General features: G+C 38.5%; 1 protein-coding gene across 6 annotated transcripts; it reads right to left on the reverse strand.

Annotated features, from left to right (window-relative positions):
- Window positions 1–7,642: 7,642 nt before the first annotated feature.
- On the reverse strand, window positions 7,643–101,834 carry pbx1.L (pre-B-cell leukemia homeobox 1 L homeolog). 6 transcript variants are annotated; one of them, XM_018258629.2, is made up of 10 exons: window positions 101,357–101,834; window positions 80,877–80,950; window positions 31,568–31,812; window positions 31,029–31,219; window positions 28,267–28,402; window positions 27,197–27,245; window positions 21,418–21,489; window positions 18,996–19,108; window positions 15,995–16,084; window positions 7,643–10,039 (listed from the first exon to the last, which is right to left on the reverse strand). In XM_018258629.2, the coding sequence occupies exons 1-10, from the start codon at window positions 101,545–101,547 to the stop codon at window positions 9,947–9,949; spliced, it is 1,254 nt and encodes a 417-aa protein (XP_018114118.1). In that variant the 5' UTR covers window positions 101,548–101,834; the 3' UTR covers window positions 7,643–9,946. The 6 variants fall into 6 exon arrangements, with proteins under 6 accessions (XP_018114118.1, XP_018114116.1, XP_018114122.1 ...); XM_018258627.2 differs by having other exon boundaries at window positions 27,086–27,245; XM_018258633.2 differs by lacking the exon at window positions 18,996–19,108.
- Between the last annotated feature and the right edge of the window lie 42,345 nt (window positions 101,835–144,179).

Raw genomic sequence — 144,179 nt, forward strand, 5'->3', positions numbered from 1 at the left:
CCTGGGCAAATTTAGTGAGTTTTATTACATAGAAGGGGCATATATTCATCGGAGGAGTGAGTTTATTCTGCCACTTTATAGAGCACTGGTGATGCCCCATCTAGAATATGCCGTACAGTTTTGGTCTCCATCACTCAAACAGGACATTATTGTATTAGAGAGGGTACAGAGAAGGGCAACTAAGCTGGTAAAAGGTATGGAAAATCTTAGCTATGAGGAAAGACTGGCCAAACTGGGGTTGTTTATGCTGGAGAAGAGGCGCTTATGGGGTGAAATAATAACTATGTATAAATATATAAGGGGATCATATAATAATCTCTCTAATGCTTTATTTATCTGTAGGTCTTTCCAGCTGACACAAGGTCATCCATTCCGATTAGAAGAAAAGAGGTTCCGTCTAAATATTCGGAGGGTTTTTTTTTTAGTGAGAAACAGGGGGGCAAATTAGCGAAGTGGCTAACGCTAGTGAAAATTTGCCAGTGTGACGTCATTTTGCCACTTCGCGATTTACTAACGGCTGCTGGCGTAAATTCACTAATGAAGTAGACATACTCTAGCGATACTTTGCACCCTTACGCCAGGCGAAGTTGCGCTCTGGTGAAGGGACGTAACTACGCTAATTCACTAACTTGCTGATTTTACTGAATGTTACCTCTTACTCAGACCAGGTCTATGTCCCAAAAAACACTGGCGTTTTTTACTTTTTACTGGGTGATAGGCTGAAAAAGATCATAAATTTTTTTTGGGGTACCCTCCGTCCCCCTTACATTTGACACATAAACTATACAGTGGGCACATGTGTAGGGCAATATAAGACCTCTATTCAATTTTATTAAGTTTCCCTGGCCTTGTGTAGTGTAATGTAGTTGCTGCAGCATACACGTCCATTGTACTTTAACTGCACGCCGGATGCTAATTAGGCATCACTAATGTAACTTCGGACTGCTTATCGTATTATCGCTAGCGCAACTTCGCACCCGTTCGGTAACCTGTGTGCAACTTCGTAACTTCGTGAATTTGTGCAGCCCTGGTGAAACTACGCCTGGCGAAGTGTGCCGAAGCCATCGCTAGTGCATTTTCGGCACATAGTGAATTTGCTCCAGGGTGTTTTTCCTTCCACTGGATCAACTAGCAGTTAGGCAGGTTATATACAGACTTCAAACTTGATGAACGTGTGTCTTTTTTTTTAACTTGACTCACTATGTTACTATGCTACATATGGGGGTACATGTGTTTTAGCAGAGGCAATTCTCAGTATTGTCTGTGGCAGGGTATTTTGTAGCATTTTGAAGCTTCACAGATTCTGGTAGCAACTACTTGGTATAGACAATATGTCAGTGTGTCTTCACCTTTACACTACACTTTGGTGTCCAATTAAGTGTATGGACCTGTTCATATGGGATTTAAATAATCAAATCCTGTAAAAACAGTACTGGGAACTTTTTTTTTTAAAAAAGTTACTGCTTCTCTAAAAATGCAATGTTAATTAAAGAACTATAGTAAGTATTGCCTTTGGTGGTTGTTCTTTCAAAAATTAGCCCCTATAGTTCTACAGAGGTACAATCATTTATTTCATACTATCTTGGCCATAGCTTCCCAAGCCCACCCCCAGGCCAGACCAACAGGTAGAATTGTCACAATTATACAGATCCACACTAGCTGTGACTTTATTTAGACGCCACTGTTGGTGAGGCCTGGGGATAGTTGTGAGAAGCGGAGATACTAATATCTTGGTATTGGCTTAACTATGAAACCTTCATGCTAATATTTAAGGCTGTCCTTTCACTGGCTTGACCATGTTTCCTTCTTCTGCAATTTCTTTCTCTGTCTTTCTGCTCAAATAAGTGCTTGTAAATCTATCTTGCATCTTCAGTGTGGCCTTCTCCTCAACCTCTGTACAAGCTAGAAATTCCCTTTGTGATAAATTTTCTAGTCTATACTATGCCCCCCCCCCCACTTCTAGCTCTAAAACAAAGGGTGAGGGGGTTAGCGTCCAAAGCCGTTCGTCTACATATATCAATTTTATACTTCTTATGTAAAATAATTTAGTTTCCACTTTAACTCTTCTATTTTGTCTAGCAGCACTGAAATACTTTTTTTTTTTGTGAAATAGGCTTATAAGGCCTTTTTTCACATTTTAGAATTCATGTGGCTGCTGTGAAAAGTGTGTCATAAATACCTTTAGGGGGAACAGTATTTAGTGGTGAATAAGCAGTAGCTTTAGAAGCTTTGTTAAAAGGTGCAAAATTCCCAGCAATATGAAGTGCCGTGATTTTGTTTTGTTTTTTGGCCTTCACTTTTAAAAGGGAACTATCGTGAAAATGAAAATTTACTATAAGCTTCATCTCATGGAAATAAGAAACTTTCTAAATAATAATCAAACATTATGTACATTTTCTCAAATAAATTTCCTCTTCACTTTCATCAATCGGTCTCTCTAGATGCAGGCTTTGTGTTAGAGTTGATTACTTTAAAATACTCGTCTCAAATACATTGTTTAAGCAAAGGGAGCACACATCACTCTACCTGATCTATCAATCGAAATCTGACTCCTGTATGTACAGAGACTCCTAAGGGTAAGGCCACACTAGGCGATAGCGCCGCGATTTGACTCGAAAAATCGCCAGCGTAAAAACACACGCGGCGATCTTTTCTCTACTGTCGCTCGAAATTGCCTCGCTAGGCGATTTCGAGCGACAATAGAAAAAAGATCGCCGCGTGTGTTTTTACGCTGGCGATTTTTTGCGATTCCCCATAGACGCCAGCGCAAAAGTTTCCCCAGCGATTGCGGCTTAAAAGTCGCAGCGAAAAGTCGCCGCGAGTCAAATCGCGGCGCTATCGCCTACTGTGGCCTTAGCCTAAGAGGGGAATCCTGAAAGATTTTTCACAGTAGTTCCTCTTTGTTGCACATGGGGTGTATTCACCTGGTGTGAGGAGCAACAAAACCAGTCCCTCCCATCTCCCAGGCAATACCCACTCATGTGGGTATGATGTGGCTTCTGCAAAGTTGAAGGAATTCTTGGAAGGAAACCAAATTTTACTCCTGAAATCTCCATTTTCATGTTGCACTGACAAACCCAAAAAGGGTAAAAGTGATCGATAGTTTGAAACTGATCATTTGGAACACCCAACTGCCTTGGATGTGCCTTATAACCCAGTGTGCCAGTTAAAGGATATAAAGTATACCGTGAAAATGTCATGATGGAATCATTCCCAGGATTCCTGCTGCTTTCCATACAAATGAGGAGAGGGTCATCTCAATAAAAATACTGTTTCTAAAGCCTCTGTAACAAAGTGTTTTATAATTAAAAACTGTGTAAAATATTGACTTTATACAGGAGACCATTAAATCATCTATACTATTAGCTAGTTACAAGTCCAGATAAAGTCTTCTTTCCCTAGAAAACAAAAGCATGGGGTGTACTGACCTGCAGCCACAGTGTCCCCCACCAAATTGACCATGGGGCTTGGGTACTTTGCTCCAAACATACAGTTTAGTGGTTCTGATTCACACTCAGATAGAAGAGCTGGCCTGCTTTCTACAAAAAAACAAGAAGGCACTTACCGCGTGCAGTGTGCAGTGTGCAATTTTTGGTGACAATTGGCCATGTGTTTTCCACATCATGTAGCATTTCCCCCAGAATTCCAGCATCACTGCACCCAAGCACATTCTTGTCCATTTATCTGTGCCATGTATCAAAAAGAACCCTATTAAAACCACGTTTTCAACTCACACAACTTACAACAAGCAACAGTATTAACCTCCATTTTGCTGGGCATGTCTGTAGAGTCTATTGGCCCAACCAACTGTGGGAACCCTGGAATTACTTCCACGCCTAAGATGGCATTAGCTGCAGGGTTCCATAACATCAATAGGTACTGTGCATGATTGGCTCAAGACTGATACATTGACGCTGGGTGTAATTGTGGAAGTGCAAGCAGCATGTTTGGATGCAAGTCTACAACCTTGAGTTCAGTCTAATACATCTGAAAGTGTGGTAATAAATAATAATTATTATAGCACACAGAGGTTTTCAGCATAGCAAGCCCTCCCATTGGTTCCATGTCACTTCTTAACATAGAAAAACAGGAAATTGCCCAAGCAAATGCTCACTAATCACTGCTATTTAAGTGTTATCTTTAACTAAGCCCTTAGTGATTTACAGTATATGAAATGCTTTGCAAAAAATAAAAATGGATACTCCCTATATGTATTGAGACTAAAAATGTGTGTACACTTAATTTATAACTTGTTTGGAGGAAACATTGCATGCATTGCATGATGTGTTCCAACTTCTGTAATGGGGAGGGGGGGGGGTCACAAGTTCTTCCCTGAAACTGTCTGCAAGCCACAGCAGTGAGCAGATTGCTTCATAACGGAGCAGCCATCACTCACTATTAGGCTCATCATTGTCCCAGTGTGAATTACTAGATGAGCTCATTCATCTGAAAAGGCCCTTGGAGCTGATTTTTTTTTTTACCAAAGGGGAAATAACTAGCTTGGAGATGCTCAGCTTTACAGATCATTTAAGATGGACCTACACAGGCAGACCCTGTATTGAACCGATGGCTACACCATGAAACTGGCGTACTTATTTTCTGAGGTTTAAATGTTAATTTGCCATTATTAGATATAAAGCATCTGAGGCAGGCAAATCCATCATTGAATCTTGGTGTTTAACCCTGAAATGCTGGATGGATTCTCAAGATGCGTTACATGAAGAATAGCAAGAGCTTATTTTAGCCACAGCTAGACCAATACCCATGGTAGGGCCCTCTTTCTTTGAAATCTATGATTTAACATTTTTTAAGCACCTGAAAATTGTATTGAAGTTATTCAGTAAAAGTTTTTCCTTTTTAAGTCTAGTCCCTGACAATTGGATTAGGTTTATTTTTACAACCATTCATTATATAAAATGCTAAAGTACCAACTGGTTTTATTCAAAGGGGCAAAGAATCAAGCATTTTTATTTTTATGCCTCCCCCCAGGATGCTCACAAAGTAAATTCTACTCTACTCCACCATTTTTGTTGATGAAAAATATGAAAGAAGAAACAAGATAATATGGATATGTTCAACACTCCCTACCACAAGAGAGGGACATACAGTACATCTCCTACAATGGATTTAACACGGTAAAGGAAATAAAGATGAATTTATGTTATGTCCAAAAATAAAAAAAATGAACATACAGATATTCTCATAGTGGAAGAGAACAGTATCTTAGGAACAAACCAACCTCAGAACTAAACATACAGTCATTTGAGTACACCCATGTAAAGTTTTTTTCTTTTCAACAGATGTCGACATCAATATTTGATCTTCATTCAAAAAGTACAGATAAAGGTGATGTGATGTAACTAAATAAAAAAAGGTAAATTTACTTTGTAATTATATTTTTTAACAAATAGAAATGCCATTTTTTTCTGTGGAGAAAGTAAGTACATCTTTGGCTCTAATACCTGGTATAGGGTCACCTGCCCCTTGGCAGAAACAACATCCATTAAGGATGTCTTATAACTGTCTACCTGTTTCTGACATTGACTAGAAGAATATTTTTCAAACATCTTCATGCAGAATTTCTTCAGCTGTGCAATGTTAAGTGTTTATTGGATGCACAGCCCGTTTTAAATGATCCCCACAGCATCTTGTCTCTATTTAGGTCCAGCTGTTGGCTTGACCATTCCAGAACCATTTTATTAGCTAATTCTTGTGGGATTTACTGTAACTTTTAGGATCATTATGTTGCAAGGTCCACTCAAGCACCCTCTGGTACAATGAAGAATTCATAGTGGATTCTATGACGGTAAGTTGCCGAGGCCCATCTATCTGTGCCTCATCTTTCAAGAGCATATTGTTCCAGAACTTCTGGTCTTGTCTACGTATTTATGACCAAACTTTGGTCTTGTCCTGATGTGCTTTCTGGATAGTAAATGTTTGAGCTTTGAGGCTATGCATACCTGTGCTTATAAATGATGGAAAGCACCTACCTTAGGAGAACTTGCGATCAATTATGATGTTAAAGACTGTGAAACTAATGAATTGGGTGCAGCATTTGCCATTGTCATCTCCTCTTTCCAGAAAATCTGTTTGCATCCTTACTACAAGCTTGTAAAAGTCAACGTTGACAACTAAAGTGGAACTATATCCCTAAATATTACAGGTCCTTACATCACATAAAACCACCCAACTCTTCATATTTCAACAAAATCGTTTTTTTTTTTTTTTTGGAACAGTATGTATCATCAGATAATCCCATATTGAAACAGTCAGTTTAAGTACTGAAGTCTATGCCTCATGGGATAGACTTCAATATTTAAGTTACCACGGTGGTGGGCCAAATATAGTTGGTCTTATTGTTTAGTCACATTGTTATGGTCTTATGCACTTATCAGTAGAAAACCATATCAACAGAGTGATGAGGCCCTCAACGAAATGGATTTCAAACCTGACTGACAGACAGACGTCTTCAACTGATGTCAACCCATGTATGATCAGCTTTATCCAAACTTTAAACCCTTCACTCATTGTTGAATTCACTACAGTCATCCTAAAAAAAATTATAATAAATATGAACCTTTCATATAAGGGGGTAACTGATCTTGCTTTGTCATGAAGGACAAAATCTATGGTGTATGTTATTTCCTGAGCTAAAAAGATAAAACAAGGAAATAAGTATACAATCAAGCCCCTTCCCCCTTTGTTGTGCCTACTTTGTTAGCAGGAAGCTATTATGCATAATCTAATTATATATCTCGTATGAATGAAACATGGAGTGGCTTCAGTTTCCCTGTTTGCAAAATTTAGCCCAAGACATCACTTTTTCGGGATTAAATAAATAGGCAAAAAGTATGTCTGGCACAAGACTAGTTATTAAACCCATCGTGAATGACAAATGGATTTCTTTGCACAAACATAAAGTGACTCTTCAAAAGTTCATAATTTTTCTTAAAAGGTATCTTACTCCATCTCACACAGACATCAGAAAATGCTTTTCTTTCTTGGGTTGCTATGGGTAACTCCAATGGTGCAATTTAGAATCAGATTTTTGTTTTCATTTTATTATTTGCAGTAGTCAGTCAACTACTGCAATGAATAAAGACTTGTTTGCAATTTAGAATATATTATAGTACAGGTATGGGATCCGTTATCCAGAAACTTATTTTCCAGAGAACTCTGAATTATGGGAAGGCTGTCTCCTAGACTCAATTTAAATTGAATAATTAACATTTTTAAAAAGTATTTTCTCTGTAATAATAAAACAGTATCTTGTACTTGATCCCAACTAAGATATAATTAATCCTAATTATAGGCAAAACAAACCGATTGGGTTTATTTAATGTTTAAATTATTTATTTATCAGACTTAAGATATGGAGATACAAATTATAGAAACATCCCTTATATAGAAAACCCCCAACTGCCAAGCATTCTGGATAACAGGTCCCATCCCTGTAAATCAGGTACAATGTCCAGTAAGTAGCCCAAAAATCCACAGAGATTTTTTTTTTTTTTTTTAATGTGAACCAATATAAAAAACTGAACGGCAAAAGTTTTTGAATGTATTGAAAGGCTTTATGACTATTACCATGTGCCCTTTAAAGGATATTTTGTAGACAATATATGATTCAGAAAAAGCTGAAAACAGGAAAAAAAGAATTTATTTCTCGTTCTCAGAAAAGTTATTAAATGTACATTTTATGATGTACCTATAATTGTTTGACTATTCCAACTTTTTCCAACATTTTTTCATACTTTTTAAAATGTTTTAAATTTAGTTTACAAAATGAATTCAGCTAGCAGAATTTTTTAAGCCTGCTTTAGTAACCCCCCTTACTATGAGAGGTGAATATACAGTATATATTGTAGACTCCTCTGCTTGTAAAGGGGTCAAACCTGGAAACTGCCCCACCCTTTAACCCAAATCCATCCCAAACCCTGTGCCCGTCCCCTTTCCCACCCTATAGAAAATAAAAATTAAACAAAAGTAAAAGGTGCCCAACTACATTTCTCTAGCATTGTGTTAACTCACAAACGCGTGGGTGTTAAAAGAATAAAATAAAATCACATGTAGGTAGTTTTGTTTTTGTGTGTGTGCGTGAGTGTATGTGTTAAAATTAAGCAAGAAATATGAAAGACAAAAAATAGAAATCAGCAACCTATTTCCATGCTAAATGGGTGTGATCTCTGGAACTTATTTTTTTTTTTTTTTGGGGGGGGGGCAATTTTTTTTAATGTAATAAACATTAGTAAACCCAAGAAGATTTTTTGGCTTTTGACATGTTTTTCCTTCTTTTTTTTGTCAATTCTTTTTTTTTCTTCAGAATATACAAGAACATCCAGCATCAAATGTTTATCCCAAATATAACAATCAATGATACACAAGTTATGTGAATGTTAATAAAGCTGAACACTTCCCTCTGTGTCCTTTTTTCCTCTGTGCGAGTATGTGCAGATTTTTGGTATCAAACATGGATTTCTGACACACCTTGTGGGTGCTTTTGAAAGCTGCCAGCCAGGACGATTTACCAAGGTCAATGTTGAACAAGTGAAGACTATTAAGGAGGGTGGCACAGAGTGATGTCCATGGGGTCAGTTCCATGGCAGGAGTGGTAAAATGGAGAAATAATGTCACAGAGGAGTGTACCTCAAGTTCTGTGCAGAATGATGTTTCAAAAATGAAACAGAGGGAAGGAAATTGTGTATTAAGAACAATGTCTAGGTACAGCATAATAACTATACAACAGGCAAAAGTTTCAGTGTTGGGTGAGAGGCCTAGAAATTTCTGGATAAGGATGAGTTTCTTCAGCTAAATACATGGATAGCAACGTAAAAGAGTATGGAATAATTATCCAAAAGAACTAATGGGCTTTGCCCTCATTTTCATAATTAGAAATATGATGAGAAAAAGCAATGTCCAGACAAGGGAGCGATAACCATCAAAGGAATTCTGAGTAGGAAGCGGATGGAAAAAACAAAAATTCTGATTAAACCTTGGATGTTGAAGGGCAGAGGATACTGTGGAACAGAGACTAGCACCTGGGAGGCAGAGTGCAGTTGAACAGATGTAATGAGGTCTGCTTCATTGATGTCTTAGCAGGGAGCTTAGTAGCATCTTCATCCACAACTGGACCAGCTGCCAATAGTATTAAAGCAAGAAACCTCTAAAGGAAGCAAGCTCTTCACCACCATCTCCCATGTAGTTTCTGCCAGTGAATTACCTCCAAGTGGTCTTCTGTGCATCCTACCTATGAAGCAAATCTAGGCCTTATTCCTCACTATTACCAGTGGCCTCTCCATGATGATGCAGTAGATAAGACTGTAAGAGGTGAAGAGGTTAAACATTCAAGAGTGACCCCAGGACACACATGGTGCTCAGTTCAATGCTCCATCTATTAATGAACTGACTTATATGAACAGATCCAAAAAAAGAAGGTTTTTCAAAAATAAACAAAAGGCAGGTTCTTGATGAAATGTTTTAATCTAATAGGGTGCTCCTGTGTAGGCTCAGGTGGTTAGTGGAGTAGCAATATGCCAGACTCAAGTAAAAAAATACTTTTCCAAGAATGAACATACAGTTTGTGTTTCTTTATATGCAAATCCCGTTCTGCAGATAATTTAAAGATGGCTGATTTCGTGCAAATGTGCAGCCAATTTTAAATCACCACATGGATCCTGCTCCCTACCCACATCCAATTTCTCCATGTTTTAGTTTCTTTTCACTTAATTCAAAAAGTCCTTAAATGGTGTCAGTACTTCTGAATCATTCATTAACGCAAACTGAGCAAGGCATGGAGACAGAAGAAGATCATGATTGACAGTGAAGGGAGTGCTGATGGGCATGTCAGATGAGGTTGCTGTTTTCTGCATCCCCACAGTGGCCATCTGGAGTGAGAGGGAAGGGATGGAATCTGGCTTTTGAGAATGATGATGTAGGAGCCTGCAACTCAGTTAGAGGTATCAGAGTGGACACTGCCGGGTCCTTCTGTTGGAGAAGTCACAGAAGAAGGGGTAGCTGCATCCTGCCACCCCCCATTAGCCTGCAAAACATAAACAATCATGTCACATGCTTCAACAATTAATTATTGTGATAGTAATTAACATTTTCAGATGTCAAATTTGTCATTCTATCATGGGCATGATTATCAACAAAAAATTTTTGTTCTCTAAATACATTATTTTGTCACAACAGCTTTGGTACTAATTCATGTGAGTCGCTTCATCTCATTGAGGGCAAAAAGAATGCACTTTTTATAATTTTCAAAACAAGCAGCAGCAAATGAAGGCAACACGTTAACATGGTAACAGTAGATGAGGCTATAAAAAGACACACATCTAACATATTTAACCTTGTGGCTTTATGAAACCTGCCTAACTTCTAGCTCATCAAGAGAAAGGTGAAAACAAAACCATCTAAAGCCTTTTCAGGTTGTTTTAAAGGACAGCACAAATTCCTTCCTGACTGCAAAAGGGCACTTGGAACAGTCCCTGGATTCACAAAAATGACACTTTTACTAAATTCAATAAGTTTGTTATTTCTCACTTGGTACAGAGGCTTTCCTGAACTATCTAATGTATCTACAAGAACAACCACATCAGCGAGAGAATTCCACAACTTCACAGCACTCACTGCAAAAGACCTTTTTTGCACCCTAAGCTGCTGTGTCTTCTTACACTGTCATGTGATGATTCTGTGTACTCTTCAAGGCTCAGCTGGTAAAAAAAAGTTTATGATATGGTCTCGTTACATGTTAAAACATAGGGGTTATATTTCTTAAACACTGAAAAAAGAGCTTGTCGCAGTTTGCCAGGGGGAAATTTTACAGCTCTCTACTGGGTGATAAACATGGCTCCTAAAAGGCCTATAAAAGTAAGTTAATAAAAAGTCATGGAGAACTTTAGCAAGCTCCATTTCACCCTTATATGCCCCATAGTGATCATAAGAAGCTGCATTTGTTTTCAAACTGGAGACCTTCCGTTACCTTTATCACTATTGTTGCTTTTCTTTGTAGTTTCTCTATTTATATCACACAGAATAATACTTTTCTGGTCTTTCATAATGCTAATTGGCATCTTGTGCTACTTCTTAGTTTATCATCCACAAATACCCCTAGGTCCTTCTCTATTAAGGATTTGTCTGGATGGTATAAGTTGTCAGCTTGTTTTTGAATCCTGGATCGATTCAATTGTCCTACATCATTTGTTATGATGGGTAAAATCAAATACAATGCTTTCAAAGCCCTCTTCCAATTCATTAATGAACAGATCTCCCCAAAATTCCACCACCTTCTCAAACATTTGAATCGCTGCAAATGTTAGAGATTCAGCTTCATTTCAAGAAAATGCAAAAACAATATATTTCTCTGCAATTGAGTCGCATCTCCACAACTAATGTGATTTACTTGCAGCAATTTAAGGGGCACATTTACAAAGCTCGAGTGAAGGATTCGAATTAAAAAAACTTCGAATTTCGAAGTGTTTTTTGGGCTACTTCGACCTTCGACTACGACTACGACTCGAACGATTCGAACTAAAAATCGTTCGACTATTCGACCATTCGATAGTCGAAGTACTGTCTCTTTAAGAAAAACTTCGAACCCCTACTTCGGCAGCTAAAAGCTACCGAAGTCAATGTTAGCCTATGGGGAAGGTCCCCATAGGCTTGCCTGAGATTTTTTGATCGAAGGATATTCCTTCGATCGTTGGATTAAAATCCTTCGAATCGTTCGATTCGAAGGATTTAATCCTTCGATCGTAGGATTTGCGCTAAATCGTTCGACTTCGAAGTCGAACGATTTTAGTTCCTAGTCGAATATCGAGGGTTAATTAACCCTCGATATTCGACCCTTACATCTGCCCCTAAGTGTAGGGGTACGGTATTTTCGGGAGACTTGTTGCCCGACAGTCTGAGCAAATCTCCTTTTAGGCACTATATCAAAAGCTATAGCAAAATCTGCATCTACTGTAACCCCACTGTTCACCTTCCTATCTCTACATCATAAAAAGCAAGTAAATCTGAAATGATCTTTCCTTCAGAAAACATGCTGATTACTAATTATAATGCCATTATCTAGAATATAATCTTCATTGTGCCTCTTAAACCTTCAATTAATGTTCCCATTTCAGGAGTATAATTGCCCTTTTTAAATATCTGAAATCAGCTTTCCTGCAATTCACTGGTACTACATCAGATAAAAGTAAGTTTGAACAAATCATTCTTGGGCCTTTAATTCATTATGTCACTGTTCACTCAGCATTTCAGTTTTTTTGCCTATATGCACTCAAGGCAAAATAAAGGACAAGATCCAAGAAAGTGTGTAAATGCCAAACACACAGAAACTTGTAAGGGTATGCCTTTGCATGAGACTCCGAGTATCAAAGTTTGTTATATAGTTTCTGATAAATATTGACCGATTCCTCTCTCCAAATACAAATGATCCTATGTAGCCTCAAAAAGTGAACTGCTGTTGGCTCCTTTGCTATCCAATGCCTACTAGCCTCCCTCTGGGAGATTTATCAAAGTTTTTTTTTTCATTGAATTGAATTTTTTTTGTAGATAAACTTGTGAATTTGAATTATGCTTAGAAAAGCAAATATTTATTAAGCATATTTATTAAGCACAAAAAATGTGTAAAGCTTTAATGTAAAACATCGCCATCTAAAAGCAGCAGAGTTCATGTTGAAGTCAATGGGAGCTGTCAATTTTATTGTTTTTTTCAATGCGAGTTTTTATGTTAAACGTTTTTGACTCATTGAAAATGAAAAGAGTGAACTCGAGCTATTCAATTTTTTTTCACAATTTTTTAAGACGAGTGTTTATTTGCACTAGTAAAAACCTCTAACATTACACAAACTCGAATTTTGATGAATAAGCCCATAAAAAAAGAAATTCACCGGCACACAAGGCATGTGCAGTAGGGCAACCTTTTGAACTTTTTTTTTTTTTTAGACTTTCTCAAAAACTTGCAAGGATTTGTCCTGCTGCACTTGCCCTTTTGTGCCTGTGAATTTCTCATTTTGATATTAACCAAGATGTCCTAATCATCATTCATGTGTCTCGTAGATTTATTTCACTGTTCTATATTTGCAGGATATCAACTGGCAGAGCAAGAAAAACAAATTTTTTTTATTTTTTTTATTATAATGTTTTCTTTTATAACACTAATATTAATTGCCAATTTGGGTCACCTTGGCCATTTTTCAAAAACAAAGATGAAGCAGAACATTTAACTTGTACTGCCCTATAACTTTTATCTGTTTTAGCATTGATATTAACTAAGAATACCCATTTATTTTATCTATCCATGTCAGCTTGCATTTCCTCTTTATTCCCTACAACACAGAAGGTGAAATCCTCTCTCTAATGGTTCCTACCTGATTCAAGGACACTGTATGGATTTCTAGGTCCACCTCTGAGCAGAACCTGGCAGCCTTTCATTTCCCAACATATTATTTAGAGGCAGCCTCTCTCTGTAATCACAGTGGCCTGGTTTAGCTCCCTCCTCTCATTCGCTTGGTCTATCTCACAACAGTAATTGCCATGTCACAAGATCATCTCTTTCTTTTGCTTCTTCTTAATGCACAGAAAATGTCACTCAGTATTGTGTGGGGTCATTGTGAAGAAAAAGAACAAATAGTATTGATGGCAGACTGAGTGCAAGGTGTCTGAATATTTGTTCTCTTTAACTTGAAGCTGTCTGAAAAAGTTGGACTTCACAATATTACAGGGTGAGATCCCTGGATTATATATTACAAAGCAGGGAATGTCTAAGGATTATATCATGTTATTCCATTAATTTCTTATGACATTATTCTTAGTCTACTTGTCATGTGATATATATTCTATTGGGTTTAAATACTTAAAGAGATACTGACATCAGAAAATAACCTTTTTTTATTATCTATCATAACATTATCTTTGAATGATATTTATAATTTTGCCATAAAAGTATTTGCCTGATGCTTTTACATTACCTTTCTTACTACCCTGTTCCTCTATGAAGGGGCTGCCATATTTGTGCAGCAGAAGTCTGTTAGCATTAGAAACTCTAAAGCTCCCCATTGACGCGACGATTCTTCTTGGCGAACGACCGATTTTAAGGAAGACCAACCAATCCTTCGACATTATCGTGTGGTTAGTGGGATTCGAACGATCGTACCTCTTACGATTTTTCAGCCGACATCTGTCAGGAAATTGATCGGCCAGGTCAAAAAATCTTTTTCGGTCCCAGTGCAATCTATCTATGTTTGCAGGGCCAAGCAGGCAGCGCCCCTTTGTTTTCCTGGCAAATGGACTTTTAGTTGATGGTCAATTCGTACGATCGCTCTGAGAAAATCGAGGTCTCACGATGAGGATCGGATCTTTTAAAAATCTCAACATCTATGGCCAGCTTAACTGACAGGTTAAGAAGGGACAGTCAGGTTGACAAAAAAGTCAGGTTTAGGAACTTCAAGTAACTTACTTACAAAAGTATAACTATCAGCAAAAAATGATCAACATCACCTATAGGTACCTTTTCATTTAGATCAATATTTTGAGAAGAAAATTTTTAGTGTCATTATCACTTTAAGGTATGGAGATACAAATTACAAAAACACCCCTTATCCGAAAAATGTCCCGAGCATTCTGGATAACAGGTCCCAAAACTGTATATGTATAAGTAATAAAGACCATAGACTGTAAGCGTCACTGGGGCTGGGACAGGCACGGATTTGGGGCTAGGCCACTGGGTCCTAGAGATTTCTCAGACTATATATATCAAAATCCCAGGTTTAACCTACCACATGGGAAAACTTTCTTTTCCATCCAACTTTGCTACGAGCACTTTGACAATGAAAGAATTGTGGAATGCATATTCAGCAATGTAAAAATAAAGATGTATGTTTTGACCTGCTATGCGTTATTGTATGCAGGCTTGGTTACCTAATGTGTTCAATGAAACACTTGTGTTCATGAGTATTTGCATACTTGTGTGATTAAGGCACAAGTGAGAAGATAACCATGTGTCAAGTGAAAAGCTGGTTTTCTACCTGGGTATCCTTCTGGTTCTCCTCTACCCAGCTTTCACATGTATCTTGTGTTCTGTTTATGTCAGATCACCCCTCCCTCTGTCATGGCCTTTGGATGGTGGGTGGCTGATCTGAGAAATGTATTTTGATTGCTGTCCCAAATCTGCAGCCTCTCTCTCTCGTGTCTGTCTTATTGATTTCACTCCATACGACACGGCTTGTCGCTATGAATTTACATGTCATTCCCAGCCGCAAGCACTGCCAGGACTGTGTGCTCTTCTCTGTCCCCCTCCAATAAATACACACACACACACACACTTATGTCCATGTATAAATCAGTATGGAACAGGCATACAGTGGTGATCTGGGGGGTCTAAAGCACTATGGACAATATGCACTAAATGGGCTGCCAAATGAAAAGAGGAGGGAAGTGATAGTTGTTTGACAGCTATTTTCCCAACTGCTATAATCAGAAATAGATGTCATAACTCTGAACAGTCCACTGTCAAGCAAGACAAAATAAATGATACCATAGAGTAAACAAAGAAAGGCTCTGAGGTAAGGTCCTTGTGTTTTCTGTTAAAGAGACAGTGGAGGCTAGGTCACATACAAACCTTCATTTTTCCTCTTACAACTGGAAATGCAGTGATTTGGCAGTCTGGCAATGAGTAGGTTAATGCAGATAGCTCCCATGTTTGTGCGGCCTTGGCCATGCTGTATGTCACCTGTTTGGTTTTTTTTCACTCTGCTGACTGTAAGTGGCCGCAGGTGGCACAAGGAAGCTGATTGCCTATGACAGGGCCGGCTACAGCTGCCGACGCTGAGCATTATTTGCGGGCAGCACGCTGGCCGTCGGCATCACCGTAACACAGAGAAATAGGTGACCGTGAAAGGGAGAGGAGTGTGTGCAATGTGCCAGTCAGGGCCCCGTGGACTTGAAATAATTGGGGAAAAAGAGAAACGAAACAAGTGGATTTCGTGCTTACACTGATGCCCTGCGGACTGTACATCTGATTCGCTGTCAGAGTCTCACTGTATCCGCCTGTCTGACTGATAACATGGCGAAGGGTATCCACCTGAAAGGCAAAGCAAAACAATGGATGAGAAGATGTTACTGTGAGGAAAGGGTGGAGGCACAGCAATCAGTCTCATTTACTTTGTATACATAACAATATTGGCATAGGAAAGCATCACAACTAAAAATGGAAGCAGAAATGACAGAAAGAGAAGACTAAGCTGGACGGCACCGGAAAGCAAAATGGACCCACAGTAACATGGAGATGCAGAAAGAATTGGAGGAAAGAAGAAATGTGAAGAAAGACCAAATATAGAATGAACAACTACTGAAAATCCAAAGAAAAACAGAAAAACCTGACCGAATAGGAAATTAATACGAAAAGGGCAAAAGATGGATAAAATAAAATATGCAGTGACAAAGAAGCAAAGGGCACCAAAAAAAGTCTAAAATCCAGAACAAAACTATAGTTCTTGTTATATTGGTAGAATAAACATAAAATTCAGCAGTGCAGTAAAGCAGAGCAGCTCATCTACAACTAACTTTCACTGCCAAACATATATTCCATACCGACCAAACCTCAGGTAGTTTTATTCAAGTATGTCACTTCGTTCCCTAGTTGTTAGCGGGTAATTTGATTTTAGTAAACAACTTACTGGAGATTCCCTAGTTACATCAAAGCCCTTACAAGCTTTTATTCCGAAATAAAATTGCTGAACTCAGTTAAACGGCAAGCAGTGCGCCATTACTGACTGTAATCTGACTTCCGAATGAGACCTGATAGGGTGTTAAGAGGTCACCTTAGATGACCATGGACCTAATGCTGGACATACTGTATTGATTGAATGGGAAGAAGCTACAAAAACAGGTGTAATTTTAAACTAATTTTTAAGTGTTTCATGGGAAGTCCTGTCACCAGCACTAGTTTACCACCCTAGCGAATTTTCTCCTTGGTCCCTTGCTTTTGCTGCCTTTCCAAAAATACATGGACATTCTCTGCACTGTTAGATTCTGTTACATATATTAAACTCAATGCATTCTACATCATATTTGATATGGCAAACTACTGCAATTCATATATGAAACCAGGTAAAACAGTGTTTCTGGAAGCAATGAGCCTGTTTCAGTTTTTGTCCACCTCAGAAATGTATATTTAAACAAGAAGTAAATGTTTTCGTATTATCAGCAACTATATGGGCAATGGCACATGGAAAAATGGAAAGTGATCATGGGTATTTAGTAGTGCCACAGCCTTAATCATGCCCCTTCGATTAAAATTACATTTTATTGGGAGATATATATATATATATATATATATATATATATATATATATATATATATATATATATATATATATATATATATATATGCTATATATTCAGCACAGTGTCCCTCACCTTTGAGTGCAAAAGAAAATATTAAGGATAAAGAAGATATAAAATAATCATATATATCTCCTACCATTATTCCTAATAAATGCAAATTGTGAAATACCGATTAGGGCAGATCTATTATAATTGAACCATATAGAGCAGTGATCCCCAACCAGTAGCTCGCGAGCAACATGTTGCTCTCCAACCCCTTGGATGTTGCTCCCAGTGGCCTTAAAGCAGGTGCTAATTTTTCAATTCCAGGCTTGGAGGCAAGTTTTAGTTGCATAAAAACCAGGTGTACTTCCAAACAGAGTCTCAATATAGGTTGACAATCCACATAGGGGCTACTAAATGGCCAATCACAGCCCTTATTTTGGCACCCAGGAACATTTTTCATGCTAGTGCTGCTCCCCAACTACTTTTACTTCTGAATGTTGCTCACAGCTTCTAAAGGTTGGGGATCCCTGATATAGAGGTATTAAACGAATAAGTCAACATTAGTTAATCAAAGAGAACATGGTACCAACACCCAACCAACACCAATATAGCAATATAGCGCAAACAATGTTGTCATTGTAATTAAAATATATAAACAACTTTGTAAGTGTTTATATATCATTCGGAATCACACAAGGTAGAGTCCTGCGTGGGTCCATTTTTGGAACCAGTATCTGACCAGTATGCATAACCTGCAATCTGCAACCCGGACCCGCAGCCCCCATTCTTACCCACTTGGACCGGCTACACAACCCGCAAGTAGCTTATCCGCAACCCGCGACCCGCTGACCATCAAGAATCAAGAAGTGCTGTCATTGTAAACCAGAAGTGACATCATCGGAAGTATGCGTGATCAGAAAAAAGGAGTAAAAATGGCTATTGAGAAGACCCGCGGGCCGACCCGCAGAACCACCGACCCGTGTCTATACCCGCAACCCGCAGGGTACCGCAGGTTTTTGCGGGTAACCCGTGGGTACCCGACCCAATGTAGGACACATAACACAATGCACGCACAAATGCATGCACTCACACCCATACAACCAGGGAGAAGAAACAAGCAGAATATATTTTTCCCATTTGTTGCATTTTTTCAGCAGCTTTTAGCTGTGCACATGTACGGTTATACCATAATCTTGTGTACTGCACTCAATTGGTGATTGAGTGCCAGCTGGGAAGACACCCTTCACCTTCACCCTTTTTTGTTGACTGCAAAAGCCCAAAACATTGAAGCTGGCAGAAGAAACATATCATTCCACATTCATGAATTTCTTCAAGGACATCCAACAATGTCCACTATCAAACATTAAAACATTTACAGTTCAGCAATTCAGGAAGCAAAATCCTCATACACTCACAGATATACCAATACTTTATGTATTAATTTACACTGTCCTTTTCTCCTCTGGTTCAGCCATAGGCCAATTTATTAAAGGGGTCTATTTTAAAATTGTAGCTGAATACCTGTGCTAGCAATAACCTTGCATAATGGGAATAATGTTTCCACCTGTTCTCCATACCAATGGATGCAACTAAGATTGAGATGTTTTCCATACATCATGAAATGAGGCCAAATAATCTCGCCACCATCTGAAGGTCCCTACCTGTGACTGTACGTTGGCTCCAACCTGGGCACCTTGATAAGAATCCCCATTGAGAGACTGCACGCTCATGAACAAATCTCCAGAGTTTGACATGTTAAAAGAACTGGAGGAACCTGGAAAGGAAAGAATGAGGCACCGGAATCAAAGAAAGAAGGAAGCTCAAACCCTGGAGAGGAGGCCTGGCATGCACAGTTTAGGATGACACAGAAGAAAGTACTAGCAGAGGCCAATATGTTAGTATTGGACGTAAAAGGCAAATCGGGATGAGCAGGGATTCTACTGGTTATGGAAAGGAAAAGCAATGGATGAAAGAGACTGTTTTTAGTATTAGGAGGAGAAGTTTCTCTCAGATTGTTTATTCTGAGCTTTTGTTTAAGGATGGATTTGTTCACTGAATTTGCATCACAAACGAGGACCTCAGACCTGGTACTGCGGGCACCAGAGATGGAAATGCCAACAAGAATAACTGTGTGAGCAGTATATTGCCAAAACATTACACTGTGGAAAACCTTGCTCTAAATATCTAAAACAACCATTCTACAGTATATCTAGTACCTGTAACACCTGCCAAACAACAACATTACATAAAAAAAATACCCATACCCTGCAGTGCTGGTAACGTTTTGTAACTGAAGAAAAAGCTATCATTAAGCTTTATCTCGGCCATGGAACATTTAGATTTAAATGATATCACAGCATGCATTTAAATGAAAAGTCTGAGGGTAATTGAGAGAAATACGAGTAATAGGAATCTGCAGAAATTCTCTTTACTGCATGATTTGAGAAGAAAAATCCATTTACCCAGGAATGTACAGGTGAGCATGGGGCAAAATTCCAAAACAATGTTTAAACACAAGTGTCGTACCCTGCATCCATACAATACAAACATACAAATGCAAGATATTTATGAAATTAAGAAAATTTTGTTTAAACTAAGGACTAGTCACCCCATTGTGACACAATTTAAAGGTTTGTCAACTGCACAGAACCTAATTTATTTCTTGTGGTAATTACATTTTGGTACAACTGCAAAGCCCAAGACCTCAAAACAGACTCAATTTCTGTATAATTTATATAAGGAGAAACAGCCAGAAATTCAGATTTAATTATATTTTCAGTAGAGGACTTGGAATCAAAGCACAAAATCAACACTAGTAATAATGCCAACTAATTACAAAAACTTCTCCAGATCTCTGAAAAAATTGTTCCACTACAATATGGCTAAACTCTCTTCACTTATGGGCCTAGTTACTAATGCTCGAATTGATAAGATGTGTGTACATTTGTAAGAGTTTTTTTAACGATTTTTTTCAAAAGTGACCATTTTTTGTCTTATACTATACACAATTACTAATGCATTTTAAAAAAAAAAAAAAAAAAAAAATCCATTTGGACAATTGTCACCATACTACCAGAATTCTATTGAAATGTGATTTTTAAAATTTTGTGTGCCCAATGTTTAGCTCATAATATATGTATAATATATGTAATAATATATTGAAATGGAAGTGTTCAACACTGAAAAATTTTTTGATTTGAAATTAGAAAAAAAAGCAAAACAAATTTGTTTTACATGGCGACATCACAAGAAACACTTTAGAAAAAAAATCTGGAATGTTAACAAATAGGCCCTAGTGCAAAATTGGCAGCAGAAGTTAAAACAGAAAGGAGAAACACCTTGCAAAATAGATAAAATTAATGCAATGCATTAGGTAGCTATGTTGTCGTTCTCTTTGTAATTATACTGAAAATCATTGTGCAATTTAAACTACACACTAGCACGGAAAATTCTGCATAGATTCACAGATTCTGTTCAGATTCTACACAGTACACATTGTTTGCTCTATCCTGACATATTTTCCTTTATTTGGAAATATACAGGAGCTCCCCCTAAGGCAATATCACTGTGCCTTCAACAGTCTCTTGCAATAAACTGCCCTGTTGTATTTATTCTTGGTGAACTGAAACTTTAGAACATGCTGAACAAAATGTCTCAACATAAATTAAATGCTTACAACAGTATTCAATATATGTATCAACGTTTCTTTGAAGCAAAACCCCTACTTTCCAACTCTTCAGCTATTTACAGTTCCCAGTTTAGGGCACAGACTGAGATATGTTGCTATAGAAAACAACAATACTGCTTACAGTACTTGGTCAGTAGGTTCCAATATATAAAAACATTGATGCCTGGAAGAGCATTTGGGTAGGCATGGTAGAAGAGTTCGCTTCTCTTTCCAGCATAAAAAAACCATACCCTCCAAATACCAAAACTGCAGCATGGGAAAACAAGAATGGATGAAAATGTTGAACTTATACAAGAAACCAAAATGAAAACATAACTAACAAGTGAAGCCACAAAATATCCACAAAACTCAAATCAAAGTCACGTGCGCGTGTCACAGGGACCATGCTTACTAACCGAGGTTCTGCGGTGACAGGAACTGCATTTTGTTTTGTGGTTGAACTGCCCCACGCTCCGTCTGTTTGCTTCCTGGACGAAACACAACACAAAACCAGCAATTTCAAGGATATCAGCACCAACCTTTGTACAGGTGCAAGTTTAGCTAGTACACACTGTATATTTCCATTGAATGACCAAGTGGCCTCAAACAAAACTTAGTCATCAATGGATTTGAGGTAAAACTGAATAGAGGCAGGACTGCAGCTTTTAAACAAGCACTACAGAAATTATATCTTAAAATTTAATTGATTGCAAGGCTACATATGAGCAAAGAGGAGTGAAGAAGTAGTCTTTAGGTATAATTAAAACCAGATTTTTCAGTTTACCTAACAATTTTCATCCATGTTTTAATTACATTTTATACAATAAACCATATATTAGCTCATGAATTACTATTGCAGCATCCTCATAAGTGCTCATTGAGAAGTCCCATATACAGTATCCTGCTAATAAATACCAAATCATACTATATGGAAAGAGCCAGTCATTATTCCAAGAAGTGGGATCCACCTGACCCTCTGCGGTTTCTGACCTACAATCCTAGCAATCTCGCAAATGTTGAAGGACTTTTTTGAGTACTAGGCCTTGTAATTCAACAAATGCTGTGACCCTTGGATAAAAAAGGCTACAATTGAATTTGGAATAAACTGGTAATTGTATTGGAATAATATAACAAAATAAACTGCTGAATATAAATTGTTTAATCTTTTATTTAAAATCCATATTTTAAGCAGTAAAACAAAGTTATTTGCTTTCACGCTTACTTCCCTATAAGTGTGTAAGTGAGCTAAATATAATGAGCTCTGTATAAACAAGCCCCCTCTTTTTTAATCCCTTTGTTGTGATAATTTTGGCAGTTTTTAAGCAGGCATCAAATACACAGGGGGAATCTGTGCATTCATAATTATCAACTTTACAACCAAAACGTCAGAAACATGGAATAACTTTATTTTCTCTGCTTGCTCTGCTCCATGCATTAAAAACAAATGAAAAACATTACATAGAACAGTTTTTTTTAAACAAAAAAATGTTTTCCCTTGAGTGCAAATGTCAGAAGATCCAGGTTTTGGCATATACACCCATTTGCTAGCCTTGTCGGGTTAGTTGAAAAAACAAAAGTAAAAAAAAACCCACTATACTTGGACATGAAGAGACATAAATATATTTTTTCATGCATTATGGGGTATCCAGAAGGAAGAGGTATGGTTACATGGAAATACTGTACGGAAGTGCAGGAAGAATGTTGGGTGTTTTGCACAGAATCTAATTTTGTGCAAAACAGATTTACTAAACGGATACAGAACTCCCATCAATATTCTTTTGAATATTAAGAGCTCTCCTATATAAGAGTTGCTACACCTATATAATGTGTTATTGCTTGATAAATACAGGTATGGTCTCCATTATCTAGAATGCTTGAGACTGGAGGTTTTCTGGATAAGGGACCTTTCTGTAATTCGAATCATAAGTCAAGTCTGCTAAAAATCATTTAAACATGAAATAAACCAAATAGGATTGTTCTGCCATCAATATGGATTTGTGCAGTTTAGTTACCACCAAGTACAAGATACTGCTATATTATTAGAGAGAAAAAGGAAAATGGACTGTATGAGAGATGACTATCCCATAATTCAGAGTTTCTGGATAACAGATTTTTTCTAGTTATCTGGCCACTGGGGGGGGCACTCATCATATTGTAGCAATGAAATTAACACATTGCAGCAATTTTTGACATACCCGCTGATATGACACAAATTAGCTGATAAACCCATAGAGAATAAACCTGACATTTTACTAAATATTTATAGTGGAAATGATGTCTTTTTGGCAAAATTACATTTATTCCTGTTGATAAACCAACATGTTGTACGCAAATCTCAAATTTAGGATGCACTTACAAAAATGTTATTTATTAGGGTCTATATAGTAACATTCTAATATCTATTCTTTTTACAAATCAATTTTTTTCTCTTAAAATTAGTGGTTCTTCAAAAATGTTCTAAAACTCTAATAATTCAAGATTTATAAAGTTTTAAAAATTAAAAGCAGTCGAGATCCTATAAATACTGGACTTTTTTTTTTTTAGCTGTTTCCGACTTTTCTAGGTTTTCAGATTTTTTTTCACTAGTAATTGCCCAAAAAACTAAAAATTTTATAGAGGTTTTTGTATTTTTAAGAGCATTTTTCAGCTTTTTTTTCGATCATAAGTTTTGTATTTGGGATTTTAGAGAAATATAGTTTAATCGCAGTTTAAAAAATTCTGAAACCATTACAATTCAAATATTGATAAATGGGCCTCATTGTGTCAAGGATTTGGTCCCACTCAGGGGATCTTCTTTATAAGTGCCCTATAATTGCTTCCTACATCCGTAGTATGTGCTTTGACTTCTAGAGCAGCACCAGTATTTTGTTTTCGGTGTGCACTACAGGCGTATTGCAGATGAATGTGCCCTGGTGCCACGTGATTGTTCTATACCACAACCTACAAGAATCAAATGGGATACAATGAATGCAACAGATGGAGTGAGACTTCTTTTGCAATGGTTTGAGGACTATTTTTTAGATTGTAAGCTCTTTTGGGGTCTCTTTTTAACTCTTGTATCCGTTATTGGTTGACTTTGTTGGCATCTGTTCAATGTATACACCATGGACTATGTTGGTGCTTTAATAATAAGAGCCTATATACAAACGGTTCCTTCTGAATAGCCACATTATTGTAGTGCAAGACTCAAATTCCATAGATACTGATATGTGCTTATATACATTACAATATGCAATGAGGTTGATTGGTTCAGTGACTATGGCATGAGGAAGGGCATGTAATATTACAAACAGTCTAACATTTACACAAGTATATCCCAGTGAAGGCACTACATTTATCTGGAATTTAACCAGAACCCAAACTATCTAAACTCCTATCTGCCCTTTACTGTTGGTCCATGTCTACTAACCTACTGTGCATGCATGGTCACCAGTAGCAAGCTGGTAAAATAACACTGTAATCAGGGAGTAAATGGTAAAATAATGCATTAATATGAATTAATATGATGAATACTTGTTCCCAGCAAGCAGAGTGCTATTATAAGATCTTGACCCTCAATTCCTGAAGAATCCAATTTTTTCTTATAAACAGTACTGGCTTTTTTGCTAGGATCAATCATGACATTTATTTTCTAACTACACAGTTACAGATATTGAAATAACTGTAACCGGTTCACTGCACAGAGTGTTGCAATGACTATACATGGTGCTTTGTGGATTGATTCAGGGAAGCCATGCTTAGCAAGCTGCAGGACAGTACCATGAGTCAAGATGGCGTGCAGATGTACTGGGCCGATCTAAACTCACATGTTTTGCGTGCTACTTAGTAGCCATAGTTTAGAAAGCAGTATATGTGTACAGAAAAAAAATGAACTATTTAAAATAGGCACATGATTTGTTTATAGCATCACAATACTGCCCAACCTTTTAAGTTTACATTAAAAAGGCTTTACTGCAATGCCTGCATCTCTTTAAGTTTGCGTATGGAAATGATTATCTTCTACTTTCGTTTGGTGAGTGTGGAGCATATAATAAACACACCAAATGAAACAAACAAAAAAAGAGTTGTGTTATAGACACAGCTTGCACTACTTTACACACCTGAACCTATTCTATAAACAGATAAAAATGAGAAGGAAAATAATGCCCAGAAAATACAAAATAAAATGTTATTTTTCTTATAGGTCATTAAAAAAAAATTAAAAAGAAAATGGAGCAACGCACACAAACCCTAATTATTTTATTTAATGGTTCAATCTCATGACATTAGTGACAATACCAAGACAATACCAAGACTATGCCAGTTTGGTGTAGAAGCTGATATTATATTCTCTTCATACTAAACTATAATTTCAGGTCTCTCTATCCAAATAAACTCCCCAAGCACTCACTCTCGTCCCTAGTCCTTAACCCCTTAAGCCCTCCTCTACTTTGGCACATAAAGAGCTATGGTAGCGTGCCTGAACACTGACGTTTCATAGATTTATGATGGAACAGAATAAAAAACCGTGTATGGAATTTATTATGGAAAACCATCTTTTTGCAGATGTCTTTATGCGTACGTGGCAGGGAGTAATATTTGTGGCTGCCATTCATTTACTATGGCTACACATAAGAAATTCAGGAAAAGAATAGCAGTTTCACTATATAAACCCATCTGACATCAGGGAAGACTTTATATTGCAAGGAGGCAGAATAAAAACATAATAGCATGTTTCCTTGTGTCATTTCTCTTCACGCTTTTTGGCCTTTCTGACACCTCCTAAGGTTGAATAATGTACCAGCATGTTTTCTGCTATTTCTCGGTATGTTGCCATTTTCTAAAGATTACAAAGCGCAAGCTGCTGAAATAGAATGACTTGAACTAAAAACCAGAGGGAACCCTGCTGATTAGCACAGGAGTAGATCCCTTAAATATTTCAATCAACATCTCTTGAAATATGTAATGCTTGCTAACATGAAGAATATAAACGCTGGTTAAATGGGTAACTAGACACTGACTTTTCCATTATGGGCCATGCCCTTATATTTGTCAAGCCCTTTTCACCAACAGTCTAGCCCAATTCTGTCTTGATATAGCAAGGATGAAGAACATAAAATAATTTTTACCTCCATATAAGCTAGTACAAACATATTAATATTTAAATTATATATACACACAAGGACAATTAAAAATATGTCAAACGGAATAAGTAGCCTTTTAAAGGCAATATCCTTATGGTCTGTAATGGAGAAATGATGTAAGATTTTAAGACACTAGGTACGGTTACCTGCCAGGTGAAAAGGCCATAGCGTTCTGGAAGCCTGTAAAGACCATCTACTTGACATTTTAGGTTTATTGTATGATTACTATTACTCCCATGTCATTTAGATTCAACTTAGCAAACAGCATAAGAAACAGATCAATGCCATTTGCCCATTCAATTGTTAAGTGTAAAGGTCAAAATATCACCATGGCCAACAAAACAGTGTTTTTTCTAACTTTACCAAACAGGTGCCACAATGCTTGTCTTTGCAGCTATTAAAAGAAAAGCCTCATTAACTGGTCATAAATGGAAGGTGACAGATGACACTGCTGCAAGAGACAAACAGCGGGATAGCCCACCTTGCAAATATGCAGAGATGAAATGTTCTGAGTACACAATGAGCTATGCCCTTGCACTTTGCTGTTTATCCAAAAAAAAAATAAAATAAAAAAAAAAATAAAGTGTAGGGTATATTTTCCTTTGCCAGTTATAACCAATACAGACAAACAGGAATAAACATCATGACAACACATTTTAAATAAACAAACATGGGGAATCTAATAAAAAAAAAGGGGTCAAAGAAAAAACAAAAAAAGAGGAAAAGACGTGAAACAAAAAAATAAAATACTGAGCTGAAAGGGAAGAGAGATGAGAAGAAAGAGAGCTAAAGAGGGAGAATACAACTGAGTGGAGAATTCTAGAACAAGAAAAGTGAGCCATAGAAAAATGGCAGAAAAATGGATCAGCACACAGGGAGCATTAGCAGAGAAAGCTCAGAGTAGAAAGAAAGAAAAGAAAAACGCAAAAACCAAAAAAAAAAAAAAAAAACATAAACTAACCAGCAGAACTGGGAGTTGAGGGCGAATTGGCTTGACTTCCGTGAACTGACACATTGGTAGCATTCACGGCCGTTTTGGCAGCATAAATATTGGCTTCCTCTTGAAATTTACCTATGTTCTTCTTATAGCGGATTCGCTTATTTCCAAACCAGTTTGATACCTGTGGTGAGTCCAAGAAAAGCAACAAGTTAATTAAAAGCATTTCAGAACAACTGGCGGAGAAGCCGTGTCCTGTATGATTACATTACACAGAACACAATGCGAGTATGGCTATATAATACATGGGAAAAGATACCTCCTTTTTTACATGAGCATATTCAGTTGGAGTTGTAGTAAAAAGTTGCATAAACACTATCTGAACTGCAAAAATAAATGTATATGTTATTTATTCCTCTGGTACCATTTCCCAACTCGCCCTATGATGAATTATTTGCTTAAAATGTAGTCTGTGTGAGATGGCCTTCCCATAATTAGCAGATATCTGGATAACGCGTTTCTGGAAAAAGGATCCTATACCTTTATATAGCAGGGCGAGTTCAAACAGAAGAGAGTGTATTGCCCTGGCCCCCCAAACCACAGGGGACCCTTGGTGTAAAATGTTGCTGAAATCTCTTATGTAGGATTTTCAATATAAATCGGTGCAACTGGGATGCTGGATACTGTATTTAACTAGTGTGATGCAGGTGGGACATCCCCGCCTTCCTTGAGGATCACAAAAGGAACACTATCATCACTTTTACTATAATTGCAATATAATGCCATTTTAGTGCCACTATAAAACTTTTTTGTACAGGGGCTGCCTTATATCAAAGTACTGGTTGTTAGTGTACAGAGGAAACGTCTAAGCTAAGTAGAGATGCAGCAAAGTGATCAATGATGAAACCCATGTCTCTGGCAATACATTTATAGGCGTTTGGCATTCTTAATTTTCACTTTCCATACAACTTTTTGTTTCTCACTGTGTGGCCAATTATTTCCTACTATGATACAAGCTAACCGACTGTGAATTTAATATTAGTCTAGAGTTATCAGCAGAACTTTCCATTGCTGTCAGTGACAAATAACACACGGAGCTGGTAACAGCATATACTAAAAATCGACACTACCTGCGACTGTAACTTTTCTGTCAGCAACATAGATTCAAGCAACAAAAAGTGATGCAATGATGATTACTCCTATACCTGTGACACTGTGATGGCGCACTTCTTGGCTAGTTCCTCTTTGGCCTCCTCGCTAGGGTATGGGTTGCTGAGGTGGGAATAGAAATACTCGTTCAAAATTTCTGTCGCTTGCTTGTTGAAATTTCTTCTTTTTCGCCTGCAAATGACATAAAGGTCACCTTTATCACTTTGGGGGCTTACATAAATGAATCATTTATTACCAATAGCCGCCAAAGTTTCATTATGCATAAGAGTGCCACCTTAATGACATAAAAATATCTATAAAGGAATGGCTGCAGTTGATGAACTTTTGAGTATATTTTTAAAATACAATCTAATTTAATTTATAGCATTTTATTGATCTCGGTAACTTTTGTCAAAGTTTTAAAAAAAGTTAGACTAGCCACAGGAGAAATCTGGGCTGCAAATAATTCCCATTGGACTTTGTGTGCATTCCTTGGCCCCATGTTGTCTTAGTGTTTTTGTGTTTCATTTCCATTATGCTTTAGCCTTCGAGAGTACACCCATACACAACCCTCTATATTGTTCACACCAACTGAACAAGCAAATAAGTACAAACTGCATTTTATATAGTTATTCAGAATATGGGCACAAAAATGCACCAAGAAGGATCAGGCCTTTAAAGAACACTGCTTAAAGGAATGGTGCATGTTTCCCACAAGTAAAGGAAGAAGGTAGCAGCAAGTATTATTGTATCAGCCTCTAGACTGCTTTGTCATGATTATAAACAATACACTGCAATTTATACAAAACAAAACTGCTTGGGACAGATTGTATTTTGGTTATGTGCACTGGAAAACAAAGTAACTATGTATTAGTTATATACAATAAAGGAGTCGGAGATCCCAGGCTCACTTTATAACTGCACTGATGGCTCAGCTCAATCTAGTCATTGAATATGATTCATAAAGCTTTAATAAAAATTAATTTAAACAAGGTTCCAGGGCCTTATAGCATACACCCCCCGGGTTCTAAGAGAGCTTAGTTCAGTTTTACACCAGCCCCTATTTCTGATTTTCTCAGATTTGCTTTCATTTGGTATGGTACCTATGGATTGGAGAAAAGCTGATGTCATTCCAATATTTAAAAAGGGATTACTATCTCAGCCTTACTAGCAATTATAGGCCAGTACATTTGACATCTGTGGTGGGCAAATTATGTGAAGTCTTGTTATGGGATCACATTCAAAATGTTGTCCTAATGAATGGCATTATGAGCAGCTATCAGCGTGGCTTCATGAAGGATAGGTCATGTCAGACAAATTTGGTTGCTTTTTATGATGAGGTAAGGAAGATGCTGGACAGTGGGGGCATTAAATGTGATTTTGCCAAAGCGGTTGATACCATGCCCCACAAACAACATGTGAAGTTGTTTGCCCATGGATAGAAAACTAGCTACAGGATAGGGTACAGAGGGTGGTTGTTAATGGTACATTCTCTGCTTGGAGTAAGGTTCTTAGTAGGGTCCCTCAAGGCTCGGTATTGGGTCCACTTTTATTTAACTTGTTCATTAATGATTTAGGGGAGGGTATTGTAAGTAATGTATAAGTGTTTGCAGATGGCACAAAACTATTCAGCCCAATAAAATAAATCCTTGCAACAGGATCTTAAACTGGCAATCTGGGCAGCTAAGTGGCAAATGAGAATCAATGTTGATAAATGTTGATGTAAAAATATCCAAGCCACTTATATCCTTATATCCTTACCCACTAGGCAAATCCATTATGGAAAAGTACCTTGGAGTGCTTGTAGATAATAAACTTGGCTGTAGCAAGCAATGGGTATATGGGTATAAAATGGGTATAGATTCACACGAGGAGGGGGTTATTCTTCCAATTTATAGAGCACTGGTAAGGCCCCATATAGAATATGCCGTACAGTTTTGGTCCCCAGCAGGACTGGACTGGGATTCAAAATAGGCCCTGGCATTCCTAGTACACAGAGGCCCAAACAGCCCCACCAGCCCACTTAGTAGTCACTTTCTATGGCAACTTACAGCAGCCCCTCTGGCATTTGCCAGAACCCACAGATTGCCAGTCCGGGCCTGGACCCCAGTGCTCAAACAGGACATTATTGAATTAGAGAGGGTCCAGAGAAGGGCAACTTAGCTGGTAAAAGTTATGGAACATCTTAGCTATGAGGAAAACTGGCCAAATTGGGGATGCTCACACTGGAGAAGAGGCACTTAAGGGGTGATATGATAACTTTGTATAAATAATATATATAAATATATAAGGGGATCGTATAATAATCTCTCTAATGCTTTATTTACCAGTAGGTCTTTCCATCTGACACAAGGTCACCCATTCTGATTAGAAGAAAAGAGGTTCCGTCTAAATATTGGGAAGAGGTTTTTTACAGTGAGAGTTGTGGAATTCTCTCCCTGAATCAGTCGTACAGGCTGATACATTAGATAGCTTTAAGAAGGGGTTGGATAGTTATTTAGAAAGTGAGGGAATACAGGGTTATGGAAGATAGCTCATAGTACAAGTTGATCCAGGGACTAGTTCAATTGACATTTTGGAGTCAGGAAGGAATTTTTTTCACCCACTGATGCAAATTGGAGAGGCTTCAGATGGGTTTTTTTGCCTTCCTTGTGATCAACTTGATAGTTAGGCAGGTTAGAAAAAAGTTGGGGTGTTAAACTTGATGCATGTGTGTCTTTTTTCAACCTAACTTACTATATGTTATTATGTTACTATGTTTATTATTCCTGCTATTCTAATTATGGCAAATTTTCTTCTAAACTTCCTTGGTGTTTACCGTGCATCCAAAAAGCGGGAGCGCAGGATCATGACGGCTTCGCACGTGCTCTGTTTGAGTTGCATTTGTATAGAGCTAAATTTCCTGTGGATAATTGACACCATACGTTCAATCTCTTTCGGGGAAATAGGTCGGGTTCTGCTCTGCTCTCGGAGAAGATTCATTACGTGAGTGGTGAACTCATTGCAAGCCTATTTGAAGGAATAAAAAAACAAAAAACAAAGAATTGAATATGTAGGAATATGTAAGTAGAACATTCTAGAAGGAGGGGCAGAGTCTGGAAGAAGAAAAAATAACATTAAAGGTCAAAAGCTATAATATGGGGAGGAAAAAATATTTATACTACATAAAGTTGGAGGAAGATGTTGGCTTTAAAATTCCCATAAAACTGCTTTTAAGGATCTTTCCTCACTGTGCTTCCATACATTAGCTTAGGACCGAACAGCAATAATACATGGTCAGGTTTCAGCCCTATACATGATTTTTTTTTTCTTAATAGATTTTTGGGAAAGTCACTGTAATGGAAGTTGACATAGTACCTGTTCATATTTCTCCAGCTCTGTGTGATAGATCTGTCTTATTTGGGATAGTTTTGCTCTGTAGTCAGAATGCTCAGTTGAGTTGTCCGCTCCGGCGCCACCTGATGCTGCGGCTGCGGCTGCAGCTGCCGCTGACCCTCCTCCCTTTTCTGGGCCTGCGACACCCTCTGCCAGCAGCATGTTATCTAATCGCATCAGTTGGGGGTCTGCTGGTTCCTCTTCTTGTGCTCCCCGAATACTGAGAACTGAGGGAAGAGAAGAGACTAAGTGAGACAAAAATACATGCACAACCAAAGTAAGCAAGGCACCCAACTGTGAGCCGACACATAACACAGGCTGTCAGTATATACAGTATTATAAACAATAGCATGTAATTTAGGACATTGCCTTCCTCCTTATCATCTACTCTAATAATTGTTGCCAAGAAAAGTAAACTCTCTTAAAACACAGACAATGTGTTCCATGCTGTTCAGATTTTCTCCTACTAAATACAGTGTTATACTTTTTGTCAAACAAAGTGAAGAGAACTTTAAATGTCAACAATGTTTTACTTACAGCAAGTATGGATCATGTCATATTCTAATGCTCTAATTGATAGTTATTCTAGTTCCTAAAACACATTCTGGAACTTGTTGCTGACAAACATTGCATTTGCATCTGGACACATGTTGCAACTGGACTACAGCAGTCAAACAACCTTGCCTGACTGCAGATGCCTCTGATTCACCTGCCAAAAGGGGCAGAAACTTAAAATGCAAAGTGAATTGGTATAAAAGTCAATTTATTATTATATCAGGGTGCAGGTATTAGATTTATTAAATACAATAGACATTTGAGTATCCAGTACTAGCTGTTTTTAGATTCAATAGGATTGTATATTTATTATACGTATATACACACACACACACACACACACACACACAAATGATGCAAAGTGAGCAGAATACCAAGAAAAATGTCAGTTTAAAACAATGTCCTCTTTGCTAGAAGAATAACAGCAATAAAATAGTTTTGGGTCTAACTACTGAAAACCCATTTGAAAATATATCACACATGCAGCATAGTTCTATAAGTCCTGGTAACACAATTTCACTCCTGTATAACATAGTTGAGGTTAATCAAACTGCAGCCCTCCCCAGATGCTTTAAAACTACAACTCCCAGAATCTCCTGACAGCTGCAGGTTGCACATACCTAAACTAGTTGCTATATTAGTTGATATATTCTTAGTCAAGCCTCTCACCATAGATGCCATTTTTAAGAAATGTGTCAGACATCCACATACCTCATATGTCAATTTTATTAAAGGCATGACAGCTTAACATATTGAATCCCTGTAGGCAGCCCAGCACCCATTCAGCTCAGGATAATGATTTTTTCGTAGGATAGAGATCTCAGGGAACATCACAGGCAATTGTTTTAAACAAAATTATCCCTTATTGTTAGCAAATATAACTTAAGCAGAAAGTGAAAATTGTTAATATATGCTGAATTATCACAGCCCCTTAAATCATAAAGACACCAGTAGGTAGCACGTTGTTAAACACAGATTTAAAAGCCCATACACTAAGGCATTCTCAAGCGATCAGATTTTGTATGTTCTGCAGTCTATGTGGTTAGGCAATTAGTGCCATTCTGTTTTTTCAAGGTGCTAGCCTAAGAAAGTTAATTTAATGGGGTGTGAGAAGATGTGGATCTGAGCAGTGCTAAGAAGGAGCTGCAGATAGGAGTAGAGCTGAGGAGGAGATGTGGATCTGAGCTGAGATAAGGAGGAGCTGCAGATCTGAGTGGAGGTTAGGAGAAGATGTGTGTCTGAGCAAAGCCAAGGATTAGCTGTAGATATGAGTGCAGTTGAGGAGGAGATGTGGACCTGAGCAGAACTAAAGCGAAGTTGCAGATCTTAGTGGAGGTGAGAAGAAGATGTTGATCTGAGCAGAGCCAAGAAGGAGCTGCAGATATGAATGTAGTTGAGAAGGAGATTTGGATCTGTGCAGAACTAAGGGGTAGCTGCCGATCTGAGTGGAAGTGAGAAGATGTGGATCTCAGCAGAGCTAAGGAGGAGCTGTAGATCTGCAGATCTCAATGTCTATTTCCTACAGCCGAAGACAATTTCACTGTATTCAGAAGAACCCACAAAAAACAGGATAAGAAGCCATTTTTATACAAAACTTGAAGTCAAGAATCCTTGCCCTAATAGCCGATAATACTTGTAAAAACGTTTAGAAGGACACATAAGCCTTCAAATTAACTATAAAAGACCTAAACTCTTACAAAGGGCATCAGCAGTTCTGATACATAACATAAGGGCGGAAGCTGCTTCAAACAATATTATGTTCTGCAACATAATTTGTAACAAGCAAATTGCTTGTTACAGCATATGAATCTGATACAGAGTCCCATGATACTTAAGGGTCATCTAGAATGGAAGTTGGGATACTGTATATAAACAAGTGAAATGGCTTTAAATTTGTCAGTTATTGGAAGACTATTTGTTTTTAATACCCAATATTTACAAACTGTAGCATGTAGGTAGTACATATGGAAGCAACAGGCTATGGAAATGGCACTACCACACACCTCTATATATGAAAGGATTTATTACAAATACAAAAAGGTAAAAGTTTATGCATTTGTGGATTTTTGAGAATTATGTATTGGAAGATCTTTCTGTGGGGGAATGAATTTGAAGAATGAGTGATAAGGCAATGCAGTAAATATCATACATTCTATTGTACAAAATCATATCATTAGGCCCCATGAAGTTCCACAAACATATAAAGGCATGAGGCTGCAGACTGAGACATAACTTCACTAAGAAGTCACATTAGCAGTCACCAAGAATTTTTGTAACTGGACAAAAGCACAAGCCAGCTTTTGTCCAGCAGCCAAAACATACAAGTATGGTATCTGGTACAGGTATGGATTCCATTATCCAGAAACCTCTGAATTACAGGAAGGTCTTCTCACATAAAGTCAATTTTAATCAAACAATTCTCATTTTAAAAATGATTCTCCTTTTCTCTGTAATAATAAAACAGTATAATGTACTTGATCTCAACTAAGATATAATGAATCCTTATTGGAGTAAAAACAATACTATTGGGTTTATGGCAGATTTATCAAAGGTCGAGGTGAGGTTTCGAAGTGAAAAACTTCGAATTTTGAGCTATTTTTTGTGTACTTCGACTAGGGAATAGTCCAACTTCAATTTGAAGTTGAAAAAAACTTTGAAATTCAAAGGTCGAATTTTTTTGAAGTACTGTCTCTTTAAAACTTTGACTTTGACCATTCGCCACCTAAAAGCTGCCGAAGTGCTGTTTTAGCCTATGGGGGACCTCCTACAGCCTGTATGGAGACAACGGGGGGAGTTTGGGAGATCGAAGGTCGAAAAAAAAAACCCTTCGAATCGAAGTGCGATCATATGATTCCATAATTTGGATCTTCCTACCTTAAGGGGGTTATTTACTAAACTCCGAATGCAGAAAATCAAAAAAATGTGTGTTTTTTAGTATAAAATCGGAATTTTAAAAAACACAAATTTTTTGGAATTTATTATACCCCAAGGATGGAAAAAGTCTGAATCCAAAAATCCGGCATCTCAGACCTGCCCAGGTTGCATATAAGTCAATGGGAGAAGTCCCAAAGCTTTTTTTGATCTGCGCTGGGTTTCGTGCAATAATCCAAAGTTTGCTGGTGGAAATTCCAAAAAATTCACAAAATTCAGATTTTTTCCTGCTAACAAAATTTCAAGGGAAAATGTAATACGGAGAGGAACCCTGTACGGATTTGGTTGGATTTTTTTTCAGATAATATTGAGCTAAATTTGGACTTTGATAAATGGGCCACTATCCCCCATATGCAATAAAAGGCACTAAGGAGCAGTAACCTATAGCAACCAATAGGATCTTTGCTTTTAAACAGGTGACCAGTAAATTCTAACTTCTGGTTGGTTGCTATAGGTTACTGCTCCTGGGCAGTGACTTAACACACACACACACAGTGCTACTTGGTATTAATTTACAGAGCAATAAGAGTAGTCTACTCCCTATAGTTGGTATAAATACTCGGTTATCATCCTTTGGCTGGTTCATGTATCTGCAGAAAATAAGAGCAGAACAGAGCTGCCGCTGCCTACAGGACACTGTTCATATTTGTGTGAAAAAGCAGGGGAAAAAAACATAATTGTACAATAAAAAAAACCCCAGCAATTTGGGCAAATTGCTATATCTGTATTTTTTGCGTGTTAGGAATAAAATTTCCTTGAGGTGACGCGGTTAAATCTTTTCTCTTTCTTTTGAAGCCAAATTGCATGGGTCGTTCTCGGTGCCAATCCACTTGAGAAACACTAACAAAGGCCATTTCTGTGTTAGGGACGGATCGGTGGCAGCTTTTCATGAATACATGAGAATAATTTGGTCTGCTGCATGCTGAGAGCTGGGGCACAGCTCTACATACTGTATTACTGGCGTCTGCTGGGAAAATCTCCAGCCAGAGGAGAAGGGAGAGGGGAGGGAGATGGGGGATTAGCAAGGAGATAAAAGAGGAGGGGAAGAAAGAAGCACTAGTGAGCCAGAGATGGAGTAAGGGACAGAGGCACTGACAGGAGAAGATGAATAAAAATCTGCCAGGACTGAATTGCACCAGCTCAGGAAATCCAGCGTCAGCATTGGCTGAAATACATTGTCACACACCTCAAAATCCAGCATCGAAGGCATAAACCAAGAGAAGCTGCTACACACCGTCCAATGATTTCATACAATTGATCCATTTCCAACCAAACTGCTTCATCAACAGTCTATATGTGGTATTCCCTAAGGAGCAATTTGGCTAATGAAGGTCTGGTGGCATTACACCTCGTTTGATCCTGCAAAAACCAGGAAACCAGGATAGCTGTAGATCTGCTGGGCTAAACAGCTCCATTGCTGCAATCTTGCCTTCTACCTGGTGGCTAAATTGTTTCATATCTGATACACTCTCATGCAATCTACACACACACACACAAAGACTAATCATTTTTGCTCTAAACAGTTTGTATGGTCTCCCCGTGTCTGAGGTGGTTCTTTGGTTTTCTCCTGATATGAATGATGTATCATGACTGTAAAGAACTGAGGATTATGTTACAGCTATATAAAATATAAAAAAGGTAAAATGCTGTGGAACACGTAAGTTGTAAAATGAAGCACTGAGCTAATATCTGAAATGGAGGCTATGCTCATGGGAGAACTGAATGGCCTAGGCACGGCTCTGCCTTTAAAGAAAATAAGTTCAAGCTCTCAATCTCTGTAGCTTCACACAAACATTTTACAATTTAGAAATGATGCACAACTCATAATTCTTTGCCAAAAATAGTTCTTGTGTAGTTTGGTAGGCTGGCTAGACTCTTGGAAGAGTTGTATTTCACGTCTTAGTGTCCCTCCCTGGTGAGTAAACTTTCATCACAGGAAATAATAATGCCGTAATCAACATTATATCTGTGTGTTATTTTTATATAGCACTGACAGTATTTACATATCACTTTATAGAGCCTGGTCATTATTCACATCAGCCCCTGTCCCAGTGGAATGAACAGTCTAAGTTCCCTATCGCATTGAAGCACACTACAGTCAATTCAATCAATTGCCTGTATGTTTTGGAGTGTGGGAGGAACGGAATACCTTGAAGAACACACAGACACAGGAGAACATATAAATGACCTGCAAATAGTTCCCAGGCCGGAATTAAACTTGTGACCACAGGAGAAGTACTTCCCACTAAGCCACAATCCTGCCCTTTTCCTATACCAGTGACATAGCTATAGAATTAAACATAACATATTCATATTTTATATTGTATGTACTGTGCTTCAATGTGTAAATTACATATACCAGTTTTAATAAACACACACACCACTACGCAAGTCTTTTCTTCATATTCTTTGAAAAAGAACTATAGTTCCCAGTATCAGCCTGACGAAAATGAAATATAGAGGGAACAGTGACTTACCGGTATATGCAATTGTAAAAGTTGTTCATAGAAACAGGCCATCTTCCAAAAGTATATACACACACACACACATATATAATTATAAAGGGTAAGACCACTTCATTGAAAGGAGTCCATGGCAGGCAGAAGACTGTATACTCTGGCCGATCCATGGCCCTACCTATTCAATGTCATGCATCTTGTTAGCAAAGGTAGGCATCTCTTTGGCAATTGAGCATAAGCACAAGGGGAAGCGTCCATGTCACGTGTCACTGCACAAGACTTGTTGAGGTGACAGTCAAGTGACACCATATATCCCAGCTGCATGGACCTTGGCCTACTATGGATAACACTCAGCGCTCTGTGTATATGTATGTGTGTGGCAGCCTTCACAAGGCTATGCACTTTTGACTGGCATTGAGTTTATGTGAAAGTAATTAACAGTAATTAATCCTTAATTACAGTAATTAGCAGAGCTGCAGTAAATTAAGCCACATCTGGAGCAGATGATGGTTTGGATTGATATGGTGCACATGCTACCAGCTGGGCGACAAAGGGCTGAGCGGAAGAGGTGGTCTAAGGAAGAGAAGGAGCAAAAGGAGGCGCAGAAGGAACTAGTGGAGTTGGGTATCAAGCAAAAGTAGAAGACAAATATGCTTGTGCTATATAAACACATTTTAATAATTAGAATGTTAATAATTGTGCAGAGTAGAACAAGAAAAGCAACACGTTAATTCAAATATATACAGTACTGCTTAAAATACATTTTAGAAATACTTTTAGAGTTTACACAAATAATGAATATAGGATGAGGAGATACATTTTACTTAATTAGATTGAATAAAAGAAAGACTAACATTTTTTGTTTGTTAATTTGATTAAGAGGAAGTGATGAAAATGCAGAGATGTATTGGTGTGGCATGCAAGGGACAATAGCACTAAATAGGTCACAGAGCTGAATAGTAAGGGGCTTGTTGATTCCAAGGTTTGATGGACTGGAGACTAGATAGCTAAAGTCCTAGGATTGCAGACACTGGCTTGTAAAATATGCTGGGAGCTGTAGTTTATAACTTGCCACCCTTACAGGAGTAGTAAACCCCATTGCTCAACATTAATTCAATGAATAGGACTTCTGTTTAACATACATTCATGTTGAACAAGGGGGCAGACTGCCCCTTTAAGCTGTTCATATACATGGAAAGGTTTAAAGAGGTCACCAAACGAGAAGATCTCTGGTCACCTGCACACTGGACCCACCGGATCAAAAACCACATATACTGCGCCCCTCACACGATGGGATTTTCAAACGTGCCTGAAAGATAGGACCTCTTACCCCATGACCACTTTGGGTAGCACTGTTATTTTCACAAGAACAATGAACCTCCTTTTCACACAAAGATAAGATGGGCTTCCAGCTGTCACACTGACAATCTAATACTTTCCTCTGCAATAACTTTGGGGGTGCCAACTTGCTTTTAACCACTTTTGAATATGCTACAGAGCTAGGTGGCCTTTGAAGTCTGCAGCTGACTTTAATTTACCCCCAACACTAAATTTACATTATTACATTTTGAACAAAACAAAAAGTGGTGTAGAATTCTTCCCAGGGGCCCAGGCACCAGATGACATAGAACGGTAAACAGCAAGCCTTGACTGTATCCTGCATTATTCCATAGAGTACCACAGGCCAGGCAGACTTAATCATTTTACTTCATTATGAAGTATTTCCCTTTCTCTCCTGTACAGGCATGCCGGTAGGGTAGCAAAGAAAAAAAAATACAATAATATTAAATACACACACACACACACTGATGGAATGTTACAGCTACCTGATAGGCTGAATAAGAAGAATAAGAAGGAACCTGCCTGGGTGTTCTAACAAGCTACCCGCCACCGCACCCCTCCCCCAGCAGCAAGGCCGCCTGGCACATCTCTTCAAACCCTCGGGATACATTTCTAAAGCTGAAAAGGTTTTCCCTCATCTGGACTGTTTGAATTAATTACACACTTTAATGACATGAATTATTAATTTGATTCTGACTCTGCAGCTTCTGATTATCCTGCGCTGCCGACTATACAATTCCAGCTTCATTAAAACATCACCAGCTGCCTCTCAGACCGGCATTAAATAGCGAGAGCAATAATCAGATTATCTCTCTGGCAGAGAAGACCCAGCACAGGCCTCAATAACACAATATGCTCTTATTACTCATATTTATTTAAATAGCAAACTAAAGGAACAGCCGCTCCTGTCCTACACAACTTGCAATCTAATTATTGGAGATCCTGTTGCTGAGTAAATACCTTCATACTGACACTGAATGCACAGTCGAGTCACCCAGATGAGAAGGAGCTCCAGTCATAGTGTAAAAAATGAACCATCCCAATCGCCCTGGCTCTTATTAACTGGCTCACTAACCTTCCTATACTCTAGGTCAGGCAACAAAGGCTACAGTCCAGCATGTCTCAAACCCATAAATATGCTAATAATTCTTCCCTGCAGAGGCAAACACAACCGGCACTGACAGATGTCATGTGAAGCTCAAATGAATGGTGACCTAGTGCATTGACCTGTCCCATTCAGTGAGGAGAATCCAAATCAGATTAATGGCATCCCACTCTAAGACAAGGAAGCTTACATTCTATGGAAGCCACAATTAGGCAAGGGTGTCACCAAAACCCCTTATGCATGTAACCTTTAGGAGCCGATGAGCATGGATACACAATACTTGGGTGCGAGGTGAAGAATTGAGATGGTCCTTTAATCCCCGCCTGAGGGTAGGAGGACAATTTAAGATAGGAGACGTTCCAAGAGAGGACGTTAGGGACTCAACGTCTGATTATAACAAGCTGTGAAAAGGTCAGACCCCGAGGAGGCTGAGCTCTCACTAGATAACAGAGCCACAAATAATCATTACACAAATCACACACGGACATTTCAGATGCTGTCTCAGAACATAACAGTGGATCACTCTGCTAGATCCCAAGGGCATTAACTTAAAAGAGAGCAAATATATAATTGTAAAAACACATTACAAAGATGATTCTTCAAAGCCTTGTCCATGAAATGGGCCTCAGTTTTAGCCCTACCAAGGTCTGATGGAGTTCTTGGGAGACAAAACGTTGCTCCAAAATTAACAACATTTAAAAGACAGCAACAAGGAAACTGCAGTTTTCTTTTAGGAATGCTGCTATGGTTGGATCTAAATAGAGAGACTTCTTTCAGAATGCACAAATACACAAACATGCATTGACACTAGTGGGCGCCCTTACTCTCTAGAATTGTGTTCCTTTAAGAAGAGGAGGAGCGGCTTGGCAGCCATGGGGTCCTTTCACACATCTAGGCTGTGGAACTGTTACAGATCAAGGTGACCCAGTCACAAAGATATTTTACATCTGAGATATTGGGTACAGTTCAAAGATCGCTGTGCCAGAACACATGGTAAAAATAGATGATCATTTTACTTGAAAAATCAGTTCATGTTAAATCATACTTTCCCATATGCAGACTTGCTCTCACACAAAGCAAGACAGTATTTAAATGTAAGACATCTCCAGTGGAATTAGGGAGGCACTGAATTCAGAATTTGGTTTGGGATCCTGCATTTTTAAGCAGGATTTGGACAAATCCTCGTGCCTGGCCAAACCAAATCCTAATTAGCACATGTAAATTAGGGGCAGGAAGGTAAATCACAGAACTTTTTGTCACAAAACAAGGAAGGAAAAAATGATTTTTTACACTTTTTCCTTTCCTGTGCATTATTCGAATTCGGTTTGGTATTCAGCCGAATCTTTCATGAAGTATTCAAGGATTTGCCCGAATCCCAAATAGTGGATTCAGTGCATCCCTAAGTGGAATAAAATAAAGCAGTTCTTCACAAACGCTGCAACGAGATGTTGCAAAGAAGATAGTTAATATGTGATGTAGAACCCCTAAAAGCACTCAGAGACAGATGTTAAATGGTCCTGGTCTTGTATTTGCAGCAGACAGGTGGCATAAGTATGGTGGCACCAAGAGGGACACGAGGCCTCATTGTGCAGATTACAGCAGAGGATGCGTTCCGGAATTACGTCTGATAATGACACATTAACAGCAGTTGTCTTTAAGGGTCTCCAGAGTGGGATTTACATACATGCTAACTACACACAAAATGTAATTACTTACTAATTTTAATTGCTCATTTCAAGTGAAAATAATTAGTTGGCAACTAAGGCAATCATTAGCAGAACAGCATAAATCTCTCTATGAGAATACGCAGCCTTGAGTGTACTCTGTTTTCAACATGCCAAGCCTACAACATCCCCAGCATGGAACATGCCAGCCTTGAAACTCCCACAGCACATTATTGTTATTATTTATAAATCATTAACATATCTCACAGCTCAGAACAATGGCGTGGCATGGCAAACAAAATGGCAATTAAACCTGACCGAGACCAGAGGTGGAAGCAGCCCTGTTGGTGACAGCAGCTTAGAAGCAGCCAATAAAAGAAAGATTACCTTCTGAAATATATATATATATATATATATATATATATATATATATATATATATATATATATATATATATATATATATATATATATATATATATATATATATATATATATATCCTTGTCATCAGTCCTGTAATACTATTATCTATCCCACAGAGCAATGGCCCTAAATAGGACTGACCACTTTGCATAAACCATTCACAATGCAACACACTCATCATAAATTAAGATGGATCTTAGAAACAGGTTTAGTTTGACCTTCTTTTTGTGCTCATACATGTTCATACAATTAACAGTTAGTGTGCTGATACGTGTTCATGTAATATCAGTTAGCGTGCTCATACATGTTCATACAATATCAGTTAGTGTGCACATACATGTTCATGTAATATTAGTGTGCACATACATGTTCCATGTGCCTCGGTATTACAGTATGTTTATAATGTGCACAGGAAACATTGTTGGGGGATGTAAGAAAGGTGTGGAGATCCTCAGAGTTTCTGACCCAGCTTGGATTGGATGTTGACAGATTGGCTTGTTTGTGCAGGAACCACACACAAAGTAAACATTTTTGCAATGGCCGTCAATCTTGCATCATGAACTACTCCTTACAGCCTTGATAATGTTTTCCTTGGATACCATTGTATTGTATTGTTCAATTTGTTCTATTTGTTCAGGCCGAACAACAGAAGTGAAGAGGAGCTGCAGCTGCTTTTCTCTTCCTTTTTAGCTGTCTGACAGATTTTCAATTGGGACCAATAATCCTCAATCAACCATCAATGATGGTTTATGTGGACATGTTGGCAATATGGTTGAAATTGGCCAAACTGTCAGATCAGTTCTGGGCCTGTATGGCTAGAATATTCTGTAAAACTAGAAAAGATTAAAAAACAATAGTTTCCATAACATGGTGAAAAGAGGGCCCTGCGCATAAGAGCTTACAATATCTTACAACGCTATCTCTGATTATACTCATTCTGGTTCACATCCAGCCAGGCAACACTCTAGTTCTACACTAGAATAACACCAAACAGAGCCCAGTTGGCTTTGGGTTCTCCTGTAAAAAATAAGGCTTGAGAGCTTTATTTTTTACAGGGAATTCAAAGCCAACTGGGCTGGGATGGACACATCTACACAGCAGAACAGTGGTGTGAACCCAAAGGAATAAAACACAATAACTGCCTTAATTCCCACTACTAAAGCAATTCTTTTTAAGCTAAAAGACATTCAGATTAGTCCCTACACCTACCAACACAGCAGTACAGGGCTAGAAGCCCTGTTGCATTTGAGCCCCTTCTAACAGAAGAAATACTCAGTCACAAAGACAATAGTAAATTAATTTTTACACTGAGCATTCTGCACTGCTGTAGACAAGAAAGGCGGTGATACAAACACTGACATATCCCCAGGCCGGACTGGCAATCTGTGGGTTCTGGCATTTAGTGGGTTGGTGGAGGACTATTTGGGCCTCTGTGTACTTGGAATGCCAGGGCCTATTTTGACTCTCAGTCCAGTCCTGCATACCCCCCCAATTTTGGCAGAACTTAAGGACCTGAAGTATTATTATCCATTACAGCACTTATCTTGTACATCAGTCCCTGCCCCGGTGGCGTTTAGGGCAGGGGCAGATTCAGGGAGATTTAGTCGCCTGGCGACTAATCGCCTCTTCTTTGGGCGACAATCTCCCCGAACTGCCTTCCCTCTGCTATAATGAGAAAACGCCAGCGCAATGGCACTCGCGGCCCTTCAATTTCCGAAGTCGTCTGAAGTTGCCTCACAAGGAAATATCAGAGACTGAAGTGCAGCGAGTGCATTGCCGCAGGCAATTTTTCATTTTAGCAGGCACAAGGCAAGGGGAAGGCCGTAGAAGAGGCGATTAGTCACCAGGCGAATAAATCTCCCCGAATCTGCCCGTGTGCCTCTGCCCTTATGGTCTGTATTCCCTATCACATTCATACACACTTGGGTCAATGTTATCAGGAGCCAATTAAACTGCCTGTATGTTTCTGGAGAGTGGAGGAACCACAGTACACATTCGTTCTCTGCTTATTTACATTTGGCATGCTGCTGCCAATGAAGTGTATAGAGTTAAACAGCACACTGTAGCTGAACATCCAAGTCTGATGGCCTAGGACATCAGATTCTCATAACAAAAAAAGATTCCTGACTAGATGGAACATCCAACAGAAATCGTAAAAATCCATTAGTCCAATACACAGAAGAAGTCCATTGGCAATTACATGTTAATAAAAAGCTCTGGGCACAATGCTCTTGAATAAAGATTTGAATAACAAAGCCAGTTCTCTTCCAGGTCTGTTAACCACTGGATTCTGCTTCATTGTTCCAAGAGTCAGAGGAAGGAGTGCAGAGAATATATAAAGACATACAAATACTGATTTGAATCGCAATTACATTTACTTAATGAATTCAAGACCAATGCCACACAGTGTGTATCAACAGGTGGACATTTGAGCCTGAGTGCAGCATAAAAGTTATATATTGGTGCTGTTTCTAGTGATGGACAAAACACTCACTGTGCCATCATTTCTTAAACCACAGAACATATTTAACTAATGTGTGTATGTATATATATATATATATATATATATATATATATATATATATATATATATATATATATATATATATATATATATATAAATTACATCTACAATTTGGGTAGAGATTAAAATAAAACTGGAATTCTCTGCAATGTATGCATCTATTAAGGCATCCTCTTTCCGTTACTAGGCAGACTGCATACATTAAGTATTGAAGAAATGGCATGCCCAAAATGTAGGGTGCTAGTTATGAAAGGGTGAATACCAACTGATCTGTCCCAGCAGATTGATGAGGTTTGGAAGATCTCCCTGGAGCCACAGAAGAGGCGGGTTGAAGGGGCATAGACACCTTCTCATAATGTTGCCATTCAGATGCTGCCTCCGCACTGGAGATAAGAGCGTCTGTTATCAAAGGCTAGCTGGAAATGTGCTGTTGTCTGATTAGGCCATGGTCTGAGCCAAGGTTATAAACAGCTCTTATCAGGAGCTTAGTGACACAGTAATCCTGCCACTATCAGCACAAGGACCCCACCGCACTGGTTGGGGCATATCATGAAAATACACTTGTGGGAAATTTTGATTGAAATCCTTTAGTGCTGTTTAGTCTACTACTGTGCACCCATGAAGCAATACCACCAACTACGTAACCATGCAATACATGTACACTACTGTGTAGCCATGCAATAATACAATCTTCTGTGTAGCCATGCAATATTAGAATCTACCGTGTAACCATGCAACAAATATAAGCTACTGTTTAATTATGAATAATCATGAAACAATAAAGGGTACTTTGTAACCATGCAATAATAAAAGCTGCTATGTAACCATAAAATAACTACAAGTCACTGTGTAACCATGCAATAAAACTAACTACTGTGTAAGCATGTAATAAGATGAATTGAAATGTAACTGTGCAATAACTATAAGTTACTGTGTAACCAAGCAATGATACTAGCTACAGTTTAACTACGCAATAGCAGCTACTGACTAATCATACACGAAGTCAATTTGTAACCATGCAATAATATCAGCTACTGTATAACCATGCGATAATATCAGCTAGTGTGCAACCATTAAATATCAGCTACTGTGCAACCATGCAATACTATTTGCTTCTGTGTAACCTTGCAGTATACTGTACAAACTCTGCAGTCCTGCAATAATAGAAGCTACTGTGTAACCATGCAATAAATCATCTGTGCAACCATGCAATTAAATCAATTACTGTGTACCCATGCAATAATTATATAAGATACAAGCTAACCACACAATAACAATACATTCTACTGATTAACCATGTAATAATATAAGCTAAGATGACAGAATACATATTGTATTTTCATTACAATTCCCAGCCTACATCCTTCCCCTGTTCCTTAACTTGACTAGAAGAGCACCACCATCCAATTAGCAAATTACATATTGATTACTCATTCAGAGGAAATTACTAGTGCAGGATGCTAGAACACATACCCCCATATGTAATAAAAAACAACAATATAAGTTTGTTTCCTAAAGGTTACTGCTCCTGGGCAAATTTAGTGTATTTTATTAAGGTTACACAAAACAGAGTGTGCAGAGATACCACATGTAAATACAGTGAAAACAGTAACACCAAATAATAAAAGTGTTTGGAATGACAATGACAATATAATGTATTGTTTCCCTGCAATGGTAAAACTGGTGTGCATACTTCAGAGAAACGACTACAGTTTACATAAACACTGCTGTATAGCCATGGGGGCAGCCATTAAAACACAGGACACACAGTAGATAGCAGATAAGTTCTGAAAAATCCTGTTGTATGCTACAGAGCTTATCCGTTATCTGCAGTGTACCCTGTGTTTTTCTTCTTTTTCAGATCTGAATGGCTTCCCAATGGTAGGGTTTGTTTTAAACATTCCTGGGTGCTTGCTATTTCCTGTTATATTGAATACTGGACTTTTGACACTGCTTGTACCTCAACCTTGCTGCTTATCTGCCTGGATATTGACTACGATTATGCCTGACCCTATTTGAACTTGGACTTTAACCCTTAAAGCTTCCTCTTTGGTCCTGACTACTCCCGCTGGGAGCCGATAGGCCCCCTGACAGTAATTACATACAAAAACAGAAATAGTGATTTCTGGCTTCTGACAAATATAAAGGTAAGAGCTGCCATAGGGATGTAATAAACAGCCGATTGCCTTGGTCTCTGCTGTTGATACTCCTTATTCCATTGGGTTGGTTGGATCTACGGACAACAGAGATCTGTTAGAAACGGCCAGGCAGCTAAAAAAAACTTTGCATTTACTTAATGGGCATATGACTAATATTATACACAGAAAAGTAACTGCTTCTTGTTGTTTGCTACAAACAATTGTATTGTTTTCTGTCTTACAAATCCACCATTTTCTACCACAAACAATAAGCATCTACAAACAGCAGCTACAAAACTCCAATTACAACATTAGATTTCTCAATACAGGATGTAGAATTGTTGCAGAAAGTAGCCTTGAACCAATGCAACTATTTTGCCAATCTTTCCACTTATTTCATCCCCCCCCCATTTCCATTAAAGTAATTCTGCCCTCTCAAGCTACAGAATCTTCTCTTCGTTTCAGTGAGAGTATTGTTTTTATTATTATTATTCCTTTCATTTCTCTTTCCCTTTATTGTTCTTTATCCTTCTCTTTTCTGCATTCTCTGTACACAGTGATAAATGAGTAAGTGGTCACGCTCTGGAATGGTTAGGAATCAGTGCCCTGCCGCTGTAAGTGTTTGCAGTAATTGTGTCCGCTGGGTGAATGGGAATCCAAGCCTTCAGAAGCAGCACAGAGGCCTCTACTCATGCAGCTTCCCGGGAGTAATTCAGCAGGTTTATAGATGGGAAATTAGCTCTGGGGCTGGTGATATTGAGCGGAACTATGGACAGAAGAGAGAATAATGACAGAGGATGCCAAGGCGGAGAGGACACATGGTGCAGTCAATATTACTGTGAGAAAAAAAATAATGCAGCCATCTTTAAAGGCCCCACTAAACATGTATAATGCATTTTCTGCCTAAAAATGTCCTTCTAATAAAGCATGTGGAATAAATGTACTTAGCGAGGAAGAGGCACATGACATGCTAAAAGACAGGTGAGAAATGGGAGCAGAAACAGGTAAAGATGTCACATGCAAAGGCATTCTATAATCTACATTCTGATCTCACTGTCAGAGGAGATACGATCCGAATATCCACCTCATGAAACATTCAACACACAATGACTTCTTCTCTGCCCACAACAATCTCCCTCTCTCTCTCCTTTTCACAGAGGGAGAGGGAAGTCCACAGCCAGAGTTACATTATGGCTCCATCAGCCTCTTTGCTATTCTGTTCATGTTTGCAGCTTCTCTTTCCTCTCGGTTTTGTTCCCTTGTTCTGCTTACTGTGTGGGTCAGACAAATAAATCTCAGGAGGAAATTGGGCAAGGAAATGATTTCTACCTGACTAGTAGACAGAACCTTAACTAAGGACATAGAATGATAGGAATACTAAATACAAAGTGCAAGTGAGTGTGTCTATTAACCCCTTCACCAAAAATCCAACAGCGCAGTGGTAAGTGCAGAGAGCTAGCCCGAAAGGCCTGGAAGGAGACTATCTACTGTATAAACACATAGCAACTTTTTATGTGTAGCTGGCGGATTATTTGCCATATTGCATTTTCTAGGGCCAGTTATGTATATTAAAATAACATAGGTTCAACTTGCATTAGAAAGGGAAGTATATTTTATCTTTAATATATATAACAAATAAGGGGGTCTTACTTACTAATTGTGGTTGTTGGATAGTAATTTTTGTATGTAATTTGTACTGTACAGGAAGTAATTAATATCCAACAACCACAACTGAAGTAGAAACAAATGTTGCCAAAATAAAATACAAGTGTAGATAAGGAATAATCAAATACAGAAAAAAACAATGGGGAAATAAGGAATAATGTATGCTATAGCTTTTTATTTCACAAAAAGTTCTAAAGAATAATGAGTTAATGTGAAAATACGGAGCTACGTCAGGAGTGATGTAAGCTTCGGTTGCTTTTTAAACCATGTCGGTTAAATGTGCATTTTATCTATGTCTACGTGTGGCTGCACACGAAATGCGTCAGATGTTTTAACTAATGTAAAATAAAGCTTTTTTGGAAATCTTCATCGCCTCAAAGAAGTTTGGGAGTGAGTGAAATTTGGTCGGACGATTTTCTCCCCTTGCTACGGGTTCTGGGTGCAGCACCCAAACCACCCCTGGAGAGCGGTGAGTGACCCTGTATTCAAAAACTGTGCATGATATTGAACCAGCGGCAGGTTCGGGGCTACACCAACCGAACCACAGTATATAATTGGTGAGCGTCTGAATGTAAAATGTGTTAAGTCTTTAAAAGGACTGTTTAAATAGCTACAAAGACGCAGATGTAAAAACAGTTCAAGCATAGAAGCATCAAAAGGAATTAATCATCTTAGATTAATTTAACAAACAAGGGTTGCATAGTAAAAATTCAGATGGTCCTTTTCACAAAAGCTTACAATCTAATGCATTCACTGACACATACTGTGAGATATCAGAGATGTCCATGCCACCCTTAAAGGAACAGTAACACCAAAAAATTTAATTGTTTTAAAGTAATGAAAATATCATGTACTGTTGCCCTGCACTAGTAAAACTGATCTGTTTGCTTCAGAAACACTACTATAGTTCATATAAATAAGCTGCTGTGGAGCAATGGCGGAAATTGAAACACGGCTATATGGCACAGGTTAACTAATGGATAACAGATAACACCATTAGACAGACAGAGCTTATTTGCTATCTGCTGTGTAACTTGAGCCTTTTCTCCTTTGAATGGCGGCTACCATTGCTACACAGCAGCTTATTTATATAAACAACAGTAGTGTTTCTTAAGCAAACAGCAGTTTTACCAGTGCAGGGCAACACTGCATTATATTTTCATTACTTTAAAACACTTATTTTTTGACGTTACTGTTCCTTTAATGTTAAGAACAATAGTAAAACAGTTATTTCAGAGGGCTTATTTGTAAAAAATAAAAAATGGGGGAGGCAGGGGGCAAAATATCTACAAAAGTAACATTATCTATTTGTTTCAGCAAATGTTTCACCAAATAGAACTGCAAGCCATTGCATTATTAATGCATGTTAACTTTAGATCTACTAAGTGGATTATAGCCTATAGTATAGTTAAAATTAAAAAAACATCTTTGGTTGCTATAGGTTACTGCACCTAGATCCCTTTTATACCATATAGTAAACGAGACTTGACTTGCCTCCCCTACAGGGTTAAGGGCCTCAATCCCTGACATCAGCTGAAACTTTAACTGACCTGTTTTGTAATTAGTGGTATAGGATCCCTTATCTGGAAACCCGTTATCCAGAAAACCGGAATTTTATAAAGGCCATCTTCCGTAGACTCCATTACAATCAAATTATAATTATTCCCTTTTTCTCAGTAATAATAAAACAGTAACTTGTACTATATCCCAACTAACATATAATGAATGCAAAACAATCTTATTGGGTTCATTTCATTTTTAAATGATATTTTAGTTGACAAATTATAATGCACATTTAACTAATAAGTAGATAAAGAGAATAACATGTAACGGAAATCCCAGGGAAATCGCGCTGTAACTGTGATGTGCTCTTTAAGCAGGCCTGACTCTAATGCAAAGTATATCACCTCATTCCTCATTCACTCAAGAACCGAAAATGTCAGCACTTGAGTACCAGAAGGCTGTGGGATCCGACCGCTGATAGAGCAAGCACTTTCCAGATAAGAGCGAGAGGGAGGGAGAGGGAAAAACAGAATCTAATAAATTTACGGTTTTATATACTTCCTTCAATTCTAAAAGTCTTGTTCAATAAAGTTTAAAATGCCACTACAGAGCTATAAGAGCAAGCGTATCCTGTCAGCCCGAGAATCTGCGCTGCCTCCAACTCTTCCCGTTATCCGCAGGAGCAATAAAGTTTTATATGTTTGAACTGACTGTAAAAAGGTTTGAATGGCTGTGGCGGGGGAGCGATATATCTCTTTTATTGTTATTATCATATTCCCCACAAGACCCCTTGGCCAGTGTCAATTCCTCTTGTATGACACCTCTGTGCTGTCAGCAGTTTGTGCCCCACTGTCTGCTCTCCCCTCCACATTTTGCTGTTAGTTATCAGCAGGGCTAAGCGGAGAGGGGAGTAGCTGCTCCACAACCCATATTTACCCGTTTCCACTCCCCCCCCACAAAATAACCCCACAACCTTTCCTCTTGTGTAAAGAAGAAATGAGGAACAAGGAAAGAGAACTAACATAATGACATTTCTCAGATTTTATTAACTGCATTTATATTAATTTAATGAGGGCATAAAACTGCCATTTAAAAGAAAAAAAAAAAACACACATTACACGTTATGGAGTGTGAGCTCCACACTTCCTGTAAAATTCACAGTAACGGCGCTCACCCCAGTTACAATAAGCAACACATAGAGATGTGACAGTCACAAAGAGCAGTACCAAAGCAACAAATAGTAACTAATGCACAAAATGATGACAATGAAAAACAATGTGTTATGAATGTGTACATAGCCAAACTCTTGATTAATGTCGCACTGAATCATCAGATATACAAGTATAGGATCCGTTATCCAGAAAGTTCCAAATTACGGAATGGCCATCTCCCATAGACTCCATGTTATCCATATAATCCAAATTTTTAAAAATTATTTCCTTTTTCTCTGTATTAACAAAACAGTAGCTTGTAATTGATCTAGATATAATAAATCTTCATTGAAAGCAGAACCAGCCCATTGGGTTTATATTTAATGTTTTCATGATTCTATTACATTTAAGGTATGAAGATCCAAATGAAAGAAAAATCCATTATCCGGAAAGCCCCAGGTCCCGAGCATTCTGTATAATAGGTCCCATACCTGAACAGGTAGAAACAATAAAATTCTACCTGTATGTGATGTTTCAGCAGTAAACAGTGGGCGATCTGGCCGATTGACAAGTTGACAATGTTTATACCAATATCAGTCAGCTTGTCTCCCTTAGTTTTGTACGATAATACTTGTGCGTACGGCCACCTTTAGTCCTTATATCTTTCTGTTCCCTGATGCCTTAAAGGAGAAGTAAACCCAAAAGTTTAACCCCCCCCACCCTACATACACTCCCTCCCCCCAGCCTAAGTGTTACCCAGGGCAAATGCCCCTAAGTCTTTACTTACTCCTCCGTGCAGATTCCGTCCAGCGGAGTTCATGGGCACCATCTTCTTCTCTTCGGTAATCTTCGGAATGAGACCAACGGAACGGCGTATGCCGAAGCGCAGATCTCAATCCTGAAGATTACTGAAGCGGTTGAAGATGGCGCCCCTGAACTCAGATGCCTGAATCTGCACCGAGGGGTAAGTAAAAAGTTAGGAGCATTTTTCCGGGCTAACACTTGGGCTGGGGGTCTTGTAGGGGGGTAGGGTTTTTTTTAACTTTTGGGTTTGCTTTTCCTTAAAAAAAAAAAAAAAAAAATTATATATATATATATATATATATATATTAAGGGCTGGGTAAACTGGATTTGAAGGAGGTTGGAACACTGAAGTACTGGATAAAAAGGTGCAGATGAGAAAAAGGCTTGGAAAGTCTCACATGGAAAAGATGGAAAAAGTAGGTCAGGATGATAAAACAGTTTTGCTACAAAGAAAATAAATAAAAAGAAGGGGATTTGAGTTAAAATGCAGCAGGAAGGGAAAAGGAGTCATGAGAGAGAGAAAGAGAGAGAGAGAGAAAACAGTGTATCTGGGAATGGTCAGGGCTTTCCACCTGGAAGCCTGAGAGTCGGATGTGGCCCTACAAAAGGTTTTTATGGCCCTCAGTCTGCTTAAAGGCTCCATGTGGACTTCACTGTTTGACATTATCATTTTAATTAACTCCAACCCTCGACGTGCCATATGAAAAATAATTGGTCTGCCAAATGCAATAAGTGTGCCAGCAGCGGTTTAGGTGTATGAATGGCTAAATTATTTTACACTGGGCACACTGCAGTATGTTTGTCCTCTCTGTAATAAACAAATATCAACCAAAAAAAACTCTAATGCGAGCCTGTAGTATCAGGTGCCAAGTGTAGAATTATTAAGCCACCAACCATGCTAGACCTCGAACCCTCATGGATCACCGGAATTTTCATTGGTTTCTACTGGAGTCTAGCTCTAGGCAAGCAGAGTGTACTCCAGCATCATGCCTTGTCTGAAGGAAGGAGGGGGAGCATTTAAAGGCAATATAAAGAGTGCATGTTTGCACATTGTGCTGAAGTGTCTGATAACAGTTCTTTAGGCTCATGGCTACTGTTGCTCCCACTGATAAGAATAGGATGATTACATATCATAGATACACCTATCTTGCATCCGGTTCCTGCCACAGTAAGTAGCAATGTCAACAAAAGAAGGAGAAGATTATGAGGTACTAGATCATATCAGTGGTGGTACTGAGTAAAGGCACCTAATAGAGGACACACACACGCCACCCTTAAATTGTGCATCTTGGCAAGAAGTAATAATTGTGACTAATGCCCTTTGCACTTAAAGTTCATTGTGGTATATTATTTTGTGCTTTGTGCTAAATATTTCCCTATCAATAATAAATGCTAGTCACCTTGTCTTATTTTTTATGTGCAATTCTGACACATTTTCATTTGCTGATATATTACAATAAAGATAATTCCTTAGCATTATCTATTACTACAACCTAGTGCCTGTTATTGAGCTATACTGCATTGACAGGTGTTTCTATATGTCAGTGCTCCACTAGGTCTGTCCTGAACAGGGCATTCCTACGGCCCTTACATGTTTTTTTCATGTGTTTGTCATCCAAGTTTGAATGCACCTAAACATGAATAAACAGATTCCATTTTTTTCTGGTGGGTTGTATTCAAGAACATTTGGATTTGCATTTTGGTACAACTTTGGTCCATTGTGGGGGTTTTCTTACCAAATGCAACATGTTCATGCCTCTGACTTGTATTCAGAGAACAACAGAATTGAGAAATGTACAATAAAAACACACTATCATAAGAAAATGCACATAAAAACCATTTAAAGTGCATCTTAATAGAGGGACATTCAACCTCTCCCTTGTATGAGGTTATACCCCAACATACCTCCCCTAAACAACAATATCGGCAAAATATGTATACTGCACGTGCGCGCACACACAAAGATATATCTATCTATCTCTCTATCTCTCTCTATATATATATATATATATATATAGATATATATATATAGATAGATAGATATAGATATTTATTATAAACCTCTGTGCATATGTATACATTCAAGTAGGTACATGTATATGTGCATTTGTTAGCTCTGTGCTTGGGAGACTGTACAACAACAGGCACCACTAGCAGGGTCTGATCACTGTCTCTTCTAGCTCTGTCAGTTCTGCTATTAAGGCAGCGTCCTAAATTATTGATCCCCCGTCCCCATCAGTAGCACAGTCACGTTCCCGATATCAGGATCTGAGGCTCTGCGGCTTTTCTGCAGCAGTCCAAGAAATAATTAGGAGGGATTCTCATTAAAGCAGAGCCAGAGGTCGAGGTAAAATGGGGCATGAGGTGTGGAATAGAGACCAACAGGGGTTTGTCTAAAAGGAGGTAGCTGAAGAAAAGGAGGGATAATGGCAAATAAGAAAGAAATGGGATAAAATATGAAATAGATCTGAGAGTCTGACATTACAAAGGAGGAGAGATAATGAATAAAAAGAAACAGGATACAAAGTGTCAAATGACTTAAAAAAATATGAGTGTTAAGAGATAAGATGGTGATATTAATCACTTGTATCAATGGACACTACTAATCTGTCAAGCATTACGCTGAATTTCAAACAAAGCTTATGGGATGGCAATGGAAGGCAGGATCTCTGTCTGCTATAGGGCTGTACATAGGAGGAAGAAGCAAATCTAACCATATGATAAATGTTATATGCAGAGCATCTTTCCATCCATATATCCACAATTAGGTATCCCAACATATGTGCTGAAAATGTTGTATAAAGGGTAGAGCTTTCAAGAAAGCGGTTGGTTTGGCGGAATATCATGGACCAAGAAAGGCATGCCCTAAATCAGGGGTGTCCAAACTTTTGGCTTCTCTGGGCCACATTGGAAAAATAAAAATTGTCTGGGGCCACACATGAAATACACAAACACTTTTAATTTGTAAAATTAAAGAAAATACACAGAAAAGCACTACAATACCAGTTGGATAACCAGATGGAGCTATACATTGGAATATGGGACACCTGGACATTAAACAGACGTATTATTATTACTAACTGGGCAATGGGCAGAGTCCCCCATCCTCCCTACTCCATAGGTCACCACAGTGTTACAACCTGGCATAGTAAGCCTTTTCCTAACAGGACGACAGGCTGAGGTGGTTAATGTGTCTGGACTTGAGCACAAAGTGTTATTTCACTCTCGTTTTCTCTGTATTTACATACATTTATTTCTTAATTTCTTTCTTTTTTTCCCTTCTCTTCCTTTTCGCTCTCCTTCAAGCAGGGCCGCATTCATATCCATCCTGGGCCGCAGGTTGGACAGCCCTGCCCAAAATTGTAAATACACAAATAAAAAAGACAGAAAGTGGCCAACTAAATGTTAAGAAACCAATAGTGCTTGTTCTGACAGTCATGTTTTTGGTCATAATTATAGTGAGCTAGCTCCAATACAGAGGGCATATACAGTAGACAAGGAGATATAATGAAGTCCTTGCTCAACTGGAAAGGGTATGATTTTGTACTCGTATACTGGCCAGTAGAGTATAAATTTGGACAAGAAAGACTGAATAAGAAACAAATTGCCAAAAGCTGTGAGAGAGAAAACAAGTTCCTTGGTGGAAGAAAAGTAATCTGAGCTAGGCTAGGCTAATCTTTCATTTTCATCTGATTGAACCCAGTGGAATAAAATTCCCCCCAGTTCCTATCTATCTCCAACATTTAAGACCAAAACAATGACAACTTAAAAGGCATTGGCGGCCACTGGTTTTGGTGCTGTGTATAAAAGATTATTCTAGAAATTCTAAAAATATAGTGTCTAACATGCAAACAAAATGTCCAGTGGGACCACTGTGAAATTTGATGCCTTTCAATACAGTCTTAAAAAGTGTGTTGTGTTTTGTGAGCACAGGATATTTTCTGTAAGGAGCACAGTTTGTTTCATGTGCTTTTATCCAAGTACAAATGCAATGAAGCACGCTGTGAAGAAAACACACACATCTCTAAATTGGCAAACATTTATGTGACTGTAGGCTTGACAAAACTGAGAATTTCATCATTACTATTCTTGTCAGAGCATTCACAGGTATGGGAAATAGACAAGAGGAAGGAGGAGATGAAAGGTGAACAGTAGATGGGCAGGTTCAGGTTGAAAATTGGCCAACCATTGTGGGTTAAGAGTTGGATGCAAGTCAGATTGGGAAAGTACACTCTTCTACTGCCCCCTAAGGCTCCTTGTCTTGAAACCAGAGATGAACACAGAAGAAGTATACAAAAAGATGTGGGTAGGGGATGGGTGGGGGTCCAACAATAGCAACATTTTGCAGGGTTAGGGTGGGGTGCGGGTTGAGTTTTTCCTGACCTGCACATCACTAGTGAGACTTCAATAATGGCAAAACCAACAGATAGGCAGGAATGTGTCTACCTATCTTAGAATATGAACACACTGGAATATACCTGTCTCTACACAGATATGTAATATGCAAATAAACATACATTGGTGCTAATCTACTTGCAGATGATAAATTGCCAAAGAGCAGTTACCTGTAGCAACCAATTAGATGTTTGCTAAAGGTAGCCATACCCAGAGAGATCCGCTCGTTTGTCCCATGTATGGGGGCCTTTACAGCAGACTAATCAAATCTAATTGCTGATTGGTTGCTATGGGTAACTAGGTTGGTGCAATTCTGCACCTACGTCAGTAGAGCATTCTCGCAAATGTGTGGATTATTTCCCAACCACCACCAAATACAATGCATTTTAGGCAATTATCCCACCCTATCCTAGAATAGGATTGTGTCCACTTGACTGATACTGCTAACTGTACATCATGCCCTTTTTACCACACCTACTAGTTTCTTTATCATCCCCTCTTATACACAATTTACACAGATTGGCATTTCCCCAGACAGTGAAACATTCACATTACAACGCCTCTTCCCCCTTGTCTGCTGAAATCTATCTACCCATCCGTCCCTTTTACCCACCCACCTACACCCCTTTACTCAAAGCAGCCCACTATTGCAATCCCCCGCCTCGAGACAGAGGGAATTAGGGGAAACACACATGCACTCAGCCCAAATGCTCCTGCCAGGCAGAATGAAATCCACATTATTTTTAATTAATCCTTAATTAAAATATATTACTCCGCAGATTCAGCAAATCTCTCTTAATATGCAAATGTGGCCCATTCAAGGATATTTACATATCATTAATTAAAACCGAGCATTCTTTCATTCTAACGAGCAGCAGGGCTGTGCCAGGGTGAAGGGAGGGTGCACAGAGTCAAAGGAGGGAAAAAATCAACAGGTCTGATGTGTTAGAAACCAGATATAATACTAAATGTGCAATATATACCCATGTGTTTATTATAAGACCTAAGAATGAAGCATGTGTTGAACATACATTCTATTGTTTTAATTAAGAAATAGCTTTGAATGTACTTTTAGGGTAAGGCCACACGAGGAGATTCCGGGAGATTTTGTCGCCTGCCGACTAATCGCCTCTCAGTGAGGCAACTTTGGGCGACTATTGAAAACGCATTGCCGCGTGTGCATTAGCGCAGGTGACTTTGCATTGTAACCTATGGGGAAAAACGCTGAGGCAGTTCGGGGAGATAGTCGCTCAAAAGACGAGGCGATGAGTAAATTGACCATAGTGTGAATGTGATAGGGACTTTAGATTGTTAGCTCCTCTAGGGAAGGGACTGATGTGAAAGATGTATAATGTCAGTAAAGTGCTGTGGAAATGTGTCAGTGCTATATAAATAAAGGGAAATAAATAAGGTTGAAAATACTTCCAGGCACCTATCACATAAGACCAAGGCCAAATTCCTCTTCTGGTGGGTCTGCACTTGGGTGGCCAAATCAGTCAAAGATCCCCCCCCCAAACGGCCGTTTCCAACATTGAATAAATACATTTAGTATTTCTGGAATAAAGATTGAGGATTGTGCTCCAGTTTCTGTAACAGTGATCACACTGGATCAATGAAGCAGACCCCCATCAGCAATTTCAAATATGTCTACAGATTTAGACTTGTCTATGAGACTACCACAGGATCTCCTAATCAGCAATGTCCATGTGGGCCATAGTTAAAGGAACAGTAACACCAAAAAATAAAAGTATATAAAATATAATGTACTGTTGCCATGCATTGGTAAAAGTTGTTTCTAAAGATTGCTTTAGAAAGACAACTATAGTTTATATAAACAAGCTGCTGTGTATCAATGGGGGCAGCCATTACAGCTAAAAAGGAGAAAAGGCACAGGCTACTTGGCAGCAAACAGATAAGCTCTGTAACAGCATACAATGGAATTCTACAGAGTGCATCTGTTATCTTCTATGTAACCTGTACCTTAAATGGCTGGCCTCATGGCTACATAACAGCCTGTTTTTATAAACTATAATATTCTGTCTGAAGCAAACACACCAGGTATACCAGTGCAGGGAACAGTAATTTCACTTCAAAAGGCTTACATTTTTTTACTGTTACTGTTCCTTTAAGGACAATTCTCCTCAGCCCTTTCTTATTTTAAACATAAGCCAATGTAAGACCTATGACCTTTAGTTCTGTCTACACCTAATTTTAGTGAGATTGAGCTCTGGATGTCAAGCTCTCTAATGGTCCCTGTGAAGCCAAGTCTGAAACTGTCTGTCTAAGTTCTCTGTACTATTCCCAAACAGATATTGGTTGGCAGACCATCATTTTGGGCCCATTCAAAAGTTGCAGAACCATCTGGGGTGGGCAATTTGGCAGTCAAATGCGGCCCATGTATATCTAGCTTTAGGCTGAACAGAAGCAGAGCCAAACCAGCAATTTACAAGGATAGCACAGCAGTGCTCTAAAATACATAAACGGTTTTGATGCTGCACAAGGCTTCCCTGTGCACAAAAAGAAACAGATCATGCTCGATGCATTAGTGCAGATACCCTCCAAGGGATATGTGTAGGGAGGGTATCATTCAGTTTCCCCAAGGATAAGCAGATTTAATAGATGGAAATTAAAACAGAAAAATGTGTCCTCTCTAATGAGCAGTCTTTTCCCATCCCCCAGCTGTATAATAGAAGACAGGGGGAGGGGTGGTAAAAAAGGTGGCATAAAGGATCAGTAAAAATGAGGAGATATTTTATTGTCTGCAGTCTGCTAGTTCCACGTTTAGTCACCTTTATACTGTCATGGTTTCATTCTGCTCTCTTGTAATAATAATATATTAAGATTTTCTTGCTCAGTATGTATCAGACTCCTCTACTTCACTATCTAGAATTACTAGATTTGCACATTTCCAATATAGCCACAGGATTTACCATGAATATACAGTGCAATAGGTACCACTTGATCCATACGTTCAACAGAACTTGTCCATTTCCCTTCAGATCCAAGATTTAAACGATGGTGGATCAATGCTATTAGGTATTGCAAATGGTAAGGCAGTGCTATACCTACAATATTTTATAGCATTTGTTTAGACCAAGTACAGGCAAGGCCCATGTCTGATCATTGATGTAGTCTTTCCTGGATGGGTCTATTGAGGCCCCTGTTGTGATATCACCTTTGTCCCAGGAGTAGTAAATTTGGCAGGTGCGAATTTGAGGCGAATTTCCCCTTTTGCCGCTGTTGAATAAATTTGCGAAACTGCCGCGAAAATTCACTAGCGTCAAAACCGTTGAGCGTCAACATTATTTGGACACCCATTGACTTCACTGCTGGAATCAAAATTTATGCAGGTGCCGATTGATGTGCGCGTCAAAAATTTGTGTTTCGCAAATTTTTCGTAGTTTTACGAATTTCTTGTGAAATTTGCACATTTCTCGTCAAAGCGGAACGGGACAAATTCGCCCATCACTACCCAGGAGCCATACAGGAGGTGCTGGATTCATGTATAACTGCAATAAAAGTCAGAGAGGGAGATTGCCAATGAAGTCGGATACCGTGAAGTCTGCGGCCAGAATCTGCGACAGGGTGTAAGTATAAAGTATGGGGCATTTCCCCGGGGGGGGGGGGCGGCTAGCCTGGGGGGGAGGAGAGAGGGGGGGTTCCACATGGGGTGGGGGCAGGGTTTTTTTTTTCTGCAGGGTTTCCTTCTCATTGAAAGGGGCAGCTAACCTTCACAAAATGTATTGTCTTCACATAGTATACTATAGGCCTAATTTATCAAAGGCTAAGAAGCAATTTTAGCTAATTTTGTTTTAGTTAGTTAATTTTGTTTTTAGTTAATCTTGCAGAAACAAATAGATTTTCTTACTTTTAGCACATTGGCAGACATGTTTTCAATGAAAACATTTGTGAACTCAAAGCCGTCAGGATTCATTAAAACAAATGGGCACACCTGCGTGTCTTTGAATAGAAATCTTTCTATCGCACCACTGATTTGAAATTTCTGAAGATTCTTTACCATTAAAATTTGAGCAACCTTTAAAAAAAGTGTCAAATTATAAATACCAGTCACTGGAAAAATCCAAGTGATGTTTAAAGGAAAAGAAAAGCTACTGAGGCAGTTTACTGCCACGCGATTAGACACAATAGTACAAGCTAGACTGCTACAGTGCCTTGCAAATGTCTTTACCCCCCTTGGCATTTTTCATGTTTTGTTACCTCACAACCTGGAATTAAAATGGATTGTTTGACAGTTTGTACCATTTTATTTACAGAACATACCTATAACTTTGAAGATGTTATTTTTTATTATTGTGAAGCAAACAACAAATAAGACAAAATAACAGAAATCTACAGTGTGCATAACTGTTCACCCCCCTAAAGTCAGTACTTTGTAGAGCCACCTTTTGCGGCAATTACAGCTGCAAGTCGCTTTGAATAAGTCTCTATGAGCTTGCCACATCTTGCCACTGGGATTTTTGCCCATTCCTCAAAGCAAAACTGCTCCAGCTACTTCATGTTGGATGGTTTTCGCTTGTGAACAGCAATCTTCAAGTCTGACCACAAATTCTCAATTGGATTGAGGTCTGGACTTTGACTAGGCCATTAAAACACATTTAAATGTTTCCCCTTAAACCACTAAAGTGCAGTATGCTTCGCGTCATTGTCCTGCTGGAAGGGGAACCTCTGTCCCAGTCTCAAATCACAGGCAGACTGACACAGGTTTTGCTCTAGAATATCCCTGTATTTAGCACCATCCATCTTTCCCTCGACTCGGACCAGTTTCCCAGTCCCTGCTGCTGAAAAGCATCGCCACAGCATGATGCTGCCACCACCATGTTTCACTGTGGAGATGGTGTTCTTGGGGTGATGGGATATGTTGGGTTTCGCCAGACATAGCATTTTCCTTGGTGGGTGGTAAAAGTAAAATTTTAGTCTCATCTGACCAGAGCACCTTCCTCCATACATTTGTGGAGTTGCCCACATGCCTTTTGGCAAACTCAAAACGTGCCTTCTTATTTTTAACTTTAAGGGCTAGTCCACACGGGGAGATAGCGACGCGTTTGCGGTCGCGGCGACAAAGCGCCGCGACAGTCGCCGCGACCGGCGCAGGCGACAGTTTTGTATGGGCGCCTATGTAAAAACGCCTGTGCTAACCACACGAGGCGATGCGCTTTTCAACAGTCGCCTGAAAAAGCCTGGCGAGGCATTTTCAGGCGACTGTTGAAAAGCGCATCGCCTCGTGTGGTTAGCACAGGCGTTTTTACATAGGCGCCCATACAAAACTGTCGCCTGCGCCGGTCGCGGCGACTGTCGCGGCGCTTTGTCGCCGCGACCGCAAACGCGTCGCTATCTCCCCGTGTGGAATAGCCCTAAGTAATGGCTTTTTTTCTGGCCATTCTTCCATAAAGCCCAGCTATGGAGTATACGGCTTATTGTGATCCTATGGACAGATACTCCAGTCTCTGCTGTGGAAATTCTTCAGGATTACATTTTGGTCTCTGTGCTGCCTCTGATTAATGCCCTCCTTGCCCGGTCTGTGAGTTTTGGTGGGCGGCCCTCTCTTGGTTTGTTGTGGTACCATTGTTATAGTACCATGTCAGAAAAGGTTTGTTTATACTGACAGATCATGTGACATTTATAGTGCACACAGGTGGACTTCATTTCACTAATTATGTGACTTTTGAAGGTAACTGGTTGCACCAGGATTTTTTTTAGGGGCTTCATGGCAAAGGGGTGGATACATATGCACATGCCAATTTTCAGTTTATTTATTTTTTTAATAATTTTTTCTATATATTTTTCTCATTTCACTTCACCAACTTAGACTATTTTGTACAGATCCATCACATAAAATAAGATTAAGAAACATTAAAATTAGAGGTTGGGAGCCCGAACAAGTGACTTCTAACGAACACAAGCTATGCGTTCAACTTTGTTTAATGGCCAGGGGCTTGATAGCAAAAAAATGGAAAGGACTCCCCCCAACGATGCAGGAAATGCGGAATAGACTGTGGTGGACTATTGAAATGGAGAAATTAACTGCTCTTATGAATAATAGATTACACAAATTTGGTGAAGTGTGGAATATCTGGCTATTTTGAGAAGGCTTACTGCATAGACAGGTATAGCGTTTCAACCACCAAACTTCCTATCCTCCTCCCCCCCCCACACTATAGTTCTTCTCATGTTTGAATATGACTATACGGTATTTCACTGCTTAAAAACAAGAAACGAGAATATTCAGGATGTGAATGTATGTCAAGAAGTTCTTTATTCATAACCATATGTTTACATGTGAGAAATGCATTCCATTGTATGTCTTTTTTCGGTCAAGCTTTAATAAATACAAAGTTAAAAAAAAAAAAAATTAATTAGAGGTTGGGATGTAACAAAAAAGGTAAAAAGCTAAGGGGGGTGAATACTTGCAAGGCAGTGTATATTTATTCTGTAGAATGCTTTACCATATCTAAAGCTCTAGAAGTTCTCTCTGTTTGTTTAGGATAGAAGCTGCCATATTAGCTTGGTGTGACATCACTCCCTGCCTGAGTCTCTCCCTGGGCTCAAATTACAGCAGGGAGGGGAGGAGGAGACAGGAGTATACTGAGCATGCTCATGCCAAGCCCTGGAGGTTTATGCTGAAAGAAGAAAGTTTGCTACAGAAGCCAATGTGTACACAATAGAAGGAAAGAAATGCAGTGTTTCTTTTGACAAAGGACTCAGAGCAGCATTACTTTGAGGGTTTACTGGTGTATTTATATAGACCTTTCTGATAAAGCTTACTTAGTTAGTTTTACTTTCCTTTAACCCATTTGCTGCTATAGACTGCAAGTGGAACTGCCAAATTCATATTTTTTCAGGTGATATTTAAATAATGCAGGTAGCACTCAGAGGTTTAAAAACTAAACTTCAGAAAAATAAAAAAGCTATTGATAAAGCTCAGTTGTGTTGTACGGTTTCAAAATAGTCTTGTGAAACTAAACTTCACCTTTAATCATAGCAGCTAAACTGCCCTACTGCAGTTACCCATAGTAACCATTCAGTAATTAGGCAACTATTAGTTAGAAAATTAAGGCTGATGGGGTGTGTTATCCACCAGTGTTTTTCAGCTTGTGACAGCCCCAACAATACAAGTGTTTTCTGTTGGAGACAATGACAACAGGCACGGGCAAAGTCTGGCACTTGTTTAAAATACAAAAATATTTCATTGGTTACTACTGGTAACTGCACAGCTGCTATTTAGCAGCTATGTTAGTAAATTAAGACTGTATCTGCATTTCAGTTCAACTATCCATGCATTCACATCCCATTTATACTGGACTGCAACTGAATGCCAAAAGCTAGCATAGTGAGAAAGGCCCATAAATGAATGTGAGATAAACACGCTGCACTACAGAAAAATCAGAATAATGCACATAGCACTAAACAAACAGGAAGAAGATTGTATTACCATGGGCTCATGTATCCAAACACCAAAACTGTGCATCTGAGCAGGGTAAATGGCTTTATAGCAAAGCACTTTGCACAACACAATGGAATCAGAAACACAACACCAATGGCTTGCAGAGAGAATACATTAATGGGTGGAAAAATCAGCACATGCCAAATCAGCGTGACAAGTGAACCTTTATATAGTGAAATGTAATGTAGCAGATAGAGAGCACTACATACTGCCATCAGCCATTGGGCAGAGAACACTGCATACTGCCATATGCCATACACTGCATTCTCAAATCAGAACACTGCACATAACCCATGAGCATAGGAGGCAAACACCAGTGCAACAAGCAGAATACCAGTTTAAAATGCTTTACACTGAAATGCACATGTATTTCAGCAAGTGTCTGGATATGTATTAAAGCTACACTTTGCTAGAACAATTTATATGTATTTTATCCGTTTAAGAATTGCAGAGTATGAAGAAATATAACCTGCTTGCATATGTTTTCCTTGACTCCCTTTTCTTTTTAAACAGCTGCCATTTCCTCTCTCTGCTGGGAGACACAGACTCTTAGACCTGGGGCCCAGCCACCCAGCGACTGACAGTAAAGCTAAGATGCACTGAAAGGATCCATTAATCTCGCTCTGGTTTAAAACTGTATATTAATTTGTGTCATTTTTACTAAGTCGCAGTGAGACGAATTTGTGACGGTTATAGATTCGCTCCTGCACTGCTCCCCCCACCTCCTGCCTCCAGACCACGGGGATATTCAAATGGAAACAGCAGGAGGGCTCAGGACTCAACACAAAGCTCCCATGAATTAGCAAAATCTACTCCTGGGGTGTTGGCATGGCAACCACGAGCAAAGGGGGGACGCTGTGATTAAGAAATTAACATTTCCTTTACAAAGAACAAAAAGAAGCAGCAGATAAAAGGCCTGGAGGGAGAAGAGCCGCTGATACTGAACAACAGAGGGGGGGGGGGGGACATCAGGGATGAGAGGAGGGGAGGGAGACAAAAAAAGCAAAGAAGAGAGAGAAAGTTAAGAAAAGGGGAAAGGAGGCTGATGGGAATGAAATTAATGCAGAAAGGGAAAAAGAGAATGAAAAATAAATGGAATAGGAAGCGAAGATAAAGAGATAAAAGAGAAGAAAAGCCAGAGAGTGCTGCATTCTGTGAAGAAAAGAAAGAATACAAAGATTACAGAATACTAAGAACAAGAAATAAGCAAGAGATTGATGTTACAGTAAAGGATGGGGACAGGCAAAGTATAAAGAGAATAGGAAAGAAGGGATGGAGAAATGGGCATATAAAGAATTTGTGCTTTGGTCACAGTGGATCAGGGTAATCGTGAACATATTCACCATTGTTTATAGAATTAACCTTTTTTTAAAAAAAAAAATAATGCTCAAAGCTGCAAAATATACAAGTTATATGGCAAGTATGTAAACTGTATTATCATGTTTAACAAGTTACTTTAGTACATGGATAAATATGGTATAACATACAGTGATATAAACCTTGATAACAGGGATACCCAACCTGCCATGCTATAGGCTTAGAATCATTAGGCAGGTTGCACTTTAACAGCAAGTGCATGGCTGCAGTGCAAAGTCCCCTCTGTTCTGAAACAAGCACAATAACAATTACACTGCATTGTCTCTCTAACCACAGAGCTTTAAAAAGAGAAGAATTCATTTGAGGCTTGCTAATTAATATGACACTATAGTAGTGATGCTCAAATAGTTGTAGACAAAAGTGGCAATTCTAAAAAAAATTCAGCAGAGAAAAAGTAACCAGGCCTTTATTTGGTAACATGGTAGATGGAGTTGAAAAAGACATATACAAAGTACAACTTCATATGGAGACATACATAGTAAACTGTGCTTTTTCTTTCTCTCTGTCCAAGTCTACACCCACCTCTGTAAATTGGTTCTGGTAGCGCATGCCTTTAGTTTTTATTATTTCTACATTTTCCTTCCATGAGCTAAAGGAGAACCTACAGAAGTGTGTGGCTTCCCTTTCCATATCAGGCCTTCTTAAGCGAGTTATAGTGCAATCCATTTATCTATATGAAAGAAACAGGATCTGGTTCTACTCTAGTTATCACAACATGAATGGAGATTTTAACCATTCTTCCACTGCATGTGTAATGCAATGCTTTGTATCTCCCACTTTTCACTTCAGCACAGTGGCACATGGGTCGATGTCAGGTGTTTTATCCACTACCCAAGTAGGGTCAAAATGCCCAAAACTGCCCTCCATTGTCCTATTTCACAGTCGCCTAAAAGCCCTTGTTCCTGCAATTATCAGGCTATTCTTGCCTTCAAAAAACATGTAATTGTCCTTTAAAAATATAACAGCTTTACCAGCTAGATCCCTATATACAAATGAATCTCAAAATGCATAGTACACGGCAGAGCATATCTAAACAGCTATACCTTCCAATACATTTTAACAGCTCTGAAGAGTATATAAATCCCAATAATGTTGAGATTAAAACAAAAAATGTCACTCACAAAGTAGACTTATTTAGTCTGTTAGAGCTGTAAAGTTCACTATACAGGGAAGAGTCTATAAAACCTAAACATAAGCATGAATGCACACCGAGTCAGAACGGCCCGAAGTTTGTGCACGCACACATACACATGTACACACGCGCACACATACACTTCGCATTTTTCATAGACTCCTGCCACCCTCTCAGCTGCTTCACAGCCCATTACCAAATTGCATATAGTTATATATTCCACTAATTAGGCTCCTAAAATATCATTAACATGTCTCTAGATCATTAGCATAATGTATGAGGCGTCCTTGGTTAGACAGACCTCGAATTTGTTAAGTGGGTAATGAAAATTCAGATGCAGGGATTGCAAACTTCCCACCATGCGCCAGAAAAGAGTGGAGGGAAAGCATGCAGAAATGTCAAGGGACGATGGGTATAACAATACAAGGCAGCAAACTCTGCACCTCCCTGGGGACCCAAGAGTAGGGAGTGCATGTCTAGGGGCACAGATATTAGCATACCCTGCACTCTGAAAGCCAACTGATTAATAGAAACAAATGCACAGCGCTACATACAAACATGGTGTTGTATAAGTTATACATTTATAATACACAAAAGCCATGAATATCCTGTAAATTATATCCTTATAAACGTGAGTAGTGATGTCATCAGTTATAAACGGTGAGTAGTGATGTAATTTCTGTCACATGACTCACTAAAATTTGTGTATTCTAATAAACCAGTAAACCCCCGATTCTCTAAAGAATCGTTAATGAAAGAATGGTAACAACAGTGAGGCAGCAAAATGCGATGGGTGCTGATTCACTCGGCATCCCCAGGCAGCAACTGGCGACGCTAATTTGTGGGGATGTAGAGTGAATCTGTGCCTATTGCTTGTTATTACCTATCTGCTATTAGAATTCTTAAATTTTGAGTTTATTGGTAGTAAAGTGTTACTGAAAAATTTCTTTATAAACAACATTTTTTGTGAAAATGTTCTCCTGTCCTTGAATGAGTTCTCCCTGGTGAGCTGTACTTAAAATCTTGACTTTAACATCAGATGAACGCTGCACTCTTGAAAATGCAACATAAAGTTGACCATGACCAAACACAGGCTCAGATAGGTAAATGCCGACTTTATCCAATGTTTGTCCTTGTGATTTGTTGATTGTCATGGCAAATGCAGCCTTAATGGGGAATTGTCGTCGTTTAAGTTTAAAAGGTAATTCCTGGTCAGAACTGGTAAGGTCAATTCTGGGAATCAAAACAGTATCACCGCTATGGGATCCTGTAAGCACTTCTGCCTTGATAACATTTTGTCTCATGCTCTTCACAACCAACCGTGTACCGTTACATAAACCTTGCTTAGTGTTAGGGTAGGGGCACACGGCGCGATTTCGCCGCGATTCTGCGCTGGGCGAGTTGTCGCTGCGTTTTTTAAGCCGAAATAGCTTTGCTAACTTTGGCGCTGGCGTCAATGCAAATCGCGGCGAAATCGCTGCGCTAATTCACACGCGGCGATTCTTTTTCTACTGTCGCCCGGAAACGCTCAGCGAGGCAACTTCGGACGACAATAGAAAACGAATCGCCGCGTGTGAATTAGCGCAGCGATTTTGCCGCGATTTGCATTGACGCCAGCGCCAAAGTTAGCAAAGCTATTTCGGCTTAAAAAACGCAGCGACAACTCGCTTAGCGCAGAATCGCGGCGAAATCGCGCCGTGTGCCCCTACCCTTAAGGTTTCTTAACAGCATGACTATTGTTCCTACTTTGAGTATAAGATTGTGTTGTGGTAATCCAGCATTGTTGATAGTGTTTAAATATTCTAATGGGAAGTTAAGTTTCTCACTTTCGTCTTCAGAATCAATACAGTCAGTACTCAGAAAGACACAGCTTTGTCCAGGAAGTAATGCAATCACTTGGTTGTTTATCATGTCAACATCAATATTTTTTGGAGATAATATAGCCCGTTTTGCTAAAAATGGCCACCCACGCAGGTACGCAACCGGTTCCCCTCCTAGAGTGACGCTAGCGCCGCCATTAGACAAACTTGCAAAGGAGTAGCAAGATGGCCGACGCTTATACAGACTTTAGTGGGCGGATGACAAACTCGCAGAGGAGTAGCAAGATGGCCGACGCTTATACAGACTTTAGTGGGCGGATTTGGCAGTGGGCGGATGACAAAGTCGCAGAGGAGTAGCAAGATGGCCGACGCTTATACAGACTTTCGTGCAGGTACGCAACCGGTTCCCCTCCTAGAGTGACGCTAGCGCCGCCATTAGACAAACTTGCAAAGGAGTAGCAAGATGGCCGATGCTTATACAGACTTTAGTGGGCGGATGACAAACTCGCAGAGGAGTAGCAAGATGGCCGACGCTTATACAGACTTTAGTGGGCGGATTTGGCAGTGGGCGGATGACAAAGTCGCAGAGGAGTAGCAAGATGGCCGACGCTTATACAGACTTTCGTGCAGGTACGCAACCGGTTCCCCTAGTGTGACGGTGAGCGCATCTGCCTCCCTAGATCCTAACCTTCCAGCGGTCGCCGCCTGAGTGAGCAGGAAAGAAGAGGCGGCGGGAGGCAGAAGGAGACGGTGAGCGCATCTGCCTCCCTAGATCCTAACCTTCCAGCGCATCTGCCTCCCCGATCCTAACCTGTTCTGATCCTAACCTTCCAGCACATCTGCTAATCGAAGGCCGCATCTATGTCTTTCGGCTGAAGTTGCGCGCGCATCTCATAGATCCTAACCGAAGTTGCGTGCGCATCTGCCTCCCCTCCACTCGGGACATAGATAGGCCTTCGGTTAGTATATAGGATAAAGTACCCCCAATTGTAAAATATGAGGATATTATAAGTTACCTCGGAGTTCCATGACCTGTATAAAAACACTCGGCCTTGTGTTTTTATATGGTCATGAAACTCCTCGGTAACTTATAATATCCTTATATTTTACAAGAGGGGGTACTTTATTCACTATATATACTTGGTGGTGGTGGGAAACCAAACACAGAACCTGTCCATCAGAGGCTTTACAAAAATAGGAAACATATCCTATTATAACACCAAAAAACAACTGTAAAATTGCTTTTTAGAGATTTTGGTGAAGACAGCAGAAGTTGCAAATGAATTTCAGATACAGTTAGCGAAACCATTTTTTCATACTTTGTTGCTTGATAAAGTACAGCTGTGATTCTACCATGTTTAAAAGGGACACATAATAGCAAATTTTGGAATTGCATTATACGCCTATTACTGCATTGCTGGAATTGGCTGCTACATAATAATTGATTCTGGGGTGGGCGAATTGTCCACCAATCACTTTTAGCACAGAAAAAAATCTATGATACACTCACAAGCCCTGTTTCCCAAACTGAAATCAGTCACCAAATATTATGTATCATTACCTATAAGATGAGGGGTGATTTGCAAAAAATCCGTAAGGCAAACTTGGAAATGTATGAAGATTACCAGCAGTTGAACACTATTAGGATTCTGTTCGACCAGGCAGAAAGGTTCGGCTGAATCCGAATCCTGCTGAAAAAGGCAGAATCCTGGCCGAATCCCGAACCGAATCCTGGATTCGGTGCATCCCTAAAATCATCACTATGGGTCCAATTGCTTAAAAACCAGGGCCGGACGATGGCTGATCTCTGCCTGTGGTGAGCACAAAGCTGCTGAGCACTACCACCCCATTAAATATGGTGTTGGACTGTTTTGGCTACGGCCAGACAACGCTTTGAATGCGGATTCACCACTGCATTGTTGCACTTCCGCTACTGGTCTGCCTGCACCAGGAAGCATTGTTTCTGTTCAGGCAGATGCGGCAGATTTCGGCACAAAAATGAGAGAATTTGGGTTTCACGTGTAATTTGAAAAGGACTTTTAATATACAGCTTTTTATTTTTGGTTGACAGGCCCATGGCAGAGAAAGCATTATTGTAACACACATTCTATCGAATTATTAAAACTGTGAAGATAACATAGGGCTAACTTTGTATAGTGCCTTATTTATACCAACAATACACAAGCAGAAAAATATGTGCAATGTACAAAGCACAGGCGGAGGAAAGCGATCAACATACCCTCCCAACAATTGAAAAATGAAAAGCGGGACAATTTTATTGGCCATACCCATTTTCTAGCCACACCCTCTAATTACCATGTCCATTTTAAAAAAAAAATTGGCAAGTTATGTACACATTTCTGGGAGTTTTATTGCAGTTTTATGCGTTGTAACAGTTTTGCTAATGAAAGTGAATTACCCTTTAAGCTGCTAGTCTCAGTTCTCCCAAGAGACCGGTTTATCTTAAGTAGTTACAGTTGTTTCTTTGCGTATCTTAAATTGTTACAAAAGTATCTAAGTGCAGCTGCTGACTTTCTGCCAAAAAGCCTGTTATTTTAATTAAGTTTCAGAGAACTTTGTATCTTTTTCTGGCGTCAGTGCAGGAGATCAAAGAGAAAGTCGGGACATTTCAGAAACCCAGGACAGTGGGCTAAACTGTAAAAACAGTTCAATACAGAGCAGTATTACAAAACAATCCTTCAAAATATAAGTAACTGGAAAAGATTCAGATTTGAATTGAAGCCGGATCTGGCGCAGAGCCACTGCCTGGAGAGTCACTGTGTACTTTATGTCTGCATAGAGCAGGCACATATCCGTCAATACAGGCATGTGCCAGCATCAGAACACACTGGCAGCAAAAGGACCAGAATGAAGCCTTAATTTGGGAAATATAGTGGACAGCATTGTACAAGCTGATGGACATATATACCTATACCATATATACCATATATATATCTCTGCAGAAACAGCTCAGGTTAACAGCTTGAGCTAAAAATCACTAGAAATCTGAACGCCATTATAAATATATATTGGCATATACAAAATAATAATAATAATAAGTGAAAGGACCTAGCTGTGGGTACGCTGGGAGATGCAGATTAACATTACTAGAAGGAGTCAGGACTAAAGGATGCACATCCCTAATGCAGATACTGTTAAATATATAATGACATTTATCCCCCACCCAGGCCTTGTGGTCCCCTTTGATGCTGGGGGACAAATGCCTTTTCTGTACAACCCATAAAACAAACTTTGATAGTGGCTTCATGTTTTGCGGATAGCCAGAAGAATGAAAAGTAAGATGCTCCATTTCAAAACAACATCATTTAGTAATACACGAACGCACGCAAGCACGCACACACACACGCACACACGCACACACGCACACACGCACACACGCACACACGCACACACACACACGCACGCACGCACGCACGCACGCACACACACACACACACACACACACAAAGTCGTGCGATTTCCCTCTCCGCCCCAAATCAGTATTGGTTCGGCCGGTCAGAAGGATTCGGCCGAATCCGAATCCTGCTGAAAAAGGCCGAATCCTGGATGAATCCCGAACGGAATTCGGTGCATCCCTAATAAGAGTATTTTTTTTTAAAAAAAAAAACCACTTTATTACAACAACTCAAAAATTGAGAAAGTCAGCAATTAAAATTGCTCTCCCACCACTACTGCATGAAAGAATCCATACTGCACCTATATTTACTATACACAAATATGATTAAAACGGGTAAAAGAGAAAAACAAAAGTTAGTGACATCATCAGTTATAACTGGCATTTGGCAATGATGTTGTGTCATGTGACCCAATGAAAACTCAGCCCTTCAATTTACTGGAGCATAACAATGGATATCAATCTACAGGCAGATAACATAGGAAATCCGTTTCTCAAATGTCAAATAATTTGAAATGGTTTACAGAGCTCTTGTTGGATTGAATTTACAGGTAGGGCAGCTTCTGTCGCACCCTGCCTTACGCTTCTCCTTGGGTACTTGCCATTTCATAGTGGATATAATGCGGAGCAATAACTGCCTACTTTCCATGGCACCCAATGTATCAATATCTCGATTACATGTGTAGAGAGAGATTTACGCAAACAAACACACACACAGGCACATCTGCCTCTAACAAAATGGCTTTGAGTAACTTGAAAGCAGATGTTTTATAATTCCAGGACAGGCTCTTTTCCCTCATGAATTCCTGGAACGTTTAACTATAAGATATGAAGATGCATGCTACACTCTTTCCAGCAGGGACGTACATGTGCAACAGAAGGCATTATCAATTTAGTGATCCTCTTCATAGAACTCACAATACAAATTACTAAGGAAGGGGACAGGGCTCAAATAAGCTGTATCCTACTTAAAATGGTTGATGTAATTTATCTACTTTAACAGTGTGAAAAAAGCATTTGAAATTTTTCTAAATCTTACTAACATCTCCCCAGTCTTCGGAGAAATTTTAACAGAACATGAACTTTTCTATTATTTTATATGAAAACTTTGTAATGTTTTAACACATTAAATTCTGACAACCACTGTGCAAATGTTTTTACAGCACTGCCTGATTAACCTGCATGATGGCCAGATCTCAGTACAACTTGATCATGTATCAGATGGTCAAACTGCCTTGATCCAACAATATGGTCACGCTCACTGGTCAGTATGTCACCCATAAAGGCACTGAAATTTAACCCATAAGCTGGAGTTTTCTTGTCCCACATATGCACCATTCATTTTATTTTGGTTGATCAACTTTGGAGTATTCATGTCTGTGGCTGATCTAACAAATCAGCCGTTTGTGGGGTAGGGAAAAAGGATTTATTTGTAGAGTTCAGTTGGAAAATGTGTGGAAACCCTTAGCTCTCATAAACCAATTGCAGCATTTTGGTTCACAACTGTTCCCCATATTGAAACTGTACACGAGCCTTCATATATCCCCGTGTAGGACATATAAATTGAAAAATGTACTTTAGTGATAACATTTGGAGAAAGTAAAGTATGGGAGTGGCTTACTATATGCACAGAACAATCCTCCTCTGCGTACTTGCATTTATATATAGGAGTTGGCTCTTCTGCATTGCTTTCCTCAGCTGAATAAGTTTTCTTGTGTGCTCTAATATCACATTAGGCTAGCAGCCAAAGAAGATGGCAAAGGTGCTTTTGTTGCCTATAACAGTTTTAGCAACTTATAAAAATACTACTTATAAATAGGGTATATATTTAAAGATTCCTGTACTGTGCTACACGTAGGGGCCGATTCACTAACTTCGAGTGAAGGATTCGAAGGTAAAAACCTTCGAATTTCAAAGTTTTTTTTGGGCTACTTCGACCTCGAATCGAACTATTCGAAGTATAAATCGTTCGCTATTCGACCATTCGATAGTCGAGGTACTGTCTCTTTAAAAAAAACTTTGACCCCCTAGTTCGCCATCTAAAAGCTACCGAAGTGAATGTTAGCCTATGGGGAAGGTCCCATTAGGCTTGGCTAACTTTTTTTGATCGAAGGATATTCCTTCGATCGTTGGATTAAAATCCTTCGAATCATTTGATTCGAAGGATTTTATCGTTCGATCGAAGGAATTATCCTTCGATCGTTCGATCAAACTATCTGCGCTAAATCCTTCGACTTCGGTATTCGAAGTCAAAGGATTTTAATTCCTAGTCGAATATCGAGGGTTAATTAACCCTCGATATTCGACCCATAGTGAATCGGCCCCATAGTGTCCCGAAGGACTATTTATTTTCATTCCAACATCAAAATTGCATTTTACCTGCTGAAACACAAACATCTTAGAATTCACATTGCAAAACATCTATAGCCCATCAGATGCAATGTTCAGAGTCTTTGGAAAGTACTACAATAATTGTCTCACATCCAGCCAAAAATAAAAAGCCATTAGACAGAAAGAGGCCTGTAGCTCTTCTCAGCCAAACCTGATATCTTAAAAGGGAAAAAAGTCTCATGGCCAAGTGCTTTTTACTTTGGGTACTCTCTGGGACCGCATCTTTAATAAGTTGGAGTTAAGTTAATGCTGAGAAGTGGGAGATAGCATATTTTTTTTGTTTTCCTCTCTTTTTAGAGTCTGGCACAGCAGGAATACTGATCTAATGCCTGAGGGATCCAAGCCTCTCCATGGCCGCTCTCTGCATGTATTAATAACAATATTATGGTGTTAATAAAACACTCAGCCATCACAATGAGTGTTGCAGAGATTCTATTAGCATAACAATACAGTATTGGGAGCTGCATATTTCAAAAATACCATTATCTAAGCACTGTAATCATCAAGTTCCCTTCTTTATCACAGAATTAGACTCTAGAAGAGCCATTGTCTGTATCTCTATATACAATGTACCAAGCAGATATATAACAAATTAGGTATATACCTAATATATAGAATAACCTAAAAAAACTACACACCCAGCCAATTGTTCAAATCAATAAACTGTTAAAATTTTTGGCAAACTGGGAACAATCGGCCCATTAAATTATAATGGTTTCCCCACATCAGAGCTGGCCATACGTTTGTTGCTAAAAACCCAACAGGGTAACTCAAAGAACAGTTTACTTAATCATAAAAACATTCTGCCTTTATTAAAAAAATGCAAATCTAAATTCTTTTGACTTCCCAAAAAATGGCGGAAATGGCAATTTCATATTAAGGAAAATAAGGAAAAAACTTGGCCTTTAGTTAAACCCGCTGACAGCACGTAACATCCAGGACACGGTTGAAATAAATGTCAAATGCTACACAAAAGGCATTTTAGATATACCAAGACATATAAAATAGAGTTTTGTGGCTAAGAATGGAATGCAAAATTCTGAAATACAGACTCGTGGAATGCAGGATCCATTCTGCAGATATAGAATTGTAGGCTCCTCAGATTGGAATAGGGTGCAGGATTGTAGGCTACGTGATTGGTGCTTGCAGTGGCTGCCTGACCTTTGCTGGGGCAAAAAACAAGTCATTTTTTCAGGTTATCCATTAAGATGATGCATGGGTAATATTGCAGAATTACGGCAAATGTTTACATGAACACTCAGGACTCTGAAGCAAATTGGAGAGGCTTCAGATGGGGTTTTATTGCCTTCCTCTGGATCAACTAGCAGGCAGATTAAACACATAAAAAAAAACTAAAAGGTTGAACTTGATGGACGTGTGTCTTTTTTCAACCTTACTTACTATGTTACTATGTATGCTTTCTCTCTGGGTTTTTAGCCCAGTTACTGGCATATTAAAACAACAAATAATCAATCAGGCCAGCACTCCGCAAAAAGACAGCAATATCCAGGCATGTCACTGATAATCTGCAGTCAAGAGGTCATTTTACATTCAACACAACCTCTACACAGTATGAGCCTGTCCTGATGTATTAAAGTCCTATGTTAGATATCAATCATCATCAGTACATCTCCTAAACAGAGGGAGAAGGAAAGAGTGTGGATTTGTTAAGTGTATGGTAATTAACAATGAAAGCCATTCACAGGCACAAAACTTGGAATGGAAAGCTCCTTTAAACAAGGGAAGTGTGGAATTTCTCTGCCTGGGTCCCTCCCTTGGATGAAGTCCTGTCTGCCCTTGAGTTATGATGACAGAAGGTGAAGAAGTCAGGGGAAGCCTAAACCACCACAAGTGAACTTTGGATGAACTCGCAGAGATGAGCGTCTGTTAAGTCAGGAAAGCAACAATGTGAAATCTCTCAAAATCTGAGCGTCTCAAATGGAGAAATATGGAGGGTGTAGGAGTTGGGATGCGACCCTACAGGGGAATTAATGAAAGGAAAGTAGGTCCAGACTGGAAATCTATGGGTTCTGGCAAATTCCAGAGGGGCTGCTGTAAGGTCCCATAGACAGTCACTATTTAGTGGGCTGGTGGAGGACTATTTGGGCCTCTGTGTACTTGGAATACCAGGGTCTATTTTGACTCCTAGTCCAGGCCTGCAGGAAAGGATAATACAGCAGACAAGCAGCAGTCTATGGTGGTGTTGCCAATGTGGCAAATATTTATATTAGGGCCATACAGCCCATAGCTCTTCAACTGCCACCGAAATAAAGCTGCCAAGGATATGCAGAGGTGCTGGGATTCATATTTAAGAATCAGCTGCAGGTTGGGTATTCATGAGTTATAGAATACAAGAGTGAAGGAATTTCACCAGCAGAAGCAACAAATTAAGCAATGCATATGAAAAAAAATCCAGGATAAAGCTGATGGTTAGTTGTCACTCGCCTGACAAAAGAATGCACACATCAGTCAGACACACAGAGAAGCAGAAAACCCACAGAAGTATTCAGTCACATTCTGTAATACTTCTCACAGTTCTGATGTTCATTGTTACAATCAGTGCCACAGTCTGATACACCAAAATCCCAGTTCCACATAAAAATGATGCTGTCACGAACATGCAGCTTAAACATCACTGCTACATTAGTAGGCCCTGCATAAAAGGTAGATCCAGAGAAATAAAAATGAAGGATACAAGCTATGAAGATGTTTTTTCCTCCTCCTGATGCATGCATATAAAGGTTCTGGTAGAATGTTACACCATACTCTTATTCCATTCCTGAGCAGACTGAACAAAACTATTTACAGTGTACCACTACGGAATATGCAAGTTCTATGTGTATTCTCTAACTTACATAGCACTTTGAATGTAACAATACTAAACACCATGCAGATACAGAAATGTCCACTTATGACAAACGCCTAAATAAATTCCCCTTGTATAATAAACCTGCACAGGGGCCTATCCTATCAATAAATCACAATTTCAATATGTCCTTTCACTAAGTTCATATCCCATAGTTTAAACAATATAGAAATATGATGCAGATCACAATGTTACAATGAAACAACGATGCTAAATTGGATGCATTCAGCCAATCACACCCAGACACACAAATACATCTGTGGTTCATATCTCAAACAGTAATGGGGTATAAGCATTTATAATACAAGATCCACATGGAAAGTAGACTCGGAGATAGACACGTATATTCATAACATTAATATATCAGTTTAATGTTAAAAAGAATTCAAAGTATTAATAATTATTTACTGGCATATAGATCAAGTGTCCTAACTCCTTGACCACAGATTATAATTGAACATTGTTTTGTAGATTATTCTTTTTTTTTTCTCCCAGTCTGTGGTGGATGGCCAGTTAAAGCAACAGCTCAAACATGGAGTGGAATGATTTCAGTTTACCCTATTTTTTTAATTACACCTGGAAGGCCCCACATTTGGTTTCCTAGATTTCTGCACTAATTAGTAAGACAATGCTGCATTCAATGATAACCATCCCAGTAATTACAGGTATGGGATCAGTTATCCAGAAACCCGTTATCCAGAAAGCTCCAACTTAGAGGAAGTCCATCTCCCAAAGTCGACTTTAAAGGAGAAGAAAAGTCTTCTTTCACTTGGGGTGCCAAATGTTAGGCACCCCAAGTGTTTGTATATACCTACCTGAAACTCCGAGCCGATGCTCCTATCAGGAAAAAACTGCACCGGCCCAGGGTTCTTCCAGCGAGCACCTCGGAGCGATCCTCTTCTTCTCTCCTCGGCTTCTACTTGATCCCAACTAACATATTTTTATTATTAGGATTGTTTTTGAATACCAAACAATCATATTGGGTTTATTTAATCTTTAATTTTTTTTCGTGGGCAGATCCCAGCATTCCAGATAAAATATCTGTATTAACAAGGTCCAGTAAAATATATTTCTGACATGTAGGGACCTATTTATTAACTACAAAAAAGTTTATATCAAAAACGATATAAGTCCCAAGGCCTCTTCAAGTAAAAAATATTAATTTATTGTTATTCATATTAAAACAGTAGCTAGTACATACTACCCCACATACCCCACCTTACGCGTTTCGCACCCTCCGGCGCTTAGTCATGTGTATCTCTATATCAGATACACCTATGACTAAGCGCCGGAGGGTGCGAAACGCGTAAGGTGGGGTATGTGGGGTAGTATGTACTAGCTACTGTTTTAATATGAATAACAATAAATTAATATTTTTTACTTGAAGAGGCCTTGGGACTTATATCGTTTTTGATATAAACTTTTTTGTAGTTGAATGCCTTTCTGAACTGGGGCGAGTCCCTTGGGCCTGGCTGATTAACTATATGGACTCCCGATTTTGAATTGACCTATTTATTAAACCTTGATTTTTTCTGGTTACGTTTTTAAAGGGACAAACTAGAATTTTTAGAGGAAAAAAACAATGATTTTCCCCAAAGCTGCTAAAAAGCCCAATCCGAAAATACTCCAGCTAAAACCTGCCACGGTCATGTAGAAGTCAGATGTCCCTGAAAATGCTTCTTGACACTGTTATCTGTGCTGGTTTTCGTTTGATAATCCCATAAATTAGATTTGTCACAGCAGCAATTCCATAGAGTTGAGTTTTCGGAGAATCAATTAGAAAGTAGCCCGGTTCGAATTAACAAGCAGTTTTGTTGCAACATTTTATCATTTGTAAATTAAGGGGAGTTTGGTCAATTTTTTTTTTTTATTAGAGTAAGAAAAGGTCGCATTTTATTAAATACCCCCCAATGAATGCAAATAGTAATAGATTTGCCAAGCAAAAGCCAGAGTGTTTTGCTCCAAATCAAACTGCAATGCAAATTACAATTTACATTCCATATTGGCATTGAGGAATTCTATGAGTGTATTCATTTTAAAAAAGCATTTATTCAGACCTAAAGAGTTAAAAAGGCTGAAGGCTTACAGGGAACATGGCTGGAATGCAGCAGAACTGGTAAAGTTCTTGCTAACTGTCTATCAGGCACTAAGTCAAGCCTGACTAGGGTGGGTTGATGGCTATTACTTAGCTTAGCAGAGAAAAACGGAGGAGAAGGGAGAAGAATGAAAGAATTAGAGAGAAAGGCTAATCACATTGAGAAACAAAATTACTGAGAACAAAAACAATGTTGTATTGTGTGTGAAACAAGCAAAAATAAGTGACAATTGCAATCCCAATACTACTAAGCTTTCTTTATATTCCCTCTGTTTCTATTAGATGTCTAGACTTAAGGTATAGAGAGACTCAGAATACGGAAAGATTCCTTATCCAAAAAACCCAAGGATTCTGGATTACAGGTCCCATACCTGTATATGATATAGTTCAGAATTTAATTTTAATTTTCACAGAAGTTTTTAAATTTTAAACGGATTCTTCTTCATGGATTCTATTGTTCACGAGGCCTCAAATGTTCTCTTAGGGGCAAATTCACTAAGATGCGAAGTTGCGCCAGGCGCAACTTCGCCAGGCGTAGTTTCGCCAGCGCTCCGCAAATTCACTAAAATCCGAAGTTGCGCTCAGGGGTAGCGTAAGGTTGCGAAGTTGCGCTAGCGTTGATTCGCTATGTAAATCGAAGTTAGGCTAGCGAAGGCTAATTTGCATACGGTGCCAAATTCAAATTTCAATGGAGGAATACGTATCAGCACTACAAATGCCTAGAAAACCTTCAAATCATCAAATAAAAATTTTATTTTGCCCTACACATGTGCCCACTGTCTAGGTAAGTTGCCATGAGTCAGGAAATGTAGGGGGGAAGGAGCGGAGCCCCAAAAATTTTTTCGATCTTTTTCAGCCTATCACCCATCATGTAGAAAACACGCCAGCGTTTTTTGGGACTCCCTATCTACTCTATTGCGCTTCGCCAGGTCTGAGGTGGCGAAGGAAGTCTAGCGTAAAAGGTAGCGTTCAGTACACTGCGCAAGTTAGTGAATTTGCGTAGTTACGTCGCTAGCGAAAATTTGCCAGGCGTAAGGGTGCGAAGTAACACTAGCGAAACTACGCCAGCGTTCGTTAGTGTATTTGCGCAGTAACGAAAATGCCAAACGCTAGCGTTCGGCGCTTCGGCGCTTAGTGAATTTGCCCCTTAGTGTCTCCCAAAACTTCCTTCATCTTCGAACAACAAGGCCTCCTACTGTATGAAAACTATTTTTCTACAAAGCCAGCAAGGGCTTTGACTGACAATCTTTCAAGCATATGACCAACTGTGAAAAAAACTCCGGCATGAGAAACAAGTTCCATAAGTACAGGTATGATGGCAGAAGTTGTTTTGCTAAATTGTGCACAGTACAGAAGAACATTTAATTCCAAAGATTCCAAACAACATCAAAGATTGTGAAAAATGAATAGGTGAAAACTCATTTATAAGGTTTGCCATGACCAGCAGAAGTGTGATAGAGCCAAAAACCAAAAGCTCAAAAAATGTCCTCTTCTTTGTAGGGTTAAACTGAGAATTGCAATTCAGCCAACAAAGAAGTTGTAGGATGCTCAATAAATAACCTTCCAAAGTATGTAATTTTTCAGCAGAGAGGCAAACCACCACTCTGTCTAGAAAAGGAAGCAGAGAAAGAGTACAGGAGAGAGGTGACAAGGAGATCGCAATAAGAGCGGACACGCTCTAACGTGGCTGGTAGTATGGGAGATAAAGATCATAATAGAAAAGGTAGCTGTCCAATGGATGCACACAAAAGCAAATCAAGTATGATCAGCAAAGAGGGTCATAGTCATCACACTGCATCAATACTACCATTATTAAACACTTGTTTATGTTATAAGTATCCGATCATCATTCACACAGCAAAACAACATTATTTTTTAGTGCAGAATTTAATTCAACCACCAATACAATATACCTCTTCTTTACAAGCAAAATGAAAAGCAGACTTCAAAAGATGTTAAGGCACGTGTCCCTATTGGCCAAATTAATTGAGCATATTTAACAACCTCCAACAGCACAGGCAGAGAGTCATCTGAAACAGCTTTGCACAACTACCCAACCAACCTTATTATCTTACCTGTCTTCTCTTTAATTTCACATAAGACATTGAATAGCGCAGGCTTCATTCTGTGGCAATTCAAGGCGTGTTTTCTGCAAAAAAAACAGAAGACATTATTACAGAGGAGCCCAAGTGATTATAAAACTCTTAAAATAATGGTGAAGACAAAGGTCCTAGAGTCAAACCAATGGACACTTCCCATTTAAAGAAGACATATTTAAGAACATGGAGCTCAAAAATAAACATTTTTCTTTTAAACAAATATTTAAGAGGTGAAATTGTATAAAATTACAGTGGTTTTATTAGCCCTACGTTTTATACGTGCTGGGGAATGTCAACCCAAACAAATAAGTTTTGCCTAATAAAAGAAAACATAATTCTAAGCAACTTTGCGATTTACATTCAATACACGTTTTCTATGGTTTTTAGTGGTATAAGTAATGCTATTGAAAGCAGTGTTTGTCTGTCCCCTTATATTCTCTGCCCTGGTGGTTCAGACTGTTGATACAGTGATTAACAGACCTGCCTTTGCTGGGGAACTAAGACTACTGCAACATTGTCGAAAATGTAACAACCAGGAGTTAAGCAAATGCTGCTTTCAATAACAATTGTTTTTACGAATAACTTCCAAAGTATTGTAATATTATAAAATGTAATAAATGTATCTTGGAAAGTGGAGTAGAATTGTTTTCTTTTATTAGGCAAATTTTTATTTTGGGGTTGACTTATTCTAAAGATTCAATTTTACAAAGGGTGCTCTGCTGGCTATCATTCTATATAGATCATATATTTCAAATGATTTAGCACATTTTACAGAGCTTATTTCTTGGTGCAGTTTGATCTTAAAGGGCATGTAAAAATCCCATTTTTACTTTCTTTAATGAAAAAGAAACCTATATCCAATAAACTTCAATTAAAAAATGTGTATCATTTTCATAAGAAACCTGACTGTATGCAGTGAAATTCTCCCTTCATTTACTGCTGTGGATAGGAATTGTCAGATGGTCCCTAACTGCTGAGCAGGGAAACAATCATACTTATGAACAGCAGGGGGAGCCCCCGCCTTACTTCCCAGCCATGCAGAACTCAAGCAGCCCAGACCACACTGAGCATGTGCACAGTCTTGGTCTTGCAAAGATGTTAAACAAAGTTACAAGATGGTAACCCCCTGTAGCCAACTTTGAAAGCATAAATTATTTGTTTGATTAGGCTTGTGGTGCTGTAAGTTCATGTTTATATTTAGTATACAAAATACAGCATTTCTAGCCTTATTCTATTTTAGACTTTACAAGCCCTTTAAGGAAAACACAACAAATAACTGGTACACAGTACACATATTAAATAACCAGGTCAGCATCCCCCAAAACATACACCTGGGTGGACTAAACAGACAATTAACTTTTTTTGATCCTCCTTGCTGCACTCTCATATTCTGCTTTGTCTTCGCTTACTTTTTTCATCCCTTTTACTATTGTCGATTGCTAATGCCAAAGGAATGTTTTAGCAAAACAGCATCTAAAGAGCCAAGAAAAACACTGTGCTCCAATGTGAGCTGCAGATCTCCAGAATCTCTCGCAACAGTTTAAAAATCGCACAATTGCCCTTGTAGCTTATCAAGACTTGGAATCACATTTCATATGAACCATAAATTCCTTCTAGCCTTACATTCTGCTTTCTTTCAACAGGAAAATACATGTTTCTGCATCATATAATATATATCTAGATGTGCTCACAAAAGGCTTTTATGCATTGATACAAATGAAGACTCAGCATGCGCATTTTCAACAGAGCAGAAGAATTATCATTGCCTGTGCCCAACAGTTCATGCTCTTTTTGCTATTATAAACTTGAGCAGCCCAATAAGCATCTGTATAACAGTTCATGCAGAGCAATATTTGTTATTTTTTGGGAGCTCTAATGAAAATACTTAAATCAAGTTGCATAAGAACAGGTAAATAAGGTGGTCACTGGAGCCACTTGGTTTTAGGGTAAGGGGGAATATCTATCACCTCCCAATAGGTTAATGACCATTCCATAAGACAGCAGAAGGCACCAGTAGACTACATTTTGGTTTCAACCCAGATCAACATGAAGAATTTGAAGACATCTATGGACTGGATTGGTATTGTGAGCATGGGGATTATATAGAGATTATATCTATCTATCTATCTATCTATCTATATATATATAAATCAGAGATCTCCAACCTGTGGTTCTATCACTGTTACTAAACTCCTATTCCCAGCATCCCACCTACAATCAGTGGCTGTTGGAATACGGGCAGTTGTAGTTTGGAACCAGGTTAAAAGTTCTAGGTTGATCACCAATAGAAAGTATTTCATTTATTAGCTATGACGTGAGTCTGACATCATCAATACAACCCTTAAATAGGGCACTAACCACATAGTGAGAAGTTTTTTTTAATACATTAGAATTTCATTCTCAAATGAATTATCACCATACAATAGATCAATGGAAAAGACAATAAAAAAAATTCCATAACAATTGCTTAATTGTTGTTACTAGCCATTTTATTTCTAAAATACAGCGCATCTATATAACCTGCGGTTTATGGGACTTAACGTGTTACTTATTTCTGCAAATATTTTCCGTCAGGTAATGAGTGTAACCGAACACAGCAGACATCAACTGAATTGACTGCCTAATGAGCAATGCAATGCATGGGTCCTGGCCACTTAACACAAAGGGGGATGAACTTTAGTAAATAAAGAAGCGTTTATTAGAGTTTTAAAATGGCAATGTAAAAGGCACCTATTCCTGCTGGCAAAAATAATGGTTGCTTTCTACTGTAACAAAAAGGATAGGGCCACAGAAGTGATACGGCGCTACTGAACAAGCAGCTCACCAGGAGGGATAGTGATATATAAAATTCTGTGGATTAACGGAGAAGATTGCAGATGCTTCCAAAAATGTGTAAGTACAAATTTCACACTGATTAAGCTGGATCACTGCATGTAAACGGTTTTACATATGGCAATCCCCATTCTCCTGGATTAAAAGGTAGTTAAGACGAGACCACTTTAAAAATGACAAAAATATGTCTAACATTGCCCTTAAATCAATGAAAGAGGGGTCAATGAGATCTAGACCTTTTAATCTTGCAACACTGATTCAGGGGTTATAGCCAAAAGTATTGAAAATGTAGCAAATATTGCTTTTAAAAGCAATTACATTTCACAACCATGCACATAGGAAAGTTGCTTAGAATCACTATTTTTTCATGCAAAAATTTTTTTGGGGGGGCAGAGGACCCTTTAAAATATGATGGAAAATTCCCCCTATGCGGTTGTGGTGTACATCTTTATACGAGTTGGTGGAGAGCTAGTTAGACAGAGGCACTGCTTATTTTCTCCAAGCTGCGAAAGCCCAGAAGAGATATGAAAGCATGCACAAGAACACTGTAATAAAAACAGGCTTTAAGTCTCTAATAAAAAAAAAAAAGCCATATTCATTATGAATCTCCACTATAACTTCATTTTCTAAGATATTCAGCTTGTGGCTCTTCGGTTTCTACTGAACTCAATTCCCAGCATGCCAGAGCGTGATTAAAAACGGTTTGTGAATTAAGCTGCCAATACAATTCATTGTAATGAAATCCAACAGCAAAAGGAACAAATCATGGAGACTTTCATTTATATTAAAATCACACCCCCCAATAATCTGACCAATTCAGCAGGCTGACACTAATGTACTGTAATATACATACTAACACAATCTATGTAAGCACTATGTGACTGTATATTAAATCCCACATTAAATATGGGCTGCTGGTATGCCAGGGCATTTTTCATTGTTGCCGTGATAGGTAGATTCGAGAGGATTTTGCAGTCCTCAAAGCAGATGCAGATCGGACCCTGTGCCAATGCAGTGTTGTTTTGCCTCCATGTGTGTCAGGAATGAGGTCAAGAGAGAGTTCGATGACGTTCAGTTGATCCCAAGATGTCACAAAATCTGTGCATCAAAGTTATTTTCTCTGCCTAACGATCTGTGTCAGATGGAAAAGTCAGAGTACTCTGTTAGTCACAGGCAGAGAATCAGTGCTTCAACACTACAATAACAATGGGGACTCCCTACAGCGGAAAAAAACAACACAAGATGATGAATATGTTTGTTAGTGATCTTCAGTGTGTTCCTATCTTGCTGTTAAACTACATTTCCCAGAAACCCCACAGTGAGCTACAAGTCTCATGAATTAACAATAATCTTCACAGAATTGCCCTTTCCAAATAATCCTGTAATATTCTTTTGAACACAAAATATATAATGCTGCAACTTAATGTACATAAAAATGTAAAAAAAAAAAAAATAGATTTTTAAAATCTTAAATCGTTAAAACTATTTTCACTTTATGACTTTACTGGTCCTTTACAGATAGGAAAACATTGCTGAACAATTGCCCATAAATATCAGGATAAGAAAATATCAGGGGTGGAGCTCTGCAAGTGAGAGGTTATATGTCCAAAAAATTTCAAAGGAAATAACTACTGCTATATTATAGTGATTTTGATCTAGAGGAGGTTTGGGTAAAAATGGATTCATGTGACATTATAAGTACTATTAATAGCAGCTGAGGATCACTCCTACCCTGACTTTTTTTTTATTTCCATTGCAGATTTTAAATACTAACCTAATTACCTGTATAATCTTGTCCTAAGAAGAAATTTAACAAAAAAAGAATAAAATACAGTTTTCCAGAAGGCAATTTTGCAGATGTGGGACAAGTCAATCCTGTTTTATTTAGTCAGAAAGGGAGCAATCTGTCTGCTAGAACAGGCTTTGTGCTGAACGGCACAAAGAGAAAAAGAATCCATTATGCATCTATTTCAGATTTGTTAACACTCCCTTAAAATTGTTTTATTGAAGTATTTGATCATTTTTTATTTCAAGATCAGAGTATTTGCATGTGTTTCTCCTAGTAAAAGCCCAGCTACAATTGGGAAGTTAATGATAGTTTTTTTTTACCTACAATCTACAGAAGACAAAAAAAAACAAAAAAAAAAACTAGTACAACAAGCCGGCACTTTTCAGTTGCTGGGCTCATACAACACTGGTTGGAAGCTTATTTCTGGGGAAATGAGTCTGAAAAGCTTGTCAATAAACTGCACATGCTTAATGTAACCTGCACATATTCCAATCCGATTCTGTGTAAATATAAAGATGTTGCAAGTGAAAGTGAAACAATATCATGACACGTAATCTGATCATTTGTATCCGCAGGCAATGAGCAATGGGTGGCACGTATATAAAAAGCTGCCGTGACAAACAGAATACATAATACCAGTGTTTTCTCCAACACAACATATTTTGTTATAATGTGATTTTATCAAGACAGCCAGAATATAAATGTGAGACTATAATACATACTATTGTAATGTACTTTTGATTAATAATTATTATTAATAAAATACTTAACAGGTGCCGTTCTGCACAACAGCAGTAACCCATAGCAACCACAGAGGCATTTAATTTTATTATTTTAACTGCACTAGGCTGTTCAAGGATAATTGCTGGTTGGCAGCCACTGGTTACTGAGGTGGTGCAAAATATACCCTTCAGATATAACCATGGTACCCTACAAGAAATTCAGCTTATGTTTAGTCACATTACTCTGGTCTAATTACGCCTATAGATAAACCATCTGCCATAGCCTGTGATATCACTTTGGGATAAGTGGTTATAAGTATTATTTCTCTCCAGGCAAGTTGCATAGAGCTGGACAATGATATATGAACACAAACTGGTTCAAATGAAAGAGGAGGGCCGTGTTCACAAGACCTTGCGTTGGAATAAATAAGCCTGGGGGCGCTGGATTCACATAGATAACTACTAACACACAGACCCAATGATAAGAGGAAAGTGATGCCCCAAGGACAGGTCTACTTAAAGGGGAAGTATAGTCTAAAATAGAATAAGGCTAGAAATGCTGTATTTTGTATACGAATATAAACATGAACTTACTCCACCACAAGCCTAACCAAACAAATAATTTATGCTTTCAAAGTTGGCTACAGGGGGTCACCATCTTGTAACTTTGTTAAACATCATTGCAAGACCAAGACTGTGCACGTGCTCAGTGTGGTCTGGGCTGCTTAGGGATCGTTACAAATTATCAAAACAGCACAAGTCAAATAATATCTGCCAGAAACCGATACAGCCAGTTAATAATCAGAATAGTCAGACTGCACTTGGTCCTGTGTTGTCATGTAATCTAATGTGGATTTTATAGTTTTTGTATTGTTTAATACAAAATGTCTACAACTTTGCAGAACCAGTGGCTGCAGCAAAATAATCCTCCAAATAGAATCCCAGTTTATCTGTTTAAATCTTGACTCCATGATCTTTGTCCCTGCAGCTGGAGTTGGAAACAGTAAAGGGGATGTAAAGGCAAAAATAAAATCCAATACAAATCTCTACACAGTCGCCGACTGCTCTACAGGGAAACAAACAAAGCTGCTTGAGTTCTGCAAGGCTGGGAAGTAAGGCAGGGGCTCCCCCTGCTGTTCATAAGTATGATTGTTTCCCTGCACAGCAGTTAGGGACTGTATGACAATTCCTATCCACAGCAGTAAATGAAGGGAGAATTTCCCTGCATTCCGTTAGGTTTCTTATAAAAAAGTACACATTTTTTTAAATTAAAGTATATTGGACATAGGTTTCTTTTTCATTAAAGAAAGTAAAAATTGGATTTTTTTTTTGCCTTTACATGCCCTTTAACAGGTTTTAAGGTGTGTTTCATGCAGTTATCTTGTTGGCTACAGCCATAAAGGAACAGTATCATCAAAATATGTGTTTTAAAGTAATAAAAATATAAAGCAGTGTTGCCCTGCATTGGATAAACTGGTGTGTTTGCTACAGAAACACTACTATTGTTTATATAAATAAGCTGCTGTGTAGCAATGGGGGCAGCTATTCAAAGGAGAAAAGGCTCAGGTTACACAGCAGATAGCAGATAAGCTCTGTAGAACTTGATGTTACCTGCTATCCACTATTTAACCTGTGCCATATCGCCTTTTTTCAATTTCCGCCATTGCTGGACAGCAGCTTGTTTATATGAACTATAGTAGTGTTTCTGAAGCAAACAGATCAGTTTTACCAATGCAGGACAACATTACATGATATTTTCATTACTTTGATTCTTTGGCATTGCCCACAATAGGGTTTTATTTTTTTTTCTTGCGTGCACGTGGCTAGACCCTCCTCTCTAAATACAGTGACACCATTAATTTCGAACACCCTAGGTGGAATGCAATCTGCATTACAAATTAGAAATGGTGAGAATGTTGTTACAAATCTATGACAAAAAGTATATATATATATATATATATATATATATATATACAAACACACACGATTATATATAGACATTCATTAGGACTACATCCAAACATACAACAGACTATAATAAACACAGGATTTGCCACATCACACAAATGTGCTAATATTCAACATATTGATTTCCCTAACTGTGAACAAATGTGTCACCCAGAAATATAAGGAATCTGCTTACTCCTCACTTAAAGCAGCAATAAGTGAGGAAGGCACAGAGCTGGAAGCAAAAGGTGAGAAATTCCTATTTCCCCTTGCCTTGGGCCCCTGCTAGGAGGGGGGGGTAGTTGAAAAGAGGAACAGGAAGGGTATCAGCAGCACCCTCTCTAAGGATTGAGCTAATTCATCTAGGCTGGATTTCTATTATGCACATACGTACATTCATACAATGCTTCTAAAAACCACTAGCATTTTCCATACTATAGAAGAAAAAGAGAAAAAAATAATTACACTTAGGGGGTTATTTATCAAAGGTGGAATTTTAGAGTAATGTGATTTTTTTAATAGATTAAATTTTATTCACAATTCCAATGGTATGTTACTTATGAAAATATTTTAACATTCGATCGAAAAGTCCCGACCCCAAAACTCGAATCTAATGCCAATCGAATCAGAATCTAATTAGAATCGAGTTTTTATTCTGACGGGCAACATTTTTCCCCCCATTGGTGTCTATTGGGTATCATTTTCACAGCAAAACATGGCAAATATTTGGCTCATTACTACTATTAACATCTTCAAATAGTTCAAGGGAAAGCTGTTGGTAATTTCAGGGCTTTTCAGGGTTCATTTGTACGGTCTCATTAAGACTGTTGGGAATGATACCTCTTTTTTCATATGAAAAAATATAGCCCACCTAGGGTGTATGAAGCAACATGTTTAGTGATGTCCTTTGAATGTGTAGTACCAATACTATGCAGCCCTGGGCAAGAAAAATTACTGCTTACTGGCTTCCTAAGATGAGTAATACCTATGTTCATAAAGAACTTGGGGCTCATTTATAAACTTTGCGCAGGGCAGATTGGTTCGCACAGTGAATATATATTTGCCCTGCACATGGTTATATTATAAAGCTGAATAAGAGTGTGCAAACAGAATTGCAATTTTTTTTTCACACTACGAATCTCTATGAGAGTTTTTTAAATATGGCAATAATCGCAAATTGCAATTATTATGTGCATTTGAATTACGCCGCAATTGGAGTAACAATACTGGCGGAGACAATATTCGCAAAGCAGTTTTGCAAATTGAAGTTACCGTCACTGCTATTTTCACGCACAACAACCTGCCAGCACCTATCATATTACCCCCATTTGTACCTGTGCCAACGGCAGTCAATCCCTCAGATTGCCCCCAAACCCACAATCTGTACCTGTGCCAGCATAAGACAAAACCTCCATCATAGTATTACCCCCAGTCTGCAATTATGCCAGCAGCAAAAAAATCCATAATATTGCCCCCAATCTGTACATGTGCCAGCAAAAGCCAGACAATCTAACATATTGCCCCCAAATAGGTACTTGTGCCAGCAGGAGCCAAAAATCAGTGTTACCCCCCAGTCTGTAATTAGGCCAAGCAAACCCAGTATTTAAAAAATAAAATAAAAAAAGAAAACAAAATCCCCTTAAAAGTGCGCCCCCCATCATGATTGTGCCCTAGGTGGGCAACTACTATGCCTACCCCTAGTTCCGGTCCTGTAGCGAACTGACCGGCTCCCACCTCCTGGCCTGGCCAAAGTTGATGCACAAAAAAAAATCATGGGTCACCCACATAATTATGGAGAAAGCTGACTCAGCCCCCCTCCCGACCACAGGGTCTGCTTTTTCTATTTTTACTCCACTGGGATAGGGTTTAGTTCTCCTTTAAACAGCTCACTGGCCCAGGTTAGTCCTCATAATGGTGGGCTGGCAACATCTTTACTCAATCTTCACAGGCATCCCCTGTGCCTGTGTCAGACTTGGCACAGGCACAGTACAGCGCATTTGTAAAGAGTTCTGTAATGCTCAAGCCCGAATAAGAACACCCTAATGATTCAAGCTTTCCATGAAAAAACAATTCCAAATGTATTTACACATAATCAATGTGAACTCTTCTGATAAGCAATACACATGTTAAAAAAAAGATCTTTTGGACATAAGTAACAAATATTTTCGCAAGTTGAAAAAAATCTTTCATCGAAAGCCTTAGGGAACTCTCAAGTCATCATCTCTTCTTAACATGGTGATCCTTATTACTTCTGCACTTAGTTAAGAAATGTTCTGGATCACATACTGCTGAAAACGATCCACTTTCATTTCAGCTTTTGAGAACTCTGAAATATTTCTTATCCTTTGTGTTCTAAAATACACCCTTTACAAGGCCTATCGTTGTTCACCACATGATATAATTGATATTGATATTCAGACGTGCGATTAGCAATATGAACCAGTCTGTTGCTATAGCAAGAGATCTGATGCCATGCTGAATGCAAATATGGGAGACAAAAAAAATTATACAGATGGGAAAATAGAATAAATAAAAAAAAAAAAAAAAAAAGAGAGAGAGAGAAAAGACAGTCACATACACAGTCTGCTTGTCACATTCCACAGGGAATACACACCAGAAAATACTTATCCATAATTGTGTCCCTTTGTTTGAAATGTGGAGGAGGATGCGATTTCCTCTGTAAGGAATTCAAAACCCCTGATTGCTCGCCTCTAAAATAAATACATTTATTTTGTAAACTGTCCATATGGTGCTAATTAACAAGCAGGTCTGTGGTTGTCGAAGGGGCAGGCAAAAACATATTGTTCTGCCCCAATCTATCACACTAATAGAAATTCTTAATATTGCACCATGCAGCAATTATCGTAAAATTTCCATGAGATCCTATTGTATGTATGAAACCTGGCACCCCTGCAATGTGGGGAAATGGGTATCTGAAATGAAAATCTGCAGGACAGTCCTGACTGAAAAAGGGGCAATAATGTTCTGGAAGCGGGTCATGGGTGAGTTTGGGAACAATGGGCAGAAGAATTAATATGGCCACATTTTCAGATCAGGAATGTTGGAAGTTTTAGCGATGGGGCATATCCATTACAGGCAGGAATTGCAAACAGATATCTGCTGAGGTCTCACACATCCCTGTATTTTGCAAGCAATTTAGATGTGACAAGCCAGACAGCAATCAGTGAGACTAGTGAAATTAAAGTCCAGCAGTACATTCCTACGCAGTTACATAGGCTGAAACACACACCATGTTGCAAAACTTCAAGTGTAGGAACGAGTTGCAGCCGCTCAGATTTGGACACAGATTTACAGGGTTAGTTCACCTTTAAATTTGTCTATCACTAGGATACAGAATGGCTAATTCTAAGCAACTTTTCAATTAGCCTTCATTTTTTCTTTTCTTTTGTATAGTTTTTTATTTGCCTTCCTCTTTCCAGCTTTTAAATGGGGGGGTCTCTGGCCCCCCTTCTAAAAAGCAATGCTCTGTAAGGCTACAAATGTAATGTTATTGGTACTTTCTATTACCGATCTTTCCATTCAGGCCCGCTGCTATTCACATACCAGTCTCTTATTCAAGTCATTGCATGGTTGCTAGGTAATTTGGACGCCAGCAACCAGATTGTTGAAATTGCAAACTGGAGAGCTGCTAAAAAAAAAAACCACAAATAATAAAAATAAATGAAAACCAATTGCTCTCTATATCATACTAAAAGTTTATTTAAAGGTAAAGAACCCTTTTAAGACTGAAGTGTCTATTCATCACTATATCAAAGGGGTTGTTCCAAACTCTGCAACGACTGCAGTTGTTTTCAGATTGTTTACCATAAACAAAGACTTTTTCCAATTGATTTCCATTATTTTTTTTTAGTCTGTTCCCAAAATGTACATTTAAAGTTTAATGTTTGTGTCTTAGTCTGGCAGCTCAGTGATCCAGGAGCATTCTGAACTGTTACAATTTGCTACAATTAGTTGATACAATTATTTGATACATTTCTCAGCAGTATCTGTAGATCATCAGCAACTATTGTATCAATTCTAACAGCTACCTTTAATGAAACTCGGGGATTCTATGCTCAGCAGGGACAAAGATAACAAACTAATGTATCAACTAATGTATCAATTTAGATCAGTTTACAGGGTCGATGATCCCCCTCCCAGAGCTGCTTTAGAAGGTGAAAAAATAACAAAAATTTACACTTCGATATTAAAATAAAACGGTCACAAATAGAAAATTGAATGTAATTGGAAAAATTCTTTATTTCTTTTTATCTGAAACCAACTGAACATAAGTGTTTAAGGGTGAACAACCCCTTTAGGGGTTAGTTCACACGAGGAGATTCGGGTAGATTTTGTCGCCTGGCGACTAATCGCCTCGACTTCTGGGCGACAATCTCCCCGAACTGCCTCCTCGTGTCTTCCCATCCGCTTTTCTGAAGTCGCCAGAACTTTCCTTGTGAGTCAACTATTTGTTCTGACCCTTAAAAATTGAATTTGATTGTGTTGAATGAAAAGTCACATAAACCGTATGATTCAACAGTAAGTAAAGGTGGCCATACATGGAGAGATCCGCTCGTTTGGCGATGTCGCCAAACGAGCGGATCTCCCTCCGATATGCCCACCTTGAGGTGGGCAATATCGGGCTGATCCGATCGTGGGCCCTAGGGCCCAACGATCGGATCCTAACGATGCCCAAACGGGCGGTCGGATCACGGGACCGCATCAACGAATAGATGCGGCCGCGATCCGACGGGATTTTCTGTCCCATCCGATCGAGATCTGGCCGACTTTTGGCCAGATCTCGATCGGTGAAGCCCGTCGCGGGGCCCCATACACGGGCCAATAAGCTGCCGACACGGTCTGTCGGCAGCTTTTATCGGCCCGTGTATGGCCACCTTAAGTCACAGTGTGTGCATTTGTTATTCAGATAAACTCATTAATGTGATGGTACACTAGGCTGTTCCTCTGACAGCTTAAAAACGCAGGTGGAATAAAAGACAATTCAAGAGGATCTACTCCATTCTGTAAATGCACCAACAGGTACGGAGTTGGCTTGCGCTCACACACCGACTGGATTTTGACATGACAATGCAGAATTTCTCGCTTCCGTGCCGACTACTTGTGTGTGTGTTTGTGTGTGTATGTGTTTGAGTGTGTGTTTGTGTGCTTGTCAGTGCAATTATTTTAATAGAAACCAACCCACTATTACAGGCAGCTGTAAGGCACAAAAAGCATTTGAAACCATTTCAAGCCTAAAACCTGTAGTTGGAGTATCAGGAGGTTCTCACTGAATTCTCACTGAAGCCCCATTTCAAGCTCTTCAATTCTAGTCTAGAAACCTTCTTGTGTGCCAAAAGGCTAAAGGCACTACTGAATGTCAAAAGAATTTCTCATCTGAGAAATTCAGAAGAAAACATATGCTAGGGTACTGCCATATTGCTTGCAAAAAGCAAATACATTTTCTACTGGGCCAAAATATCACCCATTTATTACGCTTTTCTACTGGGATCTATTGAGAAACAATGTTCTGTGCACACAAAATGTCTCACACTTCATTTAAGGGAAAACAAATGGAAGATAAACCCTAATGATAACAGTACATGCTCATATTGGGCCCTCACCAGCAGCTGAATCTCCTAACATTTCCCTCCTGCTTCTGAAGCACACATTTACTTTTCACAAACACAAATTAAATCCCTTAACTGAAATATATCATGAATCATTTCTACCCAGCCCAGGAGATATAAATCAACATATATGCAGTATTATCCACCAGGGTTTTATTGAAGGTTTGGATGAGATTCTTAAACATATTTTCCACGCACGCACTCAAATCAAATGAAATTTTGCACAGTTCTAAAATCTTTATGGTTGAGTAGGTGCCATAACATAAACTCTGACAAATTCTACTTTCAATTCACAACTGCATTTACAAATAACTTTGTAGCCATTGAAAGTGGTGATGTATATAGGACAGTTATGCATACCTTAGCATTGACTCCAAAGAACTAGTTATTGTTATGATTTGAAATACAGTATTAAGGTACTGAAAAAACTGCCTTATATGAGGAGAAAAGCATCTAGTCAGACCTCAAAGTGAGCTTCATAAATGGGGCAGGGAATCGGTGTTCTAGAACACCCAATAAGCGCACGGTGCCGTGGCAGGAATCTGACAGTGCTTCACTCGGCTGGCTGTTTGTTTCCATGTAATGGAACAGGCTATTCTTCACTACATGCAGCCATGCCTTGCCTTTACAAGAAAGACAATTTGCCCATGTTACACTTCCTTCTGCTTACAATGTATATTATTCACATTTATTTAAGTCCAACATACAATCACACCAGTATTATTTATTACAGACAATAATTTTAAGTATTTCAGGATCAAAAAACATTGTAAACAAACCACCAGCCTGACAGCCAGATATTGCATTTAGAAATGGCTGTGAATTCCAGAATATTGTATACGGACAGGCATTTGCCACCCAATCCAGTCAGTATGCACCATAAGTGCTTATTCTTACATTTATTCAGCTGTCTGAGATTAGATGCTGTGCTTTCCTCTATTCAAACTCTCCAGATTGCTGTCCTGTTTGCCTAAAATAAATTGACTTTTCTGAGCTGCCCATATGTTATTAATTAAAAGTTAACTGTGTCCCTGCAAAAGAAGCTAGCCACATGCTTTTTGCATGCCAATGCAAGGAGTTTAAATATTAAAATAAAAAAAAGACATGTGCCTGGCCCCACACACATTGCTATGCTGTAATAAATAAATAAATATATATATATATATATATATATATATATATATATATATATATATATATATATATATATATATATATATATATATATATATATATATATATATATATATATATATATACACATACACACACACACATACACACACACACACACACACATTTTTTTATTACAGCATAGCAATGTGTGTGGGGCCAGGCACATGTCTTTTTTATTTTAATATTTAAACTCCTTGCATATATATATATATATATATATATATATATATATATATATACACATAAACACATATATACATACACACACACACACACACACACACACACACACACACACACACACACACACATACACACAATTGCATCCAATTGGTTTAGTTCATAGAACAAAGTTTATTTAACTGCTATGTAACCTTTGCCGCCCTATGGCTAAGCAGCAGTGGTGGGCGAATCTGACCCGTTTCGCTGAAAAGTCACGAAATGGTGAAAATTTGGCAAAATGCATTGAAGTCTACGGGCAACAACATTTTTTTGATGCGCGACAAATTGTGCAACAAATTTTCTGACGAGCAACAATTTTTTTCACCCTTTAGAGTCTATGGGCGTCATTTTCGCAGGGAAACTTGGCAAAAAATTTCGCTCATCAATAGCAGCATATTTATATAAAATATAGCTATGTTTCACATGCAAAAATATTAGTTTTACCAGTACAGGGCAACAGTAAATTAGATTTTAATCACTTTTAAACACTTCCATATTTAGGCGTTACTATTACTTTAGGTTATGGAGATATAAACTGCGGGAAGGAAACCCTTATCCCCAGGTCACAAAATAGAAAATAGATCCCATACATACACAAATATAAACACATACATGCATACACGTGTTTATATAGACACACAGAGAGACATATATTACAGCAAGAAGAGAGGACAGGAATGAAAACAGTAGAGGAAAAGTATCCATTTCAGGCTAAAACAAAAAGGAGGCAGCACATTTTCCTCCATCTAACTAAAAACAGAAATATTTAAAATTAAAATTCATGTATGTCTGTAGGTTCAAATACTTATATAGATTTTTTTTCCCATAATAATAAAACAGTACCTTGAATTTAAACAAAGATATATTAAATATTAATTCTTATTGGAACAAAACCGTTTGGGTTTATTTAAACTTAAAATTATTTTTTAGTAGATTTAAGTTATGGAGATGCAGAAAGATCCGGTATCCGGAAAACCCCAGGTTCCGAGCATTCTGGATAGCAGGTCCCATACCTGTATTATCAAAGATTAAGTGTCAGCGACATAGGGTCAGACTGGGGCTGCTGTCCCAGGGCCCCTCCCCCCCGTATGCATGTGCCCGAACACTGTATTTTGCCGCAACCACCTGAAAAGGGGAGGTCGCGGCTCGGCGGCTGGAAGAATCCTTCAGATGTGGGATCTGGCTCTGGATTGGCGGGGCCCATAAGAGCAGGGGGCCCACTGGGTTTTTCCCAGTGTCCCGCTGGCCCAGTCCGACCCATCTAAGTGCTTGCAATAGTTTGCAGACATAAAGGCATCCCTAAACTACTACTAGGGATGGGCGAATTGGACCCATTTAGTTTCAACAAAAATTTTTTTTTTGTCGACAACTCCATACAAGTCTAGGGGCCTCAATTCCGCAGCGGAACTAGGCGAAAAAATTTGCCCATCCCTAACTACTACTACGCTTTTCTGAGAGGCAGAAGGTAAAGAAGTGTAGGCCACCACTCCTCATTTTTTATTTGAAATAAAATAATTCATTCTGCAAGCTAACCAAGCAGTTCAATCTGGCCATATACATCTGCTCAAATCACAGAAGTCCAATCATTCTGATTGCATAGAAACTGACAATATGTGGAAAGCTCCACACTGGTGCCTGACATATAGGAAGTTCCTCCACCCCACCATACCTGAGCCTAGGCTCTCTTTCTAATGCAGTTCAAATCCACATACAGTAACCCGAGATGCTTTCCTTTGTGTGTAACATACACAGAATAATCTTGGATTCTCTCCCTTGTGCTTCAGTTCCACACAGAGTAAGCCTGAATTCTCTCTCATGTGTTTTACTCCCATACAGTAAATTAGCATTCTCTCCCTTGTGCTTCACTCCCACATGCAGTAATCCTGGATTCTCCCCCTTGCTTTTACTGACATACATCGAACATCTGAAAAAAGTGCTCTACGAACTCCCATTAACAGCCACACACTTATATCCAATAGCTCCTTTTCTCAAATCCAAGAAGGTTCCGTACAAATAATGAGAGCACCCCTACTGACAATGAAAGACATTTATATTTACAATACTAAAGCCACACAAATAAAGGCAAAAAGAGGAACTGACGTGCCCAACTTTACTAATGGCCTGCATTCTGCTGTAAGATAAAGTCATAGCTGGGGAATGCATATGTGCAAATATCTGGAACAGACTTAAAAAATAAACATTACTTAAAATTACTTAAATTCCAGAAAAAAAAAATATTTTCTTCAAATGGAACTGGAGGAAAAGAAAGTATTCTGCTTGTAAAAAAAAAAAAATGATACTCCATGATCTATACCCTAGATAAGTACGATGTGTATTATTTGAACGTTATATACTTTCTTGCACAGTTATTTCCTTGCTGGATATGCTGTTAGCAACTCTCTGGAACATTTAATTATTGTTGTCTCTTTACATTATACATTAATAAATATTACACTGTCTTCGCATGCACACTGCTAGTTTTGTGAATATTTCTGAACTGTTTACAGTCAGTGTGTCAAGAATGCACTAATTATGTCCTGTACATTTCATTAATGTTCTGTCTGTAGAGAAACAATCTGTTCTGTACAGTGCAACGTGCATAAATAATTATGTGTTTGCACACAGTCTCCGTGTCCTGTACATTGTATTAGCATACGCTGCAGCTAGACAAATCCCCAAGTCATGTAGACATGGCTTTGACATTTCCATGATATTTTCAGTTTACATAAAGGATACTCCTTTCGCTTCTAAAATATGAGCCTGGCTCCAGAACTTTGTTTAACTTAGCCATTATACGTTAAGGCCAACCTTATGATTTTTTTTTTTTAAATATTGCTCCCATGCATATTACTTCTGGCTCATGCAGAGTAGCCTAATAATGTGCATTATATATTATAAAAACTGCATGGCTTGCACACCTGGTACCATTTAAAATAACAGTTCATTTATGGCTGCACGTGCATTAAATGATACGCTGTACATTAAAGTCTACTACAATTATTCTGGTTTTTTTTTTTGGTTTTTTTACACATTATTCCAGTGACCTGCAACTGACAGACAGGGACCATGCACTAATGCCTCAAACTGATATTTAATTCTGTATATCTAAGATGCAAACCAATATTTAATTCAGTATATCTAAGGTGTACAGAAATATATAAAATAAAGCATGCAAGTGGTAGAATAAATACACATGTACAACCCTAGAGCAGGTTGCCTATTTGTTACCTCTGTGCAAGGACACTGTTAAAATGGGTCCTGTATATTTATAGAAATGTCTTCCTGGCTCCCATGCAGTCCTGTGCCCTGTATATTATTCTCACAAGTACCGGTACATATTTTCCTACTGCCTGTAGAGAGCATGGTTTGAGTTGAATATATTGTTTGCATACTTCTAGTTACGCCATTCATATTGTTACAGTGTTTCAATTACGTCAGAGCACAGTTAACATTTTAATAGAGTGTCCAGCCTCCCCATTCTAGGGGAATCCAGTAACAGAGAAGCATATGCCTGGCATGTGGTAACAGCATCTTGCAATTGCTTTTGTCATTTTTGCATGGATGTCTTTTACCGAGTTGTGACCTTCCAGTTGTTGCAGAACTATATCTCCCAGCATCCATGTGCTGTTGTGGGAACATGAGAGGTGTAGTTGCTCAAGTTTACATTATGCACATACTTTTGCCTGTCCTACATATTGTACAGTACACAAACTGAAAAATAACTGTATTAGTGTGGGACACAGGAGCAGACCGCATTTTAAGCTTATATTTTGCATGTGACAAAAGGAAATTAAAGTCACTTCTTTAAAAAATGTATTAAAAAGATAAATGGAAAAAAAAAAGAAACTTTCCCTGAACACAGCCAAAATATGGAACGTTTTGGTAATATATAGGACAAGGAGAATACAATGATACAAAAAGATCTAAAGTTAAAAATGTCACAGCGGAGGATGGGCTTCAGTGTAACTAAGCATTGGGGCCTGACTGGTCTTTTGCAAGTGGATGAAACACAGTTACAGTATAAAGAGATCGCTGCGTGGCTACAATAGACTGTGGCTCAGTGATCACACTTGCGTTTATTCATTGTAGCTTTGCAAATTTCTATACGCTGACAAAGGACCGGCTGCCCAATTAACTGATCCTGAAAGGTTTGCTCTCTTGCTTTGTATCAGTCAAGCAAAAATACTCTTCTTCTTACTAAGATTGAATTTTGTTACATACTTCACCCTTTCCTAGTTTCAATGTTACGGTAGAATTTCACAAGCAAATTGTTTGCAAGTGTTCAGCATTTTATTTAAACATATGACAAATATATATATATATATATATATATATATATATATATATATATATATATATATATATATATATATATATATATATATATATATATATAGATTTATAAGTGGCGTATCTGCCTTGGAATTATATGCATATATATGCTGTGCACATGTACAAGGAGGAAACATTTCTCTGCGACGGAAACACATTTTTCAATAAATCCCATCATAAAATCCCTTTAATCCATTTCAAGGAGTGCTGTCATTTCAAATTTAGTTCAGCCAAATGTAAGTTTCTCCTGAAAAGCCTGCTTATTTTTTTTTTTCTATTCGCATGTTTGGGTACAACATGTTGAGTTTATACCATATGAGAGAGGTGTAGTGGGATTCCTCCTTCTTTAAATATTTAGAAATCACTAACAAAGAGAAAAATGGTTGGAAAGCAAAAACGTTCACAAATCTGGATTGCTCAACAGAGAATTCACTGCAAACCCTCTACGCTGGTTATTAAAGAAATAATATTCCGATATTACAAGAAAGGGCCAGTCAAAAATTTATCTGAGGAGTTCATATAACTGAAGCTGTAATTCAAACCAATTAGACAGATAAGTGTAGGGCATGCAATAAGTTATGTATTTAATCTTCTCTGAATTACAAAACAAAGGGAATGATATCGCTTGGATTGGCCACGTACTAAAAACCTTCCTTGGCAGAAGAATCCATATTTACTCCCATTCACAGAACTTCTGTGATTCGTTAATCAACATGCTGAAAAAAAGTTAATATTATCAAACTATGCTTTTAATACTGATTATGTGCAGAGACGAATATTAAATTATGCAGTGAACATAAACTCTGCCAGTGTTTTGTAAATGTTATTGTTGTGTTCTGGAGAGTTGTTTTGCACTAGCTTAGTATCCTACATGACAGATATAGGTCCCTCTCCGTATTAGCGAATACATAACATATTTATATGGCGTGAATCACAATGCACGACTGTAAACAGATCTTTAGAACGCAGGAGCTGCCAGTACAATGTATTTGGAGGCCCAGAGGTTAACTCCATATCTCTAGTGCTTCCCTGACAGATGGAGAACCTGCCCCTTTCTTTTTCCTCTAGGAATGAACTTATCATATATATATAATAGGACTGGGATGTTCAACCTGCAGCCCTTCTGCTGCTCCCAGACTCCTCTAACAGCTGATCTGGAAGTTATAATGGAGCAACACCTGGAGGGTCACAGGTTGAACATCCGAAATCTAGGTGGAAACTGTTGAGGGGGAAAAAAAATCACTTTGGTGTGTTTTTCTAACCCTTTTGGGTCAGCATCTAATAAGGTGGCCTTTAAAATGGAGAAGTGAAAGACAATGCGACCCTCCTGCTAAGGGGTAAGAGTTTAGCGCAGAGGCATGTATGTATATACTGTGCGCACAGTTACTGTCATGCAAATACAATGCACACGGTAGACCTATAAATGCTTTAACAGCACTGAGAATAAGAAGCGTAATGTAACAAGGCAGATTGTTAGCTCTATGGGGCAGGCCGACTGATCCACTTTCACAGGTAATACAAGGAGGCTAAACAGCAGCACAGTTACTTTGGGAAGCTAATGGGGAAAAGTGATCCAGCCTCATCCATACACACACTCATTGTAAAAATCAGCCAAGTCCACCCAGAGGCCCTGGAGTCATTAACTACAGCTCCCATCAGCCCTTGACAGCCGGATGCTGTGAGTAGTTAGTGAATTGCAAGTGGAGGGCCTCAGGCTGGACATGACCATTATAAACTGGAACATAGGTCCCACAGGGTCCCAGGCTAAAGCTGCTGGAAGAAAGAGAGAAAAGCACTTATCCTGCTCACCTGGCCTGTGCCTCGTCCAGACTCTGGTCAGTGATGGTCATGATCTGCTGTAATATATCCCCAATGTCCTGCTTCCTGCCCCCCTCCCCTTCGTTGGCCCCTGTTCCATCCTGCATGTGCTGGGACAGACTGGGGTGTCCTGCCATCCCCACCCCGGGGTGGCTGTGCATCAACCTGGGCTGATCATCCATTTCCAGGAACGAGCCCCGCTCTGCAGCGCCCTGTGTAGTGCAGCGCACAGGGAACTCTTATTGTTCTTCTCTCTGCTGCCTTTGTTGTGGCTCCCTCCTGTTAATCCCAGGGCGCCAGGAATCCGTCCCGGTCAAGAAGAGAAGCTACAGTATCCAGGCACGGCGGCTCCGCGGGGAGGGTGCGGTCTAAACCGGGCCAGGGAAGTTGCACACAGCTCGGTGTCCTGCTTTTGTTTGGGCTCAGACTCTGCTTTCCTCCCTCCCCTCCTGTGTCTATCCCTCTCTTCTCCAGAGCTGGCACACTGCACGGAATGGAGACTCGGCTCCCCCCTTCTGTCACGCCGATTGGACCATTGGGAAGTAAAGTACCGCCCCCCCTGGCTTTGGATTGGTACTTTGGCAGGTCACTCTCCTCCCCCTTTGCTATTCTCGTGTCAATCAACAAGGTTCAGAGGTGGGGAATGTGGAAGAGAGAAAAAGAAGAGCTGAAAGAAAAGAGAAGGCAGTGGCCCCGGGGTCTTAAAAGGAGTAGCTCAGGCTGGGAGAGGTGTATGGGTATGTTACAAGATATCACTCCGCATCAGGCTTTAATGAATCTAAATGGATTTCACCGGCGCTTTGGTCCATTCTTTGCTTTTAGTTTGCGCTCCATGAACTCCTTCCAACGCAACAAAATAATCCCATTGGTTGTGGGGCCCCACGTTAGGATGACGTTGTGCTATAGACTGTAGTTCAACCACAAAGTACAGAGGGCACCCCTAGGCCCACTCCCTCCCTTTTATTTGCTCAAATTTTCATCATCAGGACTGAAGCAATGAGGATTGGCGCACAGGAAATTTAAAAAATGTAAAAAACGTAAATTTTAAAAACTATTGTATCTCCTGTGCAAAAAGATTGGGGATTGGTTCAAAGGAAATGTTAAAAAACGCCCCTAAAATCCTGCTGCCCTAGGCCCGGGCCTTGGTGGCCTCTCCACAAATCCAGGCCTGAGTTCAACCTAGTTCTTATTGTAGAATTCAACATATCCCTTTCTTAAAGAACCAGAGCACCTCTGCGCAATGACTCCCTGCGCCTCAGTTAAAGGAACACGAACTAGGCTCAGCGTCTATGCAGTGGTCGAAGGGGTGTTCTGTGAGGAAGGGGCAGGGCTAGATTTACATAGTGGACACCACCATGCCCGCTAATGTTCATCGCCCCCATCCCCTTCCTTTTATTCGCTCAAATTTTCATAATCGGGAACGGAGAAATGGGAAATGGTGCACAGGGAATTAAAAAAACTATTGTATCTCCAGCGCATCTCCAGTGTTTCTGAACCAATGTGGGTGTGGTTGGGCAGCATGCCGCCCCCTAATACCCCGCTGCTCTAGGCCTGGGCTTTGGTGGCCTTTCCACAAATCCGGGCCTGAGAAGGGGAGATACTAACTACACATGTAGAACTTATGGCCAGAGCCACCTATTCAGGCAGAAAATAGGCCAGAGAGCTGCTGTGCCACCCAGGCATTAGATACAGGGCCCAGTGTTCACTTGAATTTATGAGATTCCCCATAAAATAATAATTTTGTGAAAGTGAATACTTTTTGGGCGTAGAACATTGGTTCCCACACTATGGTCACGTCTCACCTCAGGGGCCCAGAGACTTGATTGTGGACCTCAGACTAAAGGCCAGTTTGGGAAAATATTTGAAAAAATCCCTTCTTGTTCTGTTACATACTTCTGGAAGGTCAGTTAGAGTGAGTTTTAGGGGTGATCACTCACATCTCCAAGAACATCTATAAAACAAATGACTGCATAGGCTGAAACAGTGTTTATCGTGTATATCTGTAACCTTGTTAATAGCTAGGGTTGTCACCTTTTCTGGAAAAAAATACAGCCCTTCCTATATATTTATCTTTTTTCCTTATTAATAACATAGGCCAGGTACTGGCCAGGTGGCAACCCTATTATTAGCTAAGTCTGATCCCAAAACTCTGGAATCTTAAATGACCCATAAAAAAGCTTTTGTTCCCTCTGGTACAGGAAGATCAAAAAATTTGCCCAAGATCACAGGGAGCCTTCACTACAAATAAAACCTTAGCCTCTCTGCCACAGAGTAGGAGTTCAAAATAAAGACAAAATATAAGTAGAATCTACATTCAGAACCATTTACAAATAGAATGGATCATAGTTACTTTTCAAAGAAATTTCTCTCAACTATAAGAGTGTCTTAGACACTCTTTTTTTTCTATATATAGAAAAACTATTGATGTCTCACTTAACAACTAGTTGGCAATGACCCTTTAACCAATTACTGGCATATAACAAAAGAGATAACAAATTCAGTGGTTGCATTTGACTCAGGGGTATAGAGTGCTACATGTTATTATCTGCCTGAAAGATAATAGGATAGAGTTGGGTGTTAAAGATTTTGAATAGTTGCCCAGTAATTGGTCTTCACAACTATTCCCATAGTACAATGTGTTTTGAAATGTTAGATCCTGATGCAGTGATCAAGCACAGCCCAGGTACTTATATTTTAGTTATGTGATTTTGCAGTGTACATAAAGGAACAGTAACACCAAAGACTGAAAGGGTCTTAAAGGAATGACAATATAATGCAGTGTTGCCCTGCACTGGTAAAACTGTTGTGTTTGCTTCAGAAACAACCATAGTTTCTATAAACAAGCTTATATGTAGCCATTGGGCAATCATTCAAGCACATGATATACAATGGATAACAGATACTTTCTGAAGAATCCAATTGTATACTACAGAGCTTATACAGTATGTTATCTGTTGTGTATCACATGCCTTTTCTCCTTTTTTTAGTTTTGAATGGCTGCCCCCATGGCTATACAGCAGCTTGTTTATATAAACTATTGTAGTGTTTCTAAAGCAAACACAACAGTTTTAACGTGCACCACAACAGTACGTTGTATTTTCATTACTTTTAAAGAATTTCCTTTTTTGGTTTTATTGTTCCTTTAACAGGCTCATTGTTGCTGTCATTGCCATATAGAAGAAACTAGACATAGCAACAAGTAGCTGGGTACTGAGTGACACAGCTCTAGGTCAGGAGAAATGAGTATGTTGTCACTGGATGGCATATTGTTACTTAGGGTATCAAAAACACATAAATAAATAAAAACACAGACATGACAAAAGAGCGTCAACAAGGCTTTCCTGATTTCCCAGAAGCCACTTTATTTGCAAAAATAAAGTGGCCACTGCTAGGACAAAGACCCACTGGTTGGGCAGGATAACAATTTAAATATAGAAATATTACATACATACAGACACAGGAATATAATATCAATGACAACTACAGTTCCGTAAGCAACAAGAAGCCATTACATTTTTTATACCATCATTTCTAAAGTATATCACCCTATAAGCTTACACTGTAATTTATAGTCTTATAACTGTCTGGCTCTAACATCAGAAGTGAAGCCATTGTGGCATTGCTACCTTCAGGATACATTATGGGACATGCAGGACTGCCACAAAGAAACAAAACACATTTACTATGAAGATAAAAAGAGACTAGCATTAGTCTCCCTGACAGCATTATGTTCATGGCACACAACAAGACGTAAGGAGTCACTTGTGAGAGACCTGGAAAAGAAGTTCAGAACATTTTGGCAATTCTGTAATAGGTCATAAATGATCCCTTTAATTTCTACAACTGCCAAAGGTGGGGCCATGCAACCTATGATTCACACTATGAACTGCTCAGGCCAAAATGCACATTTGAGTGTTTTCTGCCTGAAATTCTCCTGTCAGGTGTTCCATTAATTAAAATGACAGGCTATACTTCTCCATCATTATAAATATATATATATTTATATATATATATATATATATATATATATATATATATATATAAAGATATCCACTATTTGGCTGAATCCAGCCAAATTCAGCAAAATACCAAACTTAATCTAAATTCTAATTTGCATAGGAAAGGAAAAAAAATGTGCCACTTTGTTTTGTGATGAAAAGTCATGTGAGTTCCATATATATATATGTTTTTACAAACTGCTGCTATAAAGAGTCCAAAAATCCAGTTTTTCTCTTGGGCTTATAAACTCTACTCAGACTATAAGATGGGAATCTTTCAAACAATGCACATTTTTTTTAAAGTGTTAAGTTTAAGTTTTTTAAAATCTTATTCACAGTAGAAATGTTTCATTAAATGTGTTGGTTTGGCACATTCATTTCTGTCCCTGGGTAGTACTCATTGCACCCTTGTATCTATGGATGCACCGAATCCAGGATTCAGTTTGGGAATCGGTTTGGGATTCGGCCAGGATTCACCTTTTCCAGCAGGATTCAGATTTGGCTGAATCCTTGTGCCAGGCCAAACTGAATCCTTATTTGTCCCTAATATTTGTATATTAGGGACAGGAAGGAAAATCACATGACTTTTCATCACAAAACAAGGAAGTAAAAAAAATGTTTTCCACTTTTTCCTTTACCATCCCAAATTTTTTGCAAATATATATCCGCTGTCTGTGGCTTGAAGGGTTTAACTGTGCAATGATGGTAGAAAGCTGCACAGCAAGGGGCATATTCATTAAGTTCGAGTGAAGAAATAGAAGAAAAAAATACTTCGAATTTCGAAGTGTTTTTTTGGCTACTTCGACCTTCAACTACGACTTAGAATCGAATGATTCGAACTAAAAATCGCTCGACCATTCGATAGTCGAAGTACTGTCTCGTTAAGAAAAAACTTCGACCCCCTAGTTCGCCACCTAAAAGCTACCGAAGTCAATGTTAGCCTATGGGGAAGGTCCCCATAGGCTTGGCTATCTTTTTTTGGTCGAAGGATAATCCTTCGATCGATGGATTAAAATCCTTCGAATCGTTCGATTCGAAGGATTCAATCGAGCGATCATTCCTTCGATCGTTCGATCTAACTATTTGCGCAAAATCCTTCGACTTCGATATTCAAAGTCGAAGGATTTTAATTCCCCAGTCGAATATCGAGGGTTAATTAACCCTCGATATTCGACCCTTGATACATTTGCCCCCAAATGTCACAAGTGAAAAAAACCTGCTGACGGACAACGAAATTGATTAATGGGATAATCTGCAAATATCAGGGTCATAGGCATTCTTATAGTATTAGAGGACCAATATCAAAATAAAAGTATAAACAAATTTACATCTAATTTAACATCTAAAGGTAAAACTGAAATGGGGAATCAGATGCAAACTTCAGTTATTATTAATTACCTTCAAATAAATAAAAATTAAAACATGCATATTCAATTACAGATTGAATTGAGGATATGCTTTTCATTCACTAATAGTACTCATTACATGTTAAAACCTGCTTGCAGCCAATTACAGTCTAAACTTAAAAGTAGATTCTGATTGGTTGAAACTATAAAATAAAATCAATTTGCAGACAATTAGGGGAAGGAGAAGTAAATTATGAGCATTACACTGTAATTATGTAATGGTACAAATTTTGGAAAAGGAAGGGATTGATAGTTATCATCTGGTTGTAGTGCAATTACTAAATGTTGCATGCACACTACAGATTTCTGCTTTATTTCAAGGGGCTCTATATCTGCAAATGATTAAACTAAGTATGTAGACAAGCATTACAAATAATCATGCACTTTCCTGTCCAGAAATGATAAATATGCAGAACTAACAATCAACATATTACATTTTCAAATGACTTTCAGCCCAACAGTGCAAAAATGTAAAATATATTTTTATAGCCCAAATAGATGTACCATGTATGCCACGCTGGGCAGGTTTCTTGTGACACTGATATATGGTCATAAAGTTTTCTGACCTGAACCTTGCTTGATTTATACATATAAAATAAACAGTGTAACCTCCCCAATACACTTACCAGCAATAATAGTTTCACAAGAAAACTGTAAAAGAACTCTTGGATCAGTATGACAATCACTCTAAAGATCTGCTGCCCTAGGTCTGGTTTATGGGGCCTTATCACAAATCCATGCTGCAAAAACAGTGGATAAAAAGTTCTCTAATTACACGTAAGGTATTAACTATTGTGCAGTGGCATTCCACTGTCTATTGGCATCAACTTTATGGTAAAGCAGCAGCGAAAATAGAAAAGAAAGTGGCAATGACAAAGCAGACAAAGCCCCATATTTAAGTAAATTAACAAATGCCCTCTCTGCACTACCCTAGAGAAAACACATTTCTAGGTGTGATAACCTTTGCCCAGGAGCTATGTATTTAATTTGGAGCTTGCAGGCCAACAACATATCCCATAGAGATCAAATTGCCCATAGGTTCCAAGCTAATTTTTTCTTTGAAAATGTGAGTGCCTTTCTGCGGTAGAGCTTGAAATAACCCTTTAAATGGAAAGACACTCCTACACTGCAGGCATGTTCCCCCCCATGGCTCAAAGCAATGGAGAGAGGGACCAAGTCTAAGGGGGTTATTTATTTAAGTCCAAATGCCAAAAAACAGATTTATTATACCCCTATAGTGATGGGCGAATTTCTCCTGCTTCGCCGGAAAAAACATGAATTTCCCGCAAAATTCGCGAAACAGCGATTTTAAACATTTTCATGAAAAAATCATGAATATCGGAAATTGTCACCAGGAAATTATCACCAGCGAATTTTTGTGAAATGCAGAAATTCGCCGCAAATACGTGCCAGGCCAATTTATTCACCCATTTATTCACCCATCACGAGGATGGAAAAAGTCAGAATCCAAAAATCCGACATCTCAGACCTCCCGAGGTTCCATATTCAGGCAAACATCTGAAAAAGTCTAAGTTTTCGCGTAGAAAATCCGTAACGTTTGTACGATCTGAATTTTTCGTGTTTCTTCCTGCACAGGAAATTTTTGTGAAAATGTATTGATAAATAAGCGGAAATGATTTTCGGCACATAATGCTGTTCTATATATAGTGGAACGGTATATATCAGATACATATTAAATGGCAGTTCAGTGCGATTTGCATCAGAATTTAATGATCAGACCTGTAGCAGCAACTTCTATTACATGTGAACCACATTTTCAGCTTGATTATTCTTACGATGACACCTACGCTTAGCTTCTGAAGAGCTGCCCAGAGAACACTGGGCATGTGCAGAGTCACTGACACTCCTAACAAAATCCAAGACGGTGACCTCATGTACACAAATTTGAAGGCCTGAATCATTACTGTTTTAGAGATTCTGAAGCTGTAGCATTTCTACGTTTTTTTAGGTCTTAGTTATACTTTAACAGAAGGACAGTGTCTTTACAAATCTGTGACCTTGTTATAAGGGATGTGGGCTTGCCCAAATTTTCTTAAAACCTCTGTCAATAGCAAAAGCAACCAGTTCTAGACATAAAAAGCATATGAAGATGCACTTGCAAAATATAATAAATAGCAAAATAAACATTGAGATATATTTTACAGTAAATTACATTTTCCTGAATGGGCAAGATGAGTAAAACCACAGGGCAATAAAAACTATTCTCCATTAGAGTAACACCCAACAAGGTTTTTTTATTGTGCCTGTTTGTCAGAGTGTACTGTGTACTATGTAAATGGACATGGTGACATTGTTTCATGCTCAGGGATTGTTTTTTGATCGGTCAACCAAACGCTAACTAGCTGCTCTCTTTTGAATTATTATAAATGACATTAGAAATTATGCATGGACTGCCTGACAAACTATAGTCACTTATGAAATCAACCCTAAATATAGATAAAATTATATTCAGAACTGGACCTTTACTTAACAGGGAATATGACTGATCTAATTAAGATTATGGATTTAACATGACATGCAAATACAGCTCCAGGGCATAGCCATACCATCTAGCTCAAATGGCTGAAAACTCACTGTTCAGCTAAATCAGAAGAATATCTAAATGAAGGTTTGCACTGAACTGTGGCCCAGAAAATTAAAAAAAAGAAAACATGTTTTGCTTGTGGTTTCCTTTGTGCCTTTATGGCCATGTATCGGCTGCTGCTGGCAATATCATTAACAGTCAGTGGAAGAACTACATGCTCTTTAGTTCAAATGTAAACAGGTTTAACATTCAGTTACATATATTATGCCTGAGTAGACCAATAGTTCATTATCACTGTTACTCCTTACTCCTGCTGGTTGTCGTTAATGAGGAAGAGGGAGCAGTAGAGAGAGAGAGAAGAGTAATTATTCTATAATCACAGTAATATGTAAGTGTTTTCAGACTACACCAGGGCGCATATTTATTATGCTGTGTAAAACAGCGGGATAATACACCACAAATCGCCAGGATTTGCCGTGTAAAAAAAACGGTGTAAAAATTTTAGGCGGTTTTTGTTTAGAGTGAATTCCGCTGGGAGCAATGTAAAATAATGGCGGCAAAGCTGGTGTTCGCATGACGTAAAATTACCCACACCGTTTTTTCAACAAATTTTATTTTACACAGCATAATAATAATAGGTATTCCAGCACCTATACAAAGTGTTTTTGAAGAATTAAATGTACTGGACATCATTAACATGATGAATGTATTAAAGGAAAACTATACTCCAAAAATGAATACTTAAAGGAACAGTCACATCAAAAATGAAAGTTTTAAGGTAGTAAAAATATAATTCAGTGTTGCCCTGCATTGATAAAATTTATGTGTTTGCTTCAGAAACACTACTATTGTTTATGTAAATAAGCTTTTGTGTAGTAATGGGGGCAGCCATTAAAAGGAGGAAAGGCTCAGGTTACACAGCAGATAGCAGATAAGCTCTGTAGAACACAATGGTGTTATCTGTTATCCACTATTTAAAATGTGCCATATAGCCTTTTTCTCCGTTTCCACCATTGCTACACAGCAGCTTGTTTATATGAACTATAAGCAAACACATCAGTTTTACCAATGCAGGGCAACAGTACATGATATTTTCATTACATTTAATAACACTTTAATTTCTTGGTGTTACTGTTCCTTTAAGCAACAATATTTCAATTTAAGTGGCGTATTAAAGAATCTTACCAAACTGGTATATATATTTATGTTAACATTGCCCATTTACATCTCTTGCCTTGAACCAGCATTTTGTGACTGTTTGTGCTGCTTCAGAGATCACCTGACCAGAAATACTGCAGCTCTAACTGTAACAGGAAGAAGTGTGGAAACAAAAGCCAGAACACTATCTTTTAATTGGCTCATGTGACCTAACATGTAGGGTTTGTTTGGTTTGTTTGTGAGCACCGTGAATCCTAGAATCCCAGGGGGAGGCCCTTGTTTGGGGGGTATAGTTTTCCTTTAAGTGAAATAGAACAGTATAGCTTTCCTTACCATTAGGCAGAGCAGTACCACTGCTGGAACTGGAATACATTAAGTAAAAGCTGTAGTGTCATCATAAAATGTCTATGGGTTATGTTGTAAAAATAACAACCCCTTCAAATATTATTAGTTTAAGAAAAAGCAATGTCATATACCTGGCAATCCTTTTTCTCAAAAATAAGGAAAATGAGACTCAGAAGGCTGGTTGAGGCTAGTGAATGCTGAGATATTAGTGGGGTGACAGTATAACAATTCATAATATTGCATGACATACAGAAAGAGTAAGTTGCAACAGCATTTATGAATAAACAGATATAAATACTTCCTGACACAAAAATATTGTCCCCTCCGACAATGTAGGCTCTGCACAGATGATGCCGCTGACCCGAGCTGTTAATTTCTATCTTTTTCAGATGATAATCTCTCTCTGCAAAGGACTATTTTTCCCTTGGCGAACCCATAACCAAGTCTGTAATCAGCCACAAAAGAGACATCGGTTCAGGCCAGTGGGTGTATTTACAGCCGCTCGCAAACAAGTATCTGTGAGCAGAAATATCACTGTCATTACATTTTACAGGCCACCGTAACCAGCTATACGGCATCTCCTCAGAAAAGACTGCAGGAAATATTTAAAGTGTTTCCTACTGCTGAGTCTCGTTGTGTGAAATGAGAGGCTTCTGTGTGTACTTGGATCTGATGGCTGAATGGATTTTTTTGCTCATGTAAATGTTTGATTGTGTTTCTATAATTTTGTTGGCTGTGCCTGCACTAGGAGTGAGCCTGTGCTTTATGTGTCCCAAGTTTCTGTGTCTGTGTGTGACATATGGGTACGAGGTGCAATATGTGCTTTCATGCTGATAATTTGGCAAGAATAATGAACTAGCAAAGTGTCACGAAGTAAAGGGAACAGAGAATAACTCATGACTGTGTATGAGCAGGAACGGAAGGGGATGTCTTCCTAATGTCATTAGGATCCTTGGAAGAATGTTCTTCTAATAGTTCTTTAAAATAGTATGAGAACCAGTTGTTTGAAGGTCATGCTTAGGTGACCAAAACATTGAATACTTAAAAGGCCTTTACAGTAGTCTAATATTTTCACTTATGGAAAATGTAATGTTGTGTGCTCCCTTGTGTTCCATTGATCCTTACAATGTGGTCAGTTTAATTAGGAGGCAACTAACCTGCCTGGATGTTACTGGAGCTTGGTAGGTAATGAGAATACTGGTAAACCACGCAGACTAGGGAAAAACAGACAAACTAGATGCTGATATTGACTAGGTCATATTCAGACAAGGATCCAAGAAAGAAATGGTAACCAGTGCTACACACACACAGAGAAGGTCCACATTAAGGACTTCCCAACCCAGGGGCAGCTGTAAAAAGATTCAGTTGCTGGGGGAGCAAATGTTAGGCACCTGGGGTACTTGCAGATGAACGATCATCTTCTTCCCTTATCTTTCTTTGAAATCCCAGGAACAACGTATGCGCAATAGAGTTAAAAAGCTGTTTTTTTTGTTAAAGTTTATACTGTGTATGTGCAACCACATGAAAAAAGAAGAAGGAAGAAGATCACTGGCAAGTACTCGAGGCCGGTTCTTGATGTACAGGAATATGCACTGGGGGTGATTTGGAGGAGTTGAACTTGATGGACTATTTTTTCAACCCAAATGAACTATGTAACCGTGTAACTCTGTAAGACCTCTAAGGGACAAAATGTGAGACGTGTTTCAAATGTGGCAGAGGTTGGTGCTATGACACCACAAAAAAGAAGGAGTCAAAGGAGCACGCATTAGAGTCCTGCGCGGAACCAATTTCTAAGACCCGACCAGAAGCAACAACCCACAGCCCATGACCCGAACCGCAACCCGCATATTTACCCACATTGATCCGCTACCCAGACCCGCAACTGCCTTATCCACAACCCGCCGACCTCCATCAAATAGGAAGTGATGGTGCTGAAACCGCAAAAGTGGGCAGGGACAGGAACAACTTTTGTAAAACTTTAAATGGAGTAAAATATAGACAATATTACATAAGATAAGAAATTTAGATGAGACTTGTAATCCGACCAACGACCCGCAGACTCGCGGGTATACCCGCACCTGAAAATTCTCCCCTTATTCCGCAGGGTTCCCGCTTTTTTTGCGGGTACCCGACCCACTGCAAGACTCCAGCATGAATATATGAAGCTTGGTGTGATGGATAGATGAGTCACTTAGAAACAACAACAGTAGCTTAGATATGCGCTTGGTTTATTTGTATTAGCAGAACACACCCTGTCATTTATAGTCGCACTAAGTTAAAATACTCCAATTGCTGCCCAAAATCCTGAAATTGGCTGATTCATGAGAATGTAACTTGTTGTAAGTGGAAAAAGTGTTCACAGTGTGATGTTTTTACATAATGTGTATTAAATGATACAATTTAGTGACTCATCTGCTACCAAAAATTAATTGCATATTTTTTAACTCATTTTTATATCCAGTGTATGCAATATGTAAAAAAAGCTTCTTTAACACCTCTTTTGAACCAGCCACTCTCCTGGTCTAGAATCTGGACTTTAAACCCAGCAACACACCGAGGCAGCAAATAGTTCACCCAAAAGACCTAAAGCACAAGAAGAGTAACATTGTGTATGCAGTGCAGTGAAGAATGCTCTGATTTGTATGTGGGGGAAACCATACAACAGTTACACCAGCGTATGGTACAGCACAGAAGAGCCAGCTCCTCTGGTCAGAACTCAGCCATGTACCTACATCCAAAAGAAAAAGGACACACATTTGATGTCCAGATTCTAGACCGGAAGAGCGACTGGTTCAAAAGAGGTGTTAAAGAAGCCATATATGTAAAATCTGAAAAACCAAGTCTGAATAGAGGCGGGGGGGGGGTCGCGACATCTATTGTCTGAATATAATGAATTAAAGTGTAGCATATTTCCTTATCTGTTCTTTAATTATAAGCATATCTGATCTGCTATAGACTCATGCCCTATCCATTAAGTCACAGAGCAAACAAATGACTTTGGTCAGTTCTGTCCAACTTTTACCATATTAAGCGTAAGATTATCTAATATGGACATGGGGCAATTATATTGTATATTCATGTCATACAAAGCAGTGTAGGGAAGCAGGTTGGGGTCAGAGACAACACAAAATCCTTAGGAAGACTAAATTTGGCATGTTGGCCTCCAGTTGACCATTCCTACTTTATATGAAACATCTAGTTATAGGGTAGAACTTGATACGAAGCATAACAAAAGTGGTGTGAAGGTGACATCTAATCACAGCAAGCTTTCAGAATATTTCAGTTCCTTCTTCAACACTGATTACAAAGAAGCTATGTTGGCTCTGACATTTATACAGCATTTTGTATACGAAAAAACTGTAAGAGACAAAAGGAAAAACACATAAGCATAATTTGTATTGCAGGTATATAGGGAGGTGGGTTACGTGAAGGAGTCCAGACCACACAGGAATAAAGCTTGCCATACATAGGGAGATCCATTCGTTTGGCAACGTCAAACCCACCTTGAGGTGGGCAATATTGGACTGATCAGATCATGGGCCCTAGGGCCCAACAATTGGATCACAACGATCAACATCTGCCCAACTTCTGGCCAGGTATTGATTGGGGAAGCCCATCGGTGGGCCCTGTCGGCAGCTTCTATCTGTAGATTACAGGTTACTGTAGTAGTTATCTAGTGGTCTATAAATGTTCAATGCAATGTTGGTATCTAAATAAAAAAGGAAAATTTATTTTTATTCACTTTCAGAGAACACTTAAGGAGTAACATTTATTTGTGAATTGAATGCGGTTCTTTACATGAGTTCTACACCACGCGTCCTTACAATTGTACAGCTTTTACGATCGGTGACACCATTGCGTAAAAATTTTTAAAATAGCTTCATTAATATGCTGTTTATTTACAAAATGCAACAAATTCAGTAAATCTGCATGTGAAGACACGCTAGCTCGATCATGGTTTCTACAACCGATGCAAAATTTGTGGAGTGGCAAATGCAAAAAGTCATGATTTCATCAGTCTTCAGTGCACTAAACTACGTGAAGATATATGTTATGGCATTGGTGCAAAATAGCTTCTGTGTTAATAAATTCCAACTTATTCATAAAACCTATGGAGTGTTTTCATTTGTGAGGTTATTGTTCCTTTAATTCTCATGTGCACATCACAGGTTTCCTGAGACCTAACAGACACCGCAGACTGCTTTTATGCCCCCTAATGCAGTCAATGGTTAATAGAATGCTCTGCAGAACCATTATTTTATGCCATTATCTGTACCCAAAGCCAATTTCTGTAGACAGTTGCTACAGTAATTGTTTAATACTTGAAGTGCTTGAGGGGCCTGCAGTGTACTGTGGAGCATTTCACTTCAGGTCTGACTGGCAGCAAAGGAAACAAGCCTGTTTTTCTCTATAAAATTCTTTTTGCATTGTGAAGACCACTATTCCACTGCCATCCTCTCAAGCTCAACCCCCTCCCCTCCTCATGTTATTCTTTACCCCAACAAATCCGCAAAACAATTTCTGTAGCTAGAAAGGCAGTGAATGTATCGATCTAAAGAGGGAAATTGCTATTGACTGCAGTTCCAGATTCTTTCAGATTCTCTGGATGGCAACGCTGCCCTTTCAGTTTCACACTTCTAATATATTGTTTGCTTTTTTAATAACACTCACTTTTCTTAAGCATCCAATTGCCCTTTTGCAGTTTTATACACAAGATCACTTCCATGCCGAGTATCCCATATATATTAAAGTAGACATTATAAGTAATTGAGCTTTTCGCCTTTGCAGTACTGGTGAAGCTGCAGAACTGGAAACCTATTTTTTGCATGATTCAAGACAAAAGGAATGAGTACTGCTGAGAGGGGGAGGAAAAAAAAAGCAAAAACGAAAGAAGTTTGAAGTGGCAGTCGGTTATGCTGGGTAACTATACAAATAAACACTTCTCGTTTATTTCTTTGGCTTTTGCCTGAACGTTTTTTAATTGTGCGCCTGGAAATATAAAGCATAGTGAAGGTTAAAATTGCAAACAGTGTCCTTGTCACAAATGTTTCCAGCGTGCCAAATCCTGGCACTGTGAGTGAGGATCGCTGTGCTGTTCCACACTGTGGCAAGGGATCAATATGTGCAGGAGATACACACATTGCTACAGGCATCAGGGCCTAATGAAGCTGCTGCTAGAATCTCACCAGCCTGTTACCAGGAACATAATTGAGAAAATCACAGAGAGATGAAGTGGAAAGAGACAGATTACAGTGAGGAAGAGACAGAGTGGCAGCTGATCTAGTATTTGTATCAGCAGCTCATATAAAGCAAGAAAATATAACAGGACAAATCTATATCTGTCCAATAGGGTCAAACAAGGCTCATTCCTCGCCAAATGAAGCCTCTTTGTAAACTCACCCTTTGATTTGGCTTCTAATGTCATATTTGGGAGTATGATACTCGGATTTATTTTTATTCACAAGACATCGCTCCTTCACTCCAGTGACCTACTGTACACAAAACATAACCTAATTCAGCCTCCTCAGCACTGCCAGTCACATTACTGAAGTCTCCCTCAAAGAAAAGAAAATAATTGCATTGACAACTACACTAGATTGCTTGGCGGGGATGCTCTTTAATCATGGTTTAAAGAAATAGTAATGACAAAGATGAAAGTGATTCATTTGATTTGACATGGGATTTATTTTTTACATTTATTTTTATTTATTTTATAAATGTAAAGATGTTTTCTTAAAATAAATACTGTTTTTATATTTGGTGGGGGGCAGATCTGTTATTTGTGTACTCACCTTTTTAACCCAGTCATCTGACTTTTTCCTTAAAACTCGCTGGGGAGTGGCCAAAGGGACCTTTACTCTGATGGGTCAAGACAAAGCTCAAAACAGAACAAAAAAGAGTTTCAATGTCCATAACTCATTTGGTGGAAATTACACAAAAGTAAAAAGATGCACAGCCTACTTGCACATCTGTAGCTCCTCTTAATAAGGGTGAGCATTTACCACAAAACCTGTTCCTGGAGATTTGCTCAACAAAAAAAAGCCTGTATCAATCTTATAAATGCTACATCAGAGGAGATCGAGTTTTACCTGTCAGAAATCAAGCATTATGTACAAAACGATAGTGCAGGACTCTAATGAAAACAAGTGCAGTGTCCGAAGTGCTATTTTGGACGCACAATACAGCATTTTACCAACCGCATCATAAGGGCCAAGAGTTGCGTTATACCTGCCAATCCATTGCAGGTGTGTATCTTAACAAATGAGACACAGTTGTGTTCAAAGTTTGTCAAAGTAGGGATTGCATCATTTCCAAAATTGAAAAAATGTAATTATGTTTGTTCAGGGTTTACTGGAGGTGCCAACTGACACAGTCTGCAGAAGAAATCCTGGATTTACTGCCAACTTGATGGTGATGATTGCTCCAAGGTCAATAGGTCTGCATCAATAGACCTACTTGTGCACATTTCAGAAGAGGAGGCAGGACCAACATACTGGTGCAACAAGAGAGAAGGAGCATTTTGGACTATTAGCATCTTTAATGATTGCCCTCAACAGGATGGCTAAATGAGCCCTTGCAGCTACAGTGGAGCAAAGAGTTACTACATATAAAGATGCCTGCCAGACACTCCTTAAAATTGGTTTTATGCAAACCAATGTCCCTGAGCAATTTTTGAAGAACTGGCATTCAAATATGTACAGTATATTTTCTAACTCATCATGTTTACTGAAGGTGTTCTATATAGTAAACAGTATAAATACATGTTTAAACAACCAATAACAATAAAAAAAATGGCCATACAGTACTCCTTACTCATAGTTAGCTGAATCATCTTCCCAACATCATGCTGAAAAAGGAGGAGTAGTTGCACCTTCCCTTAATTCCAGGCAGTGCCAAATTGCTGTTTTATAAAAGAACAGCATGGTGCTGGCGTACAACTGCTTAAGAGCCAGAAAATAAGCTTAAAAGGAAAGACGCTATTTCAGATAATTTGTTGGCGACTTGACTTGTTTGTCAAAATGAAATTTTAAATGCATGGTTTTAAGTATGCTAAACATATAATATAATGCTGACATTGTGTAACTGAAACCTTTAATCTGTGTTATATTCTACTCCAAAACATAATGTTCACATGTGATTCTTCTAACATAGCAGCACCTACTGCCTACCTACAACCAGCAGATCTACAGTAGATATGTAGAAAACTGACATTTTGATAAAGTGATTTAGAAGTCCATTTTTATTTATCGGCCATTTGTATAGCGGTAAAACATTTACACACGCCAATTTGCATTACACAGCACAGCATACATGCATCACCAGGTTATGTGCATGTGCTTGCCCTAATACCAATGTATCACTTGTCTTAGTCATGTGTACATACTGCCACCATAAAACGTAAATCCCTAATTGTTCATGATGAACATGGATATGTTTTAATACATTAGCAGTACATTTTTGCTTGGAGGGTTTGTCTTTACTTTCACTAGAATATGCAATCTGATCTGATAAGGGTGGATTTATTTTAATATGGGGAAGCTACTATTAGTGCAGAGACACACAAGAAGATTCGTGGAGATTTAGTCGCCGGACGACAAATCACCTTTTCTTCGAGCGACTAATCTCCCCAAACTGCCTTCCCGCCGGCGATTTAGATTCTAGCTCGGAGGCACCTTTGGACGACTTCGGAAAACAAAGCGAATCTTCATGTGTGTCTCTGCCCTAAGGGTAATAATTAGTGATGGGCGAATTTCTCCCGTTTCATCATTCGGCATCACAATTTGACGTGCATTAAAGTCAATGCGCATTGAAGTAAATTTTCGTGGCAACTTTGCAAATTTATTCACCAGCGGCGAACGCAAAATTCGCCACGAATTCGCTCCTGGCGAATAAAATCTCCCATCACTAGTAATAATGGGTGCTTTTACTCCTATATGTATATTTGGCAGTTGAGCTAAGCCTCCCGTATTTTTGACATATGATTCTAACTTGATCCTATGAGATTATCACATACTCTCTGCTACCTTTTCTTAGGTATAGGTATGGGACCTATTATCAATACTTGGGATCTAAGGTTTTCCAAATAAGGGGTATTTATGTAATTTGTGTCTTCATACAATAAGTCTAATCAAAACTAATTTTAACATTAAATAAAACCAACAGGCTTATTTTGCCTCTAATATATCTTAATTATATCTTAGTTTGGATCAAGTACAACGTACTGTATCTTTATTACAGAGAAAAAGGAAATCAATCAATGATTTGATTAAAATGGAGTCTATGGTAGATGACCTTCCCGTAATCTGAGCTTTCTGGATAACAGATATCATACCTATAATGAATTTCAGTTTGTTGCCAAAAGTATGATCTCTGATGAAGAAGAAAATGGCCTTGCCCATGGTTTGCCCCATGGTAAATTTATACTCGCTCAATAGCTTTCCAGCTTTTGCTGACTTGCAGCTAAAACCATTTGCAGAAATCCGCAGAAATAAATATATGGCAATGTTGTGCTACAGTAAATAAGAAGGCTATTTTATCGGCAGTGCTGAATACACATCCTCTTGTAGCACTTAATCCCTAAAACTAACGTACTTCAAGAATATCGAGCGTAAACCAGCAGGGCTTCATCATACTACCTTGCAAGCAGAGGGTTTTAATTTCACAACAGAGCATGAATACAGAGAGACTGAGGTGTTGAAAGCAGACCCCATTATGTGCAAGATCTCATCACTTGCTTGCTTCACATCCAGCCAAGCTGACAGAACCAGCTCAAGCAACGCTGATTAACTAGGGAAAGGATTCTGCTGTGTCAGATGCCAAGGGCATTCTGGGAATTGTTCTGCTGCCTGCATATCTCCTTGGCACACATTGGATGCCTCACTAATCCTGACATGAGTTTAGGCAGTAGCTGGTAACTTCTGTACTGTAATGTGTTGAAACTTGAAAAATGTAACACTAAAGGTGCTTTAAAAAGTCCCCCCCAAAATAGCTCAGTGCGGAATGATATATAACAGTATTTTATAGCATAGATTTTTTTTTTTGTTGCTGTCAACTTTTTGATCAAAGGCTTCTGTAGATGTCATTAGGTTTTTAGCTGTTCTATTTGCCTTTCAATGTACGCTACTGGTTTTCCATAGAACATATTTCTGCTGCTATAAAAAATTGAACATACTACAGATGATGATGATATCAATATATATATATTTAACAAATATGTTTTTTACAAGCCTTAAGGCAGAGTGCTCCAGATTACAAAGATACCATAACAGGAAAACTCCAGGTTCCCTTTAATAGATCCCATGCCTGATTCTGCACAATCAAGCAAAGCCCTGTACTAGCTAGCCCTGTAACCATAGCATGCAATTAGCAGTTGGCTTTTAGTGGTCTAATGTAGCGAAAATCATGAAAGCAAATAGGTGATTGGTGTCTCTAGGTTATAGGGTTAGAATAAATATTGCTGTGTATGTGCACTAAAAGTGCAGAAGTAAAATATTACATCAATCCATCAACCTTGAGCGTGCAGTACGATTTGATAGACAAATATGGCTCAAAGTGTAAATATAGATACAAGCAAAAAAGAAGAACGCTATAAGTTTGTGTTAAAAGGCAGTTCAAATTGTTAAAGAATAATTAAAATGAATTATTTGCATGAAGAAATTCACTGTATGCACTACAGTATACTGAGTATAAATAAGCTGAATGTTTAAGGCACTGCTCCCTCAGGTTACTGTGTCTGAGCGGGTTTCCTCTGGTTACTTCGGTTACTTCTACTTTCCAAAAACATTTATAAAGTTAATAAGTTCCTAATAAAATTGCACTTAATTTATATAATATGGATCTTAGAGTGTAAGCTCCACTGGGGCTGGAACTGAAACAAATGATGCGTAATGTCTATAAATCACTGTGGAATAGGTATAAAGGATACAAATAATATTTAATATTTAGCAAGACTTTGCCTGAATAGCTTTTGCAATCATTAGATTACAGATACAACAAATCAGTGGGTCTGCAGGGTCTTTGTTTTTTTATATGTTTAAAACTTTGTCAAAAACATTATTAAACCAAACAGTAAAATACTGTTCCATTCTTACAAGAAAATACTGCAGCCGTTCCAGGTGCAGATCAATAGCCAAAAATGCCCCCAGTGGAGCTTGCAAAAAATTGTGAGCAATAAAATTCAATTTTTATAGAGCAATTTAGCTGGGTAGGAGTCGTTGACCCTGTTAAGAATAACTATCGTTGGGAGAGATGGAAAAAAAAGCTCTATTGCTAAAAGTAAAAATAAACACAACCCTGGATTTATATATCAGGGTCACAGGGCAAATCCAGAGGGCTTCTGGGAACCGACATGCAGGATACGTAAAGAGGAAACTAGCTAAGAGAATTATGGTGCCAGCAATGTTCAGACAGTAAGACATAAGTGCAGAGTCAGTCTGTGTATCGAATGGTTTATGTTTCAAAGCACAGAGTGGTTTGCATTGACAAGGAACCAAAGATGTGCCGTTTATGTATTAAGACCTAAAGCTGTATCCTTTGACGAGCCACACTGAATGGCACAGATTGGTTTGTGCTCATAAGAACAAAGGACATGCATTGTTTCCTGCTCCTTATATAGAGGGCTTGTCTGACATATCTGAGCAGGCTGCATCTGATTAATGTAATTTATTTAAGTGGACATATTTAGGTAAGATTAACAACGCTATTCAACTGGGTTTTTTTTCAGGTTGCTATTTTTTTGTTATAAACGGTCATGCTCAGAGCATCTGCATTCAGGAAAAAAGTGGTTGGTACTATTGTATTAACGCTTATTGCTGAGGGAGGTCCCAGAGCAGAGTTTTGTAAGCATTTTTGTGCTAATGAAACTAGTGGTTTGGTATTAAGTTTATGACCAAATTTTGCCAAACTGTATCAATGGTTGTAGGCATAAAGCACTCATTGTAATTCCATCAATGAAAATGTTTCACTTTGGGTCCTAATTATTAGACTGTATTCATGCCACTTAACTAGTGGGTGTTATGTCTGCATTCAACATGCAGACACTATAGGGGTTTGGGAGGCATTATTGGCCACATGGACCCAAAGGAGTAGTTTGAATGTTTCCACCCATAGGCGCCTCTGTTTGAGCAAAATAACGTATTTAAATATTTGAAAATTATACAGCAAGACAACATGTGCTTTTACATGGCTGTCTTTATGATTTGGAATTGGTAAATAAACAGTCTGTATGTGGGGGAGCATTTTTGAGCTATTTTCTGTTTTTGCATCTCTCTGTTGTCAGCAGTACTTATCTCTGTATTATGGCTCTCTCCTCTTAACGTGGACATACACAAGCTGATAAAAGCTGGATTCTCGGTAAGGGTCCTACTGATGGACCTGCCCAACTAATATCTGGCTGAAAATTGGCCAGATAACTATCAGGCAGGTTTAAACATCTCATCAAGATAAGGACAATATCAGCTTGTTGATGGCCTGCATTTTCCAGTTGCAATCCCATAACGATCGGATTATCTCAATATCACCCAGTTCAATGTATGCGTATCGGGAAAAGATAGACTTGCTTGGTGACCTTCACCAAACAAGCAGATCTTTGGGTGTATGACGAACTTTACAGTGAGTAGAACCCTGGCAAACATATAATAAAGCGGTACAGACGATTAACACACTGTTTGCATCAATATTCAGTAACTTTATTCCACATCTGTGAAAAATCTCCTTTCCCATTCTTTTAGATCTCATTGTTGTCTTTAACTTAGTTGAATGACCACTCCTAGTTCTGTACTCTACTGACATTTGTTTTTTGGTTTTAAGTTGTCCCTTTCTGACAGTTCTTTATGCTTCTACTTCCCCCTCAATCACTCTCTGTTGACATTCCTCAGGGTTTCATTGTACATTTCCTGCCCTTCTCAATCTACATCACATCACTAGGAAAACTGAATCAGTCATTTGGATTCAAATGCCATATTTATGCTGCATAACTATATAAATAAATGATGATAATGATGACGGAAAAAAATTCCAAATGAAATGGAGGCATTGTTTTACATATATGGCCTTCACACACAAAAGGTGGATACTTTGTATTATTTCAAACATGAAGTCCAGATCTACACTGGATGTTCTAGCTCAGCGGTGCCCATACTTTACTAATGTGAGGTCTACTTTTAGTAATGTTGTCCCCAGTAACGTAACTTGGTGGGGGCGGGCCCTGGTGCGGGCCGTGCAGACGGGCCCACCCCCACCCTCGTATGCGCGATTTTTCTCTGCCGCTGCAGCCGACTCCAGCCACAATCTTCCAGGGGGGGCCCTGCAGGGGTGCGGGCCCTGGCCCATTTGCACCCCCAGCTCCCCCGGTAGTTACGCCCCTGGTTGTCCCATTATGATCTCCATCCATTAAAGCATTGTTAGCATTCTGTTCCATGGAAAATATTACTTTTACTATTATATTGATTTAAGAGAGAATTTATATTGCTATATTTAATATTTATGTAACCATAACAGAATAAATATCTGAAATAAAGCATGAAACAGGAGTGTGATATAGACAAGCTTTTTGTTGACAGTGACTTGAGATCTACTGATCATCAGCTAAAAGTCTACTGGTAGATCCCAATCTGCCTTTTAGGCACCCCAGTTCTAGATGAAGCTGTAGAAGTACTTTATAGTGGGTCAGAACCATATTCTCCTGCCAAAGCAGTATTTTGACTGCTCTAGCTGGTGAAAAGTAGCAATAATTGTAATACATACTTCTAGATGCTTCTCTTATCAACATACATTGTATGCACATTTAAAACCCCAAATGCACCAAAATCTTACGTTTATCTATTTTCCCAGTTCCCTTCAGTTACTCTAATATCCTCACACACGCCAAAGAAGAAGAACAACAACAAAAAAACTTACAAACAGGTTAATTGAGTTCTGATTAAACAACCCTAGTACATGTGAATGTGATAAGGACCTTAGATTGTAAGCCCACTGGAGCAAAGTCTGATGACGAGAATGATGCACAATTTCTGTAAAGCTTTGTTTTGTTCAGATGTAACTACAGAAATTATCCATTTAATTAATTAATGTATGAATTAATTAATTAATTAGCATACTAATTAGTCTTTATTAGCCTTCTGTAGTTCCTAGAAAACACAGGGCATATATGTGCTTGTACTTGGTCAGTTGAATGGAGGTTTCTGCTCTACACATGCAATGAGCTGCCAATACAGAAGTAGGGGTGAGTTTACAGAAAGAGTAATACAATGGCAATACAACACATTGGTGGCCTAGAAATGATATTCACTGGATTTCACTGGCTAGTAAATAATCTACACACACATTCAAATAACTATGGCTGTTTGTTTGTTTTTAGGTTATTATTGGCTTTATTCTGATCCAAAAAGAACTTAATGCAATATCGACCAATTATTCCATATAATAAGAGGAGAGCACTCCAATATAGCAATATGCTGTGATTGTGTTTATTAAAGACTACTACAATTAACTACTAAGGGGCCAATTCATTAACTTCGAGTGAAGGAATAGAAAAAAAAAACTTCGAATTTCGAAGTGTTTTTTTGGCTACTTCGACCATCGAATGGGCTACTTCGACCTTCGACTACGACTTTGAATGAAAGGATTCGAACTAAAAAATCGTTCGTATCGACCATTCGATAGTCGAAGTACTGTCTCTTTAAGAAAAAACTTCGACCCCCTAGTTTGCCACCTAAAAGCTACCGAACCCAATGTTAGCCTATGGGGAAGGTCCATAGGCTTGCCTAACTATTTTTGGTCGAACGATAATCCTTCGATCGTTGGATTAAAATCCTTCGAATCATTCGATATTCGAAGTCGAAGGATTTTCATTCCCCAGTCGAATATCGAGGGTTAATTAACCCTCGATATTCGACCCTTGATGAATTTGCCCCTAAGGGGTAAATTTATCAAAGAGTGAAGTTCCGCCACTAGAGTGAAATTCCGCAGCTCTCCATTCATTTCTATGGGATTTTGAAAGGCGTATTTATCAATGGGTGAAAGTGAAATTTCACCCTTTGATAAATACGCCTTTAAAAACCCCATAGAAATTAATGGGAAGTGGCGGAATTTCACTCTAGTGGCGGAACTTCACTATTAACTTCACTCTTTCATAAATATACCCCATAGTGTAGTAGTCTTTAATAAACACAGTCACAGCATATTATATGGAATAATTGGTCGAAATTGGGATAGCGGTAACCCCGGAAGAGGATCTGGAGCATTCATAATGAACAAAGGCAGTGCGGAGAACTTTTGTATATAATACAACTTGATGCAATATGCAAGATGGAGATCACAAGGGGCAATTTAATATGTTGTTAGACTAATTAACATCACATTTTTTTTACATTTTAAATTCAAGTTTTTTCTAGATTTATTCTAGTTTATTCTAGGTGATAGTTGACAGCCTGGCATGAGATTAGCCATTTGTGTCAAGAAACATAGAATGCATTATTAAGACGTGTTCATCTATTATGCGAAGAATATTAACTATGTATGACTCGGAGATCTTATATCTATGATGGTATGTTTTAACACGCAGAATAAAACAATAAGGACTGTGATTGGTCGGTGTACTTGCCAGTTGACTGGAAGAAAGCATGTTATGCAGTCAGTAAGGTCCTATTCTGCCCAAAGTGGTAATGCACAGAATAATGTAAAAGTGTGAAGTCCAGTGCTGTACGGGTATGGGGTCGGTTATCCGGAAACCCATTATACAGAAAGCTCAGACTTACAGAAAGGCTGTTTTCCATAAACTCATTTTATCCAAAGAATCCAAATTTTTAAAAAATGATTTCCCTTTACTCTGTAATAATAAAACAGTACCTTGTACTTGATCCTAAATAAGATATAATTAAACCTTATTGGAAGTAAAACCATCTTATTTGGTTTATTTAATGTTTACATGATTTTATAGTAGATTTAAGGTATGAAGATCCAAATTATGGAAAGATTCAGGTCCTAGAGCATTCTGGATAACAGGTCCCATACCTGTACTAATTTTAATCTCAACCATGTTATGTAGGAGAGCTATTTACTACTGCTACTAATATGAGCAGATACAGAAAATATTTATCTGAAACTGTAGGTGAATAGTACCCACACTCTGGCATTGCTCATTCCTTAAAATATGTCAGCCATTAATCTTATGAAAGACAACTTTATTTACAGCCAGTTTTAAGATTAAAATTTTAATATCATAATACAGAAATGCTCTGAGAAAACTGGAAAATATATCCTCGTAAGTCATAAACTGTGCTTTATCGATTAGAAATGTGTTTGTCAGTTGTTTCACATAATTCATTCAAACCTATTATAACTATTATAAAAAAGATAATCTCCCTACTTTACATGTGCCTGTGTTTTGTGGTGAATACACCTGTAATTGTTCATTTTAAAAGTAATTTTTTTATACAGATTTAAGATGAAGTTTCATGCGTATACTTTTGGCTGTGGAATAAGATAAGAACTATCTTATAACATATATATATATATATAGTGAATAAAGTACCCCCTCTTGTAAATTATAAGGATATTATAAGTTACCAAGGAGTTTCATGACCATATAAAAACACAAGGCCGAAGGCCGAGTGTTTTTATACAGTTCATGGAACTCCGAGGTAACTTCTAATATCCTCATATTTTGCAACTGGGGGTACTTTATTTATTATAATACACAAATTTCAGTGAGTCATGTGACAGAAATGACACCAGAACTCACCATTTATAACTGATGACATCAGAACTCACCGTTTATAAGGATATAATTTACAAGATATTCATAGCTTTTGTGTATTATAAGGAAATAATTTACCCCCAGTACAAATTTTAAGGATTTAAAAGTCATAAATGCCATTTACAAAATTATTTGGGGACTTCTGATATCAGCAGATCGGTAAAATGAATCCAAAATTGGGCGCGCTTTTCTACTATTTAACAATAGTTGAAAGCACTGCTGCGCACCTTTAGCTGCTTTGAATTAATTTTATGCAAATACATAGTACAAGGTCCAGAATGGAAGACCAATAGAAGAGGGCCTGAAAAGAAAAATAAGCAGTTAATAATAAAAATAACAATAATACTGAACCCTTATTCTCAATCTGTCTTCTGGTTGTCAAGGTCAGTGACCCGAGCAATCAGATAGAAATTTCAGCTGCAGGCTAGAAATAGGAACCTTAATAATTAAAACAGTACAAAATAATTAATGAAGACTAACTGAAAACTTGTTTAGAATAAGTCTATAACACTTAAGTTAACCTGAAAGGTTCCCTTTAAAAAACAGGGAAAGCTGATACACTAGGAGGTGCCAGGCTTAGTGAATGTAATTGGTTTTAAGGAGATGCAGGTAAAAGGGTCACAGGTGTGTGTTTTCCCATCTTTTTATAGAGTTTTTCCTACTGTCTAGCACCTAAAAGTTTTGGGTCGAGTTTTCCAGGTTATTTTTGCTCGAAAATTATTTTTTTCAGGTTAAATAAAATGGCAATTGAGCAATTTCACTGGCTAAAAACTCAAATTATTCGAGATTTATTATACCCTGACACTGGAAATACCTTGAATCTGAAAATACCATCTAAAACCTGTCAAGGTCATTTAAGAGTCAATGGCAGAGGTCCCTTGAATCACTTGAAGATATTAATAGCCTTCATGATGTATGAGTTATTTTTGAAGAGTTTTGCCTGAGAACTCAATTAATTCCAGCGATTTGAGTTTTTTTCTCCGAAAACTCGATTAATTTGAGTTTTCGGGTTGTTAGCCCCAAACTTGATGAATCAAGTTTTTTCCATTTCAGTTTTTTCTTAAATAAGAAACCATTCAAGGTATAAAAAAAACTCTAGAATTCAACCTTCGATAGCTAAACCCCTAAATGTACTGTATGTATGTATGTATGTTATTTTTAAACTAGGAGGCATCTCAGGTAGCATGGACGAGAGGTGCAATTTCATCACATATGAAAGCATCACATTTATTATTTGTATTTTCCAGATGCTGTATAAGTACAGTGACATTTTACAAAAAAACTGACAATGGCCACAGACTGAAACAATGGGTGCAGCACCTCCTGCCAGTAAGTGCTTAAAATATTCCTTATTTGAATTTCAGATATATGACCTTGTTCGTGATAAATTTTCACAGGCTGGGGAAACAATGTATTCTTGTACGTCTTTCGTCCTACACAATCTGTTTTGACAAATGCTAGTTCTAAAATTATTCTTTCCCTTTAATATCTGTCATGTAATCATGCCACTTGAAGAACAGAGTTAATTTCCCTAAGGGTAACATCACACAGGGTAACTTTCCTGCAGTAATTAAACACAAAGGGAAGTCACCCAAAATGTGACAAATAGGCCTCTATAAGGCACAAAAAACCTGATGTGTGCCCTCCCTGCCTCCCACAGGGTCTGAGAGAATAGGAATTGCTTTCTCCTCACTGGAGCAAGTGATTGCTTTAATGTCACAGTGACATTACCCTAAGAGTAAATTTACCTTCCTGTAATAGGAGAGAATTGTGAAGTGTACAGTTTCATGACACAACAGCATATTATTTAATTCAGACATCAATGTATATTATCAGACTGACATTATAATTTGTCCACTTATTTTTGTTATTGTTCATTTTTCCTTGACCTTGCTCTAAGTGAATGTGTCTATAGTTATACTGGGACTGTATCATGTGTTTCTGAGAGTTGTTAAACAAGTACCAATATTATGTGAGACAATATTTTAAAAACCCGTTTGTCCATAAAAAGATCAACAAAAATCAACCAAAAACCTATGTCCCTCAAAAGTTTAAAAAAAACTGACCCTATTTTGGAGTTGTTTTTTTTTTTAAATAGGACCTAGACTATCTGGCAATTTTTTTTTTTTTAGTGCTAATTTAAAGCCAAAGAAACAAGTACTAAGTAGGCAAAATTGCACCCATTAGCCCTCATGTACTAAACACTTGTGTTCAGGACATTTCTGCAACGAGCACCTTACTTCCTGATTAAGTTTTCTATTCACTGATAAATATACAGGTACGGGATCCGTTATTTGAAAACCCATTATTCAGAAAGCTCTGAATTATGGAAAGACCGTCTCCCATAGACTCCATTATAATCAAAAAACCAACATTTTTTAAAAATTATTTCCTTTTACTCTGGAATAATAAAACATTACTTTGTACTTCATCTCAGCTAAGATATAACTGGAAGCAGAACCATCCCATTGGATTTATTTTATACTTACTTGATTTTCTAGTAGACTTAAGGTATGAAGATCCAAATTACAGAAAGATCTGTATATATATATATATAAAGTCTTTGTGTGTATGCACTCTTACCATATTTGTAGTTACTTCGGGTGCGTTGGTCAATTTTGGTCATACAAGAAGATAGAAGGACTCGCACACCATTTTCAGTGAATAAAACAGTGTTATTTTATGCATCAAAAATGCATCAAAGAATAAAATAACAATGTTTTATTCACTGAAAATGGTGTGCGAGTCCTTCTATCTTCATATATCTATATCTATCTATATATATATATATATATACATTTCGAAATGGGGAAGTGTGTGATATAAATGCACTGAATCGCTGTATAAAGTTATCCTTGAAGAAGGTCCTAATGTGGGCCGAAACGTTGGATGTATAAAATGCATACAATAAAAGCAATTTGATTTATCACAAACTTGAGTGCGGGTCCATGAGAAAATATTTATATACACACACACACACACATATATATATATATATATCCTGACGACGGTTCAGAGAGAACCGAAACGCGTTGATGTGGGGTAGATTGTAACACTCCAATAAAAAGTATTCTTCACAACACCCGTGAGTGCTCTTAAATGATCCCATATATATATAGTTCTACAGGAGCAGTGACCAGCTCCATGTTGTAGCTCCCACCCCCTCCAACTATAGTCAGGTGATCCCACTGGTGTCTAATAAAAGGGCAGCCAAGATTGGGAGTTTTACTTTGAAAGCAGCTAGTAAGTTGCAGGTAAAACGTGTTCGTCCCTTTTATAAAATGTATAATGAAACCATAGAATTCTTAATGAATCAAACGAAAATTGAGCATAGGACTGGCCAGATATGGGATGACTTTGACGTAGTTGGCCAGCTTAAATATATTGCAATATATGGACAAACAATCCCTGTTTTGTTTAAAGGGTAAGGCATTTTTCAGTAGCAGTATGCACAAAATGTCTCTGTCTTAAATATATTGATAATGGGTTGAGTGCAGAGGAATCTTGTATTTGTCTATATATATATATATATATATATATATATATATATATATATATATATATATATATATATATATATATATATATATATATATATATATATATATATATATATATATATATATATATAGGAAACTTGATACCGAACTCACAGGCAAACATAAAAGTTATTTATTGAAGCAAAACTGACGTTTTCGGCTGGACTCCCAGCCTTTCTCAAAGTGACAGAAAAAAAGAGTAGACCCAAGGTAAACAGTGTATGGCGGGAAATCATAGTGACATCACAAGAATGTAACCCTCCCCCTCTCAGTGTAACATGTCAGACATTAAAAAGGAAAAAAATAAGTAAAAAGGACAAAACGAAAAAAGGAACCATTTAAAAACGTATATATGTACAAAACAGCTTCTGTCATTTTGTAGGACTGAATGAAACAATGCTGAACTACAACCAAGGTCGGTCTGGGCCGGTGGGACAGCGGGAAAAATCCCGGTGGGCCCTGCCGGCCCAGACCCCTTCGCTGCTGGCAGAGCCGTGCTCCTTCCTGACCTCCCCCCCCCCCGCTGCATGAGAAAGGGGGACAGAGTGCGCAGGGAGATTTGTGGCGGGGGCCCATGCGGGTGGTGTGGAGGGGGGTCAGGAAGCGTCCAGGTAGGGGGTTGGAGGCCCGTGCGAGTGGTGTTAGTGGCTTGTTTGCTATTCACCATTTATTCCCCATTTGTTATAAACTAAGGTAAAGCATTGCATAACTTTTCGGTACTATATAAATAAATGATTATGATGATGATGAGTAATAAAATGTAGCAATAACAATACATTTATAGCCTTACAGAGCATTTGTTTTAGATGAGGTCAGTGACCCCAATTTGAAGCTGGAAAAAGTCAGAAGAAGAAAGCAAATAATCAGTTTTCTCGGGCCGCGCCTGTCTGGATCAAGGAGGAAGCCTTCTTGAGGGATCAAGGTCGCGGTATCCAAAGGGTTAGGCAAGAGAATAATCAGAGTTCAGGCTAGAGTTCAAGGGCAGGCAGATCAGGATCGGTAATCAGGAGTCTTCGCTCTCCCGGCGGCCTTGACAGCGCCACAACCCCCCTCCCACCTCCCGCGCGCGCAGTGTATGAGCCGGCAAAGTGGGGATGCACAGCTCCCGCAAATCTGGGCCTGAAAAAAATTCAAAAACTATAAAAAATAAATAATGAAGACCAACTGAAAGGTTGCTTAGAATTGGCCATTTTACATACTTAAAGTTAACTTAAAGGGTGAACCACCCCTTTAATTATGATTCCATAGTTTAGAAGGCCTTTACAAAGAAGTGATCCAGCAGAAGTAGAAGCCTAGTGAGTTTTTTTTTACTGTACTTTACTTTTAACACTCTCTAAATACCCAAAAGCCTGCATAGAATATAAATTAAACAGCATAAATCTAGTAACATTTAGGGCTGTGATGAAGAAGTTTGTAATATTTACTTCTGACAAGTGACTCATATTAAATCCTGTGACACATTTTATTTCTATGGCAAACGTGCTTTATGCACACCCTTTTTTAATTTTCAATTAACAACCGAAACACACAACAATTATGCTTAAAAATAAAAACATGGGTTCTAAAAACAGCCTTTGGAGGCGTACGTCTGTCTCCACATTTGTATGCACTCCTCTGTGACACCATTAAATATTTTTTAATTTTAGATGCTCCTTAGGATATAGAATGTAGTTAGAAATGGCGGCTCATCGCTGAGCTGATGCCAAATATGGCTTTGGGAGAGCACACTATGATTGTGGTAGAGGGTGGAAAACACGGTTCTTTTCTGTGTATCCTTTTCACTTATTTACATTGCAAGATCGTACCTTTCCCATACTGCCTTTTGTATAGGGTTGGATTTTCTGAACACTAGCTAATATACATTCCTGCATGTACACTCTCTTGTATCAGCAGAGAATGAGAAATATAGGTGTGTAGAAATAAAACACAAAAGGTGGAAGCGAACGCTACATGGTAGAGGTTGCTTCTTTCCTTTGTGGGATTGTTATAAATAGACTGTAACAGATTCTGCAAGGTGTGAGAAAGAGAGACATCTGATTTCCAGGCTCTATATCTCCAGCTCTTCTATTGTAATGCAAATAAATACGGTGCAAACAGCAGCATATAGAAAGCAATACGTCAAATAGAGGAGGGTAAAGGACTCCTGTGTTAACAAGAATTTTTTGAAAAGTATAAGATCTTGCTGACAAGCTGCATTAAATATTAATTCCTCAGTCCGTGGAGACCTTGTTACGCTCGTGTTTTTACCAGCACAGGTTTCTGAACAAAACCATCCAGCTGATTCCATCCCTCTGCTTTGTTCTTGCTCAGCTGCTATAAAACATCAGGAATATTTTTACAGGCATGCAGTGTAATTAGTGTGTTGCTTTTTGGGTGTTAATGGCTTTATGGGTGAAGTGTAGGCTTGCTGTAAGATTATGGAGATTATGGGGGTTGAGTTACTCTGGGATTACATATGAAGCTTGTGGGTTTTTAAATACAGTAACTATAGAACCGGTTTCAGAATACAAAAGCACAGTTACTATTGCACGGCATCAGTGAACATTATTTATGAAAGTCGTGCATTATAATCAGCAAAACAGCAACATTAGGTGCTCAGTTACAGTGGGCGCAGGGATAAAGATATACTAATAGAAACAGAATATAGGATTTGGAGTCTGCCTTATGAATAAGCCTAACAATACAGAGATTCAGACGGCAGTCGAAATCCATAGAAACCAATCAGTAGTTAGCTCTTACAGATCTAGTGCAGTCAGAATGATAAAAGTCAACATCAGATTGGTTGCTATGGGTTACTGAACTGACACAAAAAAATGCTAATAATCCTGAAAAACTGCAGAATATGTTACCAGGCATCTATGAGTACATTTCTAAAAAGGACATGGGTTAGTGATTCGTATGATGCTAGTTTTATGAGTAGTTTTGCTATAGGCTGTGGTTAGAGATCAAAGTAGGAACATCATTTGAGTATATGTGGAATTATAATGATACAGTATATTTTGGGCTTCTTTTGAGACAGAAAAAAGATACAGGGTTTGCTAGAGGTCTAATCACCTATAGAAATTAATCAGCAGGTATTATTTACTGGTCATCTGTGTATCATTATGTTTATTTTTATTAACATGCTTTATTAATATAGAGCTGATATATTCCGCAGTGCTTGACAGAGATTACACATAATTAATATCAGTCCCTGCCACAGTTGTTGTTACAATCTAAAGGTGGCCATACACGGGCCGATAAAACCTGCCGACAGACCGAGTCGGCAGCTTATTGGCCCGTGTATGGGGGCCCCCGACGAGCTTCCCCGATCGAGATCTGGCAGAATGTCGGCCAGATCTCGATCGGATGGGATTAAAAATCCCGTCGGATCGCGGCCGCATCTGTTCGTTGATGTGGTCCCGTGATCCGACCGCCCGTTTGCGAACGCTAGGATCCGATCGTTGGGCCATAGGGCCCACGATTGGATCAGCCCGATATTGCCCACCTCAAGGTTGGCATAATGGAGGGAGATCCGCTCCTTTGGCGACATCGCCAAATGAGCGGATCTATCCATATATGGCCACCTTAAGGTCCTATCACATTCACACCAGTATGGTCAGTTTTACCTGCCTAAATGTGTGGGATGAAACCCCAGTACTTGGAGAAAACTCACGCAAGCACAGAACTAGGGTTGTTTACCGACATTTTTTCAATGGCAGCTCAGAGATTCCATGATCCATTCAAACCAGTTGGCGCATCAGCGTTCGTTTTATTTCAAGGAAATATTTCTGTCCCTTTAATTACTCAATAATTCTCTAAATTTTTTTACCATAACGCTATGGAGATCTTTGCTATGCGTTTTCTAAGGTTTTCGCACAATTCATAGATGATGCCCAAGTGATATTCAAATGATACATACCCAACAGTGATGAGAGAATCTGTTTTGAATTGCCGAAAAATTTGTGAAACTGCAAAAAAAATTTGTGAAACAGTCAAAAATCCCCCAATGCATTAAAGTCAATGGGAGTTTTTTCTTTTTTGTATCTGCGACTTTTTTGTCCAAATGCATTATAGTCAATGGGTGTTTTTTTATGGCGACTTTTTTGTCCAAATGCATTATAGTCAAAGGGTGTTTTATCTTATGGCAACTGTTTTTCTCTTTGCAGGTGACAAATGCGGAATTTCGCCCAGATCCATGGATGCTAAAGAAATTTGCTTATCACTAATACCCAACAATAAAAGTGTCAAGAAGCATTCAGAGATCTTGTAACTATAAAATTAGAAGTACCTTTATATTATATACTATATAAGAGGCAAGTGGCGCTTTCTGTTTGCCTTGCTGATGGGGTTCATGGATCTGAATATTTGGAATGAGTAGCTGCTGAAATGCCATATGCAGAGTGATGGTGGCTAGTCTAGGTGGTGGTGGCTAGTCACCGCAGTTTGGCTGAATGTCTCACACATAGGACAGTATAAGCAGTAAACCAGATTATTTTTTCTCTTTAACCCTTTTTGCTGGTGCACAAATCTGCAACGTTGTCATCTGCAACAATGTTATTAAAAAAAACGTTCCAAAGGGAAAAGTAGTGATCAAGCAATCTATTGCATATGTTTTTTTAAAGAAACTTTCAAAAGATGAGCAAATTTGACGATTTATAGATATTGTTTTCTATAGATATTGTCATTTTTTCAATGATTCCCTAAGCGCTAAGAATGGGTTCTACTTTAGTCAGAATGGTCCATGGTTAAAGGTGAAACACAGAGGCAAAGTGCAAATATTACTCACTATGGGGAACATGGGAAAATGCCTGTTATTTGAATCTTGCCCAAAACCCTTAGAGGTTTTTTGAAACCAAAGGGCTTATTTGCAAAGTGTGGCAAGATAAAATGCAAAATTGTGCCTGTATCAGTGACATTCATAAAAGGTACTTTAATCATGAGGGCAGAGGTTAAGGCAGGCACAGTTCATTAAAAGGCCAAGTCAAGCCTAGTCAGGCTGAGAACATGCAAGGTCCAAACCTTGTGAAGGATTCAGGGTAAGGAACTCCAAATCTGCTTGCCCAATCCACATTAATGCTTGAGAACCCTGGAATAAAGGCCACCCTGAATTTGGTTATTCAAGGATTCCTTTGGCAGACTGCGTCAGTAGTCGCAACTGACTAGCAAATATTGGATTGGGCTCTAATGTGTATGTGTCTTAACGGTGCATGCATTGGTGTGTCCATGCAATATTGTCCATGCAAGGTAATTACTGCACTTTTTGTTGTATTGCATGCAATTGCGTTGAAAGCAACTCACAGATGCAAAGTGGTGAAAAAACACAGAATTGTTTGAAAAGACATGTGATTGGTGCCTAATAAGGCATTATGCACTGAATTCACTAATGTGTACTTAGCATAGATGCCACCTGAATTTGAATACCCCAATACCTGGCATGCTAGAGACTTCCTGGACAGGAGGCTGGATTACTACTCTTATGAACCTAAATCAGTGTTGTCTAAATAGAAAAGAGCTAGAATACAGAGTTGTTTGAAAAAAAAAGAAGCAGAGGCTTCCTTCTTGAGGAAGTGAGTGAATTGCTGAAGGGATGCATGGAGCCAGCATTTGAAAGTTGCCTATGGGACGGCTTTAATTATGAGGCAGAGGTCAGGGCACGCAACGTTCATTAAAAGGCAAAGTCAAGCCTATTCAGTCAAGGCAGGCTGAAAACTTGAGGTCCAACTCTTGGATTCAAGACAAGGAAGAAACAATTCAGTCCAAAGTAACTAAATCAGATGTTGTAATAACCTAAACCGTGCTTTTCATATTGTAAGGCTGGTCTTACTAGTAATGTTTTGCGAGCAAATCTGGTGAGGCCTGCCAACTGCTTGCAAATCGTGTGAGGCCTGAGTTGACTGTTTCCAAACCTGGTGAGGTCTGAACAACTGCTTGCTCTTCATATATATAACAATAGCTGATACTGTACCTAAAGTGCCAGAATAAGTAAGTTTCCAATTCAGTGGGGACAACAGATTCACTAGAACTTATAGAGAAGATTTCTTTTGTTTCACATCAGAAAACCTAGTTAGGCAGACCCCATATTATTAAATAATGATGGCTTACTTTAAAGTATACACTTTTTTTATATTTCCAATTCATAATTATAAAAAAAAACCCTACAGTGAAACAAACTTGTATTTACAGATAAGATATATAGTTTTCCCTTTAGGTGCAGTAAAATAGCTGTTCCTTACCAGGGTAAACAACTTCAAATGTGTTATTCTCACATTTCTATGTAGCAGTAATGCTGCTGATGTTGTACTTTTGGTCCTGCTGCTGTTTCTTAACATCGCTGAGTTGTTTGCAGAGATAGAGAATTATGATTAAAGAAGAAGTAAACTGTTACATTACAGTACATTGATACTTATGCATAAAGCACCATCGCTAACAAATCACCCAAATTTCTAAAGGGCCCCCAGGCCCAATGCAGAGATGTACATAATGGTGAAAGTTCCAGCTTGGCAAAGAAAGCAGTGGAGGCTTTGACAAAATGTGAGGATGGCCAAACATGCCTGTTGCCTATGCCCCCCTGATAGGTCTGTGTTGCGTGCTAAGGTCCAGCAAGAAATGGAATTTGTTTACGAGTTTGGTTCATGTGATTGGGAAGAGGGGTCTATGCCAGGGCCTCAGTGTGTTTAACAGGAGTTTTGTCTCTTTTAATCAGAGTTCTTTATTGCTATAGATACCATAGAAGAGTTCAGAAACAGCAGGAGGACCAAAAGGTATGAACAGCAACAGAAGCATTGCTATACATCAGGGATCCCCAACCTTTTGAACCCGTGAGCAACATTCAGAAGTAAAAGGAGGTGGGGAGCAACACTAGCATGAAAATAGTTCATGGGGAGCCAAATAAGGACTGTGATTGGCTATTTGGTAGCCCCTATGAGGACTGACAGTCTATAGGAGACTCTGGCAGTACAACTGGTTTTTATACAACTAAAACTTGTCTCCAAAACAGGAATTTTAAAAAATAATCACCTGCTTGAGGCCACTGGGAGCAACATCCAAGGGGTTGGAGAGCAACATGTTGCTCACGAGCTACTGGTTGGGGATCACTGCTATACATGGATGTAAAAAAAGAAAACTATAATCTGGTGCAACAATCCAGAAATAAATCTATAATATGAGTTGAAAACAAACCAAGGTCAGAGGCGATACACATCAGGAGCCAAATCAGGACACAGAAAAACTTGCCAGGAGCAGACTGGGTCAGAAATCAGAGCAGGATACAGTATTTTAGTAGTCAGGAGAGCATCATCCACCTTAAGTTATCCTTGTTGGATGGGTGCTCAAGCAGCTTAAACCCTTATCAGGGGTAATAGTTCATGTAACATTGAACACGCTGGCACACTTCCATTTGCAGAGATACATTTTTTTTATTTTGGTCAAAGATTAGGTGCCGTTTCAGGCCCCTTCTTGTCCTTTCTCTTGCCTGCTTGGTAATCCCTGATCTTTGACCAAAATAAAAGCACTTTTTCCCCTTTGCAAATGGAGGAGCAGCAATGAGTTCTATGTTATAGGAACCAGAGTAGGAGTCAGAGCCAAATTGAAGGTAATGAGCAGTCAGGAGAAACAGTTCAGGAGCAGTTAGGACAAGTGAAGGCAAGTAGAGGACTAGGCATAGCTGAAACACCCGATAACAGATTACTCTCAACAGCCATGCAACCACCTGGTTTCCTGGTTCCTGGCTGAATGATGCTCAGGCTGGACCAGATTTCTAAACCATGTTCTGTTGCTACATTGCTTATTCTCATTGTGCAACACCAGGATACAGACTAGCTGTGTGCATTACATTTCCATTGTTAATCCACAATGCACATACCCATTGCACCAGCAGTGCAAGAGAAAGAAGATTACACTAGTAAAACCCCTGTTAAAACAGCTTACTGGAAATATATCTTCTGGTGATAGAATCAAAGAGGAGTGTGCCTTAATAAAAAAATAATATATGTATCAACTTAATCTGGACTTTATTTTTCCTTTAAATTCCTGCACATGTACTGCTGATGTTTTAGTTCAACAGAAAACAGCAGTGATTTTTTTTTTTAAATGATTATCCCTTTCCAAAAAAGTGTCACCATTCTCTACCGCACTGTGCAGAAACTAGAAAAATAAGAACAAACAACGCCACCTACATATACAAAATGAAACAAATGTTTAGTAGGCCCTGGAGCCTAGTTATTAAAGTAGAAAGCATTCTCTGCTTAAATCCAAGATCCGTCACATTCCAAAGGAACTGAGACTGTAATGAGTAATTTCCTACTGCTTGAAAAATCTAGGACTTTATTCTAAATAGCACGATGGCGGGAGATCATTGGAAAGTAGGAACTGTCCATTAGTGTCATATTAGACTCTGCTCCATTGCATTAAAGGCTGGAAATGTCTATAAATTAAAATGAGAGGGGACTGAAGGCTGAGAAAGGAACACCTCTCCTGCACATGGCACATTTATTTATTTATTTAGTGACTACCTTCTATTTTTTCCGCCGGTTTCCCTCTTCCCCTCCTTGTGTAATTTGCATTAATAAAGAGGCTGTTCTGTGTCGGAATGTGTTTTATCCATTTTTTTAAATCCCAGGGTGATCCCCCAGGAAGAGCTAAGGGAGAGATCCGACTGTCAGTGTAGACAAGACGAATGATTCCCCGTGTCAGCACCGCGTGGTTCAACGATGACAGATTGAGAGGAGCTGTCCCTCTGCCGACAGGCGTGCTTCATTTTCAAATTAATAAATCTGAATAAAATATTTTTTCTTTCATTATGAGCGGGGCCCGTCTGACAGTTGCTGTGACAGGAGGGAGTAGCAGACTTGATGAGAACAGCTTGCCCAAAATCCACCTGGGTTTTCTAGTGTTTTATTTTTACCTGCACGCTCAGCTATCTGAAGCTCCTTTCACGTTTGTGCCTGTTTTACTCTCCATCTCATTGTCTCATTTCCTCTTTATGCCCCTGTGGTCCCCTTCTCTATTCTAACTGCTGGAATAATTTTACCTTCATCATCTTTATATAGACACATTTCATCTAAGAGGTTTTGTGTCCTTCGAATGATAAGGAGGGAAACTTTTTTCCCCCTTATGGATTATGTTGAGTTTATTTACATAGTACCATGATTTGCATTCATTTCTAAAGTTCACAACACAAATCAATAGGCAGTGTAATGTGCAAAACCAAACAAAGTCTCTTGGACATATATAACCATCATATATAAGACAATTCTCTGGCAAATTTAATTGGAAAGACACACCAATTATAGAGGTTGCTCCTGTCTCACAGAATCTTTACAAGTTCCCCTTAGTATATCCCTCTATAAGATGCCAGCTCTCTACTTTGAAGGGGTAATTAAATAATTAATTTATAATTGTTCCAACAAATACATCACTTTATAATTTTATTAGACATAATTTGACATATATTATTTATATATCTGTTGACCTGTACCCTGCATTTTGTAGATGCATGCCTTTCAACAGCTTGTCAGTAGTTTATACTAGCCACTAATTCCTCAATACAATTATCTAAAAATAGATTGTTATTTGTTCTTGTATCATGATTGGGGTTTGGTTCCAGTTTTACTTCTTCTAATGCCATAAGAGGCTGACAGGAATCGGCGCAGTTTGAGCATAGGCAAGTTGGGGCAGACGGACAGTGTCCTCTTCTATACAAGAAATATGGAATGTGCTGTTTAAATCATGAAGATTAAACTGCTGCATCTTCATTTCTTGCAGTGGAACATTTGCACTTGCCCCATTTTGTGCAGCACGGTTGGCTTTTTAGAAATGAAGGAACCCTGGACAAGTGGCAAGTAGACCTAAGAGGGAGAGAATGAAGGTTTCTGTTAAATGGGAAATTAATACAGCTGATACGTAAGCATCTCATTATCTATGTCACATTCTTCATGCTAATTTCCCACATGCATAGTTAAATTGGGTTGAAAGCAACTCTTAAAGGAATTAATAAAATCTGCCATCACAAAATCACCTGGCAGGGCATTCTACAGCATCACTACCCTCATTGTGCTTCAATTTAAAGATCTGTTCCTCTAGTCTAAAAGGGGGCTTCTGGTGCATTAATCTTTTCTATGGGAAAAAAGGTTCCCGTTATTTATCTATAATGCCCTCTTATGTACTCAATAATCATGTCCCCTTGCAAACGTTTTTTTCCATAGATAACAACACCAACCTTGACAATTTACCATCATAATTTAAATCTTTCATCCCCCTTAACCAGTTTAGTTGCACGTCTCAGCACTCGCTCTAGCTCACTAATATCATTATGAAGGGCTGGAACTCAAAACTGCACTTCATACTAAAGGTAAGAGCTTAGCAGGGACCTATAAAGAGGAAAAATTATGTTTTCATCCCTTGAGTTTATGCCCTTTTTTATGCAAGACAGAACTGTATTTGCCTTAGTAGCCACAGAATGACACTTCCTGGACATAGACAACTTGATCCTTCTCAATTAAGGAACCCCCCAATACTGCCATTTACTTTATAACTAGCATTTATATTATTTCTGCCAAAATGCACAACCTTGCATTTACATGTATCAACATTGAACCTCATTTTCTAGTTTGCTGCCCAGTTTTCCAATTTATTCAAATCACTCTGCAAAGTGGCAGCATCCTGCATGGAACTTCTATTTCTGCATAATTTAGTATAATCTGCAAAAAGTGAAACAGCATTTCCAAAGTCCAACTCCAGGTCATTAATAACAAGTTAAAAAGCATGGGGCCATGCTTGCGGTACTCCACTAACAACACTGGTTCAATTAGAAAAGGTTCCATTTACCACCACTCTTTTTAATATATTCTTCAGCCATTTCTCCAAATAGAAATATTATGTTCCATGTCAATCCTTCCCAGCCATATGACATGCGTTAACAATGCATTATGACATTCACTATTGTTAATACCCATTACAACTGCATGGCGCAAATATATGCAGAGTATTTATTGTATACCAACACAATTTTGGCATATCCTGTTTGCAATGGTGTAAATACAATTTTAAGTGAATATGTGATATTGATGTATTGACAGAAACTTTGGCCAGTTAGATGAGGAACAAAGATACACCTTAGTAATATGCTCCAGTGTTGGACGCATCCTTGTTAGTGTAGCTTATAGATGATACCCAATGAACAACCAAATACAACAAATGGCTTGGCACAGAGGTTTATACTGTACAACTGTTAAACTGGGGGTAAGTCTGCCAACATGAATGCAAAATAAAATGCAAAACATGTTATAGTTTTCTTCAATAAGAGCACAAAACATGCTGTTAATATATGAGCAATATCATTTCTAGATATTGTTATACATACAAGCTGTTTGTATCATAGAGCATAGCGTTTTAATGCCATTCCAGTGACTTGCAGCTTTATTGGCTAGTGTCATGTCCCTTCCTATGATGGAGTTTTTCTTGTACAAGTTCTGACATAAGATAAAATTATATCAGTGGTCTCTTAAACCATGCATGCTCATTAGCAGTGTGTAAGCATCATCATGAACGTTATAATCCTATGGATAATATAGGAAAGTCAAAATAATATGTGCAATATATATATTTAAATAAGTGTCGTACAGTGGGGCATATTTGCTATTAGTAAGTAGGTCCATGTATCATCATATAGCACAACATTTTCATAGGTCTCCAGATGTACCAGTACAAACCAGTCTCAGGATTCCTATTACCTGTGTTGCATATGAGTGATTTTTAATCATTTGCAAATATAGTTGAATACATTACTTATGTCACACTAGGATCATTTTGCAGTTCTTATTTTAGTTTTTTTCACAGACTTCTTCATGGGATCATTAGGTTATTTGTGTGAGCTGAATGAAAAGAACAGTTATGCAGTTGCTCACCTAAATGTTGCTCCTCTTTAAAAGAGCAGGTAGTAGCACATTCATCTATACTCTAATGGTAATTATGTGCAGGTTGGCTCAATACCCATGGGTCAGATGGGACTTCCACAAACAGTTTGCAGGTCGCGAGCTGGTTTGGGTTTAGCTCTTCTTCTACTCTCCCTGGCTGTGACCTTACTTTGTTGCCTTTTTTCTCCAGCAATCCAAAAAGATTCACTGGCACTCCAAGGCTGGTGCAAGCAGGGACAACCCTTGTGTGTTTTTTAGCAGAAACAGCAACGTTTCGGTATAAACCCCTTCTCCAGCAGCCTGCCCTGCCACTTTAGTGACAGGTATGGGTGGGTCTGAAATACAGGATAATGGGCTTCATTTATTTATAGGCAAAACTCACTTTACCATGTTTATTCCTACAATGCAGAATTCCATCATAATTGTGCCTGCTGAAAACCAGTGTAAAACTACTGCATATGTCCTCAATCGGTTCCAGATTTCTCCATGGACTTCTATTGAATTTCGTGAGATAAATAACAAGGTAAGTATTTCTAATTTAATGAAATCTCAGTTAAAGTCGTATACACTGTATTAGAAGACTGCTGTGATTTTCCCTGCTAAGACTAAGGTAAGTGGATTGCCTTGTATGTGATTGTGATTGTAGAAGCAGGGTTGGCATGTGTATAATTATTGCAGTTGTTCTGTTGCAGATTGTTGCCATGTCCATTGGGTTCCCCTGAGTACATGGTGTGATACATTAGTACTTGGTAGAGCAAATAAGCTTTTCCTCAACAGTAGATGACACTCCCTAAATATGTGTCACATATGTGCAGTATTTAAATATATGAATTGCTTTATATATAGGAGCAATATGCACAAGGTCAGCGCTCGTAAAAACTGCATTTACTTTCCATAAAATCACGGCAAACCTTTTTATAGTTGTGGAAGCTTTCCTACAGGCTTAACGGCTTACTATTTTAAATTCAAGTTCTTTTACTGTTACAAGCATGCAGTTTCTTACTTTAAAGGAGAACTAAGCAAAACTAAAGCCTAACTAAGTAGGCTTGAAATTTGTACATTATATTTTGGACTTCTATATCAGCCCGTGGAAACCACAGCCTTTTAGCAGGGAAGATCTGTGCCAGTGAAGATGCTCCAGTAGTTCTCCATCTACTTTTCTGCTGATTCACTGCACATGCTTTGTGTCAGTTACTGAGCTTAGGGACCGACATAATATACTTTATATACAGACTAGAAATGTCCCAATATAAGGCTGATTAGTACCTAATACCGGCGATTATTGATACATGTCAGCTCAGACACCTGTGCAATTAGCATCAGAATTTAATAATCAGCCTTGTAGTATCATCTTATATTACAGACAAACTTCGTTTTCTGCTTGTAAATTTGTGACAACCCCTAAACTTAGCTTGTGAGTGTCACAGACACTTTCCAATATGGTGACCCCCCTGTGACAAGTTTGAAGTCCTAGATCATTGCTGCTATTGAGAAGCTGAGACTTTAGGCTGATACAATAAGTTCACTATGTAAAATATTGCATTTTTAACCACTTGAATTTTTAGGTTTTTGTTTGTCCTTTAAACCTGGTTTGTCTGTTTTTTTTATATACTTATATTTTCATTTGTTTTTACAAAAGAAAATGCATATTAAATGATACAGTACGAGTCATGTTTTAAACAATGTATTTATAATATGTTGTTATACAATTTCCATTAAAACAAAAAGGGGCAAAATTACTACAGCTTCGCAGGCAGCGCAACAGTTTGCCAGCCAAAAATTTGATCAGACAACGCTAATTCACTAACATGCGAAGTTGCGTCCAGGGCGCCGAACGCTGGTGAAGTTGTGCTAGCATTAATTCGGCAAGCAGACCGAAGTTGCACTAGCCTAATTTGCATACGATGGGAAGTTAAAGTTGAATCGACGTATATGTTGCAGCAAATACATTACATTACACAAGCCCAGGGAAGCTTAATAAAAGAAAATAGAGTTGTAATAATGCCCTACACATGAGCCCACTGTATAGTTTATGTGCCATATGTTAGGAAATGTAGGGGGGAAGCCGGTTACTCCCAAAAATTTGTATGCTCTTTTGTAGCCTATCACCCTGAAAAAAGGAAAAGATGCCATAGTTTTTTGGAAAAATTTTCAACTAAAGTTTGAGGAAGT

Source organism: Xenopus laevis, chromosome 4L (assembly GCF_017654675.1).
Source record: "Xenopus laevis strain J_2021 chromosome 4L, Xenopus_laevis_v10.1, whole genome shotgun sequence".
In the NCBI taxonomy this organism is placed as follows: domain Eukaryota; kingdom Metazoa; phylum Chordata; class Amphibia; order Anura; family Pipidae; genus Xenopus; species Xenopus laevis.

Bases quoted from the DNA above. Each gene is read 5' to 3' on its own strand.
- pbx1.L (XM_018258627.2), bottom strand. From the start codon at position 101,547: ATGGATGATCAGCCCAGGTTGATGCACAGCCACCCCGGGGTGGGGATG. The intron at 80,951-101,356 runs GTGAGCAGGATA...TTTTTTTTGCAG, and splicing joins CTGGACGAGGCACAGGCCAG to AAAACACGCCTTGAATTGCC. The intron at 28,403-31,028 runs GTAAACACCAAG...TGTCATTTGCAG, and splicing joins TCCCGCTTTTTGGATGCACG to GCGAAAAAGAAGAAATTTCA.